Source organism: Polyodon spathula, chromosome 20 (assembly GCF_017654505.1).
Source record: "Polyodon spathula isolate WHYD16114869_AA chromosome 20, ASM1765450v1, whole genome shotgun sequence".
Taxonomy (NCBI): Eukaryota; Metazoa; Chordata; class Actinopteri; order Acipenseriformes; family Polyodontidae; genus Polyodon; species Polyodon spathula.
In genome coordinates, this window is record NC_054553.1 from 4,220,964 (window position 1) to 4,354,904 (window position 133,941).

The window sequence follows — 133,941 nt, forward strand, 5'->3', positions numbered from 1 at the left end:
CTGTGGTGCTTAACACTGGTTTGTTAGTTCACACCTGATTGTGCAAATGAGGAGTCAGGTGAAACTGAAACTTCAGCGCAGCGCCAAACCTCTTTCCCAGGAGGATGTGGCGGGGATGGGAATCTGGATCACTTCGGATTGAAAGCTCTGGTAAGCGCTGCAGGCAGAAGGGGCACTGTTGGGGAGCAGCGGCTCCTGTTATACCTGTCAGAACCAGCAGGGGTCACTGCTGCCGTTGCCATCTGATTGACCCCAGGTACTCAGTTGACCCGTTTTCAATGTGTCACCACCATATTGTTTTGGGTTTCATGCCCCATAAATAACTTTGAACTCAATCATAATATTGAAACAAAAGTCAATCTAGAGATTAAAGGTGATCTGCAATGTGCACATAATTAAAATTATCGCTTTGTAGCAGGCTTTAGAATCAGTGGGTGTTTTAATTCAAGAAACATCCTTCTGGAGAAGAAAAAAACCTTCTGATGCGAAGTGCAGATCGCTATTAGAATTTTTTTTTCTTATAGGGAATAACACAGATTATATTATAAATAAGAAACTACAGATTATAAATAAGAAACTACCTGCTTACAAGCCCTGAATTCTTTTTTGCACTCTTTTTAGAGTTGATTGATCCTTTTTGCATCATAAATGGTGTGCACTTTGAATCCGGATTGAACACAGCAGTTAAAGTAATCTGGGATGAATGCTTTTTGAATGCGTGATACCCCTAGGAAGGGAAGATTGCAATCAGAAGGAAGGTTGTGGTATGTAACCAGGCAGTGCACAGAGGAGCACTAATGGACTGGATGTCACTGCCATTACAACAACAGCCCGGGGCTGGATATGAATCACAGACAGGCTGCGTACAGAGAGGCATGCAAGCACACCACCAGAGTCTGTGCAAGGCTCTGCCAATATGAAAGCACTGGAAACATTATCCGTGGGGTCAATGCACAACACAACTTTTTACATTGTCTCTCTCCCTCTTCCTCTCCCTCTTCTCTCTCTCTCTCTCTCTCTCTCTCTCTCTCTCTCTCTCTCTCTCTCTCTCTCTCTCTCTCTCTCTCTCACAGCCATAAATATCTATGAACCGGAGTATGCAGTGGGGATGTCTAATTTGATAACTTACTTTCCTTTTCGTTCTGGTTTCTATTATGATTGAGTGGTCAAGTAACCTGTAGCAATTAAAGAACAGCTAATACAATATGACTGTATACTCTACCGGATGATATATTGTTTTAGTTTTGCTGCTGCTGCCTTTTATAATAATGACTGCAAAAACCAATGGCTCAAGCAAAACTTCTTCCCCTGCTTTCATTTTGAAATTGCCATCGTGCCCTTGTAACCCTGGCCCCCTCATAAATAACCCACAATAGTTGGGAGCCCAATTGGGCAATCTGAATTTTAAATGGTTCCCTGTTCAGCATGAAAACAGAAGAAATGCAGAGAGGATCTTCGTGATGAAACCCCAGCGGGGGGCCGAGTGGAAGCTAGCCCCCGGGCCGGGAGCAACTCAACCCAACTTAACTTGGACTTGAGAGAGGGGGCCACTCGAATAAGAAATGCAGAGACCCCTGTTAGCATGACAAAGAGCCAGCCATCTCTACTGATTGGTGTCACAACTCAGACTGAATACGGCCAGGCAGGCAGGCATGCACATGTGTGCTGCTGACACATACTGGGCAGAGAGTGCAAGCTTTAGCACAGAGGGGCAAACTTCGAATGCACTTATTCAAAAAATGCATTAGTATGTTATGGTTCACAGATCCTTACTCGACACAACCACAGTGTACTACCCTTGTTTTTTGGCAGATCTGCTGTATGTTAAGTATTGCATTTGTAGCGTTTGTTTTTTCATGCCACTCTGAACAATCGTAGTAGGACTGTATGAAGTGATACCTTCAGATCTCAGTGTTTAACAGCTTCAAGGACTAAGTAGTTCTCTAATCTTCGGATTCAGCTCATACAGCAGGTCTTTAGCAATGAAAGAGCTGGAGAAGCAATTAAAGATAATATTTATGTAATGCTGTTGGTTTTGCCAGGAATTGACATGAGTCAGCCCCTCCAGTGCAGCTTCTTGTTCTTACAAGGTCTTGTAAAGATGACATAACTGCTGTTGGTACATTGCGGTCAGTGTCATAATAACAAAATGGTTTAACATGTGGATCTGTCTTGCTGGTTCTGCACAAACTAAAAACATACATCTCAACGAGTCTCTGCAGGTGACAGGATATTCGAACGAAAAATAACAGAAAAAATGACATCCGAAATATTGTTTTCCATATTATAAAAAGAAAGATATTGTTTAATTGTTACACATGTATTCCGTGTTGCATGCTCATTTCATTTTTTTTGGCAGCTATACTTTTGCTATCTTTTATAAGATTCAATTTTATACTAAAATGTGTTAAATAGCCCAAACTGCAGCCCCTCTTGGTGGATTCATGTCCTTGCCTCCTCTGCACATGCGTCCAGCCCATATCTCTCCGATCTCAGCTTTCTCATGCCCAGATCCTTCTTCAACCTGTCTGTACTCGTTGCTTTAACAGCCCTGCCTTGCGACCCATTTCGTATGCTAATCCCCTTTTGTGTTAAACAGTTCTTCTTCAATTGCTTGTTTACTGCTGGCTTCCCAGTTCTGTGATGGGTGCATTGTTGTAACTAGAATAATGTCCTGAAACTTTCTTGTAGGAGCAGAGGGATGGGCTTGTATGGTACTGGATCTATGGACACAAGTCAGCTAGACTGAAATAAAATGTAGGTTTTGGGGTATTTGCTTTCTGTTAGGATCCTAGACATTTGGCAGTCTCTAGTAGGTCGTATTCTCTGTGGGGACAAGGAAGAGTATTGTTGCAGAGTTGCATATTCTTTCTGTAGACCATACCCTAAGGGGCATCAGTTAACAGGGTGTTCTGTTAATTTAACTCTGCGGTCGAAGCACTACTTGAATGTGCTTTTGAGGGCTCAGTTCAAGCTTCTTCTTCATACAAGTCCTTGCAAAGATAATATACCAATGTTGATCACAGTATAATACAACGAGTGCAGTAAAGCTAACAATGCAGCTGCGTAAGATGGAAAGAGTTGCGCTTTTTTAAAATGCAACACAGTCGTTTTAATGCATCACAATTAGAAATTCCCAGGCGCATCCAGACTGGTTTCTTACCTCATTGATTTGTCAAATTACCTGATCATTTATTCAGTAAAACAAAATGTACTGAAGCAAAGAGCTCACAGTAACCCTGGAATTCCATAACCAGTATTAAGAGAAATGAAGCCCCCCTGATCTGACCCGGCTGACCCTCAGACTGCGTCTCTCAGCGTGTCAGCTGACAGAGGCATGTCTGACGGCAGGCCGTCCCGGCGCCTCATCCGGCCAGCAGTGTGGCCCTCAGGGACGAGTTATGAAAAAGCGACAAACTGACACTGGCACCTAATCAATAAGTGACAGAGTGCGTAACTCTTACCCCATGATAATGTAACACACAGAGCCACTGCTCACAGGGGAGGCCTGCCAGTGCAGGACATGCACAACAAGAGGAAACCAAACCGGGGTGGTTCGTATAAGGAGCAGATATCAGGCACCCAGTAGACTTTCGTATGAGACATGGCTTGAGGCAGATGTATTGAATCCTGTACAGTAGTCTTGAGGGCTGTGGTTGTCTAGGGAAATCAAAAACAACCAACCCTAAACAGCAACTACAGAGCTGGAGCTGGGATGATCTTGGCAGAGAATATGATCGGGAGGGAGTGGAGGGTTAGGACTGGGTGGAGCAGAGAGTCTTTTTTGGAAGATTTATGTCTGGCTCTTGCTAACAGGACAGCTTGTTCCAGAGCTGCCCTTTTTAAACTGTTAAAGCGAAGCAAAATGTAGTATTAGAGCATAAAAACGCATCTTAACAGGAAAGTGATATCACGGTATATAAAGCGTGGGAACGTGCTAAATCATGTTTGCCAGGGTACATTTTTTAAAAAGGAGAAAACACAAACGCTAACAGAAAGAAATTGGGTCGCCATCAATCTGCTGTGCATCTGTCAGCACTGCTCAGAGTTCGGGCTCCTTTATGTGAGCCGCACTGACCAGTAATCAATACTTTTGCCCTAGTTGTCGGCTGCCCCCTTCTGTTCAATGCACTCCCTTGACCTTGTGGCTTCATTGTCCCATCACGCTGGAAAAAATTAAGAGAGGCTCATTGTCAGCTTTCTCTCAAGACTGCCCTAATTTGTATTGACAAAAAATGTTTAGGTAGAACTCTAAGAAACTAAAGCAGACACACATTTCAGCTAATGCCTTCCCTGGTGTCTCATGATCTCTGAGTGTCTGGATTGATGGGTTTGGATTGATGGATTAAGATACAAGAACTTCACATCAATTATATTTTTGCATGGGAGCAAAGATCGGGTTATTTCTGCTACTCTGATCCCCACCCAGGAATACAATTATATATTGCTCCATTCGTTGCATTAGTTAACAGCTATTAATAGCATTTAATTGAAGGTTCAGTTGGTATTTATTGTTGAAACTCAGCATATAGGTATTTGTTGTACCAGAACCTGTTTTCAGAGTAAAGTTACACAGCTTGAACTCTTGTATCCTGCACCTGCACCTTCTCTCACTTCTCTGCTGAATCAATGCTTTACCTGGGAGAGAGTGACATCCTAACTAACACAGCCTGCACTGATCTCAATGAGCTGAGGGGCTCAGGCAGTGTTGCAAGTGACCCCAGGACTTGTTTGCAGTACACAGTATTAAAGGTTTTTAAACCCTGATAAACACCTGCTCTACATAACTTAAACCACCTGCCAGCGGCGGCTTTCGAGAAATCTAGAACTTCAACTTCAAGGGTCTTATTTGTTTTCTTCAAGTAAATGTTGTTTTAGCAAGTGCTGCCATTGTTTGCTTTAAAACTTTGCTCCGATTTCCAGAGACTCCAACTGGAGACACAGCGGTTGGAAGGGAAATCAAGAGAATCCTGGGGATATATTTATTACAGCTTTACCTGAATGGTGTTTATAGCCCACTATCTACATTTTAGTAACAATATTAAAGCTTTGCATGGATGCTGAGGCAGCAGGGGCTAGAACTGTCCCAGGTACTCTATTTGGATTGTCTTTCCTTAGAGGCTGGATAGGCAATGCAGGACATTTTCTGTATGATTTTTGTATGACATAAAACCAACTTCAACTGCAGGGGTCTCCAGGATAGAAGGGGTTAAGTTGATCTGGTAAGGTCAATATTGTTGCACAATCAAAAGGGCATTTGATAGGATGTCTGGTAACATGTCCAGTATTCCTCTTTTGTTTGCATTCAGTATTCCCCTATCATTCCCCTATGCACATTGTACATTACTTTGGGTTTTGCATGCAAAGAAACACAAAGTAGTAGAAGATGCAGTAACTTCAAACATGGCAGGAATACCCAGCAGTGAACAGACACAACTGACACCACCTGAATCAAACACAGAGCCCTTTAACAGCACTAAATGACTCTGTATGACACTGTGGGTTTAGTTTGAGATTTTCCCACGAAAGCCACAGGTTTGAGTTGGTTCACAGCCTCTGCCCAGCTCAGGAGATTAGCCTCACCCCCTCCCTTGAGACTCCCAGGCCCTGAACTGCCTTGACTCACTCAGAGTGGGATTAGCGAGCGCTGGCCGGACCCTGTACTTACTGCGCTGACACTGGGAGCTGCAGGGCAGGTCACCTTGTGACTCCGGGCTTAAACAGCTGGGACAATTAGGCAAGGGATTTCCACAAAACATCAAGTCATCACGGCATTAGCACAGCACTGTCATTACTCTTAAAGGTCATTCAGTCACTTAACAGCAATAACAACAACATAGCAATTCAGCCTGGTTAGAGGGCTGCACCCGTCTTCATGCTACAGTTTGGAAAAGGGCTCCACATCGAGCTCCAGCTCCTCCAGTTCTTTAAATACTGTGCACAAATACGGTGGTACGCTTTTAGAAGGGGTGGCTTGGACACCTGGGTAGCATTAGACAATCTTCATGTGTGTTACAAGTGATCACACACTGAACTTGGATAAACAGAACCCTTTAAGATGCTGCTTTAAGCTTTAAGTATTAAACAGGTCTGATGGCAGTATAACAAAGTGATGCAAATAGTCAGTCTTTCATGAGGGTTTCCAGCAGCACAGCACCAGTGATTGAAAGTGTTGCATCGAGGGGCTCGCTGTATACCGCAGTCTTGTGGTGGTCTACAGTAAAGCATCTTCTTTCAGGCAGGTTGACAGGGTAAGGTAAGAAGCGGTGAGATCAGACAGCCCTCCCTGGGACTTGCCCACACTTGCTACAAGTGAAGAATCTGTTCCGCAGCAACCTGTGAGAGAAAGGATCCGCTCAGTCCTTTCTGTCTGGGTACAGCATGGGCAGAGCAAGCGGATCGGTCGCCCCTAGTTACTGAAATAGAAAAGCATTCAGGCTGCCCCACTGCCAGAGTAACTGATACACAGAGCTCTGTTTGAGTGCCGCTTACACGACAGCTAAACAAATAAGACTTAGTTCCGCAGAAACACTGCTGCTTGTATTCAAGAGGAACTAAAAATCCTGTTTGTACAAAAATAAACGAGGGCCAAGAGCTACCGATTAGGAATAAAAAACCTGGTAAATCAAACTCCACATACAAGCACAGGTTAACACATACTGCACACAAACTTTAGCTTGATTCAAAGGAAAAAGAAAAAAATTCCAGGTGTTAACATCTGTGCAGATAATTACATAAAAGAAACAAAATGTATCACTAGTTTTACAGATCTGTAGAAAATTATAGAAGTCTGTTGAATGTTGGAAAATTGCAATCTACAGTTTTTTTTTTTTTTTAAGTAAAATCTGACAGACTAACTGTTCAATTTTAATAATCAAAAAATTGGCAGATCTTAATACTGCCTCCATGAAACGTATGTACTGCTCTACAGCAAATATCGTTCCTCTGTATTTTCACTGTATTTAGTGATACTGCTTATAAGGGCCAAATCTCTTTACAGCATTAAGATCATTAAAACAGACCCCCACTAACACACATGCACGCACACAATACTAATATGTAAAATGTGAAGCCCCCTCTATTTACGGCTCTCCAGTACCTGGTAACTTGTCATTGTTGTATTGTTACTGAGGACCCCTGTGGTGAACCGATGGAGCTCAGCTAATCTTTCCAATAAAGGTGCGCATTGCTAACCCTCACGCTGAGCTCCTGTGAGTTACACACTTACTGTGAGTGTGGGAAGGAGAGTAGGCAAGCACGGCCACTGTCCTTTCCCTCTTGCTGGCCCTGCAGCTACCAGCCTGCTGTGAGTCCCAGCCTCCTGCTGGGAAGGCATGAGGTGAGGGAAGGAGATTGTCTGTTACTGCAAGGCATGTCGTTTCAGTGCTTTTATTATTTAAGAGAAGGAAGAGACATTTTACCAGCCTTTCTGCAAGCTGATTTTGCAGCACTCTGGACAGCAAATACAAAAATGAATGGGAATAATGTGTGTAAGATTCCCATTTCAGTAACAAATTACTAGTTTTAATTATGTTTCTTTCATGACAATATCAAGAACTAAGCTAGCTACTAGCTCCCTCACTGAGCTGCTACCTACTATAGTGCTGGCACAGTGCACCCCTCACTAGCTGCACAAAGAAACAAATCTCTTTAATGTGATGTTTTACTGGCTGGTTGGTCTGTATCTGGATTCAAGATCCTCCTCTAGCCCCACCCCTACCCTCTGAAGATACTTATGTTCTATCCAAGGAACCGCAGAGGATTTGAGTGACAACACATTTGGGTAACAGCTAACGGCTTTGTACATTTTACAGTCAAATAAGCCGATGTGTAACATTCATTTTCTTAAATTACTCATAGAATCTTTCCACACACACACACACACACACAAAAAAAACACGTTCTTGTCCACTTGCAAATGTCCGACCAACCAGTCATTATACAAGCATTAAACCTTCTAACCCTTCCCAGCGGCGATGGGTTCAGTTGCATACTGTTATTAGTACAGTAACAACATATTAGAGATAGTTGTGCAACAGACATGGAAAAGATATTTATTATTTTACAGTTTTTTTTCCAGTGGCTTGCCTCTTTTACCATGCATTCCCACGTGTATGCTTGTCTGGTCTTTATTTCCATACACTTTTTTTTTTATTATTGCCACGTTGCTGCGGTTGTAAATAGGCATACACAGTTAATGCAGTTAGAAGACGGGCAGTGAATGCTGCCTTCAGCTGGTTAAGTGTGCATTTCAACAGCATCCAACTGCCGCTATACTCCGACAGACTACCAGTTGCTCTCTGACGGACTCAGTTCCACAGGGGATAGGTTTCTGAGGCGCTGACTAAATATTGACAGGGGTTGAAATAAGCCGACTGACAAGTAAATACATAGCAACTAAATATTTCAATGCAATGCGTGTTCATGTATATTACTGTTTATTTGGAAAAGGGACACTTAGCTGTTTACACAATATCCCTATCGGATTTCAATTGCCCAAGTATTCCAATCTACACTTGCTGGCTGCTTCTTGACTGACACGGTTAATGTGCCGTTCCGTCGAACGATGCACAGCCGGGTTTAAATGACTTTTCGGTGTTGAAACTGTGGCTGAGTTGACGTGAAACAGCAGAAGCATATCTTTCATCACATCACAATTGAAGCTGTCATAGTAACGCATTTCTGCACTTCTGCAATGTGTTTATTTATAATGTTATTCCTTCTCACGTTATATCCGGGATTCCTTCACTGCAGACATATGTTTATAGAACTGTAATTGCAGAAAAATAATGTATTTCCCGTCATTTGTGAATGATATACCCTTCTACCCTCAACTAAACATTAATCCTACCAAGAACACTAGGAGTAGCTGGGTCTGCAATAGTTTTTACAGTTATTATTATTATTATTATTAATAATAATAATAATAATAATAATAATAATAATAATAATAATAATAATAATAATAATTAGACCTGCCAGGCAGTTTTATGGCTTCCAAGCCCCAGTACCAGTACCAAACACTTAAGCAATTACTGGAAGAAGCGAGTTTTAGTTAAAAAAAAAAAAAAAAAGCATCATACAGCCATTTTGGTTTCAAGTCATCACAATTTTTTAAAAGTCAGTTGTATTGATACTGTATCAGGGAAGATGCTTGTGAAGTTTGGAGTTAGTCAAGAAAATTCTTTGTCAACTGACTCGGGTTTAAATTTCAAATGTAAACGTATAAGTGGCGGCCATCTTATTTTATAAAACATCACCATTTTCACATATTTGTATCGCATTGTTACTGGAACGATAACTACCAAGTTTGGAGTTTGTTGGACAAAAGGTTTTCAAACAGCAGCAGTTGGCTATTAAGGGCGCGTTTCGATATGATTTGTGGCAGCCATGTTGACATGAAAATTTATGACAGCAACTTCTGCTTCGCAAACTTGACGCGGGTTTGAATGCTAATGATATATTCCAAGTTTCAGATCAATCGCTTCACCGGTTCCCAAGAAGATGATTGCAAAAGGTTTTATCGAAAAATGCGTCACGGCGCCAACTGCAAGGACGCAGAAGCAAAAGTTTTTCAGCATCTGGCAGCTAATGAATCCAGCTTGTTACCTGCCAAGTCAGAACCTGATCAGGCACACAGCTTCCAAGCAGCAGCAGTTTAAAATTTAGGGAAGAATAAATAAATAAATACATAGCTTTATTATAAGTAATGTTGTAGTAAACAGAGCGTTATCACATAGTAGTATACATTGCACTACGTATTTATTATCATTTACTCAACAACAGAAAGTATTCAATAAATTGCCTAACTTTATGGTACAGAAAACTTAAAACAATTATCATAGCGCGGTTCTCCTTGTATAGTGTGAAAAGTTGTTTCGCTGTTGTAAATAATTAAAGCGTGTGCGCTTGTTTTCAGTTGATGGGCTAAACAGTGTGTCGCTAGTGTAATGCAGGCAGGGTAGGTTTGTAGATAGGACCCGGGCCCCTCATGATGTCACTGGAATGTATTGTTAGTAAATTCGGATTCGAATTGTTCCAGATAACTCACTGGCTTTCAGCCGCTGTGGCACACTGTAGCGCTGGTGCAAATTGAATTTGAAAGTGTAGCCTACATATACACATGTCTGACAGCTAACTGTACCTTGTTGATGGGTGCATCTGTAAACTACCTGTTGATTGTCAATTCTGCCAGTCTGCAAATATGGCCCCATCTCCCTCAGACAAGTGTCACGATATTGAAATCCAACCAACTTTACCGCCATGTGAAGAATGGAGAACACGCGTTACCTAAAAACTGCTGAAACCAACCCCCCCCCCCCCCCCCCCCACATGTGCAGCTAATTAAAGAGCTATGTGTTTTTAAACAGATGAACAGTATGCAACACACACACACACACACACACACACACACACATATATATATATATATATATATATATATATATATATATATATATATATATATCTACATGTTCGATTTCGAAATGTCAATTTTTCACATTTCCGTTTTTTTGTTAAGTATATGGAAACTACAAAGAGGTGTGTAATTCAATGTTAACGTAACTCCTCTATTCAAAAGAGTTCACTGGACTTTATGAAGCAAAATGAGTTAATTCTATAGGGTGACGCAACGCCTTGGGCCAGATCTGTACAGTCAAGCTCAGTAAGTACAGCCCTGCACAAAGCGCGCGTTTGTTTACCGTGCAGCCTCAATGACTTGCCTTGCAGGAGATGCATTCTCAATGCACTCCCGGGAGCACATTTGGAAACCAAACCCTGTCCGTGAAATTGAAGACTTTGAAATGAATTAACCGAAGAAAGCTTGCTTGAACCCCCGCTCCCTCCTCCCAGTTTAAAGAGGAACCTTACCGTTGATATCATTTCCTATTTTTTTAGTTCGTGAGAGATGAGATCTTGTGCGTTATTTGATTCATCTGCTCCTACATTCTGAGAAGAGCAACCGATTGAATCAGAGCCCGCCCCGTCGCACACTTTGCCCCGCTCCCAGGCTCTCTTATCAGATCCAGGATCTGTTCAAACATGCGTGCTGCTGGGCCCTATTGAACAATAATCAAGCTTTTTCATAAGTAGTACAGTCCTAACCCTCCAAGCGACATCCTTCAAAACGCTGTGGCCCTACATCACACCGCCCGCAGGTGCCATGCGACTCATTTACCAATCTTGGTTTACTCATAAAAGCTAAAAAAAAAAATATTGAATTGTAAATTAGTGAGTTGGGGGCAAACAAAATTGAGTTTTGACATAAACTGTGCTGCACCAGATTCTTAAAAAAAAAAAAAAAAACGTTGTTCTATAATGATAAACGAGACTCGAAACGAGGGTAAAAAAGAGAGACAAGAACGTTTTAAGACTTCGTGTCTTGCGTGGTTGTGTGCGATGTACGCTTCCATTCAGCTATACATGACAAAGTATTGTTTTCTTATTTCAGTCTGCTACGATGTTTACAGTAGTGCGCTCCTAAAACAATTTCATTTAAAAGATTCATAAAGACACAAATAAATAACGTAAATATATTCTGGATAGATTGCATAGCCTACACACTTAAAACCGACAATTGTCTGTCAGATTCTATTAAATAAAAAGGATGAACCTCCATAACAATAATAATAATAATAATAATTAGGAAGCTGAATTTAGAAATGGGAACGGTGCAAGCCTTGTTTCAATGAAGTTGATAGATTCGACTAGTTTTTAGCAGCCATTTGATAAAGCAGTTCTGGTGAACCTGATTGACAGCGATGTCTTTTCATTTAAAGTTTAAATAAATCGAAGTGACTGGAGCAGCTTTATTTACCCTGGAGACTGTATGTGCTTCTGAAGAACACACACACACACACACACACACACACACACACACACACATTCCAGCACGTTAAGCGCCCGCATATTCTTCACTTACACACTTCAAGTCCTACTGCATTCAATTAACGACCTGCTTAAACGCATAATAAACACGGAGATCTGAAACGCAAATGTCACCGCGGGTTACAATATTAACAGCGTCTGCTTCTTAACATGAAATACATACATAAACGTTAAACTGTTTTACTGACAGACAGCAATTGCTAATTAAAAACCTTTAGCCAGGACACAAATTGATATTTCGGTTAATTAAAATAAATAGGCTACCGTTATTCCAATTACTGTTAATAATATTTTAAAATGACTAAACAAGGTCATGTGTTTAATGATTCATAATATTTACTTAAATTAAAAAAAAAAAAAAAAAAAAAAAAGCCTGGTCTCCATCATCCAAGCGCCTTCCCTCAAAGACACTAATTGACACAAACCGCTGAAAATGTGATTCGATGGTGTATTGATGTATTTATTGAAATATCTAATTTGACCCGGGTTCTTAAAAAAAAAAAAAAAACGCCTTATGTAAAATTGACGACAATTTGAAAGCTGTTCTATAAACCGAACCCTTGAATGAAAAAAAACGATAAACGCGCCTTGCAATCTGAGGCAGGCATTTCCATTCCCACTCGTCCCACTGAAACCCAGTTACTGTTTGAGTACCACAACCTGTCGTTTTTCACTTCAGGTGATACGTACTGAGGCGCTGATAAAGAGCAGGTGATAGGGTTTCAATTTAACCTTTCCAAAAATAACATTTAAACTGTTGCAGAGCAGGAAAAAAAAAAAAAAAAAAGAAAGACATTTCAACCCTTATACCGGCGCTACAGTCTGGGGGTTTTCTTTGCACCTCGAATTAGGATAGTGAAGCTGATTTTGCGTTACCTGTTATTAAGCCAGTGCTTCCTAATAATAATAATAAAAAATTAAATTAGCGAAAACGGAACACAACGTATGTTCCAACTTCATACGGAACAACATGTTGTTAGTTCCGTAAAATGGCTGGATTTTGTTAGACAACTAATCCAGTTAAGACAAAAAAAAAGTTATACAGATTAAAAAAAATGAAACTTGAATCGTTTGTTTTCTACAAATTTATTTATCGTTTTGGAATAGAGAGAGTGGTCTTAAAGTCTGTATAAACGTCATTCGTTTAAATAAGTTTCGGTCCGTGTGATATAACCCGAAACATTTCACATCAGTAAAAACCTCACAAAACCAAAAAGGGAACATTTCAAAACAAACAAAAAAAAGAAAAAAGTTGTTCACAAGCTTTAAAAAAAAAAAAAAAAAAAAAAAAAAAATTACACACACACCTTACTATAAATACAAACTTGCGCTTGCGACCCGCACAGAGTTTCAAAAGCAATTCCAATCTAAATACTCCATTAAAAACAAAAACAAACAATTCTACAAAGTTTTGGACAAAACCAATCTACATATTAAGTGTAAACATTTACTTGATTTTTTTTCCCAGGTCTCTTACATTTTAAAACATCAAAAACAAATCCGCCTCTCTCGAGCAGTCTTTTCTTTGTGTGAAAGAAAGAGGGGGGGGGGGGGAGACAACCTTGCCATCTTTTAAAAGGAAGTCCACTTCTTCTGCAGAACTCGATTGCTCAAGTGCTCGTGATAAAAAGCCTCTCTGCAATACAACTTTCAAAACTCTGCCGGGCTCTAGGAGTCCACATATTTCATTAAAAACCGACAGTTTCACTTAAAAAAAATTGCATTACTCTTTTGTTTAATATTTCTCCGATTCACAGTTCAGAGAACAAAAGTGTTCCAGTATCCAAACTACTGTGGAGTTAAAGTCTCTTGGCTTGGTTTGTTTTAAATGTGGGTGAGTGGGAGCGTACCGTTCACGCCAGTCCCAGCGCTCTGGTAGTGTTGGTGCACACTGTGTAACCTGCTGGCCTGGAGCGAGGCATGGTCTGAACCGTCTCCACCCGGAGGGAGGTACATGCTAATCATATCCCTCAAGTCTCCCAGGCACGCTCTTTGGGAATGGGACGTGATTGCCGGTGGAGGAGAGCTGGGCTCCGACTTGCACACCGACGCCATCGAACCCAAGCCCATGCCGCTCGTCGTCTGCTGGGTGTAAGCCGGGGACATGCTGTACGTGGAAGCCGCATTCATGTAGGTCTGTGCGGTGGACATCATGGGGTTGTACTGCAGCCCAGCCATCTCGTACCGGTGCATCTGCTGGATCTGGGGGCTGTTCATGCTCGGGTGCTGAGAATAACCCAGCTGATCTTGCATCAGGGAATACGCGCTGTTGGTCCAGCCGTTCATGTGGGCATAGCTGTCCATCCTCTGTCCCACCGAGACGGCGCCGTTGACAGTGTTGGCACCAGGCGCCATGAGCCCGCCGGGTAAGGAGTACTTGTCTTTCTTGAGCAGGGTCTTGGTCTTTCTGCGGGGTCGGTATTTATAATCCGGGTGTTCCTTCATGTGCATGGCTCGCAGTCTCTTCGCCTCGTCAATGAAGGGTCGCTTCTCTGCGTCTGTCAGCAGTTTCCAGTCTGCCCCCAGACGCTTGCTGATCTCAGAGTTGTGCATTTTGGGGTTTTCCTGAGCCATTTTCCTCCGCTGTCCCCTGGACCACACCATGAAGGCGTTCATGGGCCGCTTCACCCGGTCCTGATCGTTGGCGTTGCCGCTGTTGCTTTTGCCGTTGTTGCCTCCCGCGGCAGAGCCCGTGTTGGGCTGCGGATGCGTGCCTTTGATCTCGGTTTCCATCATGCTGTACATTCTGCTGCTTTTAGTTTACAGTTATCCTCAAAAAAAAAAAAAAAAAAAGAAGATGTAGTAGTAAAGAAACAACCGGATGAAATACCAAGTATTAATTTTTGTTCTGCCAAAGCGTGCGCTTGCTACCCTTTCCTGGTCTCAGTGCGAGCCTGTCTGTTTCTGTAGCGCACTCTGTAAACTTGCCCGCCAGCCCAGCTGTTAATAGCAGCTCTCCCAGTGATTTAGATTGACAGGCTAACAATGAGCTCTCCTCAGCCAACCAGGGGCCGCCATTCAGCCTGCCAGCTGAGGGGGTGGGTGATGATTAGCAGGTCGAGGTTTCGGCAGGATTATTGCAGTTAGGAGTTTTTTTTAAAGTCTTTAATTATCGTATAACTCAGTTTTGGGGTTTAGTTTTTTTTTTTTTTTTAATTAATTACAGGTAGTCACCACACAATGTGAAAGAAATAGATTTTTTTTACACACAAATTATAAAAGATGCATGAATATAAACTTTTCTTAAAAATGTGAGTGATACAGAGTTTTATCAGGTGTTGTGTGAAGAGGTAATTAATTAAAGCGGCGTGGTAATTTCATCACAGTGCTTGCTGTAGTCTCTGGAAAACGTTTTGTCATGTTACACAGTTTTGACAAAGCGTTGCAAAATATTGTTGTATCCGCAGCTCGGCACAGAAAATGCGGTCTTTCTTCGTTTCTAAATAAAAATAATAATAAAAAAAGGAAATAAATCCACAACCGCCAAGTGAGGATTACACCATTAATGGACAACACATGGTAAACATTACGACTGGGTTAAACTTCCGACAAAATGAAATTTAAATTGTACTTTTGTTTCTAAAGAAATGGAAAAAAAAAACAAGTCCTGCCGAAGTTTTTATTAAGTACAATACTATATTTACAAAATAACGCTCAATATAGTTCGCACAAGTTTTAAAATATTATGACAATTAAATTTGTAAGCTATCGGATACGAGTTAATTAACGCAATGTATTTTAATGGACTGATGAATTACGTGGTTAAGTGAACCCCATTATAAAAACTTAAACTATCAGAAAATACAGCTGATTTATGCTTTATAAAAATATGGTATGAGAAAACCAAAAATTAAGTGTATTTTAAGATATTTATTTAATAGTTTTCTCTGAGGGGGGTGGGGGGTACATTTCTGATTTTATCGCGTGGCCATATGAAGTTGTTTTATTTCTTTTTTATTATTATTATTATTATTATTATTATTATTATTATTATTACAGATTAAAGGCAGAAACCTACTCTTTTAAAACGAACCTTGTTACAAACACAAATGAAAAAAAAGTTTGAGAAAAAATTTCAACAAATTTCCGTATTCTCCACAGTGCAGGTTTCACAGCCCCCCCCCCACGATGAACCGCCTTGTGGTGGTGAAAGGAGGCGGGGCGCAGTCTCCAAGGTGACCGAGGCAAGTCAGACTGGGATAGAATCCACCTGTCACCCCTCCTTCTCCTCCCCCTGCGCGCACACACCTGCACACATCTTAGACACAGGAGATGTTTTCATTCAAATAAACACAGCTTGACCAGGCTATTAAAACGACAACAAAAACAACAACTTCTTAAGAGCTACAAAATGAAAATATTTATAATGTTTGGACGACACGTTTGAGCGATTTATAGGCTACCCTGCACCACTTCAATCCTTTAAGTCTATTTTTTATGGTAGAATTATACTTATGATATAAAATATTTTGAATACAGGTTCTAGCAAAAAGCTTAATCTCGTTAAAACACGCGTTTACACTTGCTACTTCATTTATATTTTAATATACACTCAAATTGAATTACTTTTCTGGATTCCTCCTGCTTGATATAGTCCTAGAACACGACTGCAATATCTTATATGTTGATTTCTAATAAACAGGACACACGGAGCGATGACCGGTTAACGCATATCCTGAGACAGCAAAAGGAATCTAAATGTTTTAAGTACAGTGGCCAACAAGTTATCAGCATTACCTATTGTTCATTTAAATTCATTATAAAACGTATAACTTTATAAATGTAAGAATTAATCTGTATTTAAGAAAATGAAGAAGCATGCCATAATAAATCGATTTCTTATTCGTGATTCTTGACACGACAGTGATTAGCGCTAATACACTGGCGCCCCCTTGTGGTTAAAATAACTCATGGCACTCAAATCTCGGGCTAAAATACGACAGGCTGCCTTAGCCTATACTTTCCTATCATTCAGCCAACTAAACACAGTGTGTGCAACAGGTAAGATAATCAGATGCGTATAGTCACATGTGGTCTGTAGCCTTGGGACGTGTTTTTTAAATAACATTTAACGTGCAATATTTATGTTATTTAAAAAAAAAATTGCATTGGCCATTTATATTTGCATATGGCGTTTTAAGATTTGTGAAGGCCCGCTGTTACAGAAAGTAAGAAATAGTGTATCTCGATGTAAAGCACTAGTTCCCTGATAAATTGCAGGGTTTGCTGTTATATACTGTTGATGTCGTCCAGTTTCTTTGGAGCCAAAATGTAACGTTAATTGTTATTTTATTGTTTCGGCGCACATTTAGCTCCGGGACAAGTTTGCACCTGCAGCCACTCTGATAATGTGTCTAACACCATTAGGCCATTAAGACTCGCCACTCCCTGCCCATCAGAGACACTTTTACAAGGGGGCAAGTGCGAATGGTCTTTCCACAGCGCAGCAGGGCACCCGGGCTGAGAAACAGCTCGGAGAGCTACTGTGGAGAACCGCTGCATACAAACATAAAATTAAAACATTGTGTTGAGACTTAGAAACTGTCGACACCGATTCGACTAAAAATTGTTCATATATATAAATAAATAAATACAATTGAAAAGAAACGTTTTGTCTCAATAAAATTATTGCTTGTTTTTATATATTAGAAACGGGGCGGGGGTGGTCTTTGGTTCTTTATAAACCCCACACAACGTCATGATTCAGATTGTATCCCTCTTGAAAGACAGTGATCTCATCGCGCCCTCGATGTCTTAAGCTTACATATTAATGTTTTAGAAATACTTTATAGGCCTAATCGTATCTGGCACATTCTTACACCGCATGTTTCAGTAACACACACAGGAGAAGGCTCACCCCACTTTGCTGTGAGAAGCTTCAGCAACCTAAATCTTGCTTCACCGCGATTCTTCTGAAGATACTGCCCACTAGCCTCCTGCAGTTTCTGGGTGTGTCGACTTTCACAAGTGCGGTGTCTCCGTTCTGATGGCAGAGTAACCTGCTGTCTTATTCTGCCGCTCTAATATTTACAGTTGTCGAGAACTGGTGGGCAGGCGTAGGGGGACGGGGTAGGGGTGGGGGGGAGCGGCAGCTAAAGTTACAAATAATTTTTCAAACAATACAAAAACGTACGAGTCTCGCACAATGTTTACTGTGCTTTCAGGACGACAGTAACTGAACTCCGTGTGCGAGGCTGTACCCCATACTCGGGCCTGCACCCTTGAGCATCGCTGCATGACTTGCTGTAGCCTGCCTAGCAACACACGGTATCATTCTTTCTATAGGTGTTGTTATTGAGTTGATGCATATAGACCCTAAAATATAGTTTCCTAGTGAGTCTTTGTAAAGTGGCAATTCATTTGACAACGCTAGCATGTGACTTCTAGAAACTATTCAACCTACCGTTTTAATTCAGGGTAATAGAGCTCCATTTGGAAACAAATAGTATTTAAACCATTGTGTTTTTTCCCCTCATAATCCCCTAGATAGACATGCAGAGTATACTATCTGTCTATCTATCTATATATCTATCTAACTGGAATTTATCTTGAAAAGTACAATTGAAAACAATGAATTGATTAGGGATTTATCGGCTGTTTTCAGCCTGAGCCCCGCACCTAGTTATTTTGTTATTTAGTTTTCACGGTCTTATTTTTTTTCAGTAGCCCTAATAAGACTCCAGCAAAGAAAACGAGATCGCGCTGCTAAATTAACCATTGACAAGACACCGCGGCCCCCAGGGTGACTGTCAATAGCTCAATGCACCGGATTCCAGTGCGCTATCAAAGCGTCCAGATAAAGCGCCCACATGTCTAATTAGCGACCACCTAAACCTGTCTAATTCCTAATTCTGTGGGCACAGATATAAACCAGACAAACTAACCCGCTTGTAATCTCCTTATGGAAATGAACCCGACAGCGGGGAAGTAAGCTGGAAGCTACCCGGGGCTCGTGAATGACTTCTTCTTTTTCTTCTTCTTCATTGCTAATTAATCGGAACAGAGGGTTCGAGACCAGCAGCAGCGCGGTCTGGGAGCAGGGGAGGAATCGCAGTGCTGCGGAGCGGGCCGGCACACATACGCGGCACCGATACTGCGGAACAACAGCCTGCGTGAAGTGAAACACACTCCAAATATGCGGCAGGCCGTTTGCTAATATTTCTATTTTCAGAACACAATGGCGAAAAACTTGAGGGGAAATGAAGATGCGCAGCCAGTATTTGTGAATTGCAATATTTAAATAGCCTACTTTTAATATCAATAAAACTAATAATAATAATAATAATAATAATAATAATAATAATGTGTTATTAGTGGTGTAATGCTTTTTGTTTTTCAGATAAAACTAGTGCTATTCGGCAACTGCCTGCACCAATATTGATGATCATAAAACTACAATTTACTGAAAATTGCTCTTAGCTTATTAAATCGGAGCCCTATAATCAGAACTGGTTTGGTTTGTATTTCATACATTGATTCAAGGAAAGGAAACTGGAAAACAATCTGACTATCTAATATATGGTTCGTGATGTTAATGTTTAAATATATCCTTTACATAGAAATGGTATGAAATCAATTGTAAACATAATGTCTTTACCCCTCTCTTCATAGAAATACATGTCTTATTTAATGGCTTTTAGTTATTATTATTATTATTATTATTATTATTATTATTATTATTATTATTATTATTATTATTATTATTATTATTATAATAATAATAATAATAATAATAATAAAAATAAACCGTATACATTTTCATTAAAAAAAAATAGAACAATCATATATTCGTGGCGGTAGTAATAGAACACACTGTAAAATATAATTAGCAATCGAATTGATTTAATTATTGCGCTTCTTGATCATTAATGGAAAGAGAGCTCTCGTTCTGAATAGCGCTGTGTTATAAAGCCCACTGATTACCGCTTATTGAAAACACAGTATTTCCGGATAATATTTCAGAACAAAACAAAATCTGTCATTTAATTTTCATGCGAAAAATACAACAGATAACTTGGCGCGGCGCTTCCCAGCAATTCTTGTGCGCCCGTTATTTATTAGGGTAATCAGCGACATCATTTCATCAATCCGACTTGTTAATTAGCTTAGAAAAAAGCATTAATTATAGGTAAATTAGAGAAAAGGGACGTGCTGTTCCCTTACACTTCCGTTATTATGGTAATAGGTATATTGTTGCAACAAGTAACGAACAACACGGTGCATAAAAAAAGACCTGTAGACTGAACTCAATTTATTCTACATTAATTGGCACGATAGATACTGAATGAGCCTTTTTTTTCATTTTGAAAGAAAACGCAGTTTCTAAAATAAAGCTTACCGCCTGCAAAGGGATGTGTTGTGATTATTGAGGGTGCAGGGATAAGCAGAGAATAGATCGCTTTTAATTGCGTAGGGCTTTTGATCATAAAGAAATTCTTTTTTTTTTTTTTTTTTTTCACGGCAAACAATAAGAGGACCGAGGACAGCTTGTAATGGCAAGAAAAGGAAGCGGCCGCGATTGTTAACAATATTTTTACTTGTCAGCTGACAGCAATATAGTCCTCCCGCAACTGGCAAGCGGGGGGGGGGGGGGGGGGGGGGGGGGTCAGCGGGAGCAGGAGCGCCCCCTCTCATCGGAGAGTAGCGTTTAAATTTCTGCCGGAAAACAAGTCCAGATCAATAGGAACAAATAATTATAACACACATGTAAATAAACAAGATCTTTCAAGCCCGTTAAAGGACAGAGAATCAGTAATTGAAATTTTCCACATCAGTGACCCTGAACAAGACCTTTGGGTTATGTAATTAACAGAGAATGATGTTTCAATTATTGTAACAGCGCAGTGTTATAAAGATCCCCAAGATTTTTTTGTTTTTGTTTTTTTTTAAACCTCAGATATAAATTAATAGGCGAGAAAAGTATAGGGTCCGCTATATAGTCCCAATGTGATAGAGTTCCAGACATGACAGTTTTGGGGTGTGCTGAGAAACGTGTCCAAAAATATGATGTCCAAAATGGAAGGGTGAGTTTAAAATCATTACAATAAGTGATTTATAAATAATAAATAAATAAATAGATAAATAAATAAAAATGCATATTAAAATGTAATCTATTTTAAAGTCTGCAATGGTTTGATATTTATCAAATCAGCATTTCTTTTACAATCATGGAAACAAATTCTATCGCAGATTTCAAAATGCATACTGATGTGCTATATGTGGGAATGCCGTCTGTTTCTATAAAACATTTGATAGATATAACATTTGACATATGATATATTTTTACAATTTTTAAACGATGTGTTTACTCCAGTCGACACGGAGTGTACCTGTTACAGTATTACTGCACCTTTCGGGTCACGTCAACACCTTTTCTCTCTCTCTCTCTCTCTCTCTCTCTCTCTCTCTCTCTCTCTCTCTATTTCACCACACGGTGCTCGCAGATAACAGATCACACTGGACCCGAGAAAGGGTGTGCCGCAAACTACACCTGAGTAAGGTAAACGGTGAAGGGCGGTGTGTGAATACTATCACAAGAAGCGAGGTCCCAGCGTCAGCGCTGTGTTACAACCAGAGAAAAAACGAGACATTTACTGATAGAGCCGCTTCACCTGCGATTAAAAAAGGGAAAGTGACAACAACAAGAAACTCCGACTGAAAAATAGTGTGATTGATTCTAATAAACACCAGACTGGAAGACAAAAAATACTTAATTGATGGTGCTGTCTTTACAATGTCATGACCCAAATGAAACATGATTTAAAATAACGAACAACAACTGTATGAAAGATACCCGATGGTTTGGAGCTTTTTATTGCATTAAATAATCATAGATTTTCAATTCGGTGCTGGTTTGAAAAGCTGCTAAAGCACGCACATAGGCACGCACGCACGCACGCACGCACGCACGCACACACACACACACACACACACACACACACACACACACACACACACACACACACATACACATACAAAGATAGTGTTTTCTTGCTGCTGTATAGCCTACTGTGTAACTTCTGGATTCACAGATTTAATATGTTATGGATTGGAAGACAATGTATGATTTTTGGATTGGAACTCCACCTCAGAACTATTATTATTATTATTATTATTATATTATTATTATTATTATTATTATTATTATTATTATGCTAGAGATGACCATCATCCTGATAAAAATCTACTCAGCAGTAGCAGCCCCTGTGGATCTTTATCAAGCATCACTGCCATGAGCAATCCCTGGCAGACAGACTGTCAATGTGTTTGCTTATGTCGTCCACAAACAGAGCTGCACACTGTACAGAGCCCGGAAAGTCTCCCGTGTTTGTCTAAGCAGAGCTGCACACTGTACAGAGCCCGGAAAGTCTCCCGTGTTTGTCTAAGCAGAGCTGCACACGGTACAGAGCCCGGAAAGTCTCCCGTGTTTGTCTAAGCAGAGCTGCACACTGTACAGAGCCCGGAAAGTCTCCCGTGTTTGTCTAAGCAGAGCTGCACACTGTACAGAGCCCGGAAAGTCTCCCGTGTTTGTCTAAGCAGAGCTGCACACTGTACAGAGCCCGGAAAGTCTCCCGTGTTTGTCTAAGCAGAGCTGCACACTGTACAGAGCCCGGAAAGTCTCCCGTGTTTGTCTAAGCAGAGCTGCACACTGTACAGAGCCCGGAAAGTCTCCCGTGTTTGTCTAAGCAGAGCTGCACACTGTACAGAGCCCGGAAAGTCTCCCGTGTTTGTCTAAGCAGAGCTGCACACTGTACAGAGCCCGGAAAGTCTCCAGTGTTTGTCTAAGCAGAGCTGCACACTGTACAGAGCCCGGAAAGTCTCCCGTGTTTGTCTAAGCAGAGCTGCACACTGTACAGAGCCCGGAAAGTCTCCCGTGTTTGTCTAAGCAGAGCTGCACACTGTACAGAGCCCGGAAAGTCTCCCGTGTTTGTCTAAGCAGAGCTGCACACTGTACAGAGCCCGGAAAGTCTCCCGTGTTTGTCTAAGCAGAGCTGCACACTGTACAGAGCCCGGAAAGTCTCCCGTGTTTGTCTAAGCAGAGCTGCACACTGTACAGAGCCCGGAAAGTCTCCCGTGTTTGTCTAAGCAGAGCTGCACACTGTACAGAGCCCGGAAAGTCTCCAGTGTTTGTCTAAGCAGAGCTGCACACTGTACAGAGCCCGGAAAGTCTCCCGTGTTTGTCTAAGCAGAGCTGCACACTGTACAGAGCCCGGAAAGTCTCCCGTGTTTGTCTAAGCAGAGCTGCACACTGTACAGAGCCCGGAAAGTCTCCCGTGTTTGTTTAAGCAGAGCTGCACACTGTACAGAGCCCGGAAAGTCTCCCGTGTTTGTCTAAGCAGAGCTGCACACGGTACAGAGCCCGGAAAGTCTCCCGTGTTTGTCTAAGCAGAGCTGCACACTGTACAGAGCCCGGAAAGTCTCCCGTGTTTGTCTAAGCAGAGCTGCACACTGTACAGAGCCCGGAAAGTCTCCCGTGTTTGTCTAAGCAGAGCTGCACACTGTACAGAGCCCGGAAAGTCTCCCGTGTTTGTCTAAGCAGAGCTGCACACTGTACAGAGCCCGGAAAGTCTCCCGTGTTTGTCTAAGCAGAGCTGCACACTGTACAGAGCCCGGAAAGTCTCCCGTGTTTGTCTAAGCACTGTGAGAATTGTCAGTAATGATAAATTTCTTCACGGCACATTAACCTGCCTAATCCTCTACATTCCTCCTTGGTCCTTATTGTCAGCCTGAAAACTATTTCCTCTCAGCTGCACCCTCCTCGCTCCCCAGGCGTGTCCTGCTGGAGTCGGGATAACCTCCCAGCGTGACTGGAAACAGAGGACACCACAGGCAGAGGCTTGTCGGGGCTTAATTAAAGGTATCGCACTTGCTGGCAAGCCGATATTTAAAACGATTCATTTATTTCCCTGGGATTACACAGTAGAGCGGAGCTCAGTCTCCAGATAAAAGCAGTTTCTATTAAACTATCATGCAGCAAGTCAGCTACAGACTTTTCTTTTTTTATTTCTTCAGTGAAGAATGCCTAAAAGCAAACCTTCCTCATTAAATTTCTGTGCGAGCCGAAATTTATCCCCCAAGTTCCCTATCTTCCGAAATCAATATTGCACACTCTGCGTCAAGTGTATTTAAGAACTGAAACAATTTTGCAGATTTTATATATTTTTTTTCAATTTAAAAAATGCATTGAAATTAGACAATGTAATATAGATCCTACAGATCGATCCTGTAAAAAATGAAAATGTTTTAGTTTCGCTAGTTAAAGATAATATTGTGCAAGAACAGAAAGTAATTGATTGCTCTGTAAATCGTTGGTTAATTAAACACACTCGGTTCTGTAATATGATTAACACCATTAGGTTGTTATCTGTATTTGTCTCCAAAATTAATGCATAATAGAAATACTTTGCATACAGTAGCTTTTATTAAGGAAGCTAATACTTGCAGGGCTAATTACAAGAGGTAGATTATTAAGGTTTTTAAAAAGAAACAAACAAGTATAAATTGAGATATTAATTATGAGCCTCTTTGTGCTCCATCTCGACGAGACTCAGGTGAAAGTGACAAATTCATATCGTCCGACAGCGCTTGATAATGGAGATAAGCAGCCATAAATTTAGTGTCAGCAAAGGTCTTATTAAAAGAACCTTTATTAAATTATGTGTTATCCATCGCCTTCCAAAGCATTAATTAACTTCTGTCTGAGATAATAAGGTTGGGATTACTAATGATTTAATTAAACGCAGGTCCCTCCGTATGAAACACTGTGGCTGGGGAATTCGTCCTGTTGACAGGATAATGGATAGCGAGACCAGAGACACGGGCTGGTAACCTTGGACCGTGAAAGGAGAGAGAGAGAGCATGAGCGGATTGGGCATTCTACCGCAATCTGCTGTTTGCACACCTGAACGACTGTCTGGACACAGCGGCAGTTCAACAACGCAATAACATCTCTATTTACTTAAACAGTTATATGTCCTCTGAGACAAGCACACGACTGAGTTCTGGATTCATTATCCCAGCGTCAAACCCATTATAGCAATGACGTGGTATAAACTTTTAATTCAGGCTTGATGCTACAGTTCTGTAGTCGCAGACAAAATTATTGGCACCCTACACTTAACATAAGATAATTCGAGAAAACATGTTCAATACAACCATTTAGTGAACATTTGCCACTAATTAATGCGACAAAAGATCAAAATACACTATTTCTGGCAGTTCAACACACAAAGCACTGAAGCAATTTCAAATATTTGTTCATGACAACAGTATTGGCATCTTTACATTAAAAGTCTATAAAAATGCAATAGAACTCATTTAAAAATCTATTCATTGATTGAAAACCATTCCACAGTAACTAAGCTGCATTATAAAGTCATTAGCCAGGAAAATAGATAATTATTTTGAATGTATGCATATTGAATGAATGCAGCAATGTATCAAAACATTCTATCTTCCAACATGGCAACTGCCCAAAGCATACAGCTAAGGCAACTCTGGAATTCTTTGTGAAAATGAAGATAAAAGTTATGGAATGGCCTTAATCAGCAGATCTCAAGCCAATAGAAATGATCTGGACTGAACTGAAAAAAACCTGCATCCAAGCATTGTGTATCTATCGGAACTGAAGGAAATATGAAGACTGAAAGAGTCCAGATTTCACCAACAAGATGTAACATAGTGGTTAAGAATGATCAGAAATGCCTGAAAGCCTTAATAAAAGCAGAAGAACACACAAAGTACTAAAGCAGAGGGGCTGATATGTTTGCCATGAACGAATACTGTTACATGAAATAAGTATGTTTGTTGCTCAGAGTGCCAGGGAGGTACCAAGCTGCAGGGAGAGAGTGCTAGCCCTTGCCCCCTTGCACCTCTTAGACAAAGGGCTGAATGCCTAGAGAGGCTCTGAGTGCCCCCCCCCCCTTTCTTCAGCTGACTCCTTACACTGCTCGCTACACACCCTGAAGAGCTTGTGGATTATTGCATGAACTGTGCATCATCTCCACTGCACGACTAGCTGCTTCAGCCCTGTAAGCACAACGCATAAAACAGCACTGACATTACACAATGCATAACAGCACTGGTGCATATAAGAGCCGTTAACCAGCAATGTGGCGCTGCCTGCATGCAATGCTGCTGAAGTTTCTCTTGGTTGTGTGCACAAACATTTAGAGCTATCAAATTGACAGGCTAAAAATTTATAGTTTGTTTTATACTGTTATACTGTTATAATTATTAGTTTCCTCTTTGGTAATCTGTTTCATTTGTACTTGCTTAAAATTAGAGCCCAAATTTTATATATATAGTCAGCATTTACATTAAAATGATCAAATAATAATAATAATAATAATAATAAAATAATAATAATAATAATAATAATAATAATAAATAATAATAATAATTATGCTGTACAGTGTTAATAATAACTGCAGCTATCTGACCTGGGTAATTTTTTTAAATTACCTAAGTTGTATTTCTGCTGTGTTTTTATCTGATAATAATATACAATTATTTTAATAAACCTGTAATAAATAAGTGCTTCCAACAAGCTCCTTATTTGTGAGATTACCAAATACTTTCTCCTAGACGATTGTAAAAATGCAGTGTGAATCCTTTAGCATAGCGAGATTGCATTTGTTAAATATTAATAACACATTATCTGATACATTCCCCACTCCAGTTTTATCCAGTTACTTTTTTTTAAATTAGTTGTCTGGGTTGTCAAGACAACTTTTTTCCTGTGATGCTGGAGTCTACCATTTAAATTAGACTCAAATCCTTGTATTTTTTGTAAGCCCATAAATCATTTTATTTGCACATTTTAGTCCTTTCCTCTCAGATAACAAAGGGCTTGGAACTATGTTACTATCTGTGTTACTCATGCGAAACAGACACAACATGTTTGATGCAATACCTTTTACTGGACTATATCTGACCACCGTCTGTGGCCAAAATATGAGGTGCATGTTGATTTGCAATTCTGTTAAAGCAGTACTGGATATAAACACATAATGGCAACATGAGCTTTTGTTTGCTAGAAGACGCAGGCCAGGGGGGTGGGGTGGCAGACAGACAGACAGGCAGGCAGGCAGGCAGGCTGGCAGGCAGGCAGGCGGGCTGACAGGCAGACAGGCTGACAGGCGTACAGGTGAACAGAGGGCAGGCAGGCAGGGTTCAGGCAGGCAGGCAGGCAGGCAGATAGGCAGGGAGGCAGGCAGGGAAGCTGTTGGGCAGGCAGGCAGGCAGGCAGGCAGGCAGGCAGGCTGATTGAAATAGCCAGAGAAAAGAACCTGAGAGCTGGGAGCTCCACAGTGACAGCTGAAAGCCCTCAAGACTGACAACTCAATGCGTGATACAAGCTGCTGTCACTGCAATCGTGGCGCAGGGGTCTACACTACCTCTCTGCACCATGAGGGTTCTGGCAAAGAGTGTGGCTCAGGCTACAGTCAATCACAATCCTGTAGACGATCAAACTGACACGCTGGACAGGTGATATCAGGGACCTTAAGCAAGGGGCTTACCTTGATTAATTAATGAGTCATTTAGGAGACACTTTTATCCAGAGTGACTTACAGAGACTAGGGGGTGAACTATGCATCAACTTCTACTGCAGAATCACATACAACGGGACCTCGGTTTTACATCTCATCTGGAGGAAAGTGTATGCTGACAGTATAAACCCTTTTTTGGCACATCAAGCAATGAGTGGCAGTTTATATTAATTATTATTAGTAGTATTAATATCAGTATTATTAATAGAAATAATAATAATAATATCATCATCATTATTTTAATAATTACTAATATTGAAATAATAATTATACTAAGTATAATAATAATTGTCTATTATTATTCTGTTGGAATTAAATAGTAACTTATATTTGAATTCCTAAAGCTTGTTCCATGTTTCTTTTTTAAATGCTATGAAGCTCTAGGATCTCTGTTAAATATTATATTTACCCAGCTTCTTGTTGCTGTGGCTCTAATGAAGTTAGTAATACTGGACAACTTCACAAAACTGTTAAAAGGAAGGTTTTGTTAAATCCAATTTTGATTAATTAAATCAAGAAATCAAGTTTGCAGTTCAGGAAGCCCATTTCAGGTGTTTGTAGAGAGGCTTTGTTAGTTTGCTCTCATTTAAAAAAAAAGCATAGCTTAAAACAGTCCTTAAGGTTTTATGATTTTTTTCTTTCAGACAAATCTTTTCACCAGGATTGATACAGCCCTCTGTTGAAACTCCATTGCATGCCATACAGTTTCAACAGGAATAGCATATTTACATGTCACTAGAGCATCGTGAGGAAATCCTCTACAGCACAGCACGCTGTCATACTTCCAAACTATTTTAAAAGCAGTATCGTTAAGTCTGCAAAACTATTTTATTTAAAAGATGCGGCATCTCTGCCATAAATCTGTGAGTAATTATGCTGGCAGTTTGTTCAGACCAGTGTTCTGGATCTGAAAAAATGGCAACGCTGTCTATGCCTCAGATATCTTTGAGATGATGGACTGTTTTCTGGGGTAATGTACTGTAATAAAACACAATGATTAATCACCTCATTTACCCATGAAAAATATTATTGTATTAACAGGGTGAAAACATAATAGGCAAAAGTGATTAATACATGAGGACGAGTCGATCTGGCTGAGAGAATGTGTTATTCTTGGAGCTCTGTGATAGTCTGTTAGCTAAGACATTTAGCATGAAGACGCCTGCGGCATTGATTGCAATAAAAATACAAACTGTGTAGCATTTAATATTTAATATTATAAAACAGCAGATCAATGCATTCGTGTTGTAATAGGTAATACCACAGTGTGTCATTTTATTTTGCACTAAGAAGTCATTGTTCTACAAAACAGTTCTGTAGCAGCATTCCCCTCTGCATTGCTATTCATTGTTCAAAAACCAATCAATACACGCTTTAGAGAACAGAGCACTATTCATTTCCAGGCTTTACACCACGCCCTGAGAGAATGTAATACTGCTTATTATTTGAAAGTAAAAAAAGAAACGAATGATTGCAACTTCATAAAACAAATGTTCCTCATTCAAATAAATCTAATTTATTCACAGAAATGTTAGTGTATTAGTAAACCATGTTATTGTATTAGTAAACTGTGTTATTGTATTAGTAAACCATATTATTGTATAAGTAAACCATGCTATTGTATTAGTAAACCATGCACACCTTACAAAAAAAAACAACACGAACCTTCCTTTATCCACATAATACACTTTCAAAGCTATTCAACAATCATTGAGAAGCCAGGTACAGACAAGTCATCTTACTCTGTGATATAATACAATGTTAAAAACCCCCCCCCCCCCCCCCCCCCCACCCCCCCCCCCCCCCCACACACACACACACACACACACACTCACACAACCACAGACACCGTACACATTGTCCAGCAACCACAGAGACCAGCACAACTCTGCCTAGCCCACACTCCCCTGCACACTAACTACTAACAGGTAGATGCACAGTACATTACTTCACTAGACTATTTTCAAGAGAATCATAGAAAAACACTTACCTACAATCAAATGCAGTTCCTGAATAATGTTACACACCTATTCTGCGTGTGGATATATGTATTTATGTGTATATATGTACACCTCCACTGTATGCATGTCTATATAGCTCATGTTATATTTTATATCTATATGATACATTGAGTATATGATTTATTTCTAGCTCCGAGCATGCACACACAAGGAAGCTGGTCCCCTCGCTGCTCAGTAGACAGAACTACGAGCAGTGGGACTGTTCCATTCAACCAAGATTGCTTCATACAAAAGTTGACAATGCCTCACTGAAAGCCATTGTTGATAGTCCACATTTTTTAAATAGCTGAGCAGAATAGACAATATGGAAAGCTGGAAAACTAGGCTGGGGAACTGACCCGGAGTTCACGATGAAACAACAAGAGGCACAGAGGAACGGTTTGTCATTTACTGTGAGGCAGCTGCTGTCATTTAAACTGGATACCACCCACAGCCTTGCCCAGGCTGCTGCCCTACAGCCTGCACTGCCCTCTTTACTGCTGTTAATTGTAGTTTAATAAACAATCTACTGCAGTATCTATTGCAACCATTATTACAGACTTTACTGCAGTGCATTCCAGTATTTACTGTAGGATGCAGCAGTCCCATTCCCTCACTCCTGTTCTCAAACCACACTGCCCTATCCACTGCACCAGCTCTATCTCAAACCTAGAATGTTGGCATTTTAGCAGAGCTGTAGTTTCTGAAGCCTGTTGCTGGAGGATGTCTTTTTATAGTTATGGTGTGGTTAGCTTATTGATCTTCCAGTGACTCAAGTCTCAAGAGTTCAAGTCCCAGTTCACTGATACACAACAAAACCAGTGCATTTACCCAGAACGCTGTGTCACCTTCGCAGCTCTGAGTGTGTTACTGTGAATGTTACAATATGAAACATGTGCATTGTATTTCATTTATGGCTGGTTTGGCACAATTCCTGGACTACTCAATGTTTTATTAGGTAAGGTAATTCAAGACTGGAGCTAATCAGGGTCTGTGAAACTAGTTGTTAGTGTTCACACTTTAGTCAAGGATTTATAAATCATCTGTGAATGAGTTTCAATGGTTCACACGATTACCTACAAGAATAACACTTTATTACCGTTTTAATGAGATGCTACTAGCGTGAAAGCATAATGTCATCCATGTTGAAATCTCTTAAAAATGAATTACATGCTCTTGTAACGCTGTATTATACACTTTTATGATTATTTATTATCTTCTAACATTGCATGTGACACATTCATAGATGCATTATTGATTGTTTTAGCTCATCCTTAAAGTGTTACCCATTTAGTTATACGTTGTGTGTTCATCAACTGGGGGGGGCGGGGGGAGGGGTACAGTCTCTTTGCTTTAATCTTGCGTTATGTAGGGACATCACAACTTTCTTCAGAGGGGCATGCACTATTGTTATTATTATTATTATTATTATTATTATTATTATTATTATTATTATTATTATTATTAATTTGCGGGAATCAATTTGGCATTATGCCCTGGGACACCGTGTCACTCGTAGATTGATCTGGATATTTAACAATGATTTAAACTCCCATCAGCCAGTGACAAGGGGATAAGTGAGTGACAACAACCCACTGCCAGAGGCAGCATTAAATGGCTGCTTTCTGCTACCTGATCGGGGGCCCGTGGAGTCGGGGTGGCACCTGAGTGGGAGTGATGGACTGCGGGCCCCCCCGGCCGGCCCGAGGCTCGGCACTCAGTCTCTGGTTACTCCTCCTCCCCCCGGCCCGTGATGGATGGGGCTTTTATTACAAACTCTTTCTACCCAGGGGTCGTTAGAGAAAGACGTTTGGAGGAACGTCTGTATACGATGACATATGTTCCCAGTCAGTTGCTGGAGGAAATAGATCTGAATTACAGCTTCACGTTTATCTGTCAATTAATGTTTCTGCAATAAAGTAATGAGTGAAAATCTCTGGTACGGGTATATTTATGTTATCCTATGAAATTTTTGCACCTCTTAAAAATTGAACCATTTTAAAGATATACCAAATAACATGTTCTTCTATTTGTGTAAGTATAGCAGGTCCATAATTCAAATGCAGCCCTTGCTTGTGTGAATGCGTATTTGTACACCTGTGAGAACTTATTGTCAGTTTAATAACCAGACGAGTCCAGAGCAAACCATTCAAAAATGAGAAGTCATGCTAAAAGAGTTCAAGTGGATCTTTCGAGGGGGAATCAATTGCATTATAAAACAAAGATCTTGCTGCTAAATGGCAACGTAAAACCAACCACGCCTCCCAGTGTCTCCAGGATAACAAGGACGACTTGTAGCTGTGACCCTGCAGAGAGAAATGTGGTTCGTGACCCCTTTCCTGTATCCTGAGGCCCCCAAACTCAGATAAACCAGCTGATTTTATTCCTGCGAACCAGGATTCATAAGAGGATATGTTCTCTGTTGCTAGCCCCTTTAAGTTATTCAGGATGGTTCATAAACAGCCTTCGTTAGTTAAGACTATCTGGAACGGGGGGTGTAATTGTGCTCATTAGCAAAATGACAGCTTTCAGAGGCCTGAGAGCTAGTTAAGCAGCCAGGTACTGTATCATCTTCCCAGGTACTGTGTGTGTCATCTGCAGCCGGGGGACATCTCCCCGCTGCGTCCTTCCTGACAAACACACATCTATCATAAACTATTACCCAGCATCAAAGCATTACTTTAACTAGCATTACACCAGTCTGCTTTTCACAGGGGCGGCTTGTGAAGCCCGGTGAGGGAGAGGCATTGAATCCCGACGGCTCTACATTCACTGCAAATTGTTAAATGACAGATCTTCTCGAGTTTCGGGAACTGAGCACCCCCGTCCTCGCCCCGTGCCTTTAACCTGGACTGGCAGGGAGATCGCTGTGCAGACATGCAGAACGACATCTTCAGCTTCTCTGTCCCACTACTCCCCTGCCCTGATAAAGAATGGGTAAAGCGAGGGCCCTATAGACTGCCTAACCGCCATAGGTTATCTGCTCTGACAATTAATTTAGTGCCAATGCAAGGTTTTTCACTTTCCCTTATTGCAGCGTTTTGAAAATGCCTGTGCATCTAATCCCATTTTAAAGAAACACTATCGCCTGGTTTCACAGACCCTGTTTAGCACTAGTCTTGAATTACCTTACCTAAAATAACATTAGGTAGTCCTTTAGATGATAATCTAGGTCTGTGAAACCAGCCATATAAATTCTAAATGTGCATAATATTTATTTTTCATCTGTTTACTGGCCCACATTATGTGTTCTTAATCTACTGCAGTTCCTGTGATCTTAAATATTTGGAAAATGTAATAAAATCACTTTGACATTTGGGGCAAGCCTGAGCAAGGTTGAATTTCTAGAATGAGGCCCAGTGCATACTTGACTATTGGAGGTGCGCTGATAAATTCTTACCCCATGAAACGAGGAGTCTGCCTGAGATTTTCCACAGCAGAAGAATGATTTTATTAAGCATGCAAAATTGCCATGAGTGGAGAAACAGAGTTGGGTATCATCCTCACTCTATTAAACCAAGCCATATCGATTTGTAACAAACTATTTTAGTTTTGAATGATGAGAAACTGTATCTCAGCCTCTCTCAGGCTCACAAATAATTTTCTTCTTATTCTGCCTGTTCTTATCACAGTCCGAAAGACAGTCTGCTTCTATTGTGTGGGTCCCCCCTTGGTGTGAATGCTGCACTTACCTCTAATTAAGTAATAATGGCCCTCCCTCTGCACTGAGTGCTAATTAAACGCCTTTTCTTCCAGCAGAAACCCATTCTGTCAGGCTTCGTGTTGTGTGGTCTGTTCTCTGTAGGTTAATGGGAGGTCTGGCCTGGGCTGCGTGGGGCATTTCACATGAATGCTGTTCCGATGAAATCTACCTTCAGTCTGCAGCTCAATCAAGAACATCATCATCTGCCTGAAGGATTCATCTGCCTAATCAAGAATGGAGTCACTGTTCAAAATACACTGTCCTAACAAATGGAAAGTAAATGAAAGAGATGCTTGTGTATCAGCTAGGTGTTCCTAACATTTCACGTCTTACCTATTGCAGCTAGAACTGCTTCTGAAAAGACTCCAGCATGCTGACTGCGGTAGAGGCGGGGAACTTTACATTGGAGCACCTAATCTTTTGAATATTCAGTTCATAATACATAGCGCTGACCAGTGTTTTAAACATCTCTTTTCTTACCTCTTTTTTGCATCAGCAGCTTTATCAGGATCTCTGGTGCTTGTGTGCATGGAAGACCTTTTTTTTGCTAGATAAGAAAAACTGTAAAACTGTTAATTCCTGGTATCTAATACCCTCCTAGGCGCTAGGTCACATGACCTAACTGCAGCTAGACCATTAGAGGAGTAACACGGCATATAAAATATACAACACAGTTGGGGATTTCCAACCAGGAACAATCAGGAACTGTTACTTTCGTTAGATTAATAAACTCACAGAAAATCTCACTTAGGCAAGACAACATTTCAAACACCATTGGGATTCAATTTGTAGTCAAACACATAAAATAACATTTTTGAAGCTGTACCAGTATTAATGGTCTTTTTTGTAATGGAGGTACCCCTACTGCACCCTGAACCTATTAGTATATTAGTTATGTTTATATTGTATGAAAGCAGTTCAATGTACCGCACTGTGTGGTAGAGAGTTAAAACAAAGGTCTCTTGATGTATTCAACACAACAATTAAGGGGTCCACTGAGGGCAGAGGCGAGCAGCGTCGCAATGATGACCACCAGTGAGAGCTTATTATATATATATGAATATTATATATATATATATATATATATATAATATATATATATATATATATATATATATATATATATATATATAATATATATATATATATATATATATATATATATATATATCGATATGTATATATGCTATATATATATTAGATTATATTATATATATATAATATAGATATATAGTATATATATAAAAGAATATATATATAAAAAGAAAGTTATTGCTATTCACAATTACGTTCAGCTTTCCTTTTAATTAGTGCCTCGACAATACATTGTTTTCATTAATAATGCCTTACCTTGAGGAATCTTTCATTGTGAATTAGATGTTACAATAGCATTCAGAATTTAATTAGCGCAGCTCTACTGTGCCTGATTGTTGTGTAAGTGCTTGTGGAGTCAGGGATAGAGGCTTGTCAGGGGATCGTGTGGTGAAGCAAAGGGGTCTTCTGTTGAAAAGCGCCCACGCTCGGTAAATATGGGGGTGGGGGGTGGGGGATGGGGGGGGGGGATACAGACTGACCGATGACAGACGCAAATAATAGGTATCCTGAACTCGGAAATATAAATAGCATGGCTTACATTTTCAAACCTGAAAGGAAAAAAAAAATTTACTGAACGAAAGAATCCTACAATTATGAAGGTGAAGCTGAGGGGGCCTGTCCATTTCAAAGACTGTTTTACAGCACGCAGCCCCAGAGCTGCATCCGAAGTCTATCTGTGGTTAAACTGAGAACAAGGGGCTGATGCACTCCAGATAATCTAACAGGGTATTGGGTGATCAAATCAACCTCAAAGTGGATTTGCAGAAAATAATTTCCCTAGGCTTTCATCCATATGTGTGGGTTAGTAGGGCCTATACATGCTTGCTCATTACTTGTTCATGCTGATTCCACTAATGCACAGCTAACGATTAAAAGAAGCCGCGAGCTGTGAATTTCAATAGTACTCCACATGCTTACATTTCTGGTTTTAAAAAAAAAAAGTGCTGCATTCAAAGTTTTTAATTTTTTTTCGAAACGCACAATATGGAATAAAAAATAAATATAAATATGCAGATTTACCTCAGCTTGATAATGGCAATGCATTGCATTAACTTTCATTCCTCTAAACGCGAAACATTTAGGTAATCTTGTCCAGCGAAAAAAAATGTCCCAATCTGAAAGGCCAGCCCCAGTGCTATCTGGCACCAGTGGCCCCTTCGCAGATGCAGCTGGCAGCGTGCTTACTCTGACTGTCAAGCACAGTGTGAGATCTAGTTATAAAATAATTGCATTTTCATATCAGAGGGGACCAGAGTTCCACAGACAATGAGAGTGCTGACTCCTCTCGGTTATTGGCACAGACCCTGTGCCATGCTCCTCAAATCAGTATGTAAATGTTCCAGGTTTTTTTTATTATTATTATTATTTTTTATTATTATTTTATTTAAGGACACTTTGCGGCGTACAACCAGCTCTGCAAAAATGGCCACAGATGAGAAGTAGGCAGTTTTCTCCCTCCCCGTTATTAAGATTGTAATTTCTTTTGTAAATCACACTGACAGTTTGCTTTCTATTTTTCCAGCGCTGCTGCCTATTCCCGAGGCATAATTACTTTTTTAACTTTCTGACCTTCTGCGAGTTGTTTCGGATTGAAGGGAGGATGTTCCCTACAATGACTCTCAATTTTGGTTTATTTTAAAGGCGGACTTTATCAAACTCCCGGGATTAATCAGATTTCGGTTAACATTTCTCCTTCATTTTTTCCCTTCTTTCTTTTTTTTTTTTTGTTGCGGAAACCATGCTGGCAGATTAAGTGAAGGCGCTGTCCCCTTCAGATTGATAATAGGCCGGCATTTAATATTTATGACATGTATTTATAATATTGACAGACAACAATGTTTGTGTTAACAGGGAATTCAAATACATGCAGCTTAACTGAGAAGGACTTGCTGTCCTTTGCATTAACCCTTTGAGCTCCCACTTGAATTGATGTTTGTCTGAAGGTTCTGAATTTCGATCTGCATGAATGAAACACATGGTGGGATATGCACATAGGGCCCACAATCTGCTCATGTGACTCTAAATAGCCTAGGTGTGCAGATTTTGGACCGCCTAACCTGGAGTGTTTTATTTGTCTCAAACGGCAGACCCAACCCCTGCTAAAGTGAATCAGTCTGGAGTGTGGTTTTGAAAGTTCCAGGCCACACTGGTGTGGTGACATATCTGCATCGGTTGGAACTCTTGTTAGCCAATGAGATCGCTATCTACTTTCTTGCCATTTTATAAGTTGTGAAACTATCCTGTATGAGATCTCATCAAACGCACAATGGGGCTTAAACACCCCAGCTATCCAGCATCTCAGATTACGAACTAGAATTATTGATCGGAGAATAACTAATCAAGCTTATTTCTAAAACTACAGTACTGTAAATCTTCTGATTGAGTGTTTAAAGTTATGGATGAGTTACCATAGGAGTTGGAGCTGAGAAGTTCAGACATGGGGGAAAGATTCCCATTTTCAGGGCAGTATTGAAGATAATAAAAAGCAGTGCCCTATTATTGTCAATAGAAGCAGTGTGTTGTACACGAGGATGGCTGTATGGATGAATACGGATACATGTGCTTCTGATGCAGGAGTCAGATCAACCGAAAGCATTTAAGAAACCATCACCTGAAGAAGAAACCTTTGTAGTCTCGACAGTGTGTTTTATATATGATTTTATTATATATATATATATATATATATATATATATATATATATATATATATATATACACACACACACACACACACACACACACACATATATATATATATATATATATATATATATATATATATATATATATATATATATATATATATATATATATATATATATATATATATATATATATATATATATATATAATTTTTAAAAAAAAGAAAGCCTTTGTTAGATCTTGCATATAAAACATCACGGTTTATCCTATTCTACAGTTAGTCAAACACAGTGACAAAATATAGTATTATAATAATAATAATAATAATAATAATAATAATAATAATAATAATGAAAACATGGCATTTAATAACTGCAAGCGGACTAGCCATGTAAATCATTTTAGGGTATTATACTAGCTTCCTTTTTCATTTGTTATGAAATTATGAAGCCAATTTGCCCGCCTGTGCCCCCCCCCCCCCCCCATATTAAACTGTCCTAATTTAGTGTAATCCCTCCTATCGCTCTCACCTTCTCCCAGGGTTCCCTCGTGGGGGGGATAGTCTTTTGCTGACTGCCTGATAATTGAATGAGTGATTATCCTTCCCGTAAATGGATAATGATATAGAAATGGCTGGCATATGCCCTGCATATTAACGAGAGGCTGCAGCCGCTTAGATAAGGCGTAGATGGTGTCTGTGTAAAGGGGTTTAAAACAATCAACCCCTGAAAGAGCATGCTTACAGCCTTGCAAGACATGGAGGGGAGGTACAGCACTGTGCAGTACTCCTGCCCCCTGCAAGACAGCATGCTTACAGCCTTGCAAGACATGGAGGGGAGGTACAGCACTGTGCAGTACTCCTGCCCCCTGCAAGACAGCATGCTTACAGCCTTGCAAGACATGAAGGGGAGGTACATCACTGTACAGTACTCCTGCCCCCTGCAAGACAGCATGCTTATAGCCATGCAAGACATGAAGGGGAGATACAGCACTGTACAGTGCTCCTGCGATGACTCACGACTCTGTGAATCTGGTTCCTTCACCTCTAGGTCATGTAAAGGTACCCTATTAGAAAAGAGACCGTCCCTAATATACTGTTACCATAACAATACAATAACAAAGAATTACTGTAGTTCATTGTCATTTTAAACTATCCAAAGTCCGAACTTTGGAATCTGGAAAACTCAATGTAAGACTTCTACAATACCAGTCTATAGAGCATTGCAAGGGGGGTATCATATATAGCTGGATGTACCTTCTAATTATTATGGGATTTAGCAATTATTATTCCTTAAGTATATACATCGTTTGTGATGTCATCCTCTAAAGTAACATCAGATTGATGTTATCACTTTATTCAAGTTCTGATCTGAGGTTGATAGGAGTAAGCCTACATTTGAGACGACTCGATTTGTTTAAACTATAATGATTTATTCGTACAACTAAATAGCACTGAGTTAAAAGCATCTTCTATAAAATGAAATGTAAGAGACTCTCTCCAAATCACTCCTCTTAAAACCTTAAGTTACATGTAATTACCAGGAAGCCTTCCCTCTCTTTCCTTTGCAGTGAAGTGAATAAATGACCTTGATTAAGGAACTTTTTGTCAGAAGACTAGTCAAGTGTCTCTGAATTTGTAGTTTTAAAGTAATTTAGATTACTTATCTGTCTGTACTGTTACAATAAACCAGTATGACCTACAACACTTTCAGGAATATTGTGCAAATGTTTGATGAGCCATAGCTTCCTGCATTTGAAACATCTTATTGACAGAGAGAAACCCAGTGATGGGTAACCATTTTTATAAATCACGTCTAGGAAACCATACAGTCTTATCCTGCATAATGATGTCATTGTGTGTATAGGACATAGGTAGCGATTCTAAACAACAAATCTCTCTGATGCTTAATGCAAGCTCCTGAATGCATGTTGTCATGGAGTAATAGCCAGTGGCGTGCAGGGTGTCTCGTATTACAAGGAACACTATTTTGCACAGTTTGAGCTTCCAGAACTGCACCAGATGATACAATCAAAGACATCCCTCACCACCCATTAACACAGATATTTAAAAACTCTATAAGCAAAGCCTGGTGATAAACTTTCAGCTAATGCCTTAAAAGAACCTGTTCCTTTCTGTACTACTTTCAGAATGTATTATTTTGAGACGCATTTATTTTGCAAAGAGAAGAAATATTATGAATTTTTGAACCCTCGGTGTGCAGGAGGGTGCACAGTTAGCCAAGAAGAACCCTGATGTACAATATGATTTGGTTTAAAATTCTCCTTCTTTTTTTTTAGGTTTACGCATTTAGATTGTGGTGCCTACACTGAACTCCCTTCCAATCAATACCTTACATTTATTAGCACTGAAAAGCAATATTTTCCTTTTTACCTCACAATAATTGCATTTAGTCCTGTGAAGTACCTTATCACAGGTTCGACAACGAAATAAAGGCCGGTTTCCATAGGGACCATGAAAGCCATCAGCTTCCTTTTCAAGGAAATAATGGACTTCTCTCTTTATGTCAGTCTTCTTCTCAGCTCTCTGCGCCTCTGATTAAATTCTAACCCACGCGTCCTTGAAATCCTTCATTTACTTTTTTTTTTTTTAACAGAACCGTTGAAACCATATGAATAAGTCTAAACATATTAATGATTATGATGTGGAGCTAGCTCAGTGTAGGGAGGGAGGGGGGGCAGGCTCTCAGCGAGTCCCCTTTCCATCCTTTAAATCTGAGTTTAATAATGACACTACTTTAAAAAGTACAACAATCAAGCTCGGGTTATTGGGACAGGGGAGCTAGTACCCCCAAAATGTGTATCTGCTTCTCAGTCATCACCTCTAACCACTAGACAGCACTGTCTCCTAGTCTCTCAGCTCTAACCACTAGAACACACTCACTGTCTCCCAGTCTCTCAGCTCTAACCACTAGACCACACTGTCTCCTGGTCTCTCAGCTCTAACCATTAGACCACACTGTCTCCTGGTCTCTCAGCTCTAACCCCTAGACCACACTGACTTGCTTGATTTTTTTGAGGATGCAACATCGATACTGGATAATTGTAAAGCATATGACATGGTTTATTTAGATTTCCAGAAAGCTTTTGACAAAGTCCCGCACAAAAGATTAATTCTCAAACTGAACGCAGTTGGGATTCAAGGAAATGCATGTACATGGATTAGGGAGTGGTTAACATGTAGAAAACAGAAAGTACTGATTAGAGGAAAAACCTCAGAATGGAGTGTGGTAACCAGTGGTGTACCACAGGGATCTGTTTTAGGTCCTCTGCCATTCCTAATCTACATTAATGATTTAGATTCTGGTATAGTAAGCAAACTTGTTAAATTTGCAGACGACACAAAATAGGAGGAGTGGCAAACACTGTTGTAGCAGCAAAGGTCATTCAAAATGATCTAGACAAGATTCAGAACTGGGCAGACACATGGCAAATGACATTTAATAGAGAAAAGTGTAAGGTACTGCATGCAGGAAATAAAAATGTACATTATAAATATCATATAGGAGATACTGAAATTGGAGAAGGAATCTATGAAAAAGACCTAGGAGTTTTTGTTGACTCAGAAATGTCTTCATCTAGACAATGTGGGAAAGCTATAAAAAAGGCTAACAAGATGCTCGGATACATTGTGAAAAGTGTTGAATTTAAATCAAGAGAAGTAATGTTAAAAATGTACAATGCACTAGTAAGACCTCATCTTGAAAATTGTGTGCAGTTCTGGTCACCTCGCTATAAAAAAGATATTGCTGCTGTAGAAAGAGTGCAAAGAAGAGCGACCAGAATTATTCCGGGCTTAAAAGGCATGTCATATGCAGACAGGCTAAAAGAATTGAATTTGTTCAGTCTTGAACAAAGAAGACTACGTGGCGACCTAATTCAAGCATTCAAAATTCTAAAAGGTATTGACAGTGTCGACCCAAGGGACTTTTTCAGCCTGAAAAAAGAAACAAGGACCAGGGGTCACAAATGGAGTTTAGACAAAGGGGCATTCAGAACAGAAAATAGGAGGCACTTTTTTACACAGAGAATTGTGAGGGTCTGGAATCAACTCCCCAGTAATGTTGTTGAAGCTGACACCCTGGGATCCTTCAAGAAGCTGCTTGATGAGATTTTGGGATCAATAAGCTACTAACAACCAAACGAGCAAGATGGGCCGAATGGCCTCTTCTCGTTTGTAAACTTTCTTATGTTCTTATGTTCTTATGACTCCCAGTCTCTCAGCTCTAACCACTAGACCACATTGCCTCCCAGTCTCTCAGCTCTAACCAATAGGCCACACTGTCTCCTGGTCTCTCAGCTCTAATCAATAGACCACACTGTCTCCTGTTCTCTCAGCTCTAATCAATAGACCACACTGTCTCCTGGTCTCTCAGCTCTAACCAGTAGGCCGCACAGCCTCCTTATTAAACATTCTAACTGCTGGTGAGCTGTTGACCAGCTAAGAGTTGGGAATTGGGATAAATATTTTTTAGCCTCTTACTGGGCAACCAGCACAAGGTTTACGGCAAATAGTTTACATTAGAACTGTACAGTATAGGGATTAGAATCACTCTGTTCAGAACTGTACAGTAAAGGGATTGGAGTGGCTCAATTCAGAACTGTACAGTAAAGGGATTGGAGTGGCTCTGTTCAGAACTGTACAGTAAAGGGATTGGAGTGGCTCAATTCAGAACTGTACAGTAAAGGGATTGGAATGGCTCTGTTTAGAACTGTACAGTAAAGGGATTGGAGTGGCTCAATTCAGAACTGTACAGTAAAGGGATTGGAGTGGCTCTATTCAGAACTGTACAGTAAAGGGATTGGAGTGGCTCTGTAACCAGCACCAGGTCTTTAGGATCAGCACTGAAAACCAGCAGCTCTGACCAGCATACACCAGTACAGGTCAATGGTTCTAACAACTATGCCACACTACTTCCTAGACTCAGCTCTAACAACTAGGCTACACTGCCTCCCAGTACTCAACCACTAAGCTGTACTGAGCTGACACTAAACACTGAGCTGTACTGAATATACTGAGCTGACACTCACTGAGCTTACTGAAGATACTGAGCTGACACTACACTGAGCTGTACTGAACTATACTGAGCTGACACTCTGTACTGAACTATACTGAGCTGACACTAAACACTGAGCTGTACTGAACTATACTGAGCTGACTAAACACTGAGCTGTACTGAACTATACTGAGCTGACACTAAACACTGAGCTGTACTGAACTATACTGAGCTGACACTAAACACTGAGCTGTACTGAACTATACTGAGCTGACACTAAACACTGAGCTGTACTGAACTATACTGAGCTGACACTAAACACTGAGCTGTACTGAACTATACTGAGCTGACTAAACACTGAGCTGTACTGAACTATACTGAGCTGACACTAAACACTGAGCTGTACTGAACTATACTGAGCTGACACTAAACACTGAGCTGTACTGAACTATACTGAGCTGCACTAAACACTGAGCTGTACTGAACTATACTGAGACTAAACACTGAGCTGTACTGAACTATACTGAGCTGACACTAAACACTGAGCTGTACTGAACTATACTGAGCTGACACTAAACACTGAGCTGTACTGAACTATACTGAGCTGACACTAAACACTGAGCTGTACTGAACTATACTGAGCTGACACTAAACACTGAGCTGTACTGAACTATACTGAGCTGCACTAAACACTGAGCTGTACTGAACTATACTGAGCTGACACTAAACACTGAGCTGTACTGAACAATGCCTGAGCTTGAAATTTAAGAAAAAAAACCCAAAAGCATTTCACAGTGGAAAGTTATGCTGCTTTTTTTTATTATTATACCTTTTAACTGAAATCATCTTTATACTTCTTCTAAAAACTCACAAACACACCCCAAGATCTCATCTAGAATAAAGCTGAGGGGTTCTGTGCAAATCGTTAATCTTTTGCAGATTTGTAATTATTTGCCTCTTTGTTGCAGGATGCCTGCCAGACTCTGACCCTGTTCACACTACACCAGATCCCTTTCATTTGCTCAGCATGGCGTCCTTGAGCGCTGAAAAGCATGTGCAGGGGGGGGGGGGGGCTGTGCAGGGTGAGAGAGAGAAAAATGAGAGAAGCATTCATTTCTCTAATGACACAAACACACACAACATTCATCAAGCAGCATTTCAAAATAATAAGTATGGATGCAGGAGAGCTTGTTCATGCAAAAGAGACATGCAGCGCCAAACTATTCCACTCTCCACCCTCACTGTCGTCTAGCAGTGATGAAATGACATGATTTTACTTTGTCCACGTCTTGTAAATTTAACAGGGGGTTTGCAGCCATTGTGATGATCTGAGCTGGATTAAGAGATATATTAACGATATATGCAAAAATGTAAAAAATGAAACACATACCAGAAACAATTACAATCCTAAATACGTCATGGCTTCTTGCTTAAGTAGTCACATGTATAAGACATGCATTCCGTGTGAGAAGTGAGATTATGAGAAATGGCCATTTATATCAGAATGCATGCTTTATACATGTGCTGTAAGTAATTCAATCCACATGAATTAATAGAGCTGAGTTCAGAACGAATCAGAACTCAGAGGAAGTGCCTAAGATATTCAGATGTATTCAGTCAGAATTCATTATGAATTTGCAGCCTTTATTTGAACATATTTCCCATGCTTGCACGGTTTATGATAGAAACAGCAGACTGCATGCCTGCTTGTGCTGAAGGTGGCCTGACTAACAAGGTTAATGTTAAACCTGTCCCTGAATTCCTCTGCTGCTGTGACCTATTCTGAGCTGACCTCTAGTACTGCAGGGGGGGCTTTAGAAGGATCTGAAATATAATTAATATCACAGACTACCAGCCAGGATATTCATCTTGATCCAATTAGAGATGACTTCCAGCAGGCAACCAGCCTGAGCAGAGCTGGACTGAGACTGGAAGCGTCCTGACTTTAGAAAAGACTCTGTCCCTCTCTTCTGTTCTTTATTCTCTGCAAGACTTGACATTGGCAACAGCTGTCTTTCTGTCACCTGTCAATGCAAGTTCAGCAGGTATTATCAGAACCATTACGAGCTAATGTTGCTGAGCCATGGAGTTATTGATTGTTAAGTCCTAGAGCAGTAAGTTTGAAAAAGGCATGATAGCTGACTAGAGAATCTGTATCCCAGTCTGTAACTATAAAAGGACTCACTGACTGCTGTGTCCTAGAATACAACTACTGCACTAATAGGTCTAGGTTGTGCAGACTGAATCCCAAACATGTTCATCCTGCAAAGCTGCCTACATGTAGTGTATGTGCTGTCCATACAGCTCACTGCCTGCACTCAGTGGCTGGGTTATAGCTGGTGTTGATTGATGCCTTTGAGATGGCAGGATCCTCTGCAGCCGTCCTCTTCCCATGGCATAAGTAGTTCAGTCTGTGAAAAACATGTGATACGTTGACCCTTGACTTCCCAGATTGCAGTAGTTGGCTTTGCCTGCTTAACTTTAGAGAAATGCATACTGTATACGTAGCCATGTTATTTATTGTTTTTACCCTTGACAGGGCAGTTGTGTCCTGTTTTGATCAGCCTGCTGCTGCAATAAAGGGTCATGATCAGCATGATCACTGCGCTCCCCTGGCCCGGGATTATTCAGAGAGCAGTTATTAACAGCAAACATAACCACTTCTCAGAGAGCAATACAAGTCACCTCTGCATGAGCCTCATTACTGGCTCAGGGCTTTAATACAGCATGAAAGGGGATTAGCAGTATCACCTCCACAGCTTACACCCTTAGCACATTATTATTATTATTATTATTATTACATAATAAAACAGCAGATTGGTCTTTCAGCTGGTTCATAAGACTATAACTCAAAATTCCTTCACTGCAAAATTCTAAAGCTGCGATCTGCACTTTTAAAGGCATCTAATTGCATGGGTTTAAATACGGCACGCTGGGTGCCCGTAAGAACTCATTACAAGTGTGTTTTAATTCACCCATCTCTTGTTGATCGCCAGTAATGACTTGGAATTTTCAGCAGGCATCACGGAGCTTAGTTGCAGGATCTGCTTACAAAAAAAAAAAAAAAAAAGCACTGCTGCCCTCTACTGGACGCAGGGGGAAACCCTGCCTGGAAGACACAATTACCGGTTTGTAAATGGATCCACAGCGGAAACATAACCAGTGATTCTTTAATTTGTGTTACTGCCTTAGTTGATATAGCATTGCAACAGTAATGCTTCATTTGGTGGTGCATTACAGTGTTACAGCTGTCACTTACAGTCAAGTTACAGCTTTTATAAAAGTTCTAGTAAACAGATAAGCTGAGCATGTGATTTCCTTCTCTCGGGGCAGATCTTTAGTTTGTGTGTTTATCCTTCACTTTTTTCTTCTCTGTTTTTTTCTTGTTTTTCTTCTCTGTTTTCTCTTTTTTCTTCTTGTTTTTCTTCTCTGTTTTCTTTTTTCTTGTTTTTCTTGTTTTCTTTATTTCTTGTTTTTCTTTGTTTTCTCTTTTTTCTTCTTTTCTTATCTGTTTTCTATTTTTTTCTTCTTCTTGTTTTCTTCTGTTTTCTCTTCTTGTTTTTCTTCTCTGTTTTCTCTTTTTCTTCTTGTTTTTCTTCTCTGTTTTCTCTTTTTTCTTGTTTTTTCTTGTTTTCTTTATTTCTTGTTTTTCTTTGTTTTCTCTTTTTTCTTCTTTTCTTTCTTATCTGTTTTCTATTTTTTTCTTCTTGTTGTTTTCTTCTGTTTTCTCTTGTTTTTCTTCTCTGTTTTCTCTTTTTCATCTTGTTTTTCTTCTCTGTTTTCTTCTTGTTTTTCTTCTCTGTTTTCTCTTTTTTCTTGTTTTTCTTCTGTTTTCTCTTTTTTCTCTTTTTTCTTGTTTGTCTTTGTTTTCTCTTTTTTCTTCTTTTCTTTCTTATCTGTTTTCTATTTTTTTCTTGTCTTCTGTTTTTCTTTTTTCTTGTTTTTCTTCTCTGTGTTTTCTTCCTTCTCATTTTCCTCCTTTTCTTTTTCTTCTGTTTTTCTTTTTTCTTTTCTTTTTCTCCTTTTCATCTTTGTCTTCTGTTCAAAGTAAAAAAGGTTTTAAAACCCATGCAATTCAATATAACATTATTATTATTATTATTATTATTATTATTATTATTATTATTATTATTATTATTATTATTTACTGCTTTTCTTACTGTCATTCTATGTAAAATTGTTCATTAAAAAAGTATTTTCTGTGACCTACCTGTGGCTTTTTCCACTACATCTCCTCCCTGTTCCTCTCCCTCTCCTCCTGTTTCTGAAACTTGAAACTTCACTGTTGACTGACTGAATGACGTTAGTTAAAGACGCCAACCACTTTGTGGATATCCAGCTTTATTTGATCAAAATATATGGGAACAGGCAGTGATGTGAGATACGCTGTCATATCCCCTGTCAGTAAGATGAGGTTAAAAGCTCCAACTTAGAACCCTGAGCATGCCCAGGGTCATAACGTTAAACATGATGTCAAATAAAAATGAAACAGCGGTGGAAATAAAGTCGATTGTGGTTGATCAGTCTTGTGAGGCCGAGAGACGGCCCTTTAAAGTAAAAGTGTGTGTTGCATATGGCAGGTGGCTCTAATTTTTTGTCTAATCCCTATCCGTGGTTTTGATAAAGCAGGGTCTGTCAATGGGAATGCGTGGCCACTACATGGTCCCGGAGTGCCGTCACCCACCTCTGTTCCAGTCGATAGTGATCTGTCCTATTGTCGTCTTGCTCAGGTCAGAGCTGCCCTTAGCAATGGTGTCTCGATTGTGCCGCACTGCAACGGGCACAAGAAACAAGTGGTGAACTTGCTGATGCAGAGCCATCTGTTATTTCAAGTACAGAATCACTGCCGAGGTCTCAGCTGTTCCTTTATCAAAGACACACATGTTAAGGTTGGACACAAATAAAATGTGAGATGACTTAATGTCAGGATACAATATATCAGGTGAGATTTACTGGCTGCAGTATTAGAGAAAGCGTGTGGTTCTGTGGTGCTTGCTCTTAAGGTTTGTGATGTCATACACCCCTCGATGGAATGATCTCTCTTTCTCTCTGTATAATTCCTGTAATTCAGTTCCAGTGGGAGTGTCTCTGATCCTTTATTCAGGTCTGCAGTGATCAGTCCAGATGTGGAGGCTGGGACTGCAGGACCTGATCTCTCAGCAATGGACTACTGGCTCTTTACATCTGAGCACACGAGCCAAGAAAGGACTTGAATCTGAATTGATTAATCCCACGGCTTGGGGGGGGTGCCCTGCAGTTCTCAAGAGCCCTGCTGGCAGGAGGTTCGACTCGGGTAGCGGGGCTGAGGTTCCGAAAGAATTCAAGCTTTACTTTAAGGGTGCTTCCTTTGCACAATAAAACAATACAAAACATGAAGTATACCTCGACATAAATTGTAAATGCCTGCAGATGCACGAAAAGCATAACTGCAAAAATGAAAACCAGGATATCGTTTTCTTTATAACTGATAGGATAAAATGCAGTATTACTATAGTAAAAGTCCTTCACTATATCTTAAAGAACACTTTTGACTGTAAATCTACAAACTGAACACTTATTTCCTATATATTAAACACATGGATTATTATTATTATTATTATTATTATTATTATTATTTATTATTATTATTATTATTATTAATTCACAATCTTAATATCTGTATGTATAAATAATAATTTTTATTACAAAATAATAAGCTATTTACAAAAAAGGACAAAAAAAATCTATGACGCTTACCAGCACAAGCCGGCTAAACCCTGACAACAGACAGCCAGGCAACACATAGCAACCTGTACGCACTGCTCATGTTATTCCAAAACACAACCCGCACCAATCCGTCTCCATCTAGCCCATGACCTCGAGGGGGCCGATGCTGCTTCAATTACAAAAAACAATGCAATGGACAACAATGTACAATGACGTCTGTGGCACTAAATGTGACAACAGCAGAGAGGGCAATCGTGTTTCGTTTCAACTTAATATTCCTGAAATTTAAATGTGTATTTTCAAATATAATATAATAATATAGCCTATATTAAAACCAAACAAAAATGCGAAAATAACTAAACATTTCAAATACCACTCGAATCTGTTTGCTAGTAGTGGTTTTCTAGGATAGGATTAAGTTTTTACTCCAGTTAATTATTATTATTATTATTATTATTATTATTATTATTATTATTATTATTATTATTATTACATAATATAATAATACAGTCAAATAAAGTTATTCGCCAATGTTTTTACTGAACTGGAATATATATATATATATATATATATATATATATATATATATATATATATATATATATATATATATAGAGTTATTATTGTTTATTTAGCAGGTGACTTACAGAGACTATGGCGTGTGAACTATGCATCAGCTGCAGACAACAACGTCTCACCCGAAAGACGGAGCACAAGGAGGTTAAGTGACTTGCTCAGGGTCACACAGTGAGTGAGTCAGGGTTTGAACCGGGGAATCTCCTAATTAAAACCACTTTTCTTTAACCACTGGACCACACCACTTCCTTTAGATTCCCCCACCTACTGGCCCAAACACTTGCTGTCCACCTCACTGCACAGCAGCATGGAAATGAGCAGGTGCAATGCAAGGGGGGGTGGCACAGCAAGGCAAAGGGAGGGTCTCAGCTGAAGAAATCCTGGCAGACTGATTCACTTAACATACACATATTCTGCATCGTTCTCTGGCTTGAGTCAGTTCCTGTCTCCTGTTTATTATCCTCCTTACACTTCTAGGACTGGTGATCAGGACCAGACTGCCCTGACCACCTTCCGGCTCCTCCTCAAGACACACCTCTTCAGACAATACCTGGAAAACTCTTCCCTTCTGGACAATACAGCACTCTGCCTTTAATGCACTTTAACTTGCACTTATAAATCTGTAAATTGCCCTGAGTAAGAGTGTCTGCTAAGAAATAAATAATAATAATAACAATAATAATAACAATGTAGCAACATACCAGGGCCACCCTGCAGTCTACTGTACGGTACTCCAAATGCATTGTCCTGCCTTGTCTAGTAATTCTGTGATCTGCTTCTGGTGCAGAATGAACTGTGGTCATCTGCATTTGTACAGGATTAAAGGAAACTATAACTAATAGATAGATAGACAGACAGACAGACAGACAGACAGGATAGAAAAACAAAGTTTCTTCAATAACTTTTTTGTTGAGATTTATTGGTAATGTTATTTAACTTGCAAGCAAATACATTTGACATTGATTTTATATATATATATATATATATATATATATATATATATATATATATATATATATATATATATATATATATATATACACTCCCTTGCAATGGAGCACACAATCAGGCAATTCAATATTGCAATGGTATAACTTGCATAGCTTATCGGAACCCCTTTCTATTCTTGTGCCATTCCAAATTGCACAATGGTAATTTACATGCTTGCATTCAGATGTACTGTATGTTTCACAACAGTTCTTTTGTTCTTCTTTGCTAAAACGTATGGTGTTGTTTTTTTAAACACATTGGGAGGCTGCCCAGGGTCCCTCAGCCTCTCGTGGGAGGGTTTTTGGAATGGCAGCCCCTAGGCGGGATATGTTTTTCCATTTGTGTTATACAGCCGGGAAGCATATACCAGGACTGAGCTGCCTCTGGGTTGAGGCACAGAGGACAACACTGCACATACTTATTTTGATTTTTGTTTTGTTTTGTTTATTGTTTCTCTCTTTTACATGGCAATAGATGCAACCCTTTGATCTAGTCTACAAATTCAAAAAACAATGCTGTAAATACGATTTGAATCAGCTGGCCCCATCAGCAGTCTTTCTCCAGTATTGAAATACATTATTTTTAATCGGAACTGCTTTATGAGAATGTTAACAAATATTTTTTTGGTGTTTTTAATAACATAGTTATAAACGACTAAAACAAAATACAGTTGTCTTTAGAAAACGCCTCTAAACAAAGTAAAAACCTGATTCACTGGTATGATCAACTTGAGCGTGTGAATAAGACTGTCTTGTTTTCCATTTAGCAATATGCAATCAAACTGCCCTTGCTAGCTTAGCTTACAAGAAAGTTACGTAATGCACTTTGTCTGCCACTCAGTAGCTCTGTGAGCATATTAACAGCAAGACTTGTATTCAAATTCCGCAGGTGGGTGTAAGGGAAGGCTTGGTTAGAGCTGAGAGGAGCACAGGAAGCATGTGTTACCCCTGTCTGAAATCCCATGGTTTTTCTCTGCAGTGAGTCACTGCCTCCCACTACTCAGGTAACCTCTCTTACCTACGGTTCCTCTAGCCGCTAGGCTGCATCATTGTCCTTTAGAAAAGGGCTGAGGACTGGGACACATTAAGTTACAGTGCCTGCCTCCAGCTGTGGGTGGTCCTGCTGAACAGGGCGTCTGGTGACAGTGTCAAAGTGGAAACCCCAGTGTCCTTCTGCTCCAGTTCAGGTTACTGTGCAGGCAGAGTCCTGGTTGTTGCAGGCCACGGCCAGGCTGCTGTTGAGCCGTTTGTGCGACATCAGTGAGATTGTGGAGAAGCGAGGTTTCTTGGTGCAGGCGCTCGCCAGCTTGGCACGGTACTGATCCCCTGCCAGGAAGTACAGGATGGGGTCTATGCAGCTGTTGACGCTGGCTAGGGGCCGGGTGATTTTGTAGGCGAAGTTGACGTAGTTGAGAGTCACACAGTCGGCGTCCAGCACGCGGAAGGTGTAGTAGAGGGTGCGCGTGATGTGGAAGGGGACGAAGGAGAGGGCAAAGACCACAAGGACCACGATGATCAGCTTGATAGCCTTCCTCCGGGAATTGGGCGCGCCCTGCTGGCGGGACTGTAGCCCCATCCTGGGCTGGCACAGCTTCCGGGCCATCTGACAATAGCAGACCACAATCACAAGGAACGGGAGGCCGAATAGCAGGGTCATAACGGCTGAGCTGTAGCTGACGTACTGATGGAAATCTTCCGGCCGCGTGGTGTCGTGACACAGCGTGTCGTTGTCCCTGGTGCTGATGGTCACAAAGATCAGATTGGGGATAAGGCACACCATCACGGCACCCCACACTAGGAAACACACCACGTGGGCATGGCGTGCTTTAACCAGCTTGAGGAAGAAGATGGGGTGGCAGGTGCCCAGGTAGCGGTGCACGCTGATGCAGGTGAGAAACAGGATGCTGCAGTACAGGTTGGCGTAAAAGAGGAAGCGCACGAGCTTGCACATCCACTCCCCGAAGGGCCAGTGGCTCCGGTTGCCGTAGTAATACACCAGCGTGGGCAGCGAGAGCACGTACAGCGTGTCCGAGACGGCCAGGTGGAACATGTACACGGTGCTGGGCTTCCACGGGCGCATCTTACACAGAAACATCCACAGAGCCACGGAGTTCAGCACCAGCCCCACCACGCACACTATCCCGTAGGAAAGCGGCAGCAGGATGTATTTAAACTCCTCGTCGAAGCGGCAGCTGTCGTTGGCGGTGTAGAGTGGCTTGTTCCCGTCCATCTTGTGTTGGTTGTAGCTTCTTATATCTTTCTTGTTCCTTTAAAAAACGAACACCTGTAATAAAAATAAATACATACATACATAAATAAAAAATAAATAAATACATACATAAAGAAATAGTGTTTTTACAGTACACGTGAACAATTGACAATGCCTCAGTTATTTAACGGTTCTGGCGAAGGCAAAGCAAGTACAATCAGCAAGCTGAAACATTATTTGCTTTGACTTGTTGAGCCGCACGGGTGGGCGTCAGCACCAGCCCTGTTCGGACAGTGAGCGCCCGCTCAACCTTGAACAAGCAAAAGGAGATCCCCAAGACTGCGAGTCCAAAGACCATGACATGGAATATAAAACAGCCAGGCACAGTCCCTCTAAAGAACAAGACATCTTAAAAAGAAAATAAATAACTAAATAAACCTGGAATTACATACTGAAGTGTGTGTATATTAGCGTCGGGTTTCAATGCGTTTCCTGATGCGCTTTGGTTCTGTTAAAGTGTTTGTGTGCCTCTTGCAATGTCCTCTCTAGCACAACAGCCTATAAGAATACAAACGTCCCCTTCTCAAACAGCGCGATCACCACAAACTCAGTGTACTGTTCCTGGAAAACAAAACGCACGTAGTGAGTCTTTGTCAATACTCTTTCTTTCTTTCTTAATAACTGTTTATATATGATAAGTAACCATAATAATTAATTTAAATGAACTAAATATGGAAATACAATACAAACAAGTTATACAAAAAAGTCGATCATCATTAATGAAGCAGTGTATTTGTATTGTAAAAATAATCCACAATAAACTAGCAAACCAGAATAGAAGAATTATTGTAGGCGACTATTTAATCTATGAAAACAGCTTAATAACAAACAAGAAAACAGCATACAGTATACATTACCTCACTAACTGACTGAGCAAGCTGCAAAACTCCTTCACAGTGCACTAAAATACCCCCCTGCCCCCATCCCCCATCCCCAGTCCCCCGTCCCCCGTGAAGCCTCGCTACCGTCGAAGGACTCAGTCATATGATCCATAGCTGTTATTCACAGAGCTATAACTTGATGTTCATGAACCCGTCTGGACAGTAGCTTAGATCTTTATTTGATCCGATTTAAAAACGAACATTATTTTAATAATTCATGTTTTGTTAAGGCTGTGTTCGGATAGCATTTTGTTGCATTGTTTTAACAAAAATCGTACGAATATGAATAATTAAAATAATGTTAGAGATATAGATAAAACCGAATTGAAAACTCCTATACACCACACCCTGGAAAATGAGATTGAATGTTGGCATAGAACAGGAACCAACACAGGCGGTTTATTTTTTTCTGACTGAATCTGGAGTAAAGCGTCTCTCATTTGTACAAATACATCTGTGCACTTTCACACCTGCAGTGACCCTAGTATAATCAACTTCTTAGACTTTCATTTTGTAATTACACTTGCAAACAGATTATAATGACTACAATTAAATGGCCACTGTGCAATTTACTACAGCTCAGCGCTCAAACAAACATCAACAGTTATCAAACATCTGCTGAAAAAAACTCTTAATGCTGCAATGAAGAATACTGGAGTGTTGCTTCATGCCAGCGTCAGTTAGCACTGGATAAGACTGCAGTTACCATTAGTAGCACTTCCTCTCCCCCAGGGATAAGCTTGATGCGATGTGCGATGTTCCAGTCTCCGCTGAGCACAGTGTGAGTTTTGCTGCGTCTCTGGGCAGTAATGTGTGTGGGATTGAGTAATGCAGGGTGAGTAATCCCTCTGTAGAATCCACATTGTTAAACCCCTGGACAACACATTCTCTTCTTGCTGCCCACGTTTCCTATCTCTCCTGTATTCCCCTCTCACCACTCATCCTTTTCACTCTCATCCCTAAAACTCACTTCTGACCTCCCTCTCACTCTGCTATCTACCCCTGTCTTTCTCTCTTACTAAAACCCAGTTAGCAGCCAGACCAGGAAGCCACAGCTGCTGTATTGCACAAAAAAGTAATTCACAATATCCTGACTGTTTACAAATGCATATTTTTTAGCAGCACTAAAATGAACTGAGACAAGTGCTCAGCACTATAACTGTCTGCTGGGAGAAATGCATGAAATATTTCAAAATCTGCAGAAGAAACCTCCTATCTTTTTTCCAGTAAGTGGTGTATTCAATGCTAATAACAGGCAGTAGTTTGTAATTAGGACTCAACCAAGGTGTCACTCAACTGCTTTTTCATGTAAGATACCAACTCTATTAGTGGAGACAAGGCATTCATTAGCATGCAGTGGGACAAACTGCAAAACTGCATACTGTAGCACTGTCAATAGGATGCAGATTGATGAATATCAATTTCAACCTACAGGAGAGTAAAAAAACAAATCCACAAGATCTGAGTGACTAAAAGAAGCCCTGCCCTCAAACCCCTGACAGGAACAAGGAACTGACTTAAGAGAAGGACTCCACATTAGCAGACGACTACCCAGAGCGAAACAGTAAACAGAGGTGTTTATAAACACAAACACAGACAAGGAGCTCCACGTTTCACTTTCTTTTTGACTGTTTTTTACAGTAAATGCAGGAGTTCAGGGGCTGCTCTTCAGTAGCTGTCTGCCACACTGTAGATACTTGTAATATTGGCTGCATCAGTGTTGTCATAGCAGCAACAGCCAGCACCATATTGTGAGCTGCCACTTTCTTCCGTCTTCCTGGCAATACACTGCATAGGGCAGCTAGATTCAAAGAGCAGCGGCTGACTTATCAGAACACACAGTCTTGCTAGGACCATTTCAATCATTCTCCTATGAGAAAGTCACTGACCCCTGGGAGATAGCAGCTGGAATTCGCCTCCTGAGGACTCAGGCATTCGCTTGTAATCAGTAACTGCTGCTGACCTAAAACGTTCGCTCACACTTCCCAGGTTCGTTGTGCTCCAGAACTGAAGACAGTTTGTGTGTTTAAGTCATTTATTTATCTAATTTTGATAACCAGAAAAAAAAAAATCACACAGGACACTGAGTCACTCATATAACTCCCAGTACTGTCCAAGATTAATTCAACAAGAGATTCTTAAGCCTCTTCCATTAAGATTCCAATCAGTTCCTTAGAGCTACATTTCTATCTCCTAAAGTCACCATCCAGGTCTCTGTTTCCTCAGTCAATGTACCTGGATTTTCTAGGTGGCTGGTACTGTGTGTGTATTTGAAAATCGACCCTTTTTCTATTTTTAAATGGTCACAGCGTATAAGCACAATTAAACACTTTCTCCAGTGTTTACAATGGTGGGAGCCTTTGTCAATTCCCATTGCAAGTTTGGATAACCCCAGACGCAAAGTGGAACTGAATTTGAGAAGTGTCAGGCTTGCCGATTAGGGGAAGTTGATGATGAGAGCATTTGAATGTGCTGAGGATTGCTTCCTGCCTGCCTTCCTGCCTGCCTGCCTGCTAAACAATGTAATTGGAGTTCTCTTAAGTACTTTGGAGTTGTTTGTTTCTCCCTTTGCAGCAATAATGTGGAATTTTTCCTTGGTGAAAAGATAGGCATTAATTCAGTAACCCTTTGAATTTCCTTTTAAAAGAATAGTTTTGTGCCAGAGCAGAAGCTCAGTAAAACAAAACATGATTGTCTATTCAGGGCTGTGCAGGTTCTTCAGCTTTATTAATACACATCGAAACTGTTTAGCTTGCAAAAGCAAATCAGTTTCCCCTTTTATCAAGGCTACAGTTCAACTCAAAAGCTAAGACTTGTTAACCTCCCTTGTAAAACTTTCTTAGTGTAAGACAGTATAGCAGGGCAGCTTGAGGCGATACTGGGGAGCCCACATGGGCACTGATCCTACTGTATCCCTGCTATAGGGCAAGCAGCTGAGCACCAATCACACGCTCCAGCAGTCCAACACAGGACAGTTAAAGAGGCAAAGATTTCCATTTGTGACAGAGTTTGGCAAGAAAAGGCATGATTGTGTAAAATGTGTTTTACTGCCTGCATCTGACACAGTCCCATAAAGATAAAGACTGAACTCAAACAGGTGACTCTCCCAACCACCCTCTTATCTCCTCCATAAGGAGAATCTCCTCAATAATGGGAACAAACAGGTGTGTCCCCAGATCACCGCACACCAGTAACCCCTGTAGTCTGGCAGGGCGTCTGTGGACTTGCCTTTAAGCTGCCCAGAGTTATGTTGTCCTCCGACGCCGTAGCTCTGAGGTGGCTGCATGATGAATCTGCAGAGTGACAAGAAGCGGTCAGCTGACGGCACACGCTTCGGAGGTGGGTGGGTGTGGGTGGCTAGCTTATAAAACAGAAGTAATTGCAAGGGTGGCTGTGAAACAAGGTCAGCTCTAATCCCTGATAAAGAAATGCACACCCTTGTACTGGAAATGAATATTAGGTAAATGTAGCATTTAATTTCAAAACAGTAGGAGATATCAGAAACAGATCATGCATGACACAGGGGGGCCAGGGGACGAATTAGGATAAGCCTGGCTGTCTGCATGATGAAACCAACCACAGCCACTTGAATACAATTCAATAAGGACTGGATGTCTATTTCCCAGTGAACAGATAACAGGCCACAGGGAGATGATATCTCTCCAACACAGGGAAGAATAAAAACTTGCAGAGCTCCAATGATAGTCTCTTCGGCTCATTCAAGCACAGACACACGAGCCACGATGAGAAAGAGGTCAATCCTAGTGCAGTTGCTATTTCCACAACTCCAATCGCTAATCCCAGATTTCACGAAGGTTTTCCAGGATCACCCTCCTATGGGCGGGGATCCTCACCCCAGCTTCCAGCAAGTCCTCTTCAGTGATGTCACTGCAAACAAAATAGAAAACCATTCTGTTAGATCAGGCACTCCCAGTACTGCTCAGAGTTTGAAAACCAGTCACTCGGATTCTTCTCTTTTCAGCAGTTCTGGTTTCCATTGAAATCCGTCCCCCTGCTGGGCTGGGCTGGAAAGTGAGTATCTTTAGACGGGAGCCCTGTTGGTCCTAGAGGAGCCGGACCCTCACCTGAAGTATTCCAGCTCATTCCAGCCCTTCAGGCTGAGTCCCGCTTCGTAGCGCTGCAGCCCCAGCACCCTGAGCCACTCCCCCACTGTCCCTGGCACACCTCGCACTGCCAGCGCCTACACACAGGGACGACAGACAGAATCACGACAGCAATATTAACAACTACCGCAGCAATAATAATAATAATAATAATAATAATTATAATAATAAGGGATTTAATCGATTATGAATGTTGTATTATCAGCTTTATTCGTTAAAAAAACTAATTGTGAACCTATTAATATAATTAGTTAATATTAAAAAGGTAACGAAAAAGGTATTTTAGAGCTTCATGTTAATGGTAAAGTGTTTGACTGTTTTGCTGTCGGCTATCAGTACAATCTAATGAAATCGATTCATTGATCATTCGCACGCTCTGATGCACCTAAAATGAAAGGTAAAGATGAAAGCCCCTACAATAACAGTGAGAATGTTTCTCTCAATACCTCTCGCTGTCCTAGGTGGGGCTCCCAGCAGCCTCCTCGACTCCACACAGCAGAGAAAGCAGGGACTCCAAACACCGGCCCCCGCCCCCGCCCCCTGGGGACTGAATACTCGCTTCTGATTGGCTGGAAGTCCACTTCGCTGAGTGATTTGGCAATCTGGAGCGCGGTGAGGGAGTGGTCTCCCGCATTGCCTCCAAACTGAGGCTCCACGATCCAGGGAGCAGCAGTCTTAACTCGGGAGTGCCTCGGAGGCAGGTTCTTGACTTGGGCCTTATAGAAAAGGGGTGGGTCCTTATTCAGTTTGTGCAGGTCCTTATAGAATGAAGACTGCTCTTCATACACATCAGCATGTTTCATATAGTAGTTCTGCTGGTCCCTATTCAGAGAGGGCAGATCCTTATACAAAGAGGCATTGTACTGTAAGGACTGGTCGCTATACAGGCTGGTCTCTGGTGTTGCTCTGGGCTGGGCTGTGCTCACTGGGGCTTGGTCCTTGGCAGGGAAGAGCTGGTAGGAGGAGCCGGGCTGCGATGTGCATTCTCGGGGGCTCTGGTAGTGAGGGGTGTACCCCGGGATTTCAATTTCAGCAAAGTTGGCTCTGCGAGGAGATTTGCTGTCCTGTGTCAGCAGTTTGGGGTGCAGTGTGGGGTCTTTGTGCCACACTGGCTGGGATTCACTGGCTGGTGGAGCTCGCCCCCCCTCTGGGGGCCCTTTCTGTGGCGGGACGACCGCCTCAAATATGAAGTAGGCAGGGTTGGTGTAGCTGCTGGGGGTTTCAGAGGAGGCTGGAGCGTTGCTGAAACAAGAAACAAGCAAAGAGTTACCGCTCTGATAACGCAGATCACTGGGGCTGGAGGTGTGAGTACTAAGCATTTAAAAACTACATTGGTCTGCCATCACAATTCTACCTTCAAATATTCATTATAAAGCTAGCCACGGCTTTGATTCTAACGGAACCTTACATGCATTGAAATCCTGTGTTAAAATGTACTCCTGTCAGCGTGTAGGGCAATACCGTGAACCTCACCTTGCACCGTGGCTGAGGGGTGTCTGGGGAGACAGCCCACCTCTCACCTCCCCGTTATCATCCTTCTCAAAGCAGAAGCACTCTGCGGAGACGAGCATTCAGAAGGCGAAAAATAGAGCACATGAAGACATTAACAATAGCTACATAGACAGCCATTGCAATCAGACTGATACCAGTGAAACTAAAAGAAAGCAGACCACACTGCCTCCCAGTCCCTCCTCTTTAATCCCCATAGCCACACTGCCTTATCCCTTAACTCTAATCAATTTCAAATGCATGTTCATTAGGGTCTTGACGTGACTCATCCAAGGCAAGGAAGTCTTAACCACAGCATCACCCCTCTGGTCTGCCCGGCATGTCATTGACTCAGGATGCATCTGCTTCAATATGGAAGTTTGCAACAGCAACTTCAAAAAGAGGAACCTTCTGAAAGGATCAGCATTCTGCAAACAGCCCCAATTAGGTGTGCCTCTGAGTGACTGGGATTACCATAGATCCTCTCTCTCGTTCCGCGCCTGTCCTTTGGCACGTAAACACGAACACGCCCGCGAATGGAGCCCATCTCCTCAGCCCGGTGAGTCAGGAACATCTCAAACTGCTGGGCAGTGCTGCCGATGAGGGAACGCAGCGCAATACAGCACTCACCTGCAGGTGGAGGCAGAGCCAAGGCGTACAGCATTGACACACAGCTCTATAATGGCTTGCAAATGTACGCATGGAATATCATAGGACTGGCATCTGAATAGCTGATAGATTCTAGACCAGACATCAATCAATCAGCAGGAGTTCATCAAACAGCTGTGCCATTGACCGGCGCTGTAGTTGGGAGTTCAGCTATAAATAAGTTTGTCATGTGTCATTAAATTGAAAAGGAAGCCCAGGATTCGTTTTCTACTACCATTGTATGGAATGGCAATATTGATAATGATTGCACTCACCGTATGACTCGTATCCATCACAGGACTTGACAGAGAGAAGCAAGTGCTGATCCTGGAGGTACTCCATGTCAGGCAGGATCGGGGTGAGCTGAAGAGAGGGGGTGTAATATAGTCAGGGTATTGCACTGCCGGAGTCACACTGGCGCAGTGCTGCAAGCATGGATCTCTGCTCACCTTGGGTAGCTGTTTGGCTGACCAGCCCAGCTTCAAGAATCCAGTCACCTCACAGCTCTGAGCATCATTCTCACTCGACCTCCTGAACTCTGTACAGGGCACAGGACAGCAGCAATATTACATCAGATCCAGGGGGCGTAAGGATGGTCACAGCAGAAACATGCTGTGTGACGCCCTGAGATGGATTCTCAGAGATGTTTACACCAAATCATTAGCAGCACAATTAATAGTTACCAAGCCAGAAATAAACTACTCACACATTGAACTGAGGGCTCTTGTAAGTAGTTCTTGTTTGTTTTAGAATTACAGTTGGTATGTTTATAATACAACGTGGAGTAAAGTGTTAAACATAGTGTTACATGTGGGAATTGTAATTAATATTAATATTGTAACACTCCTAAATACAAATACTCCTAAGAGATTAATAATCAGGTCCAAGATATGATTTTAGAAATGCATCCTTTAAACCCACACAAACAGTATCTCATTGTTGTTGTAAGAGCAGCCAAACAGCGCCCCCTACCTTCCAGGCAGCAGGAGTGGAATTCAATAAAGAACTTGGATTTGCTGGCGGTCTTCACAATGGCTTCAATCCCCTCCAGCTCAATGCAGGCTCGCTCCACACTCAAACCCGGGTCTGCACAGGAAGAGAGAGGACAAATGGGACCCCTGACTAAGACTCTAAAGGACAGCCTCACCAGCAGGGGGCAGATGATATCTCTAGGGTTTCTTTCCAGTACACTGAAGAATGCACTTGCAAAAATGTTTGTCTGCTTGACTTAAAGGCTGCCTCCCTAAGAGTTTAAACTGTATGCTGCCAAATAGGGCAGTGTCTAAACAGCTCTACAGACTGGGGAGCTGGGGGCGTGGCCTCACCTTTCTTCGAGACGAATTGTGATGTCACTCCGACTTGGAATGAGGCAAAGACAGGGGAGTGGTCGCTGGTGGTGATGTCATCAGTGCAGCCTGAAGAACAGGAGAGGAGTTCCACAGGGTATGAAATGGCAATTGTAGCCCGTTGGGAGATGTTGATTTGATATTTTATTGGTATTACATCATAGGAATTAAACAGTAAAAGTTAGCATTAGGATTTCTTTTAAGGACATCCTCAAATGCATTTTGAATGTATTTGCTGTGCCTTTTTCAACTATTGTTCAAGAAGGGAACGTCTTATATTGCTGAGAAATTCTTCAAAACATAACTTTGGTCTGATGAACTGTACAGCTTGTCCTGAGCTAGGCCCATGCCATCATCATTTCCTGTTTGCTGAAATCATGTAAACATGTCATTTCCAATCACTGTGTCTGCTTCTGGGAATACCCGAGCAAGCGTGATTCTCTATAAACAAGAACGCAAGCAAAATGATTTCTCATGACCAGGCTCTTGCGTTAGCGGCTCAGCACAGACTCACCGTAGGAGGTGCAGACGAGGTGTGTCTCTGGGTAGGACTTCCAGAGCACGCGGTCACACCACGAGGGGACGTTGATCCGCACCTTCAGACAGAGACAACGGAAAGAGACGCGCATTACTGTCCAGCTGCTGTCCACATGCAAATGCAATTCTAACACACGTTTTATAAGTAAAGGTTGTATTGTACTACAGGGTGCGTACATATTTCAAATGCTTAAGAACGTGCTTCCTATTTTGTAGGTCAGTTAGCTCTCTAATGGTCTGGCTTCAATCAGTCCATGTGACCTACAGCCTACAAAGAGATTGGGTACCAGAAAGCAGCCATGTGTTTTTATTATGAGCATTGTATTATGACAGTTAAAAAAAGCAGAGCAAAGAAAGAAAAGGTTTTTGTCACAATGAAATGGGAACTAGTGACTAAACTTATCAAATTTGCAGTAGCAAGACATGTGGAAGTGGATTTTTTAAGCTTTGGTTTCCACTTCTTTGAATTGTAGGAGTAATACTTTCTCAAAGTATATCAAAGCACTCTGAGGAGTGTTGGGAAATATAACGGTACCCACAATATATTATGATACCAAAAGGCTACAACACCATTGATTGAGCCACAGTACTACAGTGGAGAGGGTACTAGTAAGAAATGACAGAAGTATTGCGTGGGGTAGTTACTGAGCAAAAGCACCCTGATCTTTGCTCCGAAGCAATGCACCTCAAGGTTTTGTAATACAAAATGAAACGTGTTTGTCTTGTAATTTGTGATCGCTGTGTAGGAGCCTCACCCCAGTGGTCTTGTATTTCTGCCACAGGTAACAGTCCCTGGACCCCCTCTCGTAACGGTAGGTGGGCGGGAATGCGATCTCCTCTTCATCTGCAGAAAGAGAAAGCTGAATTAACCAAGGGCAGTCTCAAGGGCAGTCTCAAGGGCAGTCTCCCATTCAGCGGTATTGAAAGGGATTTACTGGCTGGTCAGAGCAGATGACGGCAGTCAATCCACTTTGTCTGGTATTATTTGAAATGCATTAGAATTAAGATTGTCTGTAAGCCTCACAAAGGTACAAAGGAACACATGGCATCATCACTTCTAACTAATTTGGTTGGATTTCTTCATGTAGACCTGAAACAGTTTACCCTGCTTAACACTATGCTGTTTTTCAAGCTTTTTTCCACTGAACAAAGACTACCATGGTTTACCAGGGTTTTTATGAAGCTCTCACTAAGCCTTACTGAACTGTGCTACAGAGAGAAGGTCACAGCGCGAGAGGAAGAGGAAGAGGGCGCTCCGCTCACTGAAGTGCAGGAAGGCCTTCCTCTTGTCACGCTCGCGGGTCAGCTGGTCAGCACACATCAGCTCTTCGAACTCTCGCTTGGTGACGTGTCTCAGGATCTCCTGCAGGGGGCGACACAGAGTCCCAGAGTTAGAGGAAAGAAGTGTGGGGCTGCGTCTAGACAAACAGGCAGACAGGGGTGTACCTCCACGTCCAGCTCCAGCCGGTAGTTGAGGTCTCCGCACCAGAAGAGGTGAGTGAAGCGCAGGCTGATGTCGAAGGCACTCAGCTGCTTGTCCCCCAGAGACAGCAGGCGCAAGATGTCCTGGCAGTTCTGGTTCCTCCTGCATGTTTGGAAAACCACAGAACTATTAATCAAACAAACGGACAGAAACCTTGTGAAGGGCTGCCGCTACCTGAAACAGGCAGGTGAGGCCAGAGCCTCTAACAAAATAACATTCATTTGAATATATATTCCACATATAATACGTTAATAATACATGTAGTTCATCCATGACTATAAAAGCAGACATGCCAGTTTATGTAGTAATACTAAAGGAATATTATAATGTCTTTATCAATGTCTCAACAGCCTAGGAAGCTAGGGGCTTCTCATCAAGCCTGTGTTGTTATCCTGTTCCAGGTCAGTTTTGTCGTTTTTACCTGATTGTCTTGTCACTGCCGGAGGTGAGGTGGCAGTTGACGAAGCCAAAGGAGGTCCCGTTGAAGAGGAAGGAGACCCCGACTGCTCCCTTATTCCCTGAAACACACGCAGCAGCAGCAGCTTGTTAAGAACCATTATCCTGGGATGATGAGTCTATAGCAATGTTAAACGTATCTGACACGCAAATTATATCAACAGACCGAGGGCCAGCAACAGAAAGCGCAGTGTCCTTAACCCAGAACGATGTCCACAACAAAAAAACTCCACTTTGTAACAAATATTAACTTTTTAAAGTTACTCAATGTTCTCAAGAATAAGCACTCACACACACACACACACACACACACACACACACACACACACACGCACGCACACACGCACGCACACACACACGCACACACACACACACACACACACACACACACACACACACACACACGCACACACACACACACACACACACACACACACACGCTGCCACACTCTCTCTCATACCCAACGTGTTGCCCAGGCCAGTCTTCACACTCGAGGTGCCCACATGGCTGATGCGGTGCTCGTGTTCCGGCTTCACCAGCACCGCCAGTTTGATATTCCAAAGAGACTGCAGCGCCACCTGCAGGAAGGACATGGACATGCAGGCCGTCACAGCAGGGACTGGAACTCTGAAGGAAAGACCTTTTCCAGTATCAGTCGGCAGCATTCTGCCAATAAAAATCAATTTCTCAGGACTGAAAACCCTCCCCCTCTACAGTATATAACACCTTAAGGTCCCATTGAATTTTGAAGTGTTTTGATGCTATTAGTTAGGTTGTTAGATGGTGTTCTCTTGGCCCTCTATCAAGGTGTGAAACAGACCTTCGTTGATTGCATGCCCAGTAGGCAGTTTTGAAGTCATACTGAAAGTGCTCTGGTGAACTATAACAGGTCAGATTGACCGTGCTGCTTTACACACTGTATAGCCCCCCCTGTGCGGAATGCTTCTGACCACTTTGAAGTCGATGTCGGTGATGCTCCGCAGAGCCCCCCTCAGGTGTTCGGCCCACTCCCGCTCGCCCAGAGTGTTCTCCTGTGTTCCAATGGCATAGATGTCATGGGGCAGCGCCGCTGTGGTCTCGTCCTGCACACGTCCCAGACCAGTTGAGGTGAGCCAAGAGGTCAGGCCACGGGGAGGAGGGGCATTGCCTGAGGCGGGGGAGAGAGAGGAGAGGAGAGGAGAGGATTTGTTTTGTATGGCATGGCTCGCCATAGTAACGAAAATACTACATACTGCTGCATTGAAACATTAGTTATTGTTTTTTTAAGCATTTTCAGATCGGTCACACATGAGGGAAACAGAAACACATACAATAAGACTTTATTTAAGGGGGTTATTCTGAATGAATTTAGGTAGCACGGATTTGGCCTGTAATTGATTTTGACCAAGACCCCTCTTCCTGGAAGCAGAGCTTCATCCCCAGGGTTACCCATGTTCCAAGTGCCCACGAAGACGGAGATGACATCTGGCTCGTCCTGCTTGGAGTGCCTCATCTTCATGAGCTGGAGCAGCTGGCAGAACGCCTCCCTCTTCTGCAGAGAGACCAAGAGCACAGGCATTGGAATCATCACTTACTAAACAAGAGCCGTTGCGAGCAGGTTGTCTTGCAATGTCACTCTGCTCACCAGAAGAAAGATACGGGTTCAAGGATTTCTTGGTTCTAAAAACCAAGAACACCATGTGTTTTAGAAATATTTTGAGGTGCAGGGCAGTGAGATGAAAAGAATGTGCTGTAACTAACCATTCGGAAAAGGAAAAGGATCTAGATGTCAGTGTCGTTGTTGTGTAGTCCCGTACTCACCCGGGCGTTTTCAAACATGACCTCTCTCTGCTGGTTCTTCTGGGAGTCCAGGACCATCCGGAGCCGGTTCTGAGCACTCCGGTACTTCACCAGCTGCAGGACTGAGCAGAGAGAGAGAGAGAGAGAGAGAGAGAGAGAGAGAGAGAGAGAGAGATTACAGATAGGAAGAAGAAGAATGTTTTTTAATAATAATTCCTTTACCATGTTCTATTTCGTTGGCTATTATTGTCACTCCCCCGTTATGTCAACGAACGCAACGATCGTGTCAGATAAAGCACACGCTCACTCCTGTCGTGCGAGATGCATTCCTCGTGTGAGGCCCCAGGTCTCTTATCGAAGATCAGCCTCCCTCCGTCCACATCGATATGCAGAGCCAGCCTGCCAGCACGACCCACCTTCACCTGGACAGAAAGACAGACAGAGTGACACACCTTCACCAGACAGACTGACCTGATCAATGCATACAAACAGGTAGAAAGATTACCTGGAACGTGTGAACAGGCATGGCTCTGGCGTTTGTGCGAGCGATGGCGGCGGTCCCAGTGGGCGGGGCTGGCGGCACTGTCAGGCTGTGATTGGACACTGCCTCCTGTAGGGCCTTCAGCACCTGACCAAGAAAAGGAACAAGTGAGAGAATGCCATCACCCACAATTAGGAACCCTCTCTTCAAACTGGTTTGCTGATTTTCGTGTTTTTGTTTGTTTCTTTTTTCCATTTTTTATCCCAGTACCTTTCTCTCCAGTGAGGACAGCAGACTGTTCAGGGAGGAGATCTTAGTGATGAGGCTCCCCAGATCTGAGGCTCCCCCTCCTGGCACACCCTGTGAGGGGAGTTAGAGAAAGGGCATGACAGGGTCACGTGGTAAATCGTTTCTAGCACAAGCTATATTCCACTTGAGGGGCTTTTTTTATCCAGGTAGATACAGATACACATTGCCAAGTTTATTTTATGAAGAGCAAATTAAATAGAGGATATTACCACCACTACTACTTCGAAGGTTGGTGTAAATTAATAAAGCGCGTCCTACCTGTGTCTTAGCCGAGGTAAGGGACGGGCTTGCATCGTCAAACACCTTGGCCAGGGTCTCCAGACTGGACAGGGTTAGGTCAATCTCACTAAGGGCAGGGAGCAGGAACCAGGAGAAACAACAGTGTGTTTAGTACAAGAGGACCTTGACATTCCATTTCCTTACTTTACATGAGTTTCCAAATCATGCCAAGTGGTTCTTAATTGAATTACTCAAACCTTTCAGTCATTGTTTGGGATACGGTGCTCTGACCTGAATTCAGGAGAAGCTCTTGAGTTGCTAGACTTACTTGTACTTGTACTTGTACTTGTGTAACACAAGCAACACCTGCAAAGTGTCTGCTCAGCTCTTAACACCAGCTCCATCAAGTGGCACACGTTTCCTTTGGTGCTGCTGTCAATACGCAGTGGCAGGACACAATGCTTGTGAGGTTCTGGCCCTCATTACCTATTTTCAGATACATAACCTGTTCATAAATATATTCAAGAATGATAATGAGGCATCTAGTGCAACAAACATCTTTTTGGCATAACCGTGTCTCCCAAACTCTAGATTTTAAAAAAAATGACCACGTTAGTTGGTCAAGAACGCGCCTTGCATTTGCATTTCTCCATCAGATGCCCTAAATGTGTTTATAGCCTCATATAACACACACTCTGCCCTCTGTCACTCTGTGTATAGAGATGCACTGTGGTCTGTGATCCTGCAATGTGTTGGTATAGACTTGAACTGTGCCTTTAGCTCTCTGTATTGTTACCTGTGCAGCCCTCCACAGGCAGCCCCCAGAGCCTTATTGAAGTGCTGCAGGTTCGAGTTCCCGTTCCTCACTCCCTCCAGGTCCAGGTGTAGCTGGGTGCGCAGGTACTCACTTGCCAAGCCAATCAGGTTGTTCGCCCCACTGTAATTACAGGGACACAGCAGCCAATCAGAACCATTGCAGTGCTGGATCTCCCCGCAGCCTTTGTAAGGTTTTAATTGTCTGGTCATTGGAAGGGTAATTGCAATTCCATCAGAAGTTGGACAGTATACAGGTTTAAAATGGAGATGCAGCTATTCCCTGTAATGGGATATCTGAAAAAATAACAGTTTAACGTATTTCAGAAATAAGATTAATATCACTTGTTATATTGTTACGTGTGGTGTTAGAGATCAGGTTAGTCAAAATTTCTTTCCAAAACTCTGAACTCACCAGTGTTATTTTGTTTAAAATGCTTAACAATAAACAGAAGAATTGGGTCATGTGGAAGCTGTGCTTTTCTCCTGGCACACCGGGTGGCATAGCATTCTAGTAACTGGGGAATCAAAGCAGTCGGGGGTCCGTCTCAAACCAGCATGTACCTGGGGGGGCTCAGCTCCTGCAGCCGCTGTTGGAGGAGGACGGGGATGGAGGTCTGCGTAGGGAGCGGGGGACGAGAGTCCCCTGTAACAGCACTGCTGGGACTGGCCTGCACTGCACTCTGGGACCAGGCTGGACCGGGTCTCTCATCCTCCCCATCTAGGGAAATACAACCATCTCTCTAACGCAAATCCGCAGTCTTGTTTCATTTGACTGTTTTTCAAACATTATTATGCTATCATTTTTTAAAGTACCTTTCAGATGGATGTGATTAGCAAAGAGGTGAGCAAGACAACAGGAAGTGCAGTAGAAAGAATTACTTGCACAGCTAAAGTCAGGGTCTTGTAGTCATCTTGCAAGCATCATTGCTCCATAAAATCAACATTACAATTGCTATATCACTCCCAACTGCAAAAAGAGTGGGCTGTTTCAAGCGGATTCATTTACAAATTAACTGAAATTTGCTCTTAGTGAAACTGTTGAGAGAAACATACATTCCAAACTGCATTTAATTCTTTAAAGAGCTCTCAGCCAGCGTCCCTCCCTTACCTGAGCCGTCGTCACCCGCCTCGCTCTCGTTCCCCACGGGGTACAGCAGGGGGATCACCAGGCCCTTGTGAGGCTGCTGGTAACCCGAGACCAGGTCCGCCAGCGTCCGGAAACAGTTCACCTGCACCCCCTGCGTCGTCTGCAGAGACCAAGACAGAGTTCAGCTGGCAGGCTGGCTTTTGATTGCATCGCGAAGGTGCATTTTGTGAACAAGACTAAAGTAAAAGCGGTGCCCACTGTGTCTATAATTCAGTTCACTAGACTAATACACTCAATGGGCCAGAGTCTCAAAGCCATTTACTCCAAATCTTCATTAACGAAGGCTGAAAAAATGCAATTTAACTTAAACAAATAAGAAACAGCTTCGGACTGCTCACATGCGCCTTAATTAAATGTCTGAGATGGTAAATTTTTCGAGTGCGGTTTCACTATCGTTTTTATGCCTCGCCCAGATGTGATAAATCAAGTAAAAAGGCTATTTTGAAATAAGTCTTGCAGCCATATTAACGTTTTTTCTTTCAAAACTAACACCACATTTATTGACAATAGAAAAGGTCATTGCTATGTTACAAAACTGGTAAACAAAAACGTGTTCTTCTTGTTTATGTCTACCTTGTTGACAGAATTTGCATATTAAAAAATACTCTAGTGTAACAGCCTGACTGTCCCATATCAAAAGAAAATTCAAATAAAACCAAGTCCCCCCAGACCGCTGTTTGAGGCCCTACTGAGTTCAAACTGGTTCCCACATCCTGATCCAGATAGCAGCCGTGCCGAGTGAACCAGTTTGCTACAGAAATCACTAACCCACTTTAAAGGGTGTGACACCTTTCCTCTCGGTGCCCTGCGGTCGACAGCCTCTACAAAAATATCTATCTGTTGACTGCAGACTTTTTCTCAGCATGGTTCTATTTATTCTCCTGGTTTATGCAAACAGGACTAAATAAAGCCAGAATGCAAATAATCGCAACCAGAACCGCGGCTAGAAGAGCAGAAGTACCATCCCCTGCACTTACAGAACTCCCCTGTACCACATGCTAACTTGGCATTTTACTTTGCTTTTAACTACGTTTCTTGCACCATACTTGGTATGTGCTTTACCATTTGCTTTAAGTTTCCAACCTGATCAATTTAAATATAGAAATAAATTGCCAGGTTAATTAATGGAACATACACAAGCAGATTATCTGAGCGCAGTAATGGGATGGAGGTGTTTGGACTGGAAAGGCCTGATTAAGTTTGTATCACCAGGTGAAGTGGATTGCTTGGACCATCATCAATTTTCCGGAATTATCACAATGTGTTCAGCCAGCCAACTCATAGACGCATTTTATAAATCCTAGACGAATGTGAAATTAAGACTTTGGTGGGTCTTTGTACCTCCTACTGTACAGGGTGTGCCCTAGTTTAATCACCATGTAAGTGTTCTAGACTGGTGTTCATTTCTAGAACAGTTGGATTCTTCAAGAACAGTCTGGAACAGTTTAAAAAATATTAAACTTTATTCAATGCAATAAAACAAGCTATATAAAAAGTAATCTTTAAATCGTTGCTAAAACTTTGTGAGCAGGGCTCAGAACTGAAAATATGTTTAATATCACAGACTATACACCTAAGAAACAAATTACTCCCATTTTACCAGCGCAAACAGTAACGGAATCTGACTGATTGACTATAGCACTGTTTTATTCTCACTGTCACTATGAGCATCACACTACTAACTCGGTAAGACACTATAAAGCCTATTCTGTGCACTGACCTCATAATGGAGCCCAGTCTACTTTCATGGTGTTTTTTTTTATTCCTCTAGTATTAATTAGCAGTACATGCCCGTCATTAAAGAGACAGCCCCTGATGCTTGTACACAGTTTCCATTACGCATTCCCGATGTAGTTTGAGATTGTTATGATGTCCGGAGAGATGCACTGCAAGGGGAGTTGTGAATCATATAATGGGAGTCCATTAACTGTGTCCCCGGTGTTAAGATATTAGCCCTTTCACTGAGCAGTGCTGCTCCCAGGTGGATGAATAGATAAATGTTTTGCTTTTCGTTAAGCTTACGCAGGCAGAAAAGCATGCCGCCTGCATGCGTAGTTGTCTAATTATTACACTCGGAAGACAGCAAGGCAACCATGTGTTTGTGTGTGAGAGAGAGACTAGGTGGCGCACTCACCTGCACGGCCAGTAAGCCTTCCTCGTCAGGCAGGATTCGATAGGTGTGAACATGGCACTGAAACCTGGAGAGAGAGAGAGAGAGAGAGAGAGAGAGAGAGAGAGAGAGAGAGAGACAGAGACGGAGAGAGAATGTGACAACCCAAACAATTTCCATTCCAAGCAATCTTGCATAAACAAAAGACTCACAAGCACACAGAAATAAACACAGACACACAGACACAAACGATGACCACAAAAACACAGACACACGAAAACATTGACAAGCTTTGCATTTCAATCCGACAGTACTCCTACCAGACAGAGAAAAAGCAAAGCGAATAAAGGCATCAGCCAATTACAGATGGACAAAAATTCATACATCTCCCAGGAGTGAACTTTTTTTTAACTTGACATTTGTTGCAGATATCTGTATTCCCTGCACATGATTCTCGTGAAGCCTTTAACTGTGAGGCATTCATCATGAACTCAAGAGTGTCCTGGACAATGCAATCGTCACATGCTGTTCATCAACAAGTATTTACATAACACTGTGGCCCGCCCAGGAAGGCTCCCCTGCCAAAACAGCTGCGTGCTTAAACAAGAAAAAAAGCAATGAAAAAAACGGATTCCAAGAATGGAGCTGGCAGAGTGATCCAGCTGCTGGACAGAGAAAGTGTGGAAAGTGTGTGTGCTGGCTGTGGAGAGCCACAGCACTCAGTTTGGACTTTGTTTCTGTTTCTGCTGCCAAAGCATTTCAAACTGCAGCTGCAGTATAGCTTGTTTTGTTGGGCGTGGCCCCCCAAATATGAAGTTTTACTGGGAGTTCTATGGCGATTCATTTATTTTTGCCTGCTTGTTAAAGTGAGTTGAGGTTTATTTAAAAAAAAAAAAAAAACTGTGCATTGTACATGCATTCATTAAGCTTTTCTTTAAGTTAATTGTATATTTTGTTTCAATAGTAAGCATTTCAAATGTCAAAAGAATCCTGTTGGAATGTATTTCCAATTGAGTTTGAATGCTTTTCTTGAGGAATGAATGTAACAGTTGCCTAAAATGAACTTGTGTGAAAGGGACCACATTCATGTATTGGTATGAAAGTCCAAATTATTGGATATTGCAGTAATTTGGGTCAGCATACTTTTTGAACTGCAGAATCACGTGTGTTCTCTGCCATTTTGCATGCAGTGATGCTCAAATAATTCAACAATAATGCCCCCCTTCTGAAAAGATTAGTTAAACATGTACAGTCAGTTTAAAATAATCAGATGTGATGCAATGTCATTTCTTAGGAAAAATCATGTCTCTGTTCTACTGGTTATTGCATAGTCTGGTTTAGTCTGGTCTATAGTGCTTGTGTAGGCGATGCACACTCTTCGGTGGCTTCAGTGGGCTGTGACTCTTTCAAGGACGCTCAATTAATTGGAAATAAAACAGGAGCACAATCAGCATCCTCCCAGCACACTCGAACAACCTCTTCATTTCATTAACAGAAGGGAACTCTAGCCTAGCAGAAGAGTGAGAAAGCTGTTTGAATTTCAGTGAAACCGACACATACTGTAGATTCTTATGATTGCACTGTAATTCATATATAATACTAAATAAAACTGTACTACACCCAAATCATAATCCACCTAATATAAAAAATAATAATCATAAAACAGTATAGACTTATCAAAATAATTAGCAGCCACTGTGCAACTGAAAGCAATGGATCTCTTATAAATAATTAATAATGCATTTCTAAATAGTGAAATTCTAAACATGTGGCTGAAGAAGCACAGTGCTTTAAAACAATCTGCTGGATTCCAGTCCTACCTTAAAAGGGGACCAGTAGGTTGTACTCGTGTTTAATGCTGTTGTACCAGTATTGCATCTGGCTCACAGCACACACACAGGAGATAAACACAGACAGAGCGAGCCTGGCGCTGGGTACTCACAGCACACACACAGGAGATAAACACAGACAGAGCGAGCCTGGCGCTGGGTACTCACAGCACACACACAGGAGATAAACACAGACAGAGCGAGCCTGGCGCTGGGTACTCACAGCACACACACAGGAGATAAACACAGACAGAGCGAGCCTGGCGCTGGGTACTCACAGCACACACACAGGAGATAAACACAGACAGAGCGAGCCTGGCGCTGGGTACTCACAGCACACACACAGGAGATAAACACAGACAGAGCGAGCCTGGCACTGGGTACTCACAGCACACACACAGGAGATAAACACAGACAGAGCGAGCCTGGCGCTGGGTACTCACAGCACACACACAGGAGATAAACACAGACAGAGCGAGCCTGGCGCTGGGTACTCACAGCACACACACAGGAGATAAACACAGACAGAGCGAGCCTGGCGCTGGGTACTCACAGCACACACACAGGAGATAAACACAGACAGAGCGAGCCTGGCGCTGGGTACTCACAGCACACACACAGGAGATAAACACAGACAGAGCGAGCCTGGCGCTGGGTACTCACAGCAGACACAGTGCGTAGGCCCCAGGCACCGACTCGCTGTCCCGAACCAGGAAGCTGCCGTCCCTCCCGGCCCGGGCGAGGTAGTCCTCGGCCCGCACCCGGCTGATATCACGATGGTACCAGGCTGCTGTCGCCATGGCCCAACCAGGCTGAACCAGGCTGAACTAGGCTGAATCGGGCTGAACCAGTGCAATGCCAGACCAGGTGCGGAGAAAAAGGGTTGTCACGGTATCCAGCCGAGCAGTGTGTGACAATACAGATAGAGAAGTTTATAAAAAAAAAAAGAAATACTGTTACGATCAATGCAACTACCAACACTATGTTTACTACTACAACTACTACTACTGCTACTAATAATAGTAATAATAATAACAGTAAATGAGAACTGGTGCAGATCCCAACGCTAGTTCAAAGTTTCTTTTTGCTTGATTGAGTGGAGCTGCTTCTTCAGCCCAGTGGTACAATGTAAATATTGCTGCAGAAGGTTATTGCTTGTCCTGCCCTCTGGGATGTGTATCCATTTCAAAAGTGGTCCTGTTGTTGGTGGATTGAATGGGTTTATATCAAGGGAAGCCCAAGGACAGTGGACGGTATTGTAGTTTGTATTTGTTGCAGGTTGTATTTATTGTAGTTTGCATTTATGTGTTAAAAGCTTTGGCTAGCAGATCAATCACTGCTTGAAATAAGTTCCTGTGACAATCCAGAGCGAGGTAAGACCTGGCTGGTTTCACTCAGCATGTTGCTGCCTCCCAGTCTGAAGCAACGCTACGACTCCAGAACCCATCACAGCCCAGCCCTGCTGTGTTTATTTTGGGCTCTGCACAAGTTGGCTTCCTTTTGTGTAATCAAGAGCTGCCGAGATCAGTCCTAGTTACTTTTTGTCCAAACAGCAATGCAGAGAGAATATACGCAGTCTAATTGTCTTTGGGATGCAGGTATAAAATAGAGACCATACTGTGCACACAAAAACACAAATTAAAATCTTCAGATATACCATTGCAGAGAAGTTGGTTCCAGACTGGAAAGTAAAATATGCATACTAGCACTGGCAAACTCAATTAAATGAGTCTTCAGTTCCCCCGCAGATTCCCATATATGGGGATTAAGACATCCCTGTTGCATCAGTGGATCGTTCCTGTTTAAACAAAGACTATTTAGGTTGTCTCCAGGTGAGTGCAGTCCATCTCCACAGAAGGGTGTAAGTTTGGTTCATTGCCAGGGCACTGCCACCTCAGTCCAGGCAGACAGGATCCTGCAGTGATGGCTCGTCACGAGCCCCTGTCTGTAGAATGAAGCACTGGCTGAATGCAGGCGCAGGGAGAGGAAGCCACTTTGAGCTCAGAGAAAAATAGATAACAGTATGGGTTCACATCATCACTAGACCTAGCCTTGAAACTCCTTCCCCATCAACTGCGCCCCCCACCCCCCCCCACCCCCTTCAAACCCCAACACTGCTCGGAGTGGCTCCTGACTCCTCTCTTAATTTGTTTTTCATTCTTTTTTTCTTACTTTCTTTCTCTTTGAGCAGTTTTGCTGTCCTCTTGTGTCTTTCCTCCCCCCTTCCTTCTCTGCCTTTTCTCTTCCTGTTTTCATTCGCAGCAGCTCCCCATATGGATATGATCATCCCTCGCTTTAGTTTTCACATTTTCATTTGTACTTCTCTCTCTCTCTCTCTCTCCTCCTCTCTCCTCCCTCCCTTGCCTGCAACAGATCTCGGGCCCAGTATTCTTCAGCTGCTGAGCTCTTCAGATCCCAAATCTCCTGACCGAGTCTTTCATCTCTGCTTTTAGTCCTGTCTACTTTTCCTTTTCTCTACTTGTGTCTCTGTCTCGCTCTCTCTCTGTGCTTCTATGTGTTTGTATATCTGTCCCATTTTCTCTCTTTACCCCACCCCCCCTCTCTCAGGCTCTCATAGCGCTATGGTTTCTGCAGGAAGTCTGGCTGTCTGCCCAGCTGTTTTAACCTTGGGGGGGGGCAGTGCAATGAAGTCAGCAGTTACCCCTCGTACCCCCCCTTCCTCCCCCCCTCCACTCGTCCCACTCACTTCCTGGGGAGCAGGCTGTGTGCAGTCCTCGGGAACGCAACCCTAACCACAGAGTCACTTCATAAAAACACAAAGCATCTACAGCTGGCACTCTCTCACTCCACTGAACATCACTGCACAGCTCACTCGATGAAATCTGAAAATAGAAAGAAAAGCTAAATGCCATATCAAAAACATCCTTGCAAACCACAGTAGACACCACTATACAGTGTAAAAGCACAGTTATGAAGCCGGTAAAAGCAGGAGACATTTGAACTTGTAATTTTGATCCTGGCTTTCGTGTTCACAGAATCATGATAGTGCCGTAGGAAACATGAAAAGAAAGGTGACAAAACTTTGTATCAGTACTCCAGAATGATCAGCAATGATGTGTTTGCTTTTTATAACTCAAACGATCGCTCCACTAATCCAGAGTCTGGCCTTTCACAGCAAGGTGCAATCTCAGCAATTCAAACTGAGTAACCCTTTGGAAGAAAGCTTATTAACCACTGCAGCTTTATTTTCACATAATCTTTAAAGGGTTCATTTTATAAAACTTGAACCAACTAAGTTATATATTCCAGGCTCTCTTAAGGTGTTTTGTTTTCCATTTTGTAACATTAACATGATTTGATCTCTTTTCAAAAAATATGAGTTCATAAAGAATGAAGGAAACACTTTGAAAATACTGTCTTTATTGAAAATGGTCAGATGGATTGTAAATGTATTGTTGTTTACTGATCCCACTGTGTTTTTTATAAGCAGTCATGTGGTTTTGTCAAGCTCTCTCTGGAACCCTTATTTTGTGTTCTAAAGCATTAGGGGTTCTGTAACTGCATCAGATTCGGAACTCTTCAGAACCCAGTGAGAACAGATATTTATTGCTGCTGCTTATCATGTTCTTGTACCATACAAAGCATCATTTGAATAGATTTATTGAAAACACCATGCAGGGTTTCCCCTTCAATTGAGGGCAGAACTGAAATATAATTTGGCATCGCGGTCCTTGGTATTTGAATATTTTATAAATAGCTTTTATGAGTAATACAAAACAAAATGACAGTGCTGGTCTTTCTGTCGCTCGTTGGAAAATCATGGAAGACAGAGAGCAAATTCATAGGTGGGGCAAGAGACGCTCCCATAAAGCACTGTCATTGTCCCAATGTGAAGTGAAAGAGAACATCTGTCTGTCTGTCTCAAAGACTAAGCAAGGCTAACCTTCCAGGAAAATCAGCTGCTGAAAGGGGTGACATATTTGGGCATCAGTGAAAAATAAGATATCAAGGCACAACATTATTTTTTATTACATTAGGAATTTAGTTGAAAACTATAAACTAATATTTTTTTTGGTAAATGAACACATAAACATACCTTAACTTATTATCCACAGTATGTTACAGAATATTTGATAATGGACAAAGCTTGCCAGACAGCAGAACTCCCAATAGCCCACAGGGTGCTCACCCTCACAGAAACATTTATTGTGGGTAACTTTAGAAAATGCACGCCCAGAAAAACTCTGAGCTACTTCGAGACCTGTTATTAAAATACGAAATCAGGCTCCTGTTCCTTGGCTAGAGATTCAAATTCTTGTTGATCTGCTATGTGAGTCCTATTTAAATTATAGCCGCCCCACCTCCACCTTCCAATCTGTATATCTTAGGTCTTGAACTGAATGCACTTTGTTTAGAATAGCACTGGATGACATGAACAGGGCTCTATTTATATTCCATCACGTGAAACCTGCAAAATCCATCTAGAAAACTCAAGAGACAACGAGGTGTCTGTAAAAGTCCCTTGGCACTGATCTGAAGAACGGCAGTGTGTTAACCCTGGAGTCTGGACCAAATCCCAGCCCAGGTTTTCATGCATATCTGGCCTGGCTAAATTCACCCTCTCCTGGCTAATTCCCAGATGGAATCTGATCCTCTGGTTGTAATCCCAGTTTCCAAAGTGTTCACTCCAAGCTGGAATTAATTCTAATCTTCCATGTTCCACCGAGAAAAAACGAAAGCTTGATAGAGTCTCTTGAATTGCATTGCTTAGTTGTTTGCTTGTAGTTTTGTAACATCAGTAACAGTAATTATTTTAATCAAGGCAATGCTTTATAAACCTGGCCCATTGCGCTCATGAAACACACATTCCACTTGTGTTTCACTGCCTGTTGTTTTGTCTCCCAATTAAATGATCTGTCATGTTGTTTTTGTTTTGGTTACATGACTTGGTATCTTTCACAGACTGCTTCTTCACGAGGGGATTGGGAGTAAAGACCTTTGTTGACTTACTCTGTAATCCCCTTTCTGCTAAGCTGCCCCAGAAATAGACCTCTAGCAATAGGAACTTCATTTGGGTTCAAAGAACAGTTTAGTGACAATATCAATAAAATATTTGTAAGTGTCTTTTTAGCGTGTTTGCACACTTCAGATCATGCAAAGGGAATCCAGTTGCCCTTCTCCACTGAGTAACAGACTCCAGGGTTAACACACTGCTGTTCTTCAACGTGCTTGCTTTGTATGAGTGACGACAACAGGAGTGACGCTCACAGTAAGTTATGCTTTATAGCTGCTGAATGGGCTTTTTTTTTGTAAATAGGGATGCAGGCACACACTTGAGTTGTTACTGAGCTATTGCAGAATTCTGAACTTCTATTCATAAATTCTATATGAAAGTTTTTTTTTAATTAATGTATATTAATTACACGGCATCACGGAACAGGCAGTCGGTGTCCTGCCAATGTGAACATGTGTCAAATGTATGAATAGCTGAGGTTTCTGTTTATATGGTTCATTGCTAATGTAAAGTTTCCAAAGCACACACCCACACTCTGGGCTGACTGCATGGAATGATGTTGTCATTATTCCGTCTGCTGGAATTATAAGACGGCATTCCGATCCTGACGGAGAAGCACAGCCTTCTTAACTAGGGGGCTTATTTATAAAAGACAAAGACCCTGCTAATCAACACAGCCAAGAGGTCACATTTAAGTTCTCCACAGACACCATCTGTGACTTGTTTATAAGTGAATATAGGTGCAGCCACCTGTCCATCTGTCCATGAAAATGAATAGGAACCCATTCAGAGCTGCTGGAACAACTGTACCCATATTAGACCAGTTCTATTTTGCTACGTTGTCCAAGGCAGAAACAGAGGATGACCTATTTGTGATGGATGTCACAAATGTATGTCAAACACAGTAGGAATCCAGGTTTGTCTCTAACTTTGTCACCGTACAAATCCATATCAAGAACATCAAAAACAGAGAATTGGTATGTCATGACCTTTATATAGAAAGCAATGGTCCCTCAGCTCCTTGCGAATGACAGCGTGTGAGAATGACTTACTTATGGACGCAGGAGAGGAGAAGACATGAGTATTGTTTGAAATCCATGCCAGATGGTCCTAGTCTCACAATATTACCTATAATCCACATTGTGTAGAAGGTGTGACCATGTTCACCTTGTAGAAATGACAGCCTGCTAACCTGGAGCCGGACTGGCAGCTGCTTTCAATACACTTTACTGTGCTTCTCCTCTGACCACCTGGGAGAGGAACATGCTAACAATGATTAGGCTGCAGTTCAGCAGACCCAGCCTGTTCCAACCCTTATTCCTAGCAGACACCGCTTGTGAGGCGCAGATTAGTGGACCCAGGTTATAGACCTATTTACAATTCAAAAGAATAGCTGAGGGGAACCCAGTTTGTGAATATGAATAAATCCAGATTCTCCTTCATTTATATGGGCATTTATGTATTTGCCTTGTTCTGTGCCAATATTAAACATTCAGCACTCTTAATCAGCTAGATGTGTGAATATACTCTGAATCTCCTGTACTTTAATATAGTTCAATATATTCAATATTCCCAATTAAAAAATTGAATCACATTCTGAAATATATTTTATATATGTCCTAAAATAAATCTTCTGTGCAGATGGTGCCCCACACAAATCGTCACCATCAGCAGAGAAGAATTTTTCTCTGGAGCAAATACAGTGCCCCACGCGCCCTCCCCCTCCACATGTACATACAGTGCCCCACCCACCTTCCACCTCCACACACAAATTAGTGCCCCACGGGGTGGGTCCCCCCCTCCCAGTGTACATTTATGTGCCCCACCCACCGTCCCCCTCCACACACAAATACAGAGTCCCACCCGCCGTCCCACTCTACTCCACACACACACAAACTGTCACATGCACACGCTCGCTCGCACACACACCATTCGCTCTAATCCCTGCTATTTTTGAACATGTTGTTGCTAAAAAGCAGACAGCTAATCGAGTAATAGGATTGGAAATAAAAGCAGGGTTAAATCCAGAGGAGGGAGCAGAGGTTGGGTATAAAGGCAGAGCGTGGGAGGGGAAGCATCAAACCAGCCTCACATCGCTGAAGGATTACACAGAAGACAGGAGGAAACTTGCACTCCTAGGTAACATTGTCAGGGTCTGTCTGTCTGTCTGTCTGTATTTATGGGAGGTGTGAAGGGATGGAGAGAGGTAGTCAGCAATTCTCTTTGAAATGATATCACACTCATTATTATTCTATTAATTTAGGTTCATTAATAATAATAATAATAATAATAATAATAATAATAATAATAATAATAATAATAATAATAATAATTTTATTTTCCAATGAGACTCATTGCCTTTCCAATAAGGCAGAGTTTCCCAGCCTGCTCTTTTAAATATTTCGACAGTGATTGCAAGTGTTGTGTAGGAGCCAAATTTAGATTACACAGCAATGCGTTTCAGCTCTAGCAAAAGACCAGCTATTAATGAATGCAGACAATGGGATAGCAATAGAATAGTGTAGGAATAGCTATGGGATGAATAGTCATTGTGTCATAATTCCAAATACAAATACAATGTCGCGCAATCCATTTCAGACAAAGGATTATTCAAACATGTAAACATCTGAGGGACACTAGCTATGATTATTCATTGTGAGATTATTCAGTGTGTATAATGTTAGGATATTAGAGACAGACGAGAACTCTCTACTGCGAATGTGAAAGAAACACCAAACAATCATATTTGATTATAAAGCTGCAAATCTTTGTGGTACACTGGGTTTCGGCTTTCATCCAAAGTGTTTATTTCTAGTAAATAATTAACTCTAATAATTAAAACAAGTGCGACATTTTCAGACAGTATGCTAAACCTGAGTAGCAATAAATATATCCAAGCTTGTGTGGCATTTCTGATAATGGAGTGTTCTTCATCTTGGAATTAGAAGCGCTGAGCCACTTCTGATAATGTTGTGTTCTTCATCTTGGAATTAGAAGCGCTGAGCCACTCTGATAATGGAGTGTTCTTCATCTTGGAATTAGAAGCGCTGAGCCACTCTGATAATGTTGTGTTCTTCATCTTGGAATTAGAAGCGCTGAGCTGCTTGTGTTCTACAGTTAAAAAAAACAAAGGCTCCCATTCTCAACACAGCTGTCTGATAGGAGTGACATCCTTTACTGGAGCTGTCAGGATGCTCTGCAGATGAACTCTCAGTCTATTGAAACGGTGTCATTTCTATACTTACTATGGCCTCTGCAAACCCATATGGGTTTCAATGGAAGAGATATGTGATGATATCTGATTGGGAGTACACTTGCCTATAGAAATCTTAATTTGCAGAGATCAGCGAGGCTAATCCCAGGGCAGAGCATGCTGCTGAGATTAGGCAAAGCTCCGTCCAAATGCTAATCTCAACCACCCAGATTAGCTTCTCCTGATTTAGATGAATATTTAAATATAGTAGCACTGTCAGTCACTGACCATTCCAGCAGTGTGGCGTAAAGGGAAGTGATTGAGATTGAAACCCAATCTACAGTCATGACCCTCCCCTGATTGTCAGCACCTGATTTCTGCAGAGAGCTTCGTTCGAATAATTCAATCATTCGTTTTTGCAGCTCTACTCCAGACTCAAAGTATTTACAGGTACTTTCTTTTATAATCTAATCCGGGGGACCCAGTTCATCTTATTGTATAATCAATTCAAATTCTACCAAGGGCAGGAATAGCAAGAACCAACATCGTGTAACTTCCAAAGGAGCCTTCTTCTTCATTTATTAGGCAATACTAGGCCCTGATTACAAAGCTTGCAGACATATTGGGAAACATGCGTTTCAATGAAGAGTGGGGCAAGACATGAGGAAGTGACATAAAGGACCAATAGGAAAGCCCAGTGGTGTAATTTTTACAGCCATTGGAACAGCATAGTGCACGTTGAGAGACATTTTCTTACAGAGAGTGTAACTTCAGTGGGAAATGCAGTATGCAAGTGCTGGATCAGTGAGCTCCGAGAACTCCCTTCCAATACTGTGAAAGAGTCTGAGAATATATATATATATATATATATATATATATATATATATATATATATATATATATTCACTCACTGCTAACAATACTATATTCTCTTGTTCCACAGAACACACCCAGGCCACAACCCTTAGAAGCAGACATGACTGCAAAGTGAGTATCTTCAAGGCATTTTGTTGCAGATGGAGGTGCTGCTTGATGAAGTGAAGCAGTGGCCTGATTTTGCCACACAAGACCCACGACAGTCCATACACCAAAACATAATGTATCCTAAATGTACTGTTTCTGTACCCTGTCTGGTCAAATTTATTAAGTATATTTTCATTCCACTTAAATTTGAAGTTGAATAAAAACTCTGCTCACTCCCTGATAAACTTCATCTGTAGATCAATACCCTACATCTACATGCTATACTTCATTAACCTTTAAACTCTGTTGCTTTACAAATAGCTATTTTGCAAGCTTGGGTTCCATGCCTCCCTGACATGAGCTTTGCTGTGCTGCAGTCACTGTAATGGACAGGCATCCAAAACACAAACAATCTGCTCATTTTCAGAAGGAGGACTGTAAGGTGGAATAAAAAATGAAATAAATCAACAGCAATGTGATGCCTTGATTGAACTGGCGTCCTACACAGCTAGGTGGGGTGGAGGGGTGATGGGCAATCCATAGGGCCACTCGTTCAGTAATCCCATCTGATGTGCTGCTCATCTCGGATTTCAATTATTTTCATTGCCTAGGAGGATCAGTGTAAGAGGCTAGCTAAATCTCTTTGTTTAAAATAGCGTGCTACTGCTTAAACTATCGCTTTATCCTGGTGGACGACTGTGGGTGTCCTAGACCTCCACCTTTCTGACACCTCCTTCACTTCTACTGTGTGGCAATGCTGATTGACATTATTTCAATTTACATTTTAAAGGCTTAAAACACAAATTAACCACCCGGATCCTGCACAGAGCTGGTATTTCTCATATGAGGAACGGTAGAAGACAGAGAACGAACGGGAGAGCCGATTCTCAGCACATCAGAAATGTCCGAACTCACTCAATAATTGTGCCTGTGTTTCAATTTCAGGGTCTATAAAAAAACCAGCCCCAACACCAAGGTAAGAAAATCTCTTAACTTTTTAACCCTTTCACTGGCAGTGTAGCTCCAGCACAGCAGCATTGTTTTATAAACACACGCTCGCATTTTTATTAAAATCCCAAATTGTGTAAAAATATATTCAAAGATGATAGCATACTATATATAGACACCCTGAAAGACATCCACACTTCACTGCATTCGCTTTCATATCACATCAACAATGGAGAGATTGCCAGGTCAGAAATCTGATTCTGAGATGTCACTGACGCCCCCTCTTTCTCGCTCCCCCCCCCCTCAGCTCACTCTGTACTTGGGAAAGAGAGATTTCGTAGACAATGTGGATTCCGTCGAGGAAGTTGGTAAGTACAATACCCTGTAGGTGTAGATGTAAAAAAAAAATATATATATATATATATATATATATATATATATATATATATATATATATATATATATATATAATATCATCAGCTGGCTTAAGGAGAAAATAGAAATATGAATGCTTATTGCAACATATAATCCTGATATTGAATCTAAAATGAATCCAGGGGATTTCAGATGACAAACAAGTCACAAAAAAAGTGGCGTGGATCGTTCTGTTTCTCCCCATCTTGCTCAGCTGTGTCTTACCTCTTCCTTTTTCTTCACAGATGGGGTTGTGCTGGTGGACCCCGAGTACCTCAAGGACAGGAAAGGTACAGAGCAGAATGGAATCAGGCTTCGCTTTGGACGCTCGACGCAGTGCAGTTGTGGAAGCGCAGTGCAGTGATGACAGTGTTGTAGGGTAGTGGTTGCAGTGATATTTCAGTGTTTCAGTGCAGCGATGTGTGTTATGCAGTGCAATGATGTCAGTGTTACAGTGCAGTGATGTTATCATTACAGGGTAATATCAGTGTGGTAGTGCAGTGATTCCAGTGATTTAAGTGCAATGATTCCAATGTTACAGTGCAATGGTGTCATCATATCAGGTGGTAGTGCAGTTATTCCAGTGCTTCAAATGCAATGATTCCAATGTTACAGTGCAGTGATGTCATCATGACGGTGTAGTGGTGTGAGTCGGGTTGAGCTCTGCTTTCTCTCCACAGTGTACGTGGTGCTGGCCTGTGCGTTCCGCTACGGGAGGGATGACCTGGAAGTGTATGGGCTGTCGTTCAGGAAGGACATCTACCTGCACACTGTGCAGGTGTTCCCACCCACCGGAGAGGAGAAGAAACCCCAAACCCACTTGCAGCAGCAGCTGCTCAAGAAACTGGGCGAGTACGCCTACCCATTCAACATCACGGTAAAAACACTCTCTCCCTCTCCCTCTCCCTTGTCGGCTTTCAATTTCATAACAAACACCCCTCTCTGCCTCTGTCCTGTCCCCTCCATGCCTACCCCTATAACTTCATGATTACAACTGCTCTCTCACTCTGATTCTATTCTCAGTCCCCATCAATCAATATTGAGAGCTGATTCTCAATTCCAGTAATCATAACGGTCCACCCTCCTCTCTCTCTCTCTCTCTCTCTCTCTCTCTCTCTCTCTCTCTCTCTCTCTCTCTCTCTCTCTCTCTCTCTCTGTGTTTCAGATACCAACTAACCTGCCCTGCTCAGTCACCCTGCAGCCCGGCCCTGACGATGTCGGCAAGGTAAGACAGCTGCTAAACCTCTCCTGATACACCGCTGTCACTACCTGCCTAGCAGTGTCTGGGCTGGATCACTTCTGGTAACTCTGTCCCCTGTCTATGTCTCTGCAGTCCTGCGGGGTCGACTTTGAGGTCAAGGCGTTCTGTGCGGAGAACCTGGATGAGAAAATTCACAAAAGGTGCGATGACATTGTAACGGCTCTCAGTTCACTGTGTGAATTTTAGCGGTTCACCCTAGTGCACAAACGCCCCCCCCCCCCCGAATTTTAGGTTTGTTTTATTGCTGGAGTGTCTGCTCTCCCTCCCCCCCTCCCAGGAATTCAGTGCGGCTCATCATTCGGAAGGTGCAGTTCGCTCCCACCAACACAGGGGAGGCCCCGAAGGCAGAGACTGTGAGGCAGTTCATGATGTCAGACAAGCCCCTCCATCTGGAGGCTTCTTTGGACAAGGAGGTAAGGACTGGGTGTCCTACTGTATGTACCATCTGTTACTGGCTCACTGGTGTGAGTCATATTTGTGGATTAATTAGATATATTACTGTAAGAGATTACAACAGTCACTAACAACCTCCATATATCAGACCCAAATAAGGAACATGTCCTTATCAGTGATTTTCCACAAGCTTGCCTTTCCACTGAGTTTAAGGAAACACAGAGACAAATCATAGCAACATGTAAGATAGAAAAACATGATAAAAACACATGACATAGCTGGAGCTGGAACTGCATAACAATACACCAAAACAGCTGGTCTGCAGAGTGCAAATCACACACACATGAGGCGTGGCCAATGAGATTTCATATGACGCCGCTGAGTTCTGAAGTCCAAACGAAGCCCAAGTTTAAAGATTCCAAACGCAACTGGTATTTTAACATTGTGATCAGAAGCAGAGAGCCTGCAGACCTGGTTAACTCTGTGCTTGTGCTTGTCCTCAGATCTACTACCATGGAGAGACCATCCAAGTGAATGTGAAAATCACCAACAACACCAACAAGATTGTCAAGAAAGTCAAAGTGTCAAGTGAGTCAGAAAGGGAGGGGAAAGGGGGGGAGGCAGGACCAGAGTAGCATGGCTGATCATGATTGTTTGATGGAGACTCTTGGTAGAGGAATGGCTTGATGTGATGTAAGAGCCTGTTCTGGAACTCCATGGTCTGACTGTGGAAATGTATTTGAGCTGAACTCGGCTTTGCTGTGGTTCCAGGTAAGCCAGGACTGACAGTACTTTAAGGTTTTGGGTTAGAAGGAGATTTCAGGGTTTCAGGTTAGAGCTTGGTTTGTGAGTAGATGCTGCTGGAAGCATCTGTGTCGAATCCACAATGTGATGGTGCATTGCTACTCCTGAGGGTATGTGCTCTATGCTGCACTGAGTCCTGTCTTGCTGTTTGTTCTCAGTTGATCAGATGACAGATGTCGTGCTGTACTCCCTGGATAAATACTCCAAGACCGTGCTGTCAGAGGAATTTGCGTAAGTCCGAGAAGGGGTACTGCTGTTAAAGAGCTGCCACTAAAGTACATGTTACAGATCATATTGAGGCAAAAAAAAAAACTCCCTACAATCCTTAACCTGCATTAAAGCTTATTCCAATTCCATTTCTTCAGTGGTATATAAGACCCGTTGCCTGGGTTACCAATGACAAGGCCCTTCCCTCTGAAGTAACCGACGGAAGTGTTCATTGTCGCCCCCTGCTGGTTGTGTTTTGCAGTGACAATGTAAGCGCTAACTCCACCTTCACCAAGGTGTACAGCGTCCTGCCCCAGCTCTCCGACAACCGGCAGAAGCGTGGCCTGGCGCTGGATGGCAAGCTGAAGCACCAGGACACCAACCTGGCATCAACCACCTTGTGAGGACCAGGCGATGTCTGACTGTCTCTGACTGTGTGTCACCGCTACCGTTTGTGTGTGTGTGTGTGTGTGTGTGTGTGTCTGTAAGTGTCTCTATAACTGGTGTCCTTTGTCTCTTTATCTGTTTGCACCTGTGTTTGTCCGTCCGTCTATGTGTTTGTCTGTCCTTCTGTCTGACTGCCTAAGTTAATACTCTCCTCGATGTTTCACTCTCTCTCACCACCATCTTCCTTTTTCAACCCCTCTCTCTCGCTCCCTCTTTCTGCCTCGCTTCCACTCTCATCCCCTTGTAATCACTCACTCTCACACTCTCTCTCCCAGGCTGCGGCCCGGAATAGATAAGGAAGTATTGGGAATTCTAGTGTCCTACAAGGTGAAGGTCAACTTGATGGTGTCTCGAGGAGGGTGGGTATCTTAATAAAAAAAGAAAGAATCCAAAATCTACTTTATTATTGTTTTTTTATTTATTTTTTTATTTTACTGAGCTTTATTTGTGTGATTTTTATTTGGATCTTTTGTTATTTTTTGCAGCGTCTTGGGAGATCTCACTGCCAGGTGAATACAGAATCTTTCTTTCTTACTAATACGCTGCAGATAAGGCACTGGAGACTGTGTGCAGCTTGTCTGTCACTTGCCAATGTAGTACATTAGGTGCAGTTTATGTTTCCCAGTCTGGCACTGACTCCTGCTTGTTTTCAGTGATGTTGCCGTGGAGATTCCCTTCACTCTGATGCACCCCAAGCCCAGCGGTGAGTACAGAAGGGTTCTGCTTTTAATTAGGCAATCCACTTAAATAACTTGTACAAGTGCTCAATAAACTCACAAACAACTGAGAGAATGCTCTTACATCTTATTTGTGACATGTGACATGGCTAACATATTATTCTGTGTATTGGTTCTAGTGCTGTAAATATGAACTGGTGTGGGGTTTTTTTGTGTTTTTTTTTACCAATACTGCATGTTTACAAGCTAGTAGCTGTAAGCAAAGCTTTAATAATCGTGCCTCACCCCAGCATAACCTTCGTCTCACTCATTGTCTTCTGCAGCACTACGTCCTGCTGATAATAGGTTCGGTCACTAATCTTCATTCTCTTTCTCTTCCTTTGACCTGTTCCTCTGAGTAGAAAGCGTCAGGTAAGCAACACGTTTTTATACAGAGGGCTACAGATGGAGGGAGTGTTAGGGGATCTGCTCCGATGAGGTAAAGACAGGGGGGTGTAGATTGAGGAAGGGGTTGGGGACTCTGCTACAGTGGAAACAGTATATTATGAGGGAAGGTTGGGGCTACAGTACAGAGAAAGAGATACTCTCTAATCGTCATTCACTTTGTTGACAGTAAAATGTCCTGTATGTTACTGTACAAGGACTCTTCACTAACTTTTTTTTTTTTTTTTGTGCTTGATGTTATTTTAACCTTGTCCACTAGGGACAGCAACCTCTCGTTGAGACTAATCTGGTCTTCCCTCACACTAACCGCACCTTGGGTTAGTTTGTCAAGTTAGTGCCATCTTCTTGCACAGCACATTCCAAACAGATCTCCACAGAAGTTGTCGCTGATTGGCCGACGCTTAGGATCCAGCTTTGCAGTTCTGCGCTGCTGTGCAAAACACGTCATCTCTCCTTGATCTTACTTACTGAGATTGCATTCACACAACCCAGAGGATTTTTTTTTTTACAGCAGTTTCTGTAAGCGTCTGATTCTGGCCCTACTACTTCCTTTTGTATAGAATTCTGCCTACAGAGTTCTCAGAAAAGTCTCATATAATATATAATAGATACAATGGAGAACTATGTGCTATCTCCAGAACCTATAGTCAGACCAGGAGAGGTGTCATCTTCATCGCCCTCTGCTGGTGCAAGGCCACATAGCCAGCCATAGACAAAGAGCAGAGGTGCTGTTCTCTTCTGTTCTGTTCACATTGCATCCTGGGAGGAAGTGGCGTGCTAAGGGTGTGTTCCTGTGTTCTTTGTGACATGCAGCCAGGAAGACATTGTGATCGAGGAGTTTGCTCGTCAAAATCTGCACGGAGAGAAGGATGACGAAGAGGAGAAAGAGGAGAAAGAGGAGGCCTAAGCAGCAAGGCCTGTCAGAACCAGGCCAGACGGGTGGACATACAAAAAGACAGACAGACAGATGGACACTCCTGGACCGACCACACCAGCTTTTCGGCACAAATTAAAAAGTGTTCCGAACATGCAAACAATGCTCAGTTACTAAATAATAAAGATATATTCCAGGTACAGATCACCTTCCTTGTTTATTGGCAGTATGGTTTATTCCAATGAGATTTTGACATAGCTTGTATTGCCTAGTGTCAATTAATGCAGTGTCCCCCCTGGCTTGGAGAAGCTCAGAGCAGTGTGGTCAAAAGGAATCTGTGGACAATGGAACAAGGAGGTCTGCAAAGGGTTGTCTGTTCACCCTTCGGTATCCAGCCCACGTAGTTCGTTTTCAGAGTGTAGCCATTTCTGGTTTTGTGTAATGTTCAGTAATATAGGAGGAGCTTGCATAGTGAAAACACAACACCAGTGAAGCTAAACAAAGCAATTTAAATGCAATACATAGAACAGAAGAAATTCCGTTCTGAATCAGCAAAATTGTCATGTAAAAGCTTATGTATTTTAACAAGGGACAAACTTCCATATACAAGCACCCTCTCACTCCTCAATGTTATACATTGCACCTTTTCTTTAAACCCCACATAAACACACATATCCAACCCCTAGTTAATTACAGACTCAATTTCTGAGGATCAGAATACAGCTGGCAGCACATTTCTGCATGGAAGTCTAGCTGCTTCAGTGCAGAGTGAATGCTCCCCTGCATTTTGAATGAGGGTTCATTCATTGTGGAGTTGTAATTAGAATGTGCCTCAGTCTTTTATGTTCATGCAATTCATTTTGGAAGAGAAAGCTTTATTTGGTTCGTGTGTGAATGTGGAGAACTGCGGAGACGAATAAAACTGTTAGAACTCTTAATACGAACTTGGTGTGATTTTTGAAAAAAACAAAACATTGCTTTAACATTCCCCAGTATATTGCAGTAACATGACAGTAACATATAAAAATGAGGGAAGTTTAGGGAGGTTTTGACCTCCAGGTCGTTCTCATGGGAGAGTGTACTCAATAGGAACAGTGGGTTACAGCGCAGTAGGGAAGCTCAGACACTGCTCCAAACACGTCTTCACTTTCTGCCTTGATCAGTTTATAAAGTTTTAACAAATAACATTAGAATACAAATATGTTTTACTTTTCAAAGTGCTAGTTGCAGTGGGGGGTGGAGCGGGGACTACAGTTCAGGTTAAACTAGTCAGTTTGATGGGTGGCACTGCAGTAATACGCCACCATTGCCTAAAATGCACAGCTTCTGCTCTTGCAACTCACAACAGCAAGATAACGCCGACCTGTTCAGCTTGTATTTATATATGAATACCTTGTTCGAGTCTCTGGTGCCAGTGACATCACCCGGCCGCTCCCCACTCTCTCCCAGCCCAGGCTCACGGTGACGTCACGCCCTCACCACACTGCCCACACGTCTTGTTGGTGGAAGTGACGCGCATGCGTCCGGAGCTGTCATCCCTATTTTTCATCTCTTGGTTTTGCTCTCCTTTCCCGGTTCGGCTCGGCTTGGGTTTCGGCCCTGGTTCTGCCCTGTCTCTGGTTTGGTTCGCCCTGCTTCTAGTGTCGCCCATCCCTCCCCGCTGTACGGCGCTGACTCGTTCACACAGACCGCTGTTCAGAGACAAGGAAAGATGTCCACCACCGGAGGCGGAGAGTTCGGTAACCCGCTGCGGAAATTCAAGCTCGTTTTCCTGGGCGAGCAGAGCGGTGAGTACCGGGGATCGAGAGTTAGAGGGCAGAGTCTGCAGAAACGTGCATCAGTTACCGATTCGGGGACCTTTACGAAGACGGCGAGACAGAGAGAATCTGGGGCCTGAAGAAGGTTGTGGAGAGCGGAGTGATATCGGGGAGAGAGTCGGGGTTTTCTGGCCCGGTAAAATAATAAAATAAAGCGATGTCTTGTTCTTGTTGTGAGGAGAGAGGGTGGGGATTGTGATTCCCAGCTGATTCGGACCGGGAGAGGCGTTGCATGACAGAGATACAGACTCGGGGATTGGGGTTTGGCTAGTCGGGGTATAGAGAGTCTCGCATGCGTGATAATCCATTGCTTTAAGATCAATAATTAAAATTCTAACAGTGATCTCCATAACCCAAATCAAATGTCTTAGCTGTGATGCAGCCCATTTTGGGTGTGACCGGGGATCATAACAAAACACAAAACGGAAAGGTGATTATTGTAAATTACAAATTCGGAAAATGCCCAGACGTTGTTGTTTAATTTTATTTTGCCTGAAATAATAAAACGAGTTATCTGCGCTCTCAAAAAAAAACAAAAAAACAGTTTGTGTATATAAAATTAAAAAATATTCCCAAACAGGTTCGCAGTAACAATAATGCCACTATCACTAGTATTAATACAATGGTCTGTAATACATATAATAATAGTTTTATAGGAATATAGATGTAATACGCCTGTGATTTCTCCAGGTTTTGGGGCGGCTGTCCGCTAAACTAAAGCAGACGTCAAAGGCCCAGTCAGGCCCCCTTTCCGTTCATAAGTAGAAGATACCCCCCCCCCCCCCCCCCCCCCCCCCCCCATATAACGACGCATAGTGGACAGCAGCAGGGATCCAACGCCCTTGACTGCCAGCTTCTGAAATCAGCACCACAGGGATATATTTCACAGACTCCAGGGCCGAACAGTGGAGACGAAAGCAGAGTGATATAAGATCATCTTTACTGGATTAGATACCAGCTTCCGACCTGATGTGGAATTTGTATATATATATATATATATATATATATAATATATAAATATATATATTATTAAGATAAAAGCAAAATACTAATAGCATAGTGTATTTTAATGTGCAGGGTTCGGTTTTTATTTTAGTAGAAAGCAGTTATGTAAACCTTAATTGACACAAAAAAATATATATTCTGCCTTTTCTTTACCCTGGTTAAAAAAAAAATGTATTTTTGTATAGTTGAGAAACAAGCAGTTGTCAAAGCCTAACGCCAGATTGAACCCAGTTCTTGTCGGGGATCCTTTAGATTAAAAGGGGACCCCATATAAACACCAGCATTCTTCCCCAAAATAATTGTATAAATGTGATTCTGGGTTTCAAGTCAAATTGCCAGTGTTGCTTGTGTGCAAAGTATACAGACCCCAAAGCTACACTGAAAGGTCCTTGTTGCTGGTCTCGTTGTACAAAGACCTCTCCAGTTTTTTACACCACTGTGTAACAATTACAGTACACCTACAGCTCTGTTAAACACTCCTACATCTCTGCTTCAATAAAATCACTAAGCTCAAGTTTGTAACTTCCACTTACCTGCATAGTGGGGTATCCGTGAACTAGTCCACACATACAAGTATATGCAACAGCCAATACTAGAATTTAGATGTTTTGTGAGATGATTCAGTCATGTGAAGTTTTGGCATCATGTAATGCGTCTGTATTTTTTAACCGTTCTTTCATATTTGTGGATCACAGTTGTATTGATTCTTAACATAAAACGGAGTAAACCGGTATTTCAGTTCCAGTGCATTATTATTTGCTTGATTTGTAGTCTCTTTGCTGGGACTGTGCTGTAACCACTGGGCTCCACAAGCCCTATTAATCAGTGGTGAGGCTTTTTGCTGACTGTCTGTTTGTGTCTCGTTGCAGTGGGGAAGACCTCCCTCATCACCAGATTCATGTACGACAGCTTTGACAATACCTACCAGGTAAGACACTAGCACAGTCAAACTAGCTAATGCATGTTGATTAATGACCATTTTACATGCAGTCTGAGCAAATGAACAATAAAGCTCACATACTGCAGAAAATAGCTGATAAAATGAACCTTTTATAGGTTTTTTTTTTTTTTTTTTAGTGATTTTTAAGATAACGTGACTGAAGCTATCATGGTATTGTGTTACATTAAATCTGTCTCCTCACAGGGGGAAAAATCTTCAAAACTGTAAAAGCTCCATGATAGATCCTAGAACCTGAGAGCAGGCATGACTCTGCTGTTCATGTACAGATGGGTCAATCTGATCATCTCTTATCCCTCTGTTTAGTCTACTCATTGAAAAGGCATTGAGGGATGTGTTGTGCATTGAATTCACAATATAAATTTTACTAAAAGGCTGAATTGTGAAGCTATGCTGCTAACTTGACAGGAGAGCTGATGTGCTGTGAATGCTCTCACAGTGCAGAGCTGGTCTGTGCCTGTCTTGTTGAGTGAGTGACAGTGAGTGTGCTTGTATTGTATTTACTGTTCACACTGTGTCTGTTCTGTCACCTACCGTTTGTAAATTAACTTTTTTTTTTTCTCCCCCCCCCCCCCCAAGGCAACCATCGGAATAGATTTCCTGTCAAAAACAATGTATTTAGAGGATCGTACGGTAAGTACCTCGCTGCGGCTCTCAAGGTGGTGCTGGTAAAAAATGTAATTAATAAAAAGCCCCCATAAAATAGTATGTGGTAAAAAAAACCTACAGGGGTTAGGGAAAGAGCAAGTCAGATGTTCCAGGAAAGATCGGAATAGAAATGCGTGTGTGTGTCCGTCTGCTGATTTTCATGCAGTATATCACCCTAACATACAGTATATCACACTAACATACAGTATATCGCATTGTAACATACAGTATATTACACTGTAACATACCGTATGACCAGATTTTCAGACATTCGAACTCATCAGAAGCTCTATCATTGGTTTGTTAATTTACCTCACTTTGTTTTGTTGACCTATTAATTTTATTTTGCGTTTCAACACTTCCTTTGCTCAGTTTTATTTGGTTTTATTTTTATTTTTTTAATGTAGGCTTTGCCTTCATGTTCATTTTTCCATTATGTTTACTTTTGGCTGGCCCTTTCCCTCCCCCCCAACCCCCCGGGTCCGCACAGATCCGGCTGCAGCTCTGGGACACGGCCGGACAGGAGCGATTCCGCAGTCTCATTCCCAGCTATATCCGCGACTCTGCCGCGGCCGTCGTGGTGTACGACATCACAAGTAAGGACCCAGTCAGCCAGCGAACCAGCAAGCGAGCGATCGAGCTGGCGTGCAGGGTTAGAGAGACAGGGGCCAGAGCTGCTTCAGGCTTGGAAATGCACTTTTCTCTTGCACATCTGCACCTGGTTTTAACAGCTTGATTGTGCAGCTTGGCAACCTTAACCACCCTTACAAACAAATCTCCTAATACACTATGATATAGGTCAAGAGCATGCTGTAGTAATCTTGAAGGATTTCTAAGCACTTGTATTAGTACACAGTAATGGCTGCAGGTTGATATCAGCTCAAGAAGAATGTCATTTGGAAATTGTATTTGACTATTCTAATGGTACTAGTAAGTTTAATGTAATGGCTGTAAGTAACCCTAAGGTAAGGTAGTCCAAGATTAGTGCTAATCGGGGTTTGTGAAATAACGATTCTGAGTGTATTCCAGTGCAGTTCTTAACAAACTGCAGTCATTACTCTGTGTTACAGGAAGCGTCCTGATTTAGATGGCTAAACTTCAACCCTTGGAAGTCCCATCCAGGCAGCAGCGCTTTCATTCTGTCTCTCCCCTCCTCCTCTTCCTTTCCTCTTTTCATCTCTCTCTCCCCCTGTCTCTCTCTGCCTCCTGCACCCCGCAGGTTCGACTCCAGCTGTGGGACACGGCGGGTCAGGAGCGTTTCCGCAGCCTCATTCCCAGCTACATCCGCGACTCCACCATCGCGGTTGTGGTCTATGACATCACCAGTGAGTACTGCCACTGTCAGTCCGCTTCTATCCGAGGGGTCCGATCATGCGCTCGAGCAATAGGAAGCAATGGACTGCAGCCTGTTTGCCAGGATAATAATAGAAGTGAAAGCGGTCAGGGTTGACGTGAGCACTGATCTTGAGGGCAGCTCTGGGTAAAGGCAGTGACTGGGTGTTGACACACGCTGTCGTCTTTTTTTCTAGTCTTTCCTTTTCCTTGTACTGTATCTTATCTGGGGAAATCTTTGTCCTAGCCACAAATACTTGCAACAATAACCTCTGAAGACAACACAAAGGGTGATGGCACAGGCTGGCAGAACTCAGTGCTGTATAGTTACAGAGCCCTTTCAATACCCAGCCTTATATTAACGGAGGGTTCATTGCAGGGCTTGGCAGATTTAGGACAGGACATTGCAGAAAGACATTTGTAGGGGTTGTGTTCAATATTACATTCTGAACTGGTAATACAAAGCCTGCAAAGCATTATTTCAAAATGTGTGTATATATGTTGCAAATGTATTCTTATACTGACTCAGTGGAGGAGGCAAATGAGCATAAGGCTTGTTTTTATTGACATCTCTTCCAGACCTAAACTCCTTTCAACAAACCTCCAAGTGGATCGATGATGTCAGAACAGAGAGAGGAAGTGATGTCATTATTATGCTGGTCGGGAACAAAACAGACCTGGCTGATAAAAGGTAAAGAGCACGTGCTCAGGGGCTGTTTGAGCAGGGTGCTCATGAGTGAACTAAACTGGGTGCATTAGTACCTTGTATCTGCTGTTGAGACACTGAAGCCATTGACTTCTTTGAGCGGGCATCATAACAAAATAGTAGAACAAAAATCTGAAAAAAACACTATTAATGAGAATTATAACTGCACTGCAATGAAAACTACTAGAGCCAGTGAAAGAGGGGGTTTTAAAACATGATCAAGCATGCTTGAAACATTCCTACCCTGGGAACCCAGGTCTCTCCAACACCCCGCTGACCAGCCTGCACACCTGAGCTGCTGTCTTCACAGTCCTGCCCCGACCCATTCCTGCTTTTGAATTGTTTTACATTTTATTTTCATTATTATTATTATTATTATTATTATTATTATTATTATTATTATTATTATTATTATTTAACTTCACTCTGCATTGTTATATTTCTTTGTTGGACTTTGTCATTCCTATCATGATTATTATTTTGTATTATGATTTTGCTGCTGTTTGCCCCTTCCTGCTCCTCCTCCTCCTCACTGTTGCTGTAGACAGGTCTCTATAGAGGCAGCTGAGCGGAAGTCCTGCGAGCTCAATGTGATGTACATAGAGACCAGCGCCAAGGCAGGCTATAACGTCAAGCAGGTGGGTCACAAACACAAGGGTCCCCCCACAGCTGAGTGCTGCAGCTTAATGAGTCCCTACTGAGGTCGAAACTTCTTTAGCACTTTCAGTCAAATTTCAAATCTGGTTCAGGAGAGATGCATCAAAAATGTGCCTAACTCGTAAGTAAGCAAATCATGCTTTAGCCAGAAAAGCTGGATTCCTCAATGCATTTTACAACTTTTTCATGTGTTTTTTTTCAAAATGCACATTTCTAACAAATACAGCTTTGTGTGTCTTGGGTTAAAAAAATAAAAGATGTATTTGATGCAGGGTTGGGGTCAGTTCCCTTTTTTTCAATTCCAATGCCATTAAAATCAATTCTAATTCCTGTCTCCTTTTTAATCAGTTCCAGATCCAAGTCTTTCAAATTAATTCCTTTTGAAGGATTTGGAATTGATTTAAAGGTAAGGGGAATTGGAATCGATTTTAAAAGAATTGGAAATGGAATTGAAAAAAATAGATTGACCCCAATCCTGGTTTGACAAGCATCCCCTATTTTTTTCTTTTCTGTGAGCAAGTTGGTTTTAGTCTTTTATGAACTGAACTCTCTCTCTCTCTCTCTGTGTTTCTGGTTCTTTGTCCGTCTGCCTGCCTGCCTGCCTCTCTTCTATGTGACTCTGTCCTTTGCTGGACCAGACAAATCACCACAGAAGAGGGGGAGCAGAGAGCTAAGGAGCTGAGTGTCATGTTCATTGAGACCAGCGCAAAGACTGGCTACAATGTCAAACAGGTAGAGATTGAGAACTCCTCTGCCCAATCCAGCCCTCTCCCTCTCCCTGTGCCTGTCTCCCTCACTGTCCTCCTCATCCTCTCCTTCCTTCCCTAAACCTATCTGCATGTGCAGTGAGTGTTGAAAGTTTTAAATGTGTATTGTATTTCATGGAAAAAAAAAAGTGAAACTGTTTATCTGGCTATGTTTATAGCTATGACCATAAGCATTACATCGCCAAAGGGAATTATCGAAAATGAAACCTGTTGAATAACGTTACCTTAACATATTGAATTACATACTGCTTTGTAGTTTTCCGTATTCTTAACGAAAAGCTGGAAAAGTAACATGAAATCCTGTACTACTATTATGGCTTCCAGGAGACTTGCAATATCATTTTGTAGTTTCTTTGATTACGTGATGTTAAATAAAAGATCGAAATTATGTTTATATAGCTTTTTTAATTTAATTGTCTCAAGCCTAAAATTGGAGGTAATGCAAAACTTTTGGCGACAGCTCTGCTTAGTCTGGTGCATTTGAATGTAGTGCTTATGGTTTGAGTCAGACAGCATGTTGCAGGGTAGGTGCAAAGTGAGCTACCCTCCTGAGCCCCAGTGTCACCGACCCAAAGCCCTTCCATGCTATTCAATCGTGGGCTCCTCTCAAGCAGAGACATACTGTCACTTGAGGTGCTGTGGGTTTATTGATGTGGGCTACTGTCTGCCAAGTACTACACCAGACAACCAAACTCCTTTCCTTTCTGGTCAAAACCAGGTTGAGAGGAGGCTTCCAGAGTTGACAGGTTAGTCCAGTAACACACAGTGCAGCACGTGAGTGAGGACAGCTCTTATTAAACCCCAGGGGTTCTCTTGAGCGATGCATTCACCATGTTGGATTTTTATTTTTTTTCCCCTAAGTTGTTCCGTCGTGTGGCCGCTGCCCTGCCTGGGATGGACAGCACACCTGAGAAAAGCAAAGAGGACAGTATCCTTCAGAGAGTGTGGTGGGGAGTGACCTTAAAATACAGCTAGCTTTCCACCAAAGACACTTTGAAACATTGGCTTTAAAAAGTGTGAACAGCATGGAGAAATTGGTCAGCCATGACATTCCCTCGTCTTTCACAGCTGTTGAATGTGGCCCTATACAGAGGTGTTGCTCAGTGGACTGATAGGTGGGGGTGAGGCTACAGTAGTGAGAGTGCAGTCAGTCAGTCCTCGCTCCTGTGATGCACAGAAATTCAGACGGGGCCCGGTGTACAGCACAGGTAGTCCATCATTCATAGATGTGCAGTATTGTCAGTCAGTAAACTGTAGTAAACATGTCATCCTCGCTGGATGGGTCAGGCAGTGCACAGGAGGGTTATAATGTGCATTTCGGTTTTAGCGCTCCACGTTGTATGTGTGTCGATGTGTGTATGCTGTGTGTATCCTTAACTATGCATCTCAGTGATCGATATCAAACTGGAGAAGCCACCTGAACAGCCAGTCTCTGAGACCAGCTGCTCCTGCTAATCCCACCCCCCTTTTTCAACAGCTCTTCTCCCATTGGCCATTTACACCATGTCAGACGCCATTGGCTAGAGAACCTGCTTCCAGACGGCTCAGTGACTATCCGGAGTAACCGTGTGGATGTGCTTTTACATTTAAACTTGCATCTAAATTTTAAAAACTAAACCACCAGATAAGTTAAATGCTGAAAAGTTCAAATCTCATCTGTTACAACTGCATGGCGTATTTAGGATTGCAGACTGAGATAGCTTCTCCCACCTCTCTTCAGTTCTTGCACTTTTTTTTTTTTTTTTTTTTTAGTTTTTTGGAGCAAAAATGGTGCCGTTACACCCTTATCATTGTTGAATTATAATAATAAAAAAAAAATTCTAAAAAAAAAAAAAGCGTGTATGTTTGAGAGGCCACTGCTGCTGTAGAAGTAAATCTTTTTTTTGTGTGTGTGTGTGGTTGTTTGTGCAAAGCAGCTTCTTTGTCAAAGGGCAGTGCCCCTGGCTGTAGCATTAGAATGCACTGGGCTCTTCTCTGTTTGCTGTCATTCTTAGTTTTCCAGTATTGGGATTGAACTCATTTTCTCTTTTAAATGTCTCTAGCTGGCTGTGAGCTGCTGCTGTACAACCGTGCTTGCATGGACAGTTTAAATGCATGATGTTTTTTAAAGTCGAGATTCACCGGCAGTGGCAAACAGTTTTTCCCAGTCAAAGCTGAAAAGGTGCCGGAGGCGTTTAAAAAGACAATAAAATTCTGCACTCATGAGGAGCACTTCTAACGTAAAGGGGAACGAAATGTAAACTCAATTAAAAAATAGGGTAAATAATGTTAAAAAGTATTGAAATGCTAATACCGGTTTACCATTAGTTATTAAGATGCCAACAATTGTGTTCCAGATTCAGATTGTATTTACATTCTATTACCCTCAGCTAGCTGCCAGTTTAAACCTAATTGGGCATGTCTGAGAAAAGCCATCATCACAGATGGGGTTTGCAATCTATATTCTTATTGATATTACTGTATGAGTTATTAAATGTGTTAGTTACCTATTAATCCACTTTTAACAATGCAATCTTAACTCATAGGTGGATGTAATTATACGTTTGAATGCCTTGTACCATCATGAAGAGTTCATCTAATAGGCTTTTAGTAAAAAAACAATGAACATTACAAAGAATAAAATGGACATGTTGCTGTATTAGAATGATATTAAACAAGCAGGACTGGGTGTATTCATTTAGATTGTTTTGTCTTGTGATGGGCAGCCTAATCAAGCTGTACATGGATTCATTGCTGCTGATTTAAAGTAAGCCTTGTCATCTCACATAATGGAGAGGCAGCTGTACAGTAAACCTGGGAGTGTTGCTGTGTGGTTTTATCAGGAGGACAAGAAGCAAAATCTGGAGAAAGCATCTCCCAAAAATCCCTTCAAATAATAAGGCATGGTGTATCCTGATGAGCTTTTAAATCTTTAATAAGGCTTGAGTACCGCGGTTAAATAACCCATAGTTAAACACAATCTGAAGGTTGAACGGACCCCTGTTGTGCAGTGCAGCTGTCTTGTTCAACAGAATAATGTTGTCTAGGGAGTGCGCTCACTTATTTCTCCTGCAGTAGGCAGGCGTTTGCACTCCGAGGCCTTGCGCTTTAAGAACATGGTTTTATTGAGAACATAAGAGGGCTTGAGTTCCTGATACCAACTGATTGAACAGGAACACAAATGCTGTGCTTATGCCTAAAATAGGTGCTGGTTTGCTAATCATAGTAGTAGTAGTAGTAGTAGTATTGTTACAAATATTATTTATTTGGTTTTTAATACTTGACTGTTTTGTATTATTTGCTTGACGAAAATGAAGGTAGAGAGGTGGAGTTGAACACAGGGGGTATGTGTGCCTGGCCTAGGCAGTGTTTGTGGGAACGCTGTGCCTGGCCCGGGAAGTGTCGCTTCTCTCTCGGCTCTTGTGCTTGAATGCAGTCCTTTCTTTTCCTCACTTATCTGTGTTATACAGCAGGCACCGCCTCTGTTGTGTACCAGTGTGTAGTTAGACACCTCCTCACTCGGTATGATCTGTCTTCGCTGTAGTTTGTTCGTTAGATCCCTGGTCTGTATACTTTGCTTTTTAAAAAAAGAAAAAAATATATAGACAAATATTGAATTATTATTATTATTATTATTTTATTATTATTATTATTATTACATATTAAATAGCTCTATCTAAACTGGTCACTATTACTACTTGTCACTGACTGAATGTTCAGCTGTGTACTATCAGGGGTGTCTGTCCATTTTACATTTTGAACATGCTGTCTAGTCTTTAGCGAAGTTTCTGTGAATAATGTACTATTATCTGCTGTACAAAAAAAAACACCTAAGTGTATCACACGAAATAAAGTTAAGAGATTTCACCAAACAACTGTGTTTTTTCTGCTTGATTTGACATTTTGTATTCCTGTGATGGTGTGCAGATTCTTCGGAAGATGTATGTGACCTTTGCTCTTTCATTAGTAAGTACTACAGGGAGGTGTGTTTGTCCTGAATAGAAGCACACTTCAGACTGTTCCACGTAAAAACAGCAGTTAATTGTTAAGATTACGGAAGCACCAGCCAACCGAGCTCCCGACAAGCCTCTACCAAAGTGTATGGAATGAGCCTGTTTTTGCAAAAGTATGCCACAGCGGTGGTGCTACTTTTTTGTCCTGTCCTTGGTGCCTGCGTTACATGTCTGATTTAATTAATGTGATTCTATTAGCTCCGTTTTGTTGTATCTGCGACTTAAATAATTAACGTAAAACCTACAAGTGTGTTCTAGAAGGTGGGACTTCTCGCCAATCCAGGTTGATGGAAACACACACGGAAAATAGTTAACCCTTTCCGTGGTACTATCACAACCACGTGTCCAAATTGCTCTAAAACAAACAAAAAAAAAAACCTACTTCTCATGTGTCGCTGGTTCCGATACGATAGAACGCAGAACCCCACTTTCTTCTTCGGGTCACTTTCCATCCCTTCTCCCCAGGCTCCGGGCTTGCTCACTCCTTCTCTACTGGTAGACTCACACAGATGGCTCAGGGCTCAGTGAAAGTGCCTGTTGACTGGGATTTTTCCCGGTTCCGCGTACAGTGCGAGTATCAAGAAGGCTGGATCAATAAATACAGTAAATCAGGCATGGAGGTTTGGATCGACTTGCCTCCCCTGGCATCGGCTCATCACGACCGGAGCCAGAACCAAGTGAAAATTCACAAGATCAGAGTAAGCCAAGTATAATAAATATTTGTAATATTTAAGTTATATTTCTTAAGAATACTGTACCAGATCAGTGCTATTAATATGTACATAGCCTGTATGCACCAGTATTTTAATATTCATGAAATTTCCTATGCAAACATAACCATGAAAACCAGTCGTGACGAAGAGTACGTGGTCATATACAAAGCCTTCACACGCCGCATTGACTTTACACTTGCATGCAGTACTAAAATAATAATAATAATAATAATTACTTTTACTATGCAAATTAACAAAACGTGGTCAAATAGCACTTGGTTTTGGTAACCAACTAAACCCGGGAAGGAGGCTGAATTATTCCCACAAGAAAGCTGATTTTGATGACGGCACAGAATTGACCCTATACTGTCATTAAAACCTCAACTGACAGGAATGCAGATAAAATGCAATATTAATCAACCCTTATCTATCAAAATTGCATGTGTTGTGAGCTTAGGACAATTGCAGTAGATGTTTATTTAGGTATAATCAGTTATAAACCAACTTTCTCTCTCCCAGCCCCTCCTCTCTAACCTCCCTGGGTTACAGGTTGCTCGGATCTTGCCTGTCACTCTCTTGTCCCTCGTTGTAATTCCAGTGCAGAATGGCAATGAAGGATGTCTCTGCTGCAACCATGTACAATGTTCTTCATGACGGGGAGTATCGCAGGAAGTGGGACACCAACGTCAGAGAGCTTTGATATAGCACGGATCACCGTCAACGCAGACGTGGGGTACTACTCCTGTGAGTGCACCCTGCTCCCCAGTCCCTGAACTCCAATCATCACAGCCACGCTGCCCCCCCTGTCCCTCCTCTACAACAACCATTAAAGCTACACAGCCACCCAGACCCTCAACTCCAACCATAAGGTCACGTCGACTCCCAGTCCCTCTGCTTTACCCACAAGAACGCACAACCTCCTAGACCCTCAACCCTAACCAATAGAGCACACTACCTCCTAGTCCCTGAGCCCTCGTTCTATTATTGTTGACACAGTTTTTGTGTTTGCTGTCAGGGAGGTGCCCGAAGCCACTGAAGAACAGAGATGTGGTGACCCTGAGGTCCTGGCGAGTGAAAGATGACGTGTATATGATCATCAACTACTCTGTCAAACATCCGGTCTGTATCTAGCGTTATCCAAGCCTGCCTGGCATGCTGTTGATCAGGACCGGTTTTAAACAGCTGCACGTGTTCTGTACCAGTGAAACACAAGCTGAGCTCTACTCTTTGTTTTGTAGAAGTACCCCCCTCGGAAGGACCGGGTGCGGGCGATCACCATTCTTACAGGGTTCCTGGTAAAGCCAACGGGGCCCAACAGCTGCACCTTCACCTACCTGTGCCAGGCAGACCCCAGAGGTACACCCTTCCTAGCTCTGCTGAGACGACATGAACCTAAAGCAGTTTCTTCTAACAGGAAACACAGGAGCCTCTCTGAGGCTTGACCTGATCTGTGAATTCCTAGTAAATCCAGCTTGTGTTATATTTCCTAAAACAGTAACCCCACTGTAATCGAGTATTCCTGTGTGTGTGTCTCTAACCTCTACCTCTGTTTCACGGTCGCTCCCAAAGTGGTTTGTGAACAAGGTGTCTCAGTACCTGGCCCCCCAGGTGAGTCTCCAATCCTCTCTACAGCCTCTGTCTGATTCATGTAGTTCATAATGAAATCCATTATCTCGCAGTGCAGGCAGATCCTTGGCAACACTTCGCTGTTGCTTCCTTTTTGTTGGGTACGAGATCGGGTGGTATGAAGAGATCAATCAAAAGCACAGCTCGCAATTAGTCATTCAAAACTCTTACCCCAGTTATGATACATCTGCAAAGCCCTTGGGGCTGAACTATTGAAGGAATCTGGAACTGGCACAAACACTGTAACTATGTACAGAGATCTATCACAGAGCCGGAGAAACGCTCTTATCAGATCAGTTTCAGAGCACAGAATAACTCCACACCGCTCCCTTTCTCTCTGTGCTCTAGGTCCTGAAGAAGATGCACAGGGCAGGCCAGTGCTACGCGGAGGGGAAACAGAGCAACTCTCCCAACAAGCCATGGCTACACCCCGAACAGAGCGCCCCCCTCCCCTTCCTCAGCCTGTCAGCGCTGGACATCCAGCGCACAGAGTCCCTGGAGAATGTGGACCAGAGCGGGGTGCGGGAGGAGAGAGAGAGCGACTGAACTGAGAGAACAGGCCTGCAAGCCACAAGCTCCTACTCTGAAGGACTACACTTGGGATTGTGTTGTCAAGTCGTTGCTAAGGGTTACATCACGGAATGCATGACACGTACAGGAATAATCTTCTCACTCTTCAGACTACCTTGCTCCAGTCTTGGCTGCAAGATCTCCTGGTGCGCAGTTTAAATCACTGTTCGAAAGAATGATGTTCAGGCAGTTTTACTGTCCCTGGCACTGTCACAAAGTGACAAGCTCTCTTACAATAGAGGAAAAAGACTCCAAGTCTCTCTGATTCCATAAATATTAACCATGCCTTAAGTACTGTGTCGTTATTAACAATGTGACTCTCTTAATTTAAAAGGGATGGGCCTGTAGGATCTTTTAAAACTAGAAGACTTAACAAAATCACATTGAAACTGTAACTACTGAGAAAACACACCCTTATTTTAATTTCATGGAATACAAATAATCTGTTTTATCATATTAATATTACTAAAACTGAACCCATTATGAACTATTATTCAGCATCACTCATTTTTCGCAGCGAGTATGTCAAAGGGGCTTAACAACATTGATTTGTCTTTGCTGGAAAGCGTTTTTGAGTTATTATATCGCCTAGGTTATTTTTAGCTTGACTCTGCAATGTTACTAGGCTGACTGTGAAGAATGTCTCAATAGCAACATTTACACAATGAAAAAGAACCGAGGATTACAAGTAACACTGCTTTTTTAAATTTTTTCCATAACCAAATTGAGTTATGCAAAATCCTATTTGTCTTGATGGATTGACACATGCAGGACAGAGCTTTTATCTGCAGCCAGTGGATCTGCCCGGGTGCTTGAACTGTTCTGGAAATGTTAGGACTGCACACTGTGTTGACTGTTAAAATGGAGCAGGTTTATTCAGCATTTACTCCAGTTTGCAAGAGGAAACACAAACGCATCATTATACACAACTCCTCTGTATGTAAATGCTCTTTAGTTAACATACTGGGTAATTAGTGGCTCCAGTGTAGTTTGTCTGATTAAAGTAAGCCATTTAAAACAAACCTACAGAACAGAGTAAAATACAGCTGTGAAAATACCATTAGAATTAGAAAGATAGTCTTCATCCCCCTAGCCATCTCCTCTCCCTATGAAACTATACTATAGTATTCATGAAAAGGCTTTAATTTGTCCATCAACACAGGGCTCCTCCTCACTAGCCTATCCACTCAACATTTCTGAACCAAGTAGAATCGGGAGTTTTATTAGAAGGAATCTCCTGACTTGTATTAACTCTATCCTGTACATCAGCTGGAACAACAAATTAATTCTCAACAATTAAGCAGCAAACAGGAACCAATTAAAAGGACTGTTCATTTGGAAGCGCTAGACTGTTGTCATGGGCACCGGTTTAAAAATGACAAAAGTAATGCATCACCCTCAAAGCAGCGTGTTTTTGTAACTATATTTATCCATGCACTTAATACAACAGAGGAACACTGCAGGTGAAACAAGAAAGTTAGTAAAACACATCTCTCCCCAGGAAACAACCACAGCCCACTAATGCTCTAGGCAGTCTACATTCCTTTAAACATCCTTTAAAAAAGAATTATTCATTTTAATAAATACTACAATACGATCAAAATCTGATTTTATTCTTAGTACCTAAAAACTATATCATTTGTAGCCGATTGCTTATTTTGTCTTGGCATCACCAGGAGCAGACTTCATGTTCTGGCCATGCTCATGGGAAATCACAGCTCATTAATAATGGAGTAGTACTCAGCAGCCCCGCCCCCTCACAGGTATTATTAATGAGCTGCTTTCCTTCCTAGCCAATCACTGAAAAGCAGGTCCAGAAAAGGAATGAATCTGAAGACCGTGGTCCTTTAAACTGCTGTGTAACTGATGCCTTGTTCTTCACACAGCATGGTTACCGGTGGGTGTGTGAGTGTGCCAGTAACACTCACAGCCCCCAGTGCTGCCCCATGGTCTCACTATCAAGGCAAAGCTGTGTTTCCCACGGGCACAGTTACTCCAGTCGCCTCTTCTGTTAGTGGACCGTCCTCTCCTTCTGTCTCTGGTAGTCTGGGCAGACAAATAGAGGGGAAACATACACTGAGGTGGCTGCTCTATCATTCCCCACATATTATAAAATATATTATAAACATGGGCGACCCTTCCCTGCAATGGTAAAAGACTAGTCTGTACAGCAGGGGGATTTAACTGAGAACCCTGCACCAGCTAACTCGGGCTCCCACAGTAAACTCATTACATTCCAGATGACACATGATCACAGGACAGACACCGAGTGCATGGTATTTTCAAACCCTGATGGCACAGGAGGTAGTTAGACTGACTGAAGGTAGAAGTGGGACTCACTGTAAGGGAAGAAGCGCACCCTCATCAGGATCTCACGGGCAGTCTTCAAAATCTCCACAGCCTGAAAGGAGAGGAAACACGGCTTGGATTTATTTAACAGCAACATCTTCCTGTGTCACTGTTCAAAACCCTGCTTGGGAAACTGTTCTGGGTGAGCACTCCTGTCCTGCATCCAGTGCTGGGTTTCAGAACGCCCCTTGTTTAGGTTTATTATTGAAATGGCCAGGTGCCAGGCGTCTGGCATTTATGCTGTGAACTGATTGCATTTCTCCCAGCGTGAACCAAGTCTCAACTGAGTCTGTAGGTTCACTAAAATAAAATGTTCACACTGCTATAAAAGGCAGGAACAAGGTAATATGAGGGAAATGGTTGTCCTTAATGTAGACTGAGGCCAGAACACAGGGCGGATTACAAATGAAGAGGCCAATACCAAGTGTGTTTCCCTCACCTTGGCGTGTTCAATGTCCTGGAAGTCAATTTCATTCACTGACAGGACCTGATCCCCCTCCTGCAACCCAGCACGGTGTGCGTCCGAGTCTGGGATTACCTGTGAACAAGAAAGAGAGGCTGTTCAATATCAACAGGGAGACAAGGAAACAGAGCACGCCACTATCGACACATTAGAGTCTCCGTCCGAATGGGGGTCTACCGGAGTGCCATAGGGTTCTATCCAGACCTTACCTTGGAGATGAAGATTCCCAGCTGGGACGCTTTCCCTCCCCGGATGTTGAAGCCCAGCTGTGCCCCGGGGGGCTTCTTGAGCACGATGGTGCGGGGCAGGAACTGCGTCAGCTCATTATTGTAGTCAGGGTGTTGAATCCGCTGTGAACAGAGAGCAGTGTCACAGTGGGTCTATAGGGACAGACAGGGCTGAATCTCATAGAGATGTGTGTGATTATTGCTACCTAATGTGACTTCAGCTAAAGCAGTCCAAAAAGGGTGGCATACCTCTTGTGGCGCGATCCAGGCAGGCGGGTTCTCGTAGGAGGGCAGGAGGACCACAGGGAGGGGGTAGTTGTTGTACGGGATCTTGGGGTCCATCGCAACACCACAACTCTGGTTATTTTTTCATTCTGTCGAGCAACATTTGCTTGATTCAAAATGTAAATTACACTCCATAAGGGAGGGGTTTCAAAAAAGCAGCAAGTGAGCAAGGTTGAGATTAATTCATTTTTAAAATCAATTCCAATTCCCTTTTAATCACTTCTAAAATATCATTGATCAAAACTAGGAGTATTCTGTGAAAACTAGTTCATCACGCTAGCCACAAATTATTTAAATGTAAGTCCCTATTAGTCAATTAAATTGGCTTCAAATGAAAGCATTGAACAATCACAAGTATGTCTCTAAATATCAATTGCTATCTGTATAACATTGCAGCACACATACTGAGCAGAAAAGAAGAAATTTTACCACAAGCACAGATCTGGTGCTTTTTTGGCATGCCGTGTGTTAAACTAAATCACAAAACTGCATTGCACCGAGCATGCATAACTCCGTCACTGCCGACCTGGACACAGAACTAGGAAAGAGAACTGCAGAGCGTGCCAGTAGAATACGAATGACAACTCCACTCAAAACATTCAATATATGACACTAAGAGGCAAACGTGCGACTACAGCCATTGCAGTTTAGAAAGCGAAGTGTACATTTAGTTAATGTTGAGATCGGTGCTGGATGACGTCAGGCTTGGGTACACTGCAATTACAGCGATGTACTCCATGACTCATTAATACAATCTAGTGTAGTTGCACACTAATAATGAATGGTGTGCCTGGCTGGGCATTATTAAATACAGCACTGCACGCTTTCTGATACAGAGAGTGTATAACAAAATAGAAGCGTCCAAAAGCAAAAAGTTGAAACTAGACGATTCTGCCTCTCTCAATGTTATTATCGCCTTTCAATTCAGTCGAGCAACCCAATTTATACAGTTAAAGGACTTCGAAACTAGTTTAGACACCGAAAAACAAATATAGCCTGATTTGTGACACTGAAAAACAATATATCAGGTTGTGACAAGCACTTACATTTTAACAATTGCAAAATATCATTCACTGATCGGGGCGATCGCCCACTGCACAGTGGAACAGAGCTGAGACAAAACCTCAGCCCGACAAACAGTGTGTATCTGTTTTTTTTTTTTTTTTAGTTTTTGTTTTAAGAGTTGAGATTTACCGTATTCTTGACACTGAAGCGTAAGTCGCTCTCTCTCAGCAAACAAAAAAAAAACTCCCTCATCAGCTGGAACGGTATGGTTGCGTAACTACTACTGAAGCCTCGCTGCTGGAATCTTGTCGCTCCTCCCTTGTCATGTGATCAGAGAGTGTCGACGCCTAACCTGATTAAGATCATCAATACACTTCGTACTTTAACCCGTCCTTGCTTGGAGGGATCCTGCAGTGGTCGAGATTGTGCTTGCTTGCCTTGGCTTTCACCAGCCATTTCGCATTATTTCTTAACTTTATGCTAAGTTTAAACTCATTATGACTGCACTGCGTACCATGATAAAACATAGCACAGTAAGCCCAGTTAACATCGGGGCTAAAGAAAGATACGTATTTATATTAGATTTTCCTTAGTGAAATGCCAGCAGACAAACCACTGGTGTCATTAACAGTTGGTGGTAACATACAACAATAGTATATATGGAGGAAGGCTTGCAGTTGCGTGTTTATTTTGCATCGCCGTGTTTATAATGATATTTTTGGACGCCAGGTGTGGTGCAGCGCTCTCTAGTGGCTGGCTAACGTAACGACTGGGTCGAATATTGAAAGTTCCAATGCAGTGTTAAGAATAAGCAGTTTATATAGAAACAGCTTATATAGCTTATAAGTAGTTGCATGATATGGACGACAGCAGTCACAGACGCTAACAGTTCTGCACAAAACAATGTGTACCTAAAACACTTTGTTATTTCATTAAAATGTAGACAAATGGATCAAGATAAGATATATATATATATATATATATATATATATATAAAAAAAAAAAAAAAAAAAAAGGTGGTGGTTAGAATGGCCCAGTAACTTGATTCATAGCAATGCTACTTAGACTACGCGCACACACAGGCTAAATGCGGTTGTGAGCACTAACTGTGTGTGTGTGTGTTATAACCGCACTAACACAAACGCAGCTGATGCTCAGTGGATTTCTGCGCAACTCATTTATCAAACATTTACGTGTTGCAAACACGACTAAAAAAATTGTATATAGGTTCCTTGGTGAGCCAAGATGATTTTGTAATATTGATGAATAGTAAATGCATAACAATGGTAAATCGTGCATACATATAATACACTTTTTTATTTATTTAATCAAAGTACAGTTGTATAATTCATTGTAAGAAAAACAAAGTAGTTTTGCTTCCGCAGCTCGTTTTTCCACTGATACCGAACTGTGTGTTCTGGCACTCCAGGAAATGTATCAGCAAATGACAAAGAGGCATAGGGCTGCTTGATCGTGCGTGCGTTTTTAATCGAGTCATGTGGAAACCACTCAAGTCGTTCTCACCAGCATTCTGGTCGGAAGATCGCCCAAATGTTTCGATCTACCATCATGGTACTGCAGATGTTCGTCACTGTATTTAACAGTGTTGAAAAATTAAAACGACTTTTCTGCTGGTTTTGCAGAAAAGAGCACACCTGTGCTTGCGCTCTCGGTCGATTACGTATAGTTCTTTCTTCCAAAAGCAGAAACAAAAACACAGCCTCCATGTTGTCACACAAAACCTTACGATCGGCATGTAATGATAGCCCGAGTTCAGTGGTTAGTTTAAACAGTGATGGCACATACTTCAGTGAAAGGTGTGTGTGTACAACTAACAACCGCAGCCAGTGCAAAGACTGTTGTCGGTCGAGCCAACTGTACAGTGTGTGTGTGCGCAGCCGTACAGTAGCGCTTAGTAAGCAAATAGACAATCTGTAGATTCTGTCGTAATTTTAACAGCACTAAAACACTAAGGTTTGCTTTCTCATTTTCAAGCTAACACAATCACTTTGCATGGAACGCAGCTCTGCCCCGCAGGACCAGTATAACAGGTATGACGGTGGTGTCGTGATCCACACCTGTCGCACTTGTGAGCCGCAGTATGCCAAACGACAGCCACGGAGGTAAGGGCACTTTTGTCTAAAGTTTTAATGTAGTGCTTTGTTGTTGGTTTAGTGTTGTGTCTTTGACATGTGCCTCCATATGTATACACAAAACAAGCTTAAACTTTAGTGTTCAGCCTTGTGGCGCACAAATAGTATTCCATTCAGCTACCAAAGTAAAAAATGTGGTGCCGGTCAAAACATTTACGAGCAATAAATATAATAATGCATAACTAAAAGTTGAACCACAATCTTTAAATATTTTAGGAAGATGATGTCATATGAACCGCTGTTGAAAATGAAGGCTACAAATCTATATTTAATAGATACGTTTTGTGTAAAAGATCATCTGCAGTTAAAATTGTGTGTTTTATAATAATGTTTACCTCCAAATCTGCAACTCCTGTTAAGACCATACGTGCCTGGGTTGTTATTTGACCCAGGTGGGTAATGCGTTCTGTGCACTCCAGTTTATCAGAAAGCAGTGCTTGTTAACCACCCTGTTTGTTTACATTCCCTAAAGGTAATTTCATCTGTCACTCCTTTCTATTTTCCAGCCGTACACGGTCCCTGTGTCAGCTCAGTTCAGTGTCCGACAGCATGTCCAAACCAGTCCCCCCAGCGGGACAGGCGTACCCCGTACCCAAACCTCGCAAGCGCACCCAGAGTACCCTCTCAGAGCAGAGCACAGCCCCCCCTGTCCCTCAGCCCAGGAGGTAAGCAGCTTCTCGTTGGTTTTTATGAAGACTGTCAGTTGGGGTGGATGTTTTGTGTATCGGGTATCTTCAGCACAAGAGTCTCATATTGAATGTTCTTCTTGTTGCAGGAAATCACTTTGCAGCATTTTAGATTCTGAAATGCCGCAGCTACAAGTAGTGTCCAGCAATGAGGGTGAGGCAGAATGTTTTATACTATTTAAATACAAATGTACACACACTGTACAAACATTTTTTGGAGTCTTGTTTGCCACAATATTATATCTAGTTTAATCTTGGTGATGGTTCAGTTTGTTTGCATTCCCGGAAGCAAAGCTGTAATGCGCAGGATCTTCAATTTGTTTTACACTATAGACAAAAACTACTAAAACCTTCAAATGTACATTTTGTTTGTTGGACTGGATGAGGAATTTGTGTATCTAAAATAAGATTGGAATGTGTGAGATCATTTCTCATCTCCAAACAGCCTCACCCAAGACAGATATTATAACCTGTCTGTGTTGTTGTTGAATCTGCTTTATACTGTTTCACCAATGCTTTGTAATATTATTGTATTGTAATATAATGCTGTGTGATCCTTAGGAGGCAACTCCAAATTCAGTTCTCCTGTATCCGAGGAAATTGAGCCCCAACCGAACACCGATGAATCCAACAAACCCGAACAGAAAACCAATGTTCCCAAAACTCATCAGAACCCTAGCACAGATTATTCTACAGAATCTCAGGTCAAACCCAGTGCTGATCTGTTCAGTGGTTCTGATCATAAACCCAGTGCTGATCTATCCAGTGGTTCTGATCACAAACCCGGTGCTGATCTGTCCAGTGGTTCTGATCACAAACCCAGTACAGATCTGTCCAGTGGTTCTGATCACAAACCCGGTGCTGATCTGTCTAGTGGTTCTGATCAGAAACCCAGCATTATTCTGTCCAATGCTTCTGATCACAAATCAAGCGCTGATCTGTCAACTGAAGCTGATGTCAATGAATGTGATCACAAAACAAGCAATGAGCTTTCTACAGACTGTCGAGTGAAACCCAGCGCTGATCTTTCTAATGCTTCTGACAAACCCAGCGCTGATCTTTCTAATGCTTCTGACAAACCCAGTAGTGATCTTGCTGATGATTCTAATGTCAGACCCATTCGGGATCTTGACACTGAATCTGATGACAAATGCAGCTCCAATTAACTCCAGAATCTCCAGTGAAACCCAACGTTGATCCTTCTCATGGTTATGTCAAACTTAGCGTTTCTCTTCCCAATGATTCTGATGACAAACCCAGCTCTGGTGTTCACGACTCTAAACGCAACCCAACTGTAGATCCTTCTACAGAATCTCAGCCCAAAACCAGCAGTTATTCTTCTCGTGAATCAGAAACTCCCAGCGCTGACTTTGAAGCATCTGAACAACAACCCAGCTCTGACTGTGATGAATCGCAACCCAGTCCCAGTGCTGATCTTTCTAATGCTTCTGATCACAAACCCACTCCGGATCTTTCTACAGAATCTCCTCACAAACCCAGCTCGGATTTGTCCCTGGATAGTCAAAACAAAATGAGTTGTGATGGAATCGCTAAGACTCATGAAAACCCTTTGATTTCTGAAACTGATCTTCAAAGCAATCACCGGGGGGACTGGCGGGGTGTGACAGAGGAGTCTGGAGAAGGTGGTGTGAGCTCCATGTGGTGAGTGAAGGGTCTAGGGAGAAGGAGGGTCAACAATAGTCTCTAACCCAGAGGGAAATGCTAGATGGGCCTTATATGCCAAATTGGTCCATATTTCATGGATGGTATTACTGCTGTTATAGGTCAATAAAGATATGGGTGAAAATGTGAATTTCATCTTTATTTTTATAGTCTTCCACTGGAGAAAAGCAAGTTCCCTTTTACTTCCAGTTTCTGATGGTGATATCTCAAGTAGATTGTCAGAGATTATACTATCCATATGCTGAGTCAAAAGGTACAGCACATAGTCAGAAGTAAGCCGTATCTCTTTAACCTGATACAAGGGTCTTCAGTCTTATAAACTCACGCTGTTTCTGGTTGCACAGAAGCAGTTGTGTAATGGTAGCCAACTTTTCTTTTTATTTCACTACATTAAACTGGTAGGCAGGCTTAGTTTTTCAAATAAATGGATTCCTCTTTTATTTCCTGCTTCCTGTTGCTTACCTTCCCTCTCTTTCAGTTCTGCTTCCCAGGAGGGGACAACAGAGTCGGGACAGCCCAAGACCCAAGACTCGCAACCCAGGTCATACCCACAACAGTAAGAGCCCCTTCCTTCCTACCGCTGCCCCCTACTGCCAGCTCTACAGCACACCTTTCACTGCCGGAGTCAGGAGGGAGTTGCGTATTTATTTTTACTGCATCTATAGATTATGAATCATCATGACTAGTTCACAAAGATTCGAGGTGTTTAAAGGGACTGTTTTTAAATTTAGGAAAGATTAATAGAAATGCTGTTCCAAAACTGACATCTTCAAATAGTTTTGGTAAATATGAAGGATTGTGGAGTTTTAATGCAGACTGGTGATGAAAGGCACAAAGAAAACACCTACAGTATGAACCCTTTACTAAGAACATGTGGCAACAGTTCATGGCAGAGGATCTATTTTCATGATCTAAACAGTGCAGTTCGAAATACCCCGCTCTTTAGTTGTATAATACACCAGCGGAGGTATTGCCCTGGGGTTGTTTATTGGGGCGGAGGAGCAGAATATCAGCAGTGTTCGAGCAGAGAGCTGTGTCCGTGTTCTTCCGGACTTGTTCTTCTTCTGGTTTCACTGCAGCACCCCCAGCATGCGCGTGAGACGTCGGAAGCACCGCTTTGCTGACTGCCAGGTGACTGTCGTCTACCAACCCAGGGAGCAGAAGCCACGAGGAGGCAGCGTGGTCTGTAGGTCTGGCTGGCTGGAGGTGTGGCAGGCAAGAAGGTAATTCTAGCAGTAACAAGCAATTGTTGTCTGTTGAATCCCTCTTCCCACATTTGCTAGCCGAACTGCTGTACCGAGCCTTGTGCTGCTGAGGCTGAGCGGCTGGGGCAGTTGAGAGTCGGAAATTGTTTTGTCGTTGCAGGCACAAGATGATGTGGGTCGAGTTCAATGGAAAGACGCTGTCCCTGTTCAAGAAACGCACTGTGAGTTTAACATCTGCCTTTTCAAGCATCCGTTCTAAGGGTCACCTGTTTCATGTAGCGAATCAGAAATGTGTTTCTGTTTTATACCACAGGACAAGTTTACAGAGACAGTCTTTCCTGTGTCCTGCATTACTAATGTCTGGGCAGGAGAGGGCGGCAAGTTCTTTGTGTCCACACTCAAGAAGCATTATGAGTTTTTGGCACCCAGTGAGTGTAGGATAATAACAACACTACTACTAATAATATGATGATTTGTATTTGACTCTCCTCTTAAGAACTGTGCTGCAGTGCATGATTTGACAGCTTGGTGGCACTGTGTGTTATGTAAAAGTCACAATAGGAATAAATTTACCAAAATTAAAAATATGTGTATCCTTGAATTAAATTTAGCCTTGCCCTTATTTTGGTTAATTTATTATCTTTTTTTTTTTTTTTTTTAATTGTACGATGAGATCACTAGTGAAGTCCACAGTGTACGGGATCTTTATTAACAGAATGGTGCTCTGTCAGGAGGTCGTGACGGGTGGGTGAGTTCTCTGGGAACCCCTCAGAAGAAGGCGACCCCAGAGCAGATAGAGCAGCAGGGCCCCCTGGGTCTGAGAGAGCTCAGAACCAAGGTGTACGCAGCGCTGAGGGGGCACAGGCTGTGGGTCTACCACAACAAGGAGGTGAGTGTGAGAGAGGAGGAGACAGAGGGGTAGAGAGAGGCGATCTGTGTCAGCAAGGAGTGTCTTATGAATCTTAACACACAACATCGAATATACATTGGCAGCTAAATAACTGCACATTAGAAGGGTTCAGTACTGTTTCATTTTCTATTTATTATGGCTAAAACAGAACAGGGTGACATCTAGTGGCCACACAAAGCCATGCAGTCTTTACCATTAGTTACAGCATGTCTGGTATTTGCTGTGTACAGTAATTTGAAAAGGTGAATTTCTGTCGTTCCCCACCCCCCTCCCCCGTCTATCTGCCTGTACAGATCTTATTGATTATATTCCATCCTCTGCCTTTCCAGGATTTCAGAGAAGGCGTGGCAATGACTGCTATCAACATGAACGTGGCCCAGGCGAAGCAGACAGGCAGACACAGCTTCGACCTCACCACCCCCTACAAGATATTCAGGTGAGAGTGGAGATGAGCGAGACTGAGGGCCGCACAGTAAGTGTTCTCTGTATTAAGATTAGCACAAACAAAGCACCCATCACGTATTTGCTAAACAATGTCACAATAGTTGCTTATTGTCCTGACCGTCTCGGGAGCACCCGGTCCTGTGCGTGGTGGGTTGTGATCATTAGCCCCTCCCTGTCCTTCTCAGTTTCACAGCAGATTCTTCTCGGGAGCTGGTTGCCTGGCTGGGCTCGCTGTCCCGGGCTGTCAAGAGCGCCCTGTCCTGCAGTGAGGTGGCGGAGCGTGTTTGGGGGAGCACGTGGAATCGAAACTGCGCCGACTGTTGGAGTCCTGACCCAGAGTGGGCATCTGTGAACTTGCTCGTCGTCATCTGTGACAACTGTGCAGGTCGGGGGTGCGGGGGCTACACTGGGCAGCTGTGCAGGGAGAAGGAGGGGCTAGACTGGATACTGGAGGGAGGGGATTACCTATGATCTGTGCTGGTCTTCACTAACCCCAGCATGTCTATTTCCAGGTCAGCACCGTGCCATGGGGACCGCTGTCTCCAAGGTACGCAGTCTGAAGATGGACAAGAGCGTGTGGACAGAGCCACTCATACAGGTAGGGAATCTGAGAGGAAAGACGATAAATCCCAGACGATAATAAAATCAAGTATTTTCGCACTGACTTGGCTGCTCTGTCGGAAAGTAAAAGCTATGTTAAACAGGGCTGCTGCCTTTTTTTTTTTTTGTAGCTGTTCATTCTGTACGGAAACAAGTCAGCCAATGAGCTTTGGGCGGATCAGGTGCCGCCCGCTGAACAGATCTGCCCAGAATCCTCTGCGGAGCAGCGGCGGGCGTTCATCTGGGCCAAATACAAGCAGGGCCGCTACCGCCACCTGCACCCACTGTACAGGAGCCAGGAGCAGATGCACCAGGTAGGAGCCCACACTGTCCACTGAAACACACTGCCTACTCCCTTCCTCCCTCCCTCCCTCCCTCTCTCCCTCTCTCCCTCTCTCTCTCCCTCTCTCTCCCTCTCTCTCTCTCTCAGCTGTGAGCTGTTGTATAGTGCCAGTATCTTTCCCTCTCAGGCTCTCTTTCTCATGCCCTCTCTCATTCTGTCTGCCTCAGCGTCTGTGTGAGGTGGGGATGACTGCCGATGTGTCGGAGACACTGGCCCTGCTGTGTTCCGGGGCACGGGTGAGCATTCACCAGGGGGAGCCCTACCAGCCGTCCCCCATCTCCCTGGCAGAGCAGGCAGGGCAGGCCATGCAGGCCGAGCTGCTGCGCCAGAACCAGTTCGCAGGTACCGTGCTGAGCGCTGCTTCCTGTTTCAACGGGTGGCCGGATGATGCACCATAATGTGGAATGCTAACGGTAGATGGATTTGTATTGGAAAGTAGATTGCTGTGGTATATAACATTGTATTTGTGTTCTCAGAGGCCCCTTTCCAAGACATTGGGGTTGAACCTTCCCCAGCAGAGACCCATTCTTTACAAGGTACCCCGTCCTTCCTTTAGAAACTGTTCAGTTTAATACAAACAAAGGAAAATGAAAACTTTCATCCAAGTTATGCAAACATGAAAAACCCTGTTGATCCCCAACTGCATTATAATACCTTCCTCCGTTTCGCATTCTGACATGCACATCAAAAAACCATTGAATAATCTAAACGGTGAATGATGAAGCGCTCTTATATAGTAAAGTGCATGGCAGTTTACTGTGGACATGGCCTGACCGGGATCTGCTGTGCTTGCAGACACTGAGGAGTTCCATTGCAAACTGGACAAAGACAAGCTTGTGTTCTCGGAGGAGGTCGACTCTGCCCCCTGCGAGGTTCTCAATCTGAAGGACGTCACCTCGCTCTTTGACTGCTCCACAGGGTAAGAGAGAGCCTGACACTGTGAGGAGGTTAGGATCTCTTTCCCTCTCTCCCCCTCACCCGCTCTCCCCCTCTCCCTGCAGGCAAAGCCATGAGTTTGAGATGCAGATTCTGAAAGAGAGGCTGCAGTGCACAGCAGACAACCAGGAGACCCTGAGAACTCACCTGCAGCACATCGCCAAGGTAACAGGCAGATAAAGGGATGGAGGCCACTCACACCTTAGTATACAGGGGTACTTCAGTATGAGAAATGGCCCTATTTACCCCAGTCCCCCAGATAACCCCCTGTGTTTGCCCCGTAGGTGTTGCTGCCATGGCCAGTGCCGGACTCGGAGCTGGCGGGGGTGCGCTGTCTCTCCCGGGTGACCGCGAGGGAGGGGAAGTGGCCGGAGCACAGAGACGCCTGGGTGGCACTGAGCGGGACTCAGCTGCTGCTTTACCTCACAGGAGGGTGCCAGAGAGACAGGCTGAGGCTGACTCTCTCACAGAACTACAGTAAGGAGCTTATCACACTTCAAGTCTGACCAGTCATCTGAATACCATCCAAAAACAAGACATTCAGTTTCCAATCTGTAATTACCGGTAGATGAGTCTGGTTGAGTAACAGCTTCTGCATGTCTACTGTGTCACTGGACTGGGATAGCCAGTTTAAAGACCCCTCTATTGACCAATAATCCGGAATTGTGAGTGCTTTAAAAATGTTAATCCAGCTATTGTATTTGTTTCCCCCACAGCCTTTATAGCGACGGAGAAGATGTTTGAAATCATCTCACCAGAGAGGTTTGTTCCAGAACGCACAATCCATTACATATCTGTCTCTGTCTTTATCACTTAGTGATGAAATCCTAAAACAAAGAGACTAATCTCTAACAGTGTGTGAGTCTCCTTAGTATATCTGTAAGTAAAATATCAGGTCTGGTCTGATGTATTTAGACTCAACTGAATACCCTTATAAAAGTTTACCATAGTAAAAGCATAGCAAAGTGTAACAAAGCACAGCGAAAGCATGGCAAAGCACAAGCAAGCATTGTAAATAATATGAAGCTATGGTAAAGCATATTAATAAACATGGTAAATGTATAGTATAACCATGGGAAAAGTGCAAAAATATCATGCAATAAAAATAAAAAAAAAACGTGGTAAATATTTTTTATACAAAAATCGAAGTAATTCAGTGAGGTCATCCTCTCTAAGGGTTTAATCACAAACACATCAAACAAGCACTCCCCTTTCCTCCTGCACCCCACACTGCTCTGTGAAGCAGCCTGTCTGTCTCACCCCTGACACTCTGCCCCCTGGCTGCAGGACACTGTCACTGCAGTTTGAGCACAGCCAGCCCTGTGAGAAGTGGGGTGTCCTGCTGAAGGATGCGCTTCAACCTCCCCAGTCCAGCTCCTCCCTTGGGGGGGGCTCCCTGTACCCCAGCCTGTGCCGCGGCTCCACAAGAGTGCCAGACCCCATCGAGAGGTGCATCAGCTACATCACGCAGCACGGTGAGGTCCTGAGTGCAGTCTAATGTTTATACAGATCACTGTCCTCGGTCTGGGTTACCATCAATATGCTACAGTGCACACATTAGAGGCTTACATATATCAGGGGAACTGCTTCTCCAGTTGTCACAAACCTGTTAACTTTGGGCTGACTAAACTGTAACAGGAAATATTAGCATAAGCACAGTTTAAAGAGCTCTTGTGAATGCTTTGAATAGCTGAATGTTATACTCCTACATTCAGAATCACAGCGATCTCACAGTGTTTGGGCTTTCTCCTCCTCTCGCCCAGGTCTAACAGTGGAGGGTATTTACCGGCGCTGCGGTCAAGTGGGGAAGATCTCTCGGCTGGTGGAGGGGCTCTGCAGCACCCCCTGCAGGGCGCAGTTTGAGAAGGGGGAGCTGGGGGTAGTGGATGTGTCAGGAGCCCTGAAACAGTGTCTCAAGCTACACACTGCACTCTTTCCAGAGCCACACCTCAGCCACTGGCTCCAGTCTGCAGGTGTGCCATTACACTGTACTGTTCTGTGACCTGCTTCTCTGACTCTGCTATGCCTGCCATTTTCAGAAGGGCGCATTCCATTCCGGGACTGAATTGTGTAGGACAGTTGACGACCTAAACAGCTGCACAGTGAGAAACTCTGTCAGCTGTGTTTAACCATTCCATTTCTACTCAACAGCAAACCGCACACCTACTGTAATTACCACTCTCGTCGACGCTTGTTAAAACTGTTCAAGGCACAGCAGGAGGGAAGTGATAACAATGTGCTAACGGGCTGGTATCCCTGCAGGTATCCCTGGGCAGGCAGAGAGGCTGCTCGGGTATCGTGAGGTACTGGAGCAGCTGTCTGACGAGCAGAGAGGCATTCTGAGCAGGCTGTTTGGACACCTCTACCAGTAAGCAACAAGCCCCTGCTGTCCGCTCCAGACGTACTGCGCACTGCCACTCTGTGCAGCCTCACCGCAGTGTTCTCTTCTCCCCGTGGTGCAGGGTGCAGGCGTACAGCCAGGTGAACCGCATGACCCCTGAGAACCTGGCCCTAGTGTTCGTGCCCACGCTGTTCCCAGACCATGCTCTGAGTACCGACGCTGTGAAGCTGACCAGAGAGCTCATCACACACTACACAGCGCTCTTCCACGTAAGAGACATTTGATACTGGAAAAAAGAGTTTGAAGGAGGAAACCAGCCGAGGACTCCTGCCCTTATTTTTGGTTTTATTTTTTGTTACGGTCAAGGTTTCAAAGTTTAAATGGCAAACTGAAATTTGAACCCCAAAGAGGTTGAGTTTTTAGAAGCAGAATATGGCCTGTATTTTAAGGGAATTGTACCCATTAGGTTTTTTTTTTTTTTTTTTCCAAAAAGGTTTATTAATTTAAAGTTACTTGATATATTCTAATAATGTTATGGTACAATAATGTTAAAATACAAACAGGAGTACAGTTTAAAATCAAACCTGCTTTTTTATTGGAAATGTGTCCACGCTAAACAACCGTTTCCAGGCAAGGTGAAGATGTTTGATCTGTTAAGTGTAGGTTTAGTTGCTCACTGAGAAGCAGGCTGTGTCCTCTGTGCAGCCCTTAACTGGAACTCTTTGTATTTAGGGAGGTGAGGAGGAGGGTTCTGCGGAGGACTTGTTCACGATTCTCTGATGAAGGATCTCCGCTCACTTTCGGGGTCTTCTCATTCCGACCAGCAATGTCTGTGACTCTGACTGCCTTTCGGAATTCTGTTCAAAGTTCAAGTGTGCACTCTCATACAGGGGCTTGGGGGCAGTGTGCGGTGGCTTCAGTTGCTATATATTCTGCAGAAGATCTGAATATTAATCATAAATAAGGCGTGTGTTTATACATTGTTTGTGTTGTTTTGAATGCATTATCACCTTGGTGTAAACAGTTGCGTTGTTTGCATGTATTTGGTGAACCGCTTATCCTATTGCCAAGAAACTCTGTGTTAACTGCATTTAGCAGATGTTATCGAGTGTCAGAGTCTCTGTCTGCCCGTTTATCATTTGCATTTATCATGACAATCATTTCGGAAAATTGTGATTAAACATTCCGTTACTGATTCTCATTCTATATTGTTGTGAAAAAGTTTGCCCGAGCTAAGCCGTCGTACTGAAACGCTCTGAAAAACTACCTTGGGAGTTGGAAAAGTCGGTGAATTTTAAATGCGATGTGGCAGTGTTCGGGAAAGTTTACAAACGCACCATCAATAATGCAGTGTGCCGTGTCGATCTCTCCAGCAGCAGTGCGTGGATTCGGCCTGACTAAAGCAAGCTAGTTATAAACATTTGTCGGAAAAAAGTAGTCAAACTACTACATAGGACATGAGTAGGGTAAGAAGCGTCCATTTATTGCCCTTAGAAGCACATAGATACAATATAAAAACATAAACACCCACACCCTCAATTCCTGTGAACAAACGCGTCCCAATAAATGACAAATAATGCATTAATTCGATAGAACACGTGAGTTAACCCCATGTACGTCAAGACGTGAATTCCGGTGCTAGTGTGCAAACACATTCAGGTGGAACGAGGTTCCCAGTGTTGCTTTAGTACCACACCTGAGCCGATAGCTGTTGTAAAAGGAAATGTAGCAACTTGCTATTCATTTTCTAGAATTGACTGCTACATAGTAACGTTTAAACTCCTTCACTAGTGATGGCAGTGAGATTGCATAGCAGTTTCACCCATTCCAGGTTTTATTACGAGCTTGATTAACCACAGTGTACAGGTAAACTCAGGTGTCTCTTATTAATCTCTGTAAAACCAGGAGTGCATCAAACTGCTACTCAATGGGATTTCCATGGCTGTTCACACACACGCTTTTTGTACAGCTATTTATAAAAAGCCATACTAGTTTCTGATTCCCTGTTAAGTATCATTGATTTCAAGATTTTACTGCTAATTTTCAAAACTTGTCCCGAGTGCTTCAATGACCTGCTCACATTGTATGCATCCCTATCAATCAATCAATCAATCTGTATTTTACATAGCGCATTTCAGTGGACCACCATCACAAAGTGCTTTACAAGATGCAGTAACAACAAGAAAATCCATAATACTTTAATTACAGAGAAACGCACAACACATGATATACAGAAGAAGACGAAAAACGTACCTCAACTCCTCCAGAACTCAAGAACTGGGTCTCACCATCTCCAAAACTAAGCCGCACACAAGGAGCACGATAAAAATCAAAAACATAATAAACTAGGGCACCAAAACCGAACTTGTTGTTAAAATATCTCCATGTTGTTATTGATACCAGGCTATTATGAACGCCAACCCCTATCTGTAAGCCCTGTCAGTGACCCAGCCCGCTCCTTGGTATAACACAAGCAATGTTTGGTTTGCTCGTGCTCTGTGTTCAGCCCTTCTCGGGTAAAGTCTAAGGTGCGTGCTCCGAATGGAGTGAATAATGAGAAGCTCTGAATTGCAAGCAGCATGCTGGCATGGGGCAGCTGCTATCTGATCCGGGTTTGTTTCTTTTTCGCTTTCTGTCTGCGATATAACAGTCAATATTTGCGAGGTCGAAACCAGCCCATAATGAGCTGTTAGTGCCAGGAACTATTGTTTCAGACGATATCCTAGTAGCCGTTTCCTTCTCCTGCTCACTCATAACAAGGCATCCATTCAGTGGCTCTAAAACAGAACTCAAATAAGATTCTGTTCGTCGAATAAGTTGTTCTCAATGTTTTATACTGTATTTTGTAATGTGACCATTTGTTTTTTCATCCACAACTTTAAACGCTCATCTCTTAGATATTTAGTAGTTTACTTATCGACCATAAAAATGGTATCTCATTTTATATCTGCTTGGTTTTAATGTGACTGAATATATAATATATTTAACACAGGTATCCCCCACCAATGATTTCAGCTCTCGTTTCAGGCTTTTCATTGACTGTCCATGCAGTTTCAGCAAAACCTCCTTGATACCTTTCTTTAAAAACGTTGATGATAAAATAGCCTCTTTTACGTGTGACTGAACGCACCTGGCTATACCTGCTGTTCCTGATTTGGAATGGGGAATACCCCTGAGGGCAGCACTACCAGTCGTGTTGACAGGTTCTGATTAACATGTGTACAGTCTCTCAAGACACCACTTCTCCTCCACCCTCTCTCTAAAACAACTCTTCTCTGGCAGATGTGCACCTGTGTTCAATTTTCAGTAAATAGGTGTGGTGAAACTTTATTTAAAACTGTAGGACTGGAACCTGATGTGTTACAATTTTCAAAGTGCAAGGATTTGGTCACAAGCCAAAATCAGGGTGAGTCAAAGAGAGCTCATGTAAAGTGTACTTTACCCTGGGCAACTGTGAGGGTGTTTGGTCTTAAATACTGTCCCCAATCCACCCCCAAAAAGAAAAAAAAATGTAATGGAATTCACAAGTTCCACCCAACAGTTTAATCGTATGACTAACTACTCTCACCAAAACACACTGTAAGGGTTTTATAACATTTACTGGTTAACAGAATTAGAGAAAATGTTCCTTAATGTGTCCCACGACTGTCTAAATAAATCCAGTAATAACGCATAGCTAAATTCTTCAGAAGGTGTGCAAAACGTCATTGATTTTTAAGATTTCGCTGCTAATCCCCCCCCCCCCCCCTCCCCCCTTACCAGCTCCTCTTCAAGCACTGTTCACATCTAGCATCTATTCATTGAATCCATTAGCATTCAGCGCACAAAGAGAAGCTAGCTTAAAAGGGGGTTGAAATTTTGTCAAAGAGAACAGGGAGAGCGAGTGAGAAATGGGATGGGAGACGAGGGCCACTGGGAGTGAACAAACCGGGGAGGTGTGTTCATATACCGCACGGGCTCTTTCAGTACTAGATTAGGACGACAAGAGAATCTTCCAAGCGACTTTACCAATCACAGACCAGAACGCTCAGAAAACACTAAGGTAAACTTTTTAAAATTTGAGTTGGTACCGGTATTGGTTTGGTATTAAAATTTGAGATTGAATTAGATTTGGATCTTTATTATTTTTTTTTTTTTTTTAAGGAAATACAACTGGTTACCTGTGCTGGAGCGATTACAAACATTGTTTGGGAACATTTACAAATAAATGATGGGTAATTGCTATAAAGTAAAAGTGATAGTCTGGTAAAAACAAACAGAATCACCTTAACGAAATCGGAGATTAAATTAGATTTAATCGTTTTAGAGCTTTGAATTCAAAGTACGGCAAGAATCTTTCTCTACGCGTGCTGTCATCCCAAAAAACACCGAGGATTTTTAAAGTCGCCTACAGGACCTGAGCGGTAGATCATTGCATGATGTAGTGTCCCGGGCAGTTTTGTTTTTAAATGACTTCAAAAATTGAAATGATCTTGCTACATTTAAGTGAGAAAAAAACACCTTTTTGAGGTTCTCTGTGTTTGGTTTTTATTCCCGATCTAACAGCGATTGTATTTGACACTGCCATTGTGTTTGCCACACGACACGACAGAGACTATGCTGTCCTGAGGAGAATATAACCAAAAACCAACAACTACTGAAGCAGAGGAGGTTAAACTATGGAATGATTACCGTTTTTACAAAGAAACTTACTTTTTTACGTTAACTTTTATTCAGGGAAAGTCGGTATGTTTTTAAAATTATTGAAATTATTCACCAACGCTGGCAAGATTTTTTGCTTATTAACATCGGGATGAAGAGATAATAATAAAAAAGATTCTTAAATAAGTTTAATATAAACGTTTTTTTTGTTTGTTTTGTTTTAAACTAACCGAGTCCACGTTTCATAGATAGTGTGAGCAGTCAGTTTCCATTGCGCTGTGTGTGCCAGATGAACTGTGCATGTAAATGAATCGCTCAATCAGCGGCAATAAAGACACTGGTTAAATAGCAAAGGTTGAGTTTTAGTGCTAGCGAAACACCAGAGAAAGCTGTAAAACGCCTAATTTGAACAACACGTTCATTACCACAAATCGAAATGCATAGGCGTATCAGATTAAACCATAAAAAGATTCACAACTATAGGATATGATACTACAATTGTTTTAACTTTGATGTGTACGGCACAGTTTCTTTTCCATTCCATTTCCAATACATTGTGAAATAAATGTAGCTGGAAATGTGTGCATATAGTCACAAACAGTAAAGATGGTTTGTAGTTTTTTTTTTTTGTTTGTTTGTTTTTTTTTAAACTTACTACAGTTATGGTTTCCTGCGTTATGTTGTATAGTTTATATTATTGTGCAATTCACAATATCTTATAGTAATAGACCTCAAATAAAAGCTTTTGAAAGCCCAAAGGAGCAATGCTGTTTTATTGAAAATGCTAACGGTATAGCTGCTTATGGCTTTCACTGGAACCTTTTGCTTTAGGTTTAGGTTGGTTTATAAACATGTGCTAATAAATGACATACAGTTTAGTGTAACAATGTTATTTGACAGGTGGCTTTGTTTAAATCTGGTTAATAATTCATTTTAACCATCAGGAAGAGACATTTCAAGACTGACAAGTTGCAACATTTGTACACTGAAGTGGAAGTAACTGTTTGATTGCCCTTTCCACGTATTCAAATAACTTGCACGTTTATTTATGAGCAGCATGTTATAACAAGTAATAGTCATTTAAAAACTGCTTTTACTTCTGGTTTCACAGACCTTGGTTAACAGTAATTTGCAGCTTTTTTTTCAGAATAAGTGAAACCCACAAAATACATTCTGATGTTGACTTCTTTAGACAAAGTCTATTAGAATAATCAAAGCAGACAAAGCAGAGAGTGCTACGAAATGAAAGCACACTGAAAGTTGTTGAATGCATGAATCCAAATTTGAAACCTGAAGTTCACCATATATAAGATGTAAATGTTTGCTACCAAATATAATGAGGTTAATACACTTTGGAAAGCAGGCACATTACCTATACTGAAGATGTGTGGTTACATTATTGAACCCATGTGAAAAGCCCAAAGTTGTGAGCTTCACAATCATCACTACCCTGGCCCTTATTGACAGCCTGAGAGGGAGTGTCCTCATTGATTGTGTTGTTTTTTTGTTGTTGTTCGTGTTCAGGTGCCTGTGAAACGCCTGTTTAATTAGGAGAGCCCTGTCTGATCTTGTTTCTCTTCGTTCTTTGGCTCTCACAAAGCTCTCCCACGCTATGCTTCTCACGACATTGGCAGAAGGTGACCCCAGTTCAGCATTGATCAGCTAGCAGTGGAACTTTGTCGACAGGTTCCCTAGATCTAATGAGACCCGCAGTGTTCAAGAATAACACACTGTCCTGTATAGGGAACGGATCCTTTCAAAATCAGTTTGCTGGGGCAAGGGATATTTAGATTGGGATCTGGCCAGGACAGAATCCCCACTGCTGTTTGAAATGGGTCCATGGGATGTTGCTTGAAATCTGCAAACAAAAGTCTTTCCTTCCTGCCTTTATAGAACTAGGTGTTTAATTTATAGTGAACTGCTAGTACACCCAGAATCAGTCTCAACAAAAAGCAATTCATAAGGGAGCAGTCCCCATTAACAATACCTGGGTATTACTGTATTACACCCTGTGGAGATGCCTCAGAAAAGGCAATAAGGTTGTTAGGATTGTTATAGTAAAGCACATTGAGTCTCCAAACACCTCATTCTACTTCTATCTATGAAACTATCTGTGTGCTTGTGATAAACCTCTTTTCTAGTTTAATCCTTGGCTCCACTCCTAGATTTACTAAGGATCAGAAGAAGGCAGAAAAATAATTACCAAATTAATGGAGCAATTAAAAGAAAAGCATTAGTAGGACTAGAACAACCACTTGATTCAAAGTTGCTGCAACATTCATTTCTTGTGCTAATTTTTCCTGCCAGATAATCAACCTCCCAGAAGCAATTTCTGGCTGAGATAGGTAAGGAAAGCCCTGCATGTTCCATTAACTCACACTAAATGTAACGACTGGGATCAGAGAATTGCATTCCTTAGACTGAGCTCTTCATCTTCTTAGTAAAGTGGTGGCAATTGGAACAATGGGATTCGCCTGGTTGTTCTGACACTGGATTTGAAGGAATGCAAGCTAGATTCCGAAATGAGACCCACTCCTATTGACATGGGAATAAGATGCACTCCAATTGACATGGGAATGAGATGTACTCCTATTGACATGGGAATAAGATGCACTCTTATTTCCATGGGAATGAGATGCACTCCTATTGTCATGCATATTCAATGCAAGGCAACACTCGTTGTATAAAATAGGACAGTGAAGAAACAAGATGTTAGATAAATGTAGAGGATAAAACGTCCGTGGATTAATGTCCGTCAGAACACAATGTGTGTATCCTGCCCAACTGCAGAGGCTTGTGTGTCTAACGCCCTGAAGCCACACCCAACTCTGTGCCTACATCCTCCCATTGAAACAGGCTTGCAGATCACTTTGGAAAGCAGCCATGATCAATTGCTGTCAAGGTCCTATAGGTGAAGGTTTGTCCTAAAGCAACAGCACATTCTTCACTGGTATACCTTTACAACTACTTCAGACTAAATGATCGGACACAGGTGCGTCGGCTTATGTGAAACCGATGAAGGAAAAGCATTTTCTAAGAAAACTGTGTACACTCAGGGCTGAGCCCAGGGGCCTCTCTGAGCGATCATACAGTAAAGAACTGTATCGTAACAAGGGTGAAAAAGACGGTTGGGGTCAATTCCTGGATTTCAATTCAATTCCCAGTTCCAATTTGCATTCCTTTTGAAGGAATTGAAATTGGAATTCATGTTTTAGAGGCATGAATTGCTATGACTGTTCGACTGCTTTCATTTGGAAACCAGTTTAATTGACTAACAGGGACTTCAATGCCAGTAATTTGTTGCTACTGCGAGAAGCTTGTTTTTAACAGAGTGCTGCGAATTGCAATTTTGATCAATGATGGTTGGAGTTGATTTTAAAAATGAATTGGAAATGGAATTGCAATTGAAAAACAGCTATTGACCCTGACCCAGGTGAACAATAGCTCTGAAAAATCTGGGATTTGGTGTTCCTTTCATATATTTTGCTACCGAAACATAGCTTAACATAGGGACACAGCTTGCAAACCATATACAGAAGCCATTCTCTCAAACTTTACATTGGTGCCTTAGCTCTGATTGTTGACCACATACAGTTTCTCAATCCTGGAAACTCAAGCATTAGGCAAGAGCTGCAAAGCAGTAATAACTCGTTAATGGTGGATTCCCGGGTGAAAAAAGAGTGAGTAACTTTCTTTCTTTTGTTTTTATATTAACTTGCTTCAGGGAATCACCTGATTATCAGAATTGAAGCCTAGGGTGAGCAAGACACTTCTCAGAACAGAAGCAAACAAATTCCCCTTTCCATTAAATGCTACCCAGATTTCTGCTTTGCATTGCATGGGACAAGCGTCTTTCAACACACACACACACACACACACACACACACACACACACACACACACACACACACACACACACACACACACACACACACACACACACACACACACACACACACACACACACACTCACACACACTCACACACACACATATTGTAATGGTCAGTGTTGTGTCATACACAGCTGTTACAGATTTTGTCCAGTTCTCTGTGGGGGAGATGAGGTTAAAAGCTCTAAAACCATGAATACAGATGAGCCTGGCTCTTTTGCATTGTGTTGAAGATGCTTGTTTGTGGTTCACAGTGTCGCCAGTTGGTACCCACCCTCCGCCCTGTAACATTGGTGTTGTGATCCGGATCTCATAGATTGGCCAGCAGTAGTCATGTGCCAATACTGTTATAAGTGGAATGCACTGGATTTTTATTTTTTTACCCCTTAAATACAGTAAGTCTCTTTGGTCCCTGTGAGATCTTATTTTGGCTTAAACAAAAAAAAAAAAACATCTTCAGGATGTCAAATGAAAAGTGTTGCTTGCCAAGGATTGCTGAATGCAAGCAAAAGCTGCTTTGTCCTGGAATAACATCACCTTGCAAAGTACACAACAGTACAGTTCCCATTTACAGTACAAAGCGCTTCTCATGCCAAACACATCACAAGCAATAATAATAACAAAAAAAAAAAAAAATGAAATAACAATTACTAAAGAATTAGATAAAGAGAGTAAGCACAGGTCAAAATTTATTTAAAAAAATAGATATAAAATAGATTCACTTTCACTACTGATTAGAAGCATTCCCTGAAATGCAGCATCAGTCTCAGGACCACAGTGAGCCGTGGAACAGCAGCCAGACTCCTGTTTTGTAGCACATCTGTCTTGAGCTCATGTCTTGGGTTGTCCCTACTGTATACTGTATTCTGCTGCTGACTGATCTATGCTTCAGCCCTTTTTTGAAATTTCTTGGAACCTGAAGCACTGATAAGATTCAGCCAGGACAGACAAGACCCCCCCCCCTCATGTTTTGACAAAAGAAATGTGTGCGCGGGGGAAGGGGTTGGGGAAGCTGCTTCTACAGCACACAATGTTTAGTTGCAGTTATACTGTTTATTTTGTGAGATATTTATTTGAAGTAAAGGGCTGCACCCTCGCCAGCCCTCCCCCGCCCCCCACTATAGAAAGACTCTGGCGCCATTGACTAGAGTATTGTAAACTCAGCAAAAGAGCGTTCTGAGTCCAGATGATTTTACCAAGTGAACTAAAAAGAACCACTTACAAACTGCCACTGACCAGGGCTAACTCTTCAATGCCCAAGAGAAGCCAGAGCATTGGGAGTCCCCAGTGATGTAAACCCATTGCATCAAACTGCAGAGAGCAAACATGAAATACTATTTTGACTTGAATGAAGACATCATGAATTTGAATTCGATAAAGTCCTTGGGGTTAGAGTCCTTAGGCGTGTATAAAACAAATGAGATGCTGTATTGTTGAACTGAGCTTGAGTTACTCTGTGTTAAAGAACTGAGATATGATCACATTGATTTACTGAACCATGCCAATGTTTCTGCGTAAGAGCATCCATTCTCACAAAGCGAGAAGTATGTTTGTAAACATGCAAGCGCCTTTTGATTTCAGGGAAGAAAGGCAGCTCAAAAATGAAGCTGAACTCGAGCTCTGGTTGCAGAACATTACAAGCTTGTGAGGACCCTGTACAGTTTGGAAATGAAGAAATCAAGAAGACAAACGTCATGGCTAGTGCCTTCATGCCAGCGTAATTGTTTGTTGCTTCAAACAAAACATTTTGAATAGTGGTGCACTCTGCGCTGTGAGATGCATCTGTGTGTGAAAAGCTGGACTGAAAAGATGTAATCCCATTATCTCATTTGCATTTGACAAAATCCACGCATTGCCTTTTATTTTGTGCTGTGTAGTAGAATGGAACCATTGCTATGGCTTAGCCAGGACTCATTCCTGGCTAACTAGCGAGCAGGTCTACACTAGCACAGCTGACTGGCCCAAATCAAGGGCAGTACTGGCCTGCCAATTACTTAGGAGTGCATGCTCTAGCCTCCAAGGGTAGGCTAATGAAACCAGCAGAAACTGACAGAGTAATGGGATTCTTCTCTCCCTGTGTTCTGTGGAATGTAATATTGGTTCTTATTTGTGATACATGCTACACCTGGATCATTTTCATGCCACAGTGCTTAAATACCCCTGGGCTAAACATACAAGAATGATACTCAAATGTAATTGTTTTCTGTTTTATTACAGTGGAGTCAATAGCAGACCTGCTAAAATGTAGATCCAGTTTGGGTGTAGACCCTTTATGCAATAATAGTATTAGTTGCATGGCTGAGATCGTGCGTGTGCCTGGCCGTGCTTATTCTTTCTTCATTGACTTTAACTGCAACAGTCCCCATTTCTCATGACTGCATTTCCTTCCAGCTGAAACCCCTCACATTTCAAACCATTATGGGAAAGAACTCATCAGATCCTTCGTTCTAATTATTTAACGAGCTTCCTACTTGGTCAAGCCCCCGTGTACATAGCTTGTCACTTTATGGTGAAGGATTATAAGGACATTGCTCTGAGGTGAAAGCAAGTGCGTAAATTTACAATTAAGAAACACTTTAGGGAGCTGGCTGTGACTCTTTTGTTGAGAGATCCCAGCTGGTCTATGTGCAAGGTGGATGGCCGTTTTCACTATGTTTATAGATCATAGTCCTAGTTAATGTGCTACTCTACCAAAATCACCCCCATCACTTATATTTAGCAAACTATGAAATATGTTAACATTTTGGTATTCTAGTTACTAACAGCTCTTCAACAAAATAGGGGCCTTAAAAATAAAGTTTGATTACTAATTGAATAAGAAAAAAAAAACACTAGGCTAGGATTGTATAGGTGTTACTCTATATAAGAGATGGTGTGCACTATAAACAATCGAGACTTATATTTTCAACATATTTTCTTGGATTCTCAGTAGGTCCTTAAACTGCAACCCTAATTTCTTTGGTGGATATGAACAGATCGTTCCAAATTCAAATGTTCTGGAAACGTCTGTGCATATATTTGCTTTGTCTTTAAAGGTTCAGGGGAAGTTTGTCAAAAAAAAAATGTATTAGGCATTATCCCTACCATTCATTCTTGGATTGACCAAGAGCCTAAAGGCTAGTGAGTCATTTTCTAAAATCGTTTTGGCGTCATAGCAAAAACGCAATTTACAGTTGGGTACATTCCTTTGATCCTGACACCAAAAAAAAAAAAAAACTCCAGGCAAAATCCAGGATTGTGAATAATTTAAATAAACAGCACTGTAAGAACCTGAACAAGATGTTTCCTGTGAACTCTGAAATTGTCTTCTTTCCAACCAGGACAGACAGCTGCCTGTAAACTGTCTTTTTATAATCCGGGATTAAAAATTCATCTCTAGCGAACAAAACATTATACAAGAGTGCACCACTGTTTGTATGCTTCTTCCCATATCCCTGTTGACTGGGATATGATGTGGGTGTCTGGATGTGCGTCACACACACAGTACGACGGCAGTGTGGCACATGCATACGAAAAAATAAATCCCTCTGCCCATAATCACTGAACACTTCAACCGCCTATTGTTGATGTTTTGCAAAATCGGATTCCGTTGGAATTACTCATGCTTTCATTTGCTTTGTGCCAAGCAGACGTATGTAAACTCATTGCTGCAACGCTAGACAAGCAATTCTACTCAAGACGGTGCCAAAATCAGATTTCACCCTCTTTGTGCATTGTGAATAAGGATGTAAAGATACACTAATCTCTGATGGTATGATATGCATCAGGATGTGCAAGTGTTCATGTCATGTATACAGTTACATGTGAGGGTCCTGGTTGATAACTTGTGTTGTGCATAATAAAATGGTTAAAAGACAACAACGAAAGGAGTTTAGGGAATTTGGGAGAGTATGTATTGCTACAGTGAGCTGTGTTGTGCTTTTGGTGTTGTGTGCCGATACACGCTCCTATTACAATGTGATACAGAAAGAGTTGAAATGGGTTGAAATCTTTCTCCTTTTCTTATGATGTGTTGGTGCAGTGCCGTTTCTAGGCGTAACCGACATAAACGGCCGTTTAGGACCCCTGGCCGCTAGGGGGCCCCTTGGACAAAAAAAAACAACAAAACAAAACAAAAAAAAACAATTAAATATATTTTCTTTTAAATTTATTTTCATAAATGATCAGAGTGAGCAGTTTTCAAAGATTTTACAGATTTTGTTTGTGAGTGAGTCATGCCCAGGGCCATCATGGAATCGAGCCTCATTCATGCATCGCTAGGCACATTGCGTTTGGTTGTTGGGGGGTAAAAAAGATCAGCCTCCGGTAGCTTCTTTGAGGATTGCGACCAAATTATGTCTGAAAAAAAAAGATCAAGAACGTACCAATCTGGCGCGAAGAAACTAAAGAAGGAAAACAACAAGAAAAATGTTTTGTATTATTTGATTTTGCTTCGTTTTTTTTATTGCTGTAGCTTGCTTACATACTGGCTGTGCCCAGTAGCGTACCGTCCATTGAGACAGCAGAGGTCCTGGGTAAAAATCGGTTCAATTCTTAATATTATTTTTAATTTCTTCACATTACTGTGATCTCCGGTTTCCCAAGTTACTTTGTACTCTGGTTTACAGTGCAGCACTAACATGAAACGGAGAAAAAAACCCAACCAATTACATATTTCTTTCTGAAGAAGCCACCTCTTGGTAAGAATCAATGTTAAGTGAAATTCTTATTTATATTGCCGTTTTTCCCCTGCGCAATGTGATGTTTAGCTGCAATACGTTTTGATAAATCTTTTTTTTTTTTTTTTTTTTTCCAAGCACCTGTTTTTATGATGACATTAAATGTGTAACTAAACCGGTATAGCTGGCTGTATGGTTTTTTTTTTGTTTTGTTTTGTTTTGTTTTTTTCTCGTCACTTTAACTGGACAGACAGCACCAGTCTTACCAGTCTTACCAGACAGCACCAATTACCAGTCACCGCAGTGTAAGGCAACTTACATAGCAGTGAACCAAATGCAAGTCAATAAAAGTATGAACCCATCTACTTATTAATACTGATGTTATATTCTTGTCCTTTTACAATCACATATTTCTGAAATAATATGGGTCATCAAATTTTAACATTAACATCATCCAAGGGACTTGATATTGCTTTGCAGTTTGCATGAACAGTCTCCAGGCATTATAAGATGATAGCTTTTTCCTTTGTAACATGAACAGGATCTGGTTTGTTCAACATTTTTTTTTTTTTTTTTTTTTGCTTCAGTAAAAATCAAAACGTTTATTTATACATTTTATGTTTTCTGTGTGGTCATGCAAACGTTTCAAGACAGTAGGCTTAACCCTATGTTGGTTTGATGTCCCGCCAAGTGGAGTGGGCTACAAATCAAATCCTGCTTAGGGCCCCCAAAAGGCTAGAAACGGCCCTGTGTTGGTGGGTCATACATGCCTAACTGTTTTACTTTATTTAGTTTGTTTTTATTTCAGTATCCTCTAAGGTTTGAGCTGTGCATGAAGAGAACTCTCTAGCCTAAGCAGAACGAGTAGAGACAGATATGAATAACTGTGTGTGGAGATTGGTGCCCACGCAGTGGGAAGCTGCCATTAAGATCAGATATTAATGGAATTCTAGCAGCATGGGTAGATTCGGAAGATTAACTGAAAGAAAGTAAAAAAGAATTATTAATATGGACCCAATTCAGGTAGCCTGAGAAAAGCATTTTAGGGAATATAAATTCATACAAGAAACAGGGAAAATATCATCAATGATGAATCAAAAAAGAAATAATCCAAATTATCTGCATTTTCATAACACCTTTTTTCCCCCACTCTTAAAGAGTAAGTAGCGTGGTTCTAAAAAGTATAGCGTTACACGTCTCCACATGTTGCAACAACTGTTTAAAAATAACGTATCTGCCATTTTTTATTTTCATTGTTACCATCCTGACAACTTTTTACACTTAGAACTTTAACTCTGTTTCAAAGCTGTTTTCAAAATGCCCGCTCTAGTGCACTGGGGTTTGAGATCTGTCCTCTAAATCACTGCAGGAAAAAGAAAAAAAAAAGTGATCTGGCTTTTCTGTACCACATTGTGGATCGTTATTGCTGTGTTACCTGTCTGACAATGTGGGCAATAATCCTTACGCTGTCAGTGCACTAGAGCGGACATTTTCAAAAGAGCTTTGATACAGACTTTAATGTTCTAAGTGTAAAAAGCTGTCAGGATGTTAACTTTGAAAAGAGGAATGACAGGTCCGTTATTTAAACAGTTGTAGCATCACGTGGGGACGTGGAACGCTACATTTTTTGGAACTCCGTTACTTGCTCATGAAAGGATAATTGGGTTTAATTGGATAAGAATGATTGGGTTTCAGTATTTCCAATTTGTTTAAATGTCAGACAGTCAGACAGTGAAATCCAGAGTTTGGGCAGGTTCCTGCACTGCTGACTGAGAGTCTGGCAGCCCCTCTATTGGTACCAGGAACCCACAGTTGCCCAGAGCAGTTCTGCAGGAATGTCTCACGAGAGGCTGCCTCTGCTTGCCTGCAATTTGATCAGCTATTCTCCACATTCTTCCAGTCCTGTTTCGGAATGCATTCATATGTATACAAATACATAGAGGGCACTCTCTGTGAAATAACCGCTGCTCGCCAACTCTTCAAGAAGCACAATGAGTGGAAAAGAAAGTATGTTTAACCCTAGATTTGGAATCCAGAGAGTGACTTTCTTTTGATCAAATTCCAGCTCACTCTTTGTCCTCTGTTTCTTTACAGTGGAAGTCTAGTACAGCCACTCTGTGTGTGTGTTCTGTGCATGTGCTTCAAACTCACTGTCCAGGAATTCTTTGGAAAGGTGAAACCACCTGTCTGTTGTATAGAAAGGTTATTCTTGTGTGTCTCTTGTCTTTAGGTAAAGCTGTGTGGCTCAGAATGACACAGAAGCACCCCTGTCGAAACTGCCTGGTTGGGGTCTACAGTTGTCATGGGAAGGACAAAAAACCAGGGAAATGGCAGGTAATAAAGCAGCACAGTAACCCTGCCTTCATATGATAGGATAATATTACACACCTCTGGCGCTGTCAGCTTGCATTGGACCAGAGCATGCAGCGCTGGGTACGGCTGGACATGCTGTGAGGCTGTCTAACGTGCTTTTGTAATGTGGCGACGAAGGCTGGTATCTAGACAAGGACACATTCACCGCATCACCTAGGCTTTGGGAAAGTATGTGTTTCGACAGAGCTTCTAAAGAGAGAGTGAGTGTTGTAATAGTAGTCCACCTTAATAAGAGAAAGTATTGTTGTCATGATTACAGTCTTTGCGGCAGTGCTCTGAAACGTTTAGCAGTGATGCATTCTGGCAGCGATTATTATATAATTACAAACTGAATGAGAAAACAAATGTAAAGCACTGGGGTGCGGCTTTCAAAGGGCTGTATTTACAAAGCGTTGCAGAGCAGCCCTGCATTTCCAAAGGGATTAAAGACCTAGAAAAAAAAAGAGCTAGACTTGTTTGGGCAGGACATGAAAAGCTCCTGCCTGCCTGCGCTCCGGGACATCTCCGAGGGGCAGGGGGGAGAAGGGACTCTGCCTGACTTCACCTGACAGCGTGCAAGCAAAAGCAGACCCACAGAGAACCTGACGGACAAGAGTGGAGAGAGCTCCCAGGTCCTGGTGCCTTCTCATGATGTCTGTGTCAACACAATACAATACTCAGGAGTGGTATGGAAGTAGAATCACATGCAATATGTAGCACACACTTTTGTAAATATACTTACAAGATATGCAAACGGCATGTCCGCTGTCGTTGTCTCTCCCACTCTCTCTCTCTCTCTGTCCCCTGGCAGTGTGCATGCTGCTGGTTCACTTTCCAGTCCTTCATCTTTCTGCTGACTCTTTGGTGGATCTATGTATGCTGGGCTGCCTACAATGACCGGGACGATTTCAACACGTGAGTACAATGAAGCTGGATTCGTTAGGGCTGAATAAACAAGGAGAGTCAGGCCTCATGGGCAGGGGGTTGCCTCTCTCCTACAGTAACCCTCCCTGTGAATCTCACTGAGACTGTGCAGTGGTGGCTCGGAGGTATTATTTCATATCACAGCAGGTGCAACTGTTGATGGAACAAAGCAATCCATTCAGTCCTGAGAGGAGTGGGCGAACACAAGAACCAAGACTTCCGTTCTGTCACTTCATTTAGAAGGGTCGGGTTTAACCAATTCAAAGGGATGCCCAAGGTGATTTATAACGTCACTTTGTAGTGCTGCTGTGGAAAAGCAAATGAGCCGATACCTGTGGGGTTGCATTTGAGTCAGTGCAGGAAAA

At 42.1% G+C, this 133,941-nt stretch overlaps 7 protein-coding genes and 1 pseudogene across 19 annotated transcripts; 4 read left to right on the forward strand and 4 right to left on the reverse strand.

The window, feature by feature from the left end:
- Positions 1 to 13,175: 13,175 nt before the first annotated feature.
- Positions 13,176 to 15,123, reverse strand: LOC121295860 (transcription factor Sox-3). The gene has a single exon (XM_041220961.1). It carries the CDS (start codon positions 14,632 to 14,634, stop codon positions 13,714 to 13,716), a length of 921 nt encoding a protein of 306 aa, XP_041076895.1. The 5' UTR covers positions 14,635 to 15,123; the 3' UTR covers positions 13,176 to 13,713.
- A 30,934-nt stretch (positions 15,124 to 46,057) lies between these two features.
- Positions 46,058 to 53,368, reverse strand: LOC121295177 (P2Y purinoceptor 4-like). Of its 3 annotated transcripts, XR_005946880.1 has the most exons (4): positions 53,024 to 53,368; positions 51,829 to 51,997; positions 50,186 to 51,451; positions 46,058 to 46,667 (listed from the first exon to the last, which is right to left on the reverse strand). XR_005946880.1 is itself a non-coding variant. In XM_041219582.1 (3 exons), the coding sequence occupies exon 3, from the start codon at positions 51,395 to 51,397 to the stop codon at positions 50,351 to 50,353; it is 1,047 nt and encodes a 348-aa protein (XP_041075516.1). In that variant the 5' UTR covers positions 51,398 to 51,451; positions 51,829 to 51,997; positions 53,024 to 53,368; the 3' UTR covers positions 49,596 to 50,350. The 3 variants fall into 3 exon arrangements, 2 of the variants coding, with proteins under 2 accessions (XP_041075516.1, XP_041075517.1); XM_041219582.1 differs by lacking the exon at positions 46,058 to 46,667 and having other exon boundaries at positions 49,596 to 51,451; XM_041219583.1 differs by lacking the exons at positions 46,058 to 46,667; positions 51,829 to 51,997 and having other exon boundaries at positions 49,596 to 51,451.
- Positions 53,369 to 54,019: 651 nt separating this feature from the next.
- Positions 54,020 to 73,725, reverse strand: LOC121295600 (phosphatidylinositol 3,4,5-trisphosphate 5-phosphatase 2B-like). Its single transcript, XM_041220453.1, has 28 exons — positions 73,263 to 73,725; positions 71,754 to 71,932; positions 69,286 to 69,349; positions 67,113 to 67,251; positions 66,566 to 66,722; positions 65,985 to 66,125; positions 65,228 to 65,315; positions 64,931 to 65,020; positions 64,685 to 64,807; positions 64,487 to 64,601; positions 64,201 to 64,301; positions 63,829 to 63,931; positions 63,351 to 63,547; positions 62,861 to 62,978; positions 62,365 to 62,461; positions 61,907 to 62,045; positions 61,724 to 61,823; positions 61,216 to 61,304; positions 60,438 to 60,519; positions 59,903 to 59,992; positions 59,550 to 59,663; positions 59,027 to 59,115; positions 58,853 to 58,940; positions 58,404 to 58,559; positions 57,915 to 57,996; positions 56,888 to 57,683; positions 56,403 to 56,518; positions 54,020 to 56,205 (listed from the first exon to the last, which is right to left on the reverse strand). The coding sequence occupies exons 2-28, from the start codon at positions 71,888 to 71,890 to the stop codon at positions 56,112 to 56,114; spliced, it is 3,705 nt and encodes a 1,234-aa protein (XP_041076387.1). The 5' UTR covers positions 71,891 to 71,932; positions 73,263 to 73,725; the 3' UTR covers positions 54,020 to 56,111.
- Positions 73,726 to 77,967: 4,242 nt separating this feature from the next.
- LOC121295534 (beta-arrestin-1-like) lies at positions 77,968 to 88,063 on the forward strand. 2 transcript variants are annotated; one of them, XM_041220276.1, is made up of 17 exons: positions 77,968 to 78,204; positions 80,202 to 80,245; positions 81,167 to 81,197; positions 81,477 to 81,537; positions 81,829 to 81,873; positions 82,264 to 82,460; positions 82,749 to 82,808; positions 82,917 to 82,984; positions 83,122 to 83,257; positions 83,741 to 83,825; positions 84,200 to 84,272; positions 84,511 to 84,648; positions 84,971 to 85,054; positions 85,181 to 85,204; positions 85,349 to 85,398; positions 85,774 to 85,783; positions 86,630 to 88,063. In XM_041220276.1, exons 2-17 carry the CDS (start codon positions 80,235 to 80,237, stop codon positions 86,721 to 86,723), a joined length of 1,167 nt encoding a protein of 388 aa, XP_041076210.1. In that variant the 5' UTR covers positions 77,968 to 78,204; positions 80,202 to 80,234; the 3' UTR covers positions 86,724 to 88,063. The 2 variants fall into 2 exon arrangements, with proteins under 2 accessions (XP_041076210.1, XP_041076211.1); XM_041220277.1 differs by lacking the exon at positions 85,774 to 85,783.
- A 135-nt stretch (positions 88,064 to 88,198) lies between these two features.
- On the forward strand, positions 88,199 to 98,431 carry rab41 (RAB41, member RAS oncogene family). 5 transcript variants are annotated; one of them, XR_005946938.1, is made up of 8 exons: positions 88,199 to 88,477; positions 90,382 to 90,440; positions 91,050 to 91,103; positions 92,338 to 92,443; positions 93,030 to 93,141; positions 93,701 to 93,794; positions 94,452 to 94,545; positions 95,442 to 95,508. XR_005946938.1 is itself a non-coding variant. In XM_041220281.1 (8 exons), the coding sequence occupies exons 1-8, from the start codon at positions 88,402 to 88,404 to the stop codon at positions 96,033 to 96,035; spliced, it is 633 nt and encodes a 210-aa protein (XP_041076215.1). In that variant the 5' UTR covers positions 88,203 to 88,401; the 3' UTR covers positions 96,036 to 98,431. The 5 variants fall into 5 exon arrangements, 4 of the variants coding, with proteins under 4 accessions (XP_041076215.1, XP_041076213.1, XP_041076214.1 ...); XM_041220281.1 differs by lacking the exons at positions 92,338 to 92,443; positions 94,452 to 94,545 and adding exons at positions 91,609 to 91,714; positions 95,971 to 98,431 and having other exon boundaries at positions 88,203 to 88,477; XM_041220279.1 differs by lacking the exons at positions 92,338 to 92,443; positions 93,701 to 93,794 and adding exons at positions 91,609 to 91,714; positions 95,971 to 98,431 and having other exon boundaries at positions 88,206 to 88,477.
- A 942-nt stretch (positions 98,432 to 99,373) lies between these two features.
- Positions 99,374 to 102,797, forward strand: LOC121295537 (annotated as a pseudogene).
- Positions 102,798 to 103,073: 276 nt separating this feature from the next.
- On the reverse strand, positions 103,074 to 119,449 carry pdzd11 (PDZ domain containing 11). 4 transcript variants are annotated; one of them, XM_041220285.1, is made up of 6 exons: positions 119,365 to 119,449; positions 104,770 to 104,894; positions 104,503 to 104,643; positions 104,270 to 104,368; positions 103,822 to 103,882; positions 103,074 to 103,527 (listed from the first exon to the last, which is right to left on the reverse strand). In XM_041220285.1, exons 2-6 carry the CDS (start codon positions 104,860 to 104,862, stop codon positions 103,493 to 103,495), a joined length of 429 nt encoding a protein of 142 aa, XP_041076219.1. In that variant the 5' UTR covers positions 104,863 to 104,894; positions 119,365 to 119,449; the 3' UTR covers positions 103,074 to 103,492. The 4 variants fall into 4 exon arrangements, with proteins under 4 accessions (XP_041076219.1, XP_041076217.1, XP_041076218.1 ...); XM_041220283.1 differs by lacking the exon at positions 119,365 to 119,449 and adding an exon at positions 106,000 to 106,103; XM_041220284.1 differs by lacking the exon at positions 119,365 to 119,449 and adding an exon at positions 106,000 to 106,097 and having other exon boundaries at positions 104,770 to 104,911.
- LOC121295533 (arf-GAP with Rho-GAP domain, ANK repeat and PH domain-containing protein 1-like) lies at positions 107,626 to 119,366 on the forward strand. 3 transcript variants are annotated; one of them, XM_041220273.1, is made up of 24 exons: positions 107,626 to 107,933; positions 108,470 to 108,628; positions 108,739 to 108,803; positions 110,131 to 110,311; positions 110,811 to 110,888; positions 111,412 to 111,555; positions 111,698 to 111,758; positions 111,851 to 111,965; positions 112,269 to 112,426; positions 112,777 to 112,883; positions 113,077 to 113,276; positions 113,404 to 113,489; positions 113,623 to 113,805; positions 114,002 to 114,176; positions 114,311 to 114,370; positions 114,630 to 114,753; positions 114,836 to 114,935; positions 115,055 to 115,247; positions 115,487 to 115,532; positions 116,058 to 116,245; positions 116,534 to 116,743; positions 117,033 to 117,138; positions 117,233 to 117,380; positions 117,844 to 119,366. In XM_041220273.1, exons 1-24 carry the CDS (start codon positions 107,824 to 107,826, stop codon positions 117,889 to 117,891), a joined length of 3,045 nt encoding a protein of 1,014 aa, XP_041076207.1. In that variant the 5' UTR covers positions 107,626 to 107,823; the 3' UTR covers positions 117,892 to 119,366. The 3 variants fall into 3 exon arrangements, with proteins under 3 accessions (XP_041076207.1, XP_041076209.1, XP_041076208.1); XM_041220275.1 differs by lacking the exon at positions 111,851 to 111,965 and having other exon boundaries at positions 112,253 to 112,426; XM_041220274.1 differs by lacking the exon at positions 107,626 to 107,933 and having other exon boundaries at positions 108,608 to 108,628; positions 109,211 to 110,311.
- Positions 119,450 to 133,941: the final 14,492 nt, after the last annotated feature.

Bases quoted from the DNA above. Each gene is read 5' to 3' on its own strand.
- LOC121295860 (XM_041220961.1), bottom strand. From the start codon at position 14,634: ATGTACAGCATGATGGAAACCGAGATCAAAGGCACGCATCCGCAGCCC.
- LOC121295177 (XM_041219583.1), bottom strand. From the start codon at position 51,397: ATGGACGGGAACAAGCCACTCTACACCGCCAACGACAGCTGCCGCTTC.
- LOC121295600 (XM_041220453.1), bottom strand. From the start codon at position 71,890: ATGGCGACAGCAGCCTGGTACCATCGTGATATCAGCCGGGTGCGGGCC. The intron at 66,723-67,112 runs GTAAGGGAGGGA...GTATTTCCCTAG, and splicing joins GGCGGGTGACGACGGCTCAG to ATGGGGAGGATGAGAGACCC. The intron at 56,519-56,887 runs GTATTGAGAGAA...CCCTGTGTGTAG, and splicing joins CCCACCTAGGACAGCGAGAG to GCGCTGGCAGTGCGAGGTGT.
- LOC121295534 (XM_041220276.1), top strand. The intron at 82,985-83,121 runs GTGCGATGACAT...CCCCCCTCCCAG, and splicing joins GATGAGAAAATTCACAAAAG to GAATTCAGTGCGGCTCATCA. The intron at 85,055-85,180 runs GTGGGTATCTTA...TATTTTTTGCAG, and splicing joins TTGATGGTGTCTCGAGGAGG to CGTCTTGGGAGATCTCACTG.
- rab41 (XM_041220281.1), top strand. From the start codon at position 88,402: ATGTCCACCACCGGAGGCGGAGAGTTCGGTAACCCGCTGCGGAAATTC. The intron at 90,441-91,049 runs GTAAGACACTAG...CCCCCCCCCAAG, and splicing joins GCTTTGACAATACCTACCAG to GCAACCATCGGAATAGATTT. The intron at 91,104-91,608 runs GTAAGTACCTCG...GGGTCCGCACAG, and splicing joins TGTATTTAGAGGATCGTACG to ATCCGGCTGCAGCTCTGGGA.
- pdzd11 (XM_041220285.1), bottom strand. From the start codon at position 104,862: ATGGACCCCAAGATCCCGTACAACAACTACCCCCTCCCTGTGGTCCTC. The intron at 104,644-104,769 runs GTATGCCACCCT...CTCTGTTCACAG, and splicing joins CCTGGATCGCGCCACAAGAG to CGGATTCAACACCCTGACTA. The intron at 104,369-104,502 runs GTAAGGTCTGGA...TCTTGTTCACAG, and splicing joins TGGGAATCTTCATCTCCAAG to GTAATCCCAGACTCGGACGC.
- LOC121295533 (XM_041220273.1), top strand. From the start codon at position 107,824: ATGGAACGCAGCTCTGCCCCGCAGGACCAGTATAACAGGTATGACGGT. The intron at 115,248-115,486 runs GTAAGGAGCTTA...TTTCCCCCACAG, and splicing joins GACTCTCTCACAGAACTACA to CCTTTATAGCGACGGAGAAG. The intron at 116,744-117,032 runs GTGTGCCATTAC...GTATCCCTGCAG, and splicing joins CCACTGGCTCCAGTCTGCAG to GTATCCCTGGGCAGGCAGAG.